This window comes from Schistocerca cancellata, chromosome 5, assembly GCF_023864275.1.
Source record: "Schistocerca cancellata isolate TAMUIC-IGC-003103 chromosome 5, iqSchCanc2.1, whole genome shotgun sequence".
Taxonomy (NCBI): Eukaryota; Metazoa; Arthropoda; class Insecta; order Orthoptera; family Acrididae; genus Schistocerca; species Schistocerca cancellata.
In genome coordinates, this window is record NC_064630.1 from 326,734,508 (window position 1) to 326,878,686 (window position 144,179).

Consider the following 144,179-nt stretch of genomic DNA (forward strand, 5'->3'; position numbering starts at 1 on the left):
AGATGCTACATGCTCACTGTGCACTCAGAACTGAAAAGAGCAATGTGATGCGATCAACAGGCATACTACACACACTGCGCAAAGCTTCATCAGACTTTCACTGTGGTTTCCATTTTGCACCTGTTTGGACCTTACTCTCCGAATAGCCCTCATATGTTTGTTTGAACTGACATAGATATTCAGCGATCACAGGCCCTGCAGACCACAAACTGCCTCCATTCCTTCCTGTTTTGGGCCCGGTTCCTCCAGGTGTCTTCAATTCCCAGGGTTGCTAGGTCCTTCGCCAGTTCGTCCATCCAATGGAGCGTTTGGTGTTTGGTTTCCCCACTGGTGCCATCTTCACCTGTCTTCCATCTGGCATACGGGCTACATGTTCCACCCATTGTATTCTTTTGCTCTTTATCTTCTGTAGGATAGATGGTTGTTGCATCAGAAGGTAGATTTCCTCCTCCTTCATTCTCAGTTGTCTAAAACTGGTCCCCATATCTTCATCATTACTCTTCTTTCAAATATTAATAGTTTTTCACTTTCTCGCTTAGTCATGCTCCATGTTTCTGAACTGTACATTACTGCGGGGCATATCACTGTGTTGTAGGTTTTCATCTTAGTGTTCACCGAGATCGAATTAGAGCCAAGCGTCTGAGGGAATGCATGCATTTCATTCCCACTGCTATTCTTTCCTTGATGGCCATTTTTATGTTGTTGTCCGTGGTAAACCAAGATCCCAAGTATTTGAACTGGTGTACTCTCTTGAACCTCTTGCCATCTATATCAAGAAATTCTTCCAGCTCGTCTTCTTCCTAATTGTATGAACTCTGTTTTGTCTCTATTCACTTTGAGCCCTACCTTCTTTGCATAATTGTCCATTTCTTTCAACTTGTGCTTTGATTCACTTAGTACTACTATGTCATCTGCATACGCGAGACAATTGAAGTTACCGTCCATCTTTACTCCAGCCCATTCCTGTTGCCTACACTCTTTTATTACTTTTTCTAAGATGACATTGAACAGAACACGTGAGAGAGCATCCCCTTGTCTGAGACCTGTCTGTCTCGAATGTTTCTGATGTGGCTCCTTGGAAACATACTGCTACCTTTGACCCTTCCATACAAGCTCTCACCATTCTCACTAGCGTCTCAGGGATTCTGAAGTCACGCTTCGGGTGCTGTCATATGCAGATTGAAAATCGACAAACAGGTTGTAGATATCTTTATCATATTCCCAGTGTTTTTCAAACATGAAAATGTGATCTATTGTTGATCGGTTTGGTCGAAAGCCAGCTTGGTACTCCTGTATGATGATCTCTGTGAATGGTTGCAATTTTCTGAGGATAATGATGGACAGCACTTTATACGTTACATTCAACGATTCCTCTGTAGTTACCACATTCCATTTTGCTTGCCTTCTTGTATATTGGGCATATTATAGCCATTTTCCGTTCTTCTGACAGTGTATCATTCTCCCATATCAACTGGATCAGTTTATATATCTCTTAAGTGTAAGCTCTCGACTCCCTCCTTGATTAATTCTGATGTTATTCTGTCCTCCCCTGGGGCTTTGTTGTTTCTGAGTCCTTTGATTGTGATCTTCACGTCTTCTTCACTAACTTCCCATTCTTAATTTTTCCTTTTGTGCATAGTGTTTGCAGGTAATATCTCATCTTGGTCTGTGTGATTCAACAGTTCTGAGAAGTATTCTTTCCATGTCATTTATTAAGTTGCCATTCTTATCTCTTATGAAAAAAGTTGGGCTCAGAAATCCACATTTCCAATTTTTTATGTAATGGAAGAATTGCCTCGAGTTCTTGTTTTGGCTCTCTGCCTCAACTTGTTCTAGCAAACTGGTTAGATTATTCTCTTCTGTGCTCTTAAGATTCGCTTTGTCTCCCTTCTGATGTTGATAAAATGTTCCCTTTTCTGCTCATTCTCCCTGTCAGCTAGCCACTTCTCCCTCATATGAACTTACCTACCATATTCCTCCATTGCATTCTCTCTCTTGTTTACTCTCCACTATCAAACTGATGAGTCCTTGTGTCTTAATGTGTGTGCTATCAACAAATCCCATATTTTATTCAAGTTGTGCCATAAATTTCATTTTCCCAGTTACTGGATCTATCCATCCAGTCTTCAGCAATTTTCTGCAACACATTTTTGTCCCTTCTTGCCTGAACAGCTTATTGTCCTTATTTCACTACTGTGCAAAGCTATGTTAAACAGAATAAATGGCAAAATTGTGGAAACAAGTAAATAAATAAAGCCAATAGAGTGGCAAAAGTAAGCTAAAATCCTATATATTCAGCTTGAAACATACAAGATGTGATGCCCTTACTTCAGGTAATGAGAATTGTGCGGATTTTCTCATTTAAGTTAAAGAAATAACATTGTAGCTAAGATTGTGTTATTAACTAATAAGCTACTGTGAAAGCAGAACCAATAACCAAGTCCCATTTCCCACTTATGCCTTTAAGTCTTTCATCAGTTGAAAAAATTTACAGCACTTGAAAGTAGCTATCACCATTCAATTTTAAGCTATTTAATTGTTTTGGTTAGCAAAGCTCCTGACGCACACTGTCCACCAATGGTGCTGCCGAATTTCCGTACTAAATTCTTTATGTTCACAACATCTTACAAATTTATGCCAGGAAGGCTATCATCATTTACACTGTTTTTGTTACTACTGTACATATTGGAATGTGTGTCTCATCACACTGGTCACTTTCTGACCTTACAAAACATTATCACATATGTATTACAATAAATATTAGTGGACATGTGACATGGTGCTGTCATGCACAGCTGTGAAAAATAAGATATATGAGTAAATATGTTATGTACGTAATAGCTGTGTATGAAATCAAAGCCTATTAATACATTTAGGAGAAGGGTATTGGACATTACATGCTGACTTTGTACTATGTGTAAATGTGGAGAACTCTTAGTCCAGCTTAATTTCGTCAGTTTTAATCAACACATCAACATTCTGGATCCGTCTAATTTAGTAAATCTGTCAGTATGTGTTCACTCTACGTTTCAGCTACTGTTCGATGTATTGTTTATGATTTTAGCAGTTTTGATTTACCAGTAGGATAATGTAAAGTGTTTTTTGTAATCGTTGCATATAGAAATCTTAACAATTAGAAACTACAGTTTGCTTATTGTTGGAAAAGTGCTGCATAGGACTTGGGATTGAGATTCACAATTTAGTATTATCATTTATTGTAAAAGTACATCAGAATTAAGTTCAGCATTTTTCTATGCAATATTTGGTCACTTGCCCTTGCAGGCATCGTTATCATCCTTTCTCGATATTCCACATCATTACCTACTGAATGCATGCTCGTGTGTGTCTGTCTTGTTCTCGGTGTCCTGTACCAGCCACACTCGGAAAATTTCATTCTGACACCACAACAATGTCAGTAATCCAAGCCAGGGTCCATCCAGGCTTGTAAATTCAGTGTCTTCCTTATTGATATCCCTTTCATTCCACCTTGTACCAGATAACACTGTCCCTAGGAGTGAAACTCACAATTTTACCAAAATTCATCGACATCACAAAATATTTCATGTGTCTGAGGCTTGTGGAAGAAACCAACTACGAAATACATAAAATGTTGGTAATCTTTATCTCACTATTATAGGACTGCTTATATTTTAAGGACATTTGTACCCAACTATCATTAATATATTCATATGCTGCCATATGTCCATATACGTAGCAAAAAAAAAAAAGCTTGAGCAATAAACTCATAAGGGTAACTGGTAAACATACTTTTATTTGAGGCATTTTAGCAACATTTTTGGAACAAATTGCTTCTGAGAATTAACTGAACATTTATAAATGACCTTTAAAAACATGTATGTGTTTACAGTTTTCATGCTGCACAGTAACAAGGAAATATTTCAGGTTCACAAAAAAACAAACTAATATGGGTCAATGGAGAGAATTATATCACATAAATAAAATAACTTCACTGAGTGCATGCCCAGTGATAATGTTCCCAGAATTACAATGGTATTCACAATTGAAACTCCCCTTTACTTGCCTTCTATTATTCAGGTACTAATTGCATGGTTCAAAATGTTTAAACTTTTAGTGCCTAGGTTTTTATCTAATGTATTTTTTTTTTTTAATTTGCTTTTGCCTACCAACCTTTTTTCCTGTGTTTAAGAAATAAAATGGGTGAGCCCCCCCCCCCCCCCCCCCTGCATGCGTGTCATTCAGACACCACGAAGTTGTGCTAGCAGGACCTCATTGCGCCGGCACTCTATGGTAAGTTGCCGCACTGCTGCTACATAACGTCTTTGCTGATCTACAAGCCCTAGTAGTGTCTGGCTGAGTCGATCCCTTCGCTGCCGTTCTTCTGCACGCCGTCGCTCGACCTGTGAAGCAAATACTGAACAAACACCATTTCCATTTCTCTTGTCTTAACATTGTTACATGTCACAAAAGGCAATTATGTGGGACACTTATTTTAGATGAGAGTGTGATATATGTTCATACGAGAAACAATGACTTGTCTAAAGTTAATACCAATTTGGAATCCAGTTGTAGACTTTGAAACAATAGGCACTATTTTAATGGCAGCTTAAAATACAGTTCAGGATAACTAGAAAAAAATCTGCAGTTGCAATTCACAATTCCTTTTTGCTGAATTTGCTACTTAAATTTGTGAATAGTCTGATCAACATACCTAATTACATCATCTTACTTTGCATGACACAAATAATTTTATGTGTATGCTGAAATGTATCTAGAGTTTGAGAGCTATTGTAACTTCTTTCTTACTTGGCCAGATACGCACAATGATTGTGTGTGACTGCAAGACACAGTCTATTTTTACATCTTCAGACTTGCCCATATATGCTTGCGGTTTTGCTGTGCTGTGCTCAGTAGCTGAGTCAGTGGGGTAAGGAATATGGAGCAGTTCTTGGACACAGTTTTACTTGGGGAGCTGACAGCTGACCAGAACCTCGGCATTTCAGTTGCTTTCGAATGACCTACATTCATTACGCAAACAAACAGACAATGTGTTAACACATTCTGAAAGAGCTAAAGAATTAAGAAGCATTTTTCTTATAAGTACTGTACTCCCTATGTGCACAAAATGGAAACGAGGCATTTAGGAAGATGAGAATGTATCTGTTTCAGCCCAGATGATGAAATCTATAGACAAGGTAATTACGGTGATTTTTACAGCTGCCAGGTAAAGATGGTACAGGATTTCGAAACATCAACAGGGAAGAGACGTGTGGAATATTGCCCACAGCAGAGTATCTTAGAATTTCATTCTGTACGTCGTCGTTGGTTTACAAAAATAATTGCAGGAGTGAAGAGGTTTTGAGGACGTGGGTCAAGGTGACGAAAGAGAGCTACTGGTCACACAAGGGAAAATGCTTCAGTGCTAACATACATGTTTGGATGACAATGGTCACATGCCAGCATGCACGAACACAAATATTGGCATGGAGCTCCTGACAGGAAGCACCGGGACAGCTGACAGGAGAGCACAGTACAAGTGACAGCCTTTGTGCATTTGCTGAAGCTCTTGGGTCATCATCTGACAGGTGATGTAGCTGTCTTTCCTGCTACACATCAGGAAATCGTCATTATTGACCACCAAATTTGGTGCTTTTATGCCTATGCATTTTCTACTTAGACTAGCATAACTTATAGGCCTCAGTCACAGCACAATCGTCACATCCAAAGATGTCTGTCAGTTGCACTGGTGAAATATTGCAGGAATTTCACAATGACATTCAATGTCTCACCTGAGAACTATTTCTAAAACTAGTCCACTGGGAAAGCCTCAGACAACACATCAGTTAATCTGTTGAAGAATGCCTTACTAAGTACTACAAGAGAATCCAGATGCAGTGTATGGTGGACTCGTATGAGATCTTGCTGTAGTACAACATACTTGTTCACAGAACCTTCACAGTACAGACATTTCTTGAGGAGTTCCAGATTGAATTATTTTGTTTCCCACTTACGCTTAAAAGTGAATCATATTTTGCACCTCCAAGCCTATATAATCTTCCTGAAAACACTTCCATGGAGGCAATTCATGGAACCTAAACTAAGCACTTCGGAAAGATGCATTAACTGGAAGCCCATACTTCCAGAAGATTTGAAGGCAAGTTCTGAGAAAAGAATGAGTCTGCATTGCTTTCTTAAAAAAACTGAGCAATCTCATAAATTTTATAGCATTTTTCTTTGTGGCAGGCAGCTTTGGTTGATTTTGTGACTACTATAACTCACTAACATTTTTATATAGAGGCCCAGATTGTTCATCAATTTAGAACTGAACATGTTATATTGTCAGCAGTCAGTACAGCAGAATCTTCTGAAGCTTCTTTAATCAAAAATGGAAATCATTACCATTGACATCACTCTTGCTCTGCTTCCCATTGTGAATTTAAGGCTACAGAGGAGGAAAGTTACAATGAAATGTGTTGTCTACATTAAGGTAATTATAAATGGAAAATGCACTTGGGCAATGAAAAGAGAGAGAGTTTAGACATGACTTTGTTGAAAAAAAAAAACATCTCATGTTACACCTGTTATGACAGGAGATGGTAATTTATCTAACAAATACTTGTTACAAATGTAAACCCTACTTTGTCTAAATTTCAATGTTCTGTCGTATGTGATTCATCTTCTGGATTATTACAGTTGCAGTCCTAATCCAGCTTTTGGAAACTAAATACTGCATCTCTCCAAAACCAAGACACGGGTTTTTCTCAAAATTTCACGCGCCCAGTAGGGGCTCGTCTTGTATTTGCAGAATACAATGTGGAGACTTTCATTTCTTTACTGAACATAACCTCGAGGTTTCAGTAATCTGTAACTCTACTCTCTGTCATGCCTACCACTTTAACCCTCAGCGTAAGCAAGCACTTTAAGCATTGTTGTATGATAGCAGAAAGTGTTCTTTGTGGCAATTTTTTTATCAGTTGTTGTTTGACTTTGGAGATCCCACTTCTAAATTGTGTGACGTGGAACAGTGTGGTTCAACATCAAATTTTTGAACAGGATGCAGACATACTATGACACAAATTTCAAAATCATGTTTATTTGGCATGCAGAAGCAACAAATAATTGAGCAACTTCGCTGAAGTATGGAGTCACAGGAGTCAATGTCTGGTGGTGAAAGGACAAAGAATGCCTGAAAAATGTGAAGTCAATTAGAAAAGCTTTAAGTCACCCACAGAGTGGATTTTTCAAAAATGTTGCAATGGAAATGGTGGCATTTATGTGCAAGAAACATAAAGAAGGAATGGCAGTTTCCTATGATATCAAACAAAATAAAAGTACATGAACTGTCACAGCAACACAGTGTCCAATTTAATGCCAGCTCTGGGAGGTGTACAAGGATGGCGTGACGCAATGGACTTGTGCTGCAATGTCAAACATCCCTTACTCAGCGTCTTCCAGAATCGTATGCAAAGAAGCTGGTATCAGCAACACATTATAAGACAGACAGGAATGTGCTTATCTCTTAGGGCAAATTGGAAATACTGATGAGACTCCCGTTTACTTGAACTGTACAACAATTGAAGAGAAAGGTGCCAAAGTGTATTGCTTTGCACTATTGGCAATGAGAAATTGCGAATCACTGTGATGTTCTTTGTGGTTGCTGATGGAACCCTACATCATCCTCAACTGTAAAACTATGCTGAAGGAAAAGCTGCCAACTCTGTTGCAACAGGAAGGGATGGGTGCCAAATGAGTTATAGATTGGCTCTCCACAGCCTGGAGTAGGAGGTCAGGTGCTCTTTTAAAGAATCATGGAATGCTAACCGTGATGTTCTCAAGGGGCATCTGACACCAGCAGTGAAGGCATGAATCGTGGTCTTAAATACAGATCGTTTTGTCATTCCAGGAGACAGGACTTTGCAACTACAAGTGTGTCATGTGGTGATGAATAAGCCATTTATTTAAAGACCACCTGACAAAGCTGGATAGCAATTGAATTGTTGAGAGGATTCAGACTGCTTGGACATACATATCCGGTGCATCATTGTGGATGGCTTTAAAAAGTGCTGTGTATCAAACGAATTAGATGGGAGTGAAGACAATCTACTATGGGATGCACGATAACCATGACAATGGCAGTGACACTGCAGATTCTGTTGACCATTCCAGTGAAGAGGAGAAGTGGCATCTGTATCTGACTAAAGCATGTCTGTACCTGACTATTGCCTGTGCACCGGTACTTTTACTGTCTCCTCCAGTTATCTGCAATAAGGTAACCATTTATAAGTTTTCAAAATAAACCTAATATGTTTATAGATGTTTTTCTATAATCCCTTGTTGAACAGTGGGGAGTTATCTCGCATTTGGAGCTGTCTTGGATGCAGAGGTATACGATATATTGTAAATAAAGGACAATCCTACATGTTCAGAAGAAACTAAAACTGGGATGTGAACCCTGTGGATAAATATTAATCATTCAGTAGTGAACATTTAATGTTCTACAACCACTTGATGATATACACACAGTGCATGAGGAAATTCTGTAACTGTTACATTACACACAGTAAAAGGTACACAATGCTGTGATCTAAAATAATTTTATGGAAACAGTTTCATGAAAAAGAAGAAATTAGCCAAATTCCAAGTAGTTGCACACAACTGATTCCATGGCTAAAAGAAGCCCATTTCCTTAAGCTAGTCAGCTATCATATTTTAACTTATGTCATCTAATAAAAATGACAGTTTAATAACAGAATCATGTGACCCACCTTTGCTTTATTCTGCTTAATTCCTTCAACAATAGCATCAAATTGCTTCATGAACTGTTCTTTACCAGCAGGGGATGACATGGCCCTACAAATAAGTTTGTTCAATCAATACACTTTGTTTCCTATGCCTTTGCTATAATGTTGATTGCAACATATTTTAAAAATCCCAAGAAATACACAAGGAACAAGTTATTTTTCCTTACAGATAAATTAGCAAAGTCTGTAATAAGCTTTAGATATTTACTTTTGTGTGTACAATCTGTTACTTACTCTGTGTAATTGTCAAGGATTGAATTTAGCAGTGTTAGTTCCTTGCTTGTATATAGTTTAGTGTCATCAAACGTGTTGTAAAGAGTGTAGAACTGCTTTGTCTCTTTATGTTTTGCTGCAACTGGAACATAAAATAAACAAATGGCACTTAAATAACACATTTTGTAATGGAGAAATTAAAATTACACAGCAAAACATTTCAGGTCTTATAAGGAAGTATTTCCATTTTCTGCAGTGTATTACAGATCAAATACTTCATGATAAAGCACAGAAAATGAGTGCTTGCACATATACCAAAAATGCTAACACCTTCACAATCTCATATGCATTATAATGTCAACTGAACTCTCATCAAAGTAATCAATATAATAAATGAAGCATGTGGTCATGGAAAAACTTATGTGAACCAGGCATCCACTACACAAAAAATACCACAAGTGAAGTTAATGTTGGAAGTAAACATTGCATTCGAATCTAAGTCACCACATAAAATGACTCAAAATTTAACTTAAATTTTTCTCTTCAATCTAATACATAGAAAATGTCTCAATTAAACCACCTCTGCAAACAACTCAGTTTTCGTTTTGTGTGGCAATGGAAAGTTCTTGGTGGAATATATATATAATGGAAGGTGTAAAGGTGCTCAGTGAAGAGTGAAGTCTTGTTTATGTGGCACAAGCATGCACAGCATTCACTAATCAAAAGATACGATTGTTGTTACCATTCCACATTAATTTGACTTAATGTGCAACTTGTGATTTAACAAAGAATTTAGAAACCTACTTTCAGGTTATGAACAATTTTTGGTTCTAGATAAATGTTAATTACACTATTTTTTCCTTTCGTTCAGAGAACACTGCAGCTATTATTGTAAATTACGATGTAGGAAATACTTCAACCAGCCACTAGTTTTTCTGAAATGATTTTATTGCACTGTTACTAGTTTAAGACTATTTAAGAAACCAGGTTTTAAATTACAAGATATTTCCAAGGGCAGATGTGGACTCTGACCACAATCTATTGGTTATGAGCTGTAGATTAAAACTGAAGAAACTGCAAAAAGGTGGGAATTTAAGGAGATGGGACCTGGATAAACTGAAAGAACCAGAGGTTGTACAGAGTTTCAGGGAGACCATAAGGGAACAATTGACAGGAATGGGGGAAAGAAATACAGTAGAAGAAGAATGGGTAGCTCTGAGGGATGAAGTTGTGAAGGCAGCAGAGGATCAAGTAGGTAAAAAGATGAGAGCTAGTAGAAATCCTAGGGTAACAGAAGAAATACTGAATTTAATTGATGAAAGGAGAAAATATAAAAATGCAGTAAATGAAGCAGGCAAAAAGGAATACAAACACCTCAAAAATGAGATTGACAGGAAGTGCAAAATGGCTAAGCAGGGATGTCTAGAGGACAAATGTAAGGATGTAGGGGCTTATCTCACTAGGGGTAAGATAGATACTGCCTACAGGAAAATTAAAGAGACCTTTGGAGAAAAGAGAGCCACTTGTATGAATATCAAGAACTCATATGGAAACCCAGTTCTAAGCAAAGAAAGGAAAGCAGAAAGGTGAAAGGAGTATATAGAGGGTCTATACAAGGGCGATGTACTTGAGGACAATATTATGGAAATGGAAGAGGATGTAGATGAAGATCAAATGGGAGATACGATACTGCATGAAGAGTTTGACAGAGCACAGAAAGATCTAAGTTGAAACAAGGCCCCGGGAGTAGACAACATTCCATTAGAACTACTGACGGCCTTGGGAGAGCCAGTCCTGACAGAACTCTACCATCTGGTGAGGAAGGTGTATGAGACAGGTGAAATACCCTCAGACTTCAAGAAGAATATAATAATTCCAATCCCAAAGAAATCAGGTGTTGACAGATGTGAAAATTACTGAACTATCAGTTTAATAAGTCACAGCTGCAAAATACTAACGTGAATTCTTTACAGGCGAATGGAAAAACTGGTAGAAGCCAACCTCGGCGAAGATCAATTTGGATTCCACAGAAATGTTGGAACATGCGAGGCAATACTGACCCTACAACTTATCTTAGAAGAAAGATTAAGGAAAGGCAAACCTACATTTCTAGCATTTGTAGACTTAGAGAAAGCTTTTGACAATGTTGACTGGAATACTCTCTTTCAAATTCTAAAGGTGGCAGGGGTAAAATACAGAGATCGAAAGGCTATTTATAATTTGTACAGAAACCAGATGGCAGTTATAAGAGTTGAGGGGCATGAAAGGGGAGCAGCGGTTGGGAAGGGAGTGAGACAGGGTTGTAGCCTGTCCCCAATGTTATTCAATCTGTATATTGAGCAAGCAGTGAAGGAAACAAAAGAAAAATTCGGAGTAGGTATTAAAGTCCATGGAGAAGAAATAAAAACGTCGAGGTTCGCCGATGACATTGTAATTCTGTCAGAGACAGAAAAGGACTTGGAAGAGTTGTTGAACGGAATGGACAGTGTCTTGAAAGGAGGGTATAAGATGAACATCAACCAAAGCAAAACGAGGATAATGGAATGTAGTCGAATTAAGTCGGGTGATGCTGAGGGAATTAGATTAGGAAATGGGTGATGCTGAGGGGATTAGATTAGGAAATGAGACACTTAAAGTAGTAAAGGAGTTTTGCTATTTGGGGAGCAAAATAACTGATGATGGTCGAAGTAGAGAGGATATAAAATGTAGACTGGCAATGGCAAGGAAAGCGTTTCTGAAGAACAGAAATTTGTTAACATCGAGTATAGATTTAAGTGTCAGGAAGTCGTTTCTGAAAGTATTTGTATGGAGTGTAGCCATGTATGGAACTGAAACATGGACGATAAATAGTTTGGACAAGAAGAGAATACAAGCTTTTGAAATGTGGTGCTACAGAAGAATGCTGAAGATTATATGGGTAGATCACATAACTAATGAGGTGGTATTGAATAGAATTGGGGAGAAGAGGAGTTTGTGGCACAACTTGACTAGAAGAAGGGATCGGTTGGTAGGACATGTTCTGAGGCATCAAGGGATCACAAATTTAGCATTGGAGGGCAGCGTGGAGGGTTAAAATCGTAGAGAGAGACCAAGAGATGAATACACTAAGAAGATTCAGAAGGATGTAGGTTGCAGTAAGTACTGGGAGATGAAGAAGCTTGCACAGGATAGAGTAGCATGGAGAGCTGCATCAAACTAGTCTCAGGACTGAAGACAACAACAACAACAACAAACTAGTTTAGGGTATGAGCCAATCTTCAGATGGTAGTGTTGCCTTCAAATGTAAAACTTGCAAAGAAGTAAATGCTACTGTGTGACGATGGGCTCTAGCTCGAAACTAGTATGGCACAATAAAATAATTTGAAAAAAGAAACTTGTGGCTGGTTACAATATTTCCTACAGCGTGATTCATGCCAATTACATAAAAGTATGCACATAAAAAACAAATTACATTTAAACTTTGAGGATAAGTATAAAAACTGTTCATTTGTCAATGAACTTGCAGTCCTATATATGAAGGTAGTATCTGTTCCCAAAAGAACAGATACCATTGATGACCGTGCAGCTTCTCTAGAATGAAATGATAATTAAATTGACACCCTAGCAGCAAACAAGCCCTCAATGGCTCAGATGGATAGAGCGTCTGCCATGTAAGCAGGAAGTCCCAGGTTCGAGTCCCAGTTGGGGCACATATTTTCAACTGCCCCCAATGATGTATAGCAACACCTATTTGCACCCAGGGTGTTGATTTAATTATCATTTCAACTTGCAGTCCATTTTGACTGAGTAAAGCAGCCCGCACAACATGTGCAAATAAGGGCAGAACACTTGCAGTTACCAATACTGATGATAAAAATTTACACGTGTTCCAGCACATTTAGTACATCACTAACAAAACAGAAGAAACTGGTAAATTTCTAGGCAAGAGTACCACATGCTCAAATGCAAGACTGAAGAGACTCTTAGTTTTAAGTTACAGAATTGTATCATTGTGAGTATATAGAGCACACAGATGTACTAATGTTGTGCTATAGGGAAAATTCAAAATAATGTTCACAATGAAAAAAATAGAATAAGTAGATGAACTCGCAGTGGAATGGACAGCATTAAGAATAATGCCACGCAAGACTGGCCTACAGCACTGCACCATCTACAGCATGAAGTATTCGTCGTGGCATCAGCTGTTGTAAGACAATGGTTGTTTATACAAGAGGAAATTCACATGTCCCCATGTGTGCTCATTCAACAAAGTTTTACACATAGTCCACAAAAGTCTACTTAGTGTGTCAACTGAGAGTTAGCCATTCCTCTTATGCCTATCTAGGTTTTTTTTTTTTTTTTTTTTTTTTTGGCAATGTTTACTTTACCCCAAATACACAGGTTTCAATCGCTACAAGCCCTTCACGATGGTAATTAGTCACAATGTGTACAACCTTGTGAATTTATTCTGGGTGTGGAGATGGAAGATAATTTCCTTTCATGTTTAATGTTCAGAGATGAAGCTATTTAAGCGCAAATGTAAACCTTCACAGTGAAGAATATTGGGGGCGAAGTAGCCACATAATGTAAGTGAACATGAGAGAGACCCCCCCCCAACAGCTTCATGTGTTTTGCACCATTTCCTGGGAAGAGATTTATGGCCCACTCCTTTCTTTGGAAAAACAACAACACATACTTGCAGATGTTGGATACCTTGCTTAACCCACATGCTGAAAATTTCATGTTTCAATAGGACCAAGTACTGCCACACAGCCACCTGCAGGTAAGAGCATTTCTTAACAATGAACTGCCACAATGATGAGTTGCTCATAAGGAGCATACAGATGTCACACTACACCATTGGTCTTCAAGGTCGCCTGATCTCACCGTATGTGATGTTTCTGTGGAGGTTTGCGAAGCACTCCTACATGCTTCCTTCCTGTTTCTAGATAAACTGTAACACTGCATAGCAACAGCAGTAACTGCAATACTTTATCAGACATACTCCCAAATGTATGGGATGAGTCGGAATATAATCTGGATGTTTGCTGTGCATCTAGATGAGGGCATATTGAACGTTTGTGAAAGGTACATGAAAAGTATGATTGAAAATGTAATTGTGAGAAGCATCCCATGAGTGTATACACACACAACCCTACTAAAATCAGATGCCTCTTCTGAAAGAAAATGTTTTGTAGCCTGATTCAAAAGTCAAAATTTACCCAAAGTTTCCGTCATTCATGCAGAAGATACAAGTCTTATGAAATCGAATGAATCTTTTTGAAATGCCCTGTATTTGCTGTATGACAATTTAAAAACATCTAAGAGTTTATCTTTAATAATTATGGGCACAAAGAGACACTATTATTATTATTATTATTATTATTCCAGTGGGATGACCTAATGATTACTAATAGTACAATAACAACAATATTTTCAAACCTATGAAATGTCTTCAGAATTTGGACTTAAAAATGAAAACAATACGAAGTGTCAAATCGCTAAATCAAAACAACTCCAAGAAGAATGTAATGTTTAAAAAGAAACTGTTGGTGGAAGAACAGATTCAGCACAGTAAGAGATGTCAATATGACTTAGAATTTAAAAGCAAAGATATGAACACTAAGATTGCAAATGAAAGTAAACAGTCAAACATAATAGGAGAGAGCAAACATTTGGAAAGAGTATTTGAGGTCCGCTACAAATAGGATAAACCACCTGTTAACATGACAGATTAAGAAATGAGTGTTGCTTTGTTGGGGATAGGGAATCCAGAATTAGCATTTGGCAGAGCTGTGAAAGGCTTATGATAATACAAGGCAGTAAGAACAGATAAAATTTCTTTCAAATGTCCATAATCTTTAGGTGGTGTGTGGCATCAATAGATTATTCAGATTAAAGTGTACAATCAACAAGACTTAAGATATACTACTGGACTTTCCAAGGAACATAGCTACAGCAGATAAATGTGACAACTATCGTTCTATCAGCTTCCCATGGCACTTACACACTTACAATCGAGGGAGCATCAGACAAGTTTGGCAAAAGAACAAATCGACTAACAGCTTTTCCAAGTACAAGTAACAGTACACCAAATTAATGAAAACCAACTGTTACATGTATTCAGCAGATGTAGTTATACTCATTACTGAAAGTGCTTTGTGATTTAAGAAGAACAATTTGTGTACATGTGAATATGTTTTTTCTTGTTTATTTAAGTTCAACTGAGGCAAGATTAAGGGCGCCACTGCACTGGGATGCCATGGCAGGTCTTCTGGCAGAGATGCCAGACAGAAGCAAGGGACGTAAGGGGGCCTCCCGCACTTGGGATTTACCTGAACTTGGCAGCTCTGCTGGCAGGGCAGCTGCTGCGAGGTTCTACCGGCAGGTGCTGCCAGTGAAGTATATGGTGACTCATGGCTGCTCCTACACCAGGTCACCAGCAGAGCTGCCAAGCACTCACTGCCTGCCACTCACACATACCTAGTTTTACCTGCTCACGTGAGCGCTGTGGATAGTTTTGACACCAAATCTTTTATCTGTGAGATTCAGATGAGATCAGCAACTTGAGACACCCAATCTCAGAACTTTTCAAAATTTGAGCTGGAAAATTAAAGTGTTGGAACTACGAGGGTCATAAATGAAGTTCAGTTCGAAGAATAAGCCTCTCCACATTACAATAAGGCACTTTCTGTACTCCGGATGGATGGAGATAATGGAAATGATCAATCCTCCTTTTCCTCACAGCCTATTCCCGATGCTGCACTATAACCACAGAGCTTTACACCACAGACAAAAAACGTTTACTATCCGGGCTATGCGAGTTTTCCTCAAAACCTACTCCCAGACTGAAATAGTATAGCTACATCTGCAGAAGCACGTTATGCTAACAGACCAAATACATACATGCAAGAATTATTTTACGAAAAAAGATATTTAAACAAAGAAGACAAGTTCCTGACATCTTGTCTAAAACATTTGTAAATTTAATTTCAGTTTACAATAACATACTTTTCAAATAAAAATTGAAAAGCTCTTCTGTGTATATTTTATAGTTGCAACTAACACTGCGACTATCGCTGCAGACAACAAACTATTAGCTACCGAGTACACAGGTCACAAAAATCTTTTCCTCTAGTGAGATTACTTTCCTTAAAACAGTGATCTTTTTGTCAATCTCGGGAGATCTCCACTGCCTCATCAAATGAACAGAATGACATTCTCAGAATAGTGGAAAATTTAGTGCTGTAGTTTCTTAAATCATTATAAGGTGTATCAAATAACTTGTTAATATCAGATCAGCAATGAAGGGATTTGCTCAGAACTACTTTTTCTACATTCCCTATTTCAAACTTGCACATAAAGCTTGCAGCTCTTCTCCTGAGCGAAGACTGAAGGCATTCCTCTGGCACCTCTGCTAGTGTCTTGTGCTGCCAGACCTGAGCGCTGCCAGCAGAGTGGCCAGCAGACCTGTCGTGGTGTCCCAGTACAGCAGGGCCCTAACTCATAAATTTAGTAGTACAAATGTTTGTTGACAGTGAGGGTACATATGTGAGGCAAACACTAGAAACCGTGATAGTAAAAATAAGAAATAACAGAATTTTAAACATGATTCCTGCAAAGTATTTGAAATTGCATTACAGATATTGGAATAGTTTAAATGTTACCATAGGCAAGGAGATAACGAAATCTGATTGCCGACCTTGGTTATATAGTTCCAGGAAACGTCGTTGGTATTGTGCCAACTCAGCACGGCCTGGCACTTCATCCAACTGTCTCTGCAATGCTGCTATGGATCGGTTTCTCTTTGCCAATAAAAGTCGCAGTTTCTGCACACGCTCACGTTCCTCTTCAAGTTTCTGTGCCATTTTTTCACTATCCTCATCAGGAGAGGTGCTTTCCTGAGCTTCTCTTAAAAAACAAGAAATTGAAACTGTCACTAAGAAAATATTCTAGTCTACAGACTAAGAACTGCAATTAATTTTACTTTCTGTATAATCTAACTGCCAATGAATACCATAACGGATAATAGAGGCAAATCAACAACTGTCACTAAGAAAATATTCTAGTCTACAGACTAAGAACTGCATTTAATTTTAATTTCTGTATAATCTAACTGCCAATGAATACCATAACGGATAATAGAGGCAAATCAACATATTCTCTGGATATTTGTGCTATCGTTACAAACTTTCTATATTTGTGATAAAAATAAATATTTGGCTTTTTCCACTGGAATTAAACTAAATCTGTTACTGAATGAAGTTCTGTGCTCAATAGATTACAGTATCTTAATGATTCTGTATAATTTTGGCAAGCAATATGATGAATCTTCATGAATTCACAATAAAATGAGTCACTATAAGAAACTATGAATAAGTTACGCAATTGTCATAGGACAGATTAAACAATAGAAACTTAGCTGCTGAATTTGTACATTTAAATCAGAACAGTGACTATGCACAATCAAAATGTACATTATGACACACAAATTCATACTCAAGATGCTACAAGCCAGATAATTCAGTTTAGGAAGGCAAGCGCACGTGCACACACACACACACACACACACACACACACACACACACACACATCAGTGGGATCACAAATAGAAATATGAAACTGCTCCCATGTACAAACAAAAAGCAAACGAATATGAATATCAATTAGTTTGGCCAAGTTTCAAATTTGTATATTCCTTTTTTGAACAGTCTCCTCTGAATTTCAAGCATTTTGTCCAATGTATGTACCATTCCTGGAAGGGATACTGGAACCTATCTTCTCATACTGCCTTCAACATCACCAAGGCCTTTTTTTCAAAATAGCTTCTGATGATTCAGAATGCTTGCTTTCAGCAAAAGGAAAAGAAAATGGCGACATATTAAGTGCATTTTCTGTCTAATCACTTTGTTGCATCAAAATCAATGCACAGCTGTCTTTAAACTGTTTATGAATCTTTACATCCAGTAACTGTAATATCTTTACGATTCACAGTCCGTTTGTGAGAATTACTGATATCATATACCTAGACCTTAATGATATTGTTGTCAAGTTCTGTAGACTACACTACTACAAATGTAAAACTAGAGCAATTGTTCTGTAGAATCTCACAATCTCTTCACCAGTTTCAAGTCCTAGTTCTGCCTTAAAAAACTTTTGCATGAAAAATGACAACTGCTTTTCACAAATTTCCTTCTCATTTCTTACAGCTCTGGTTTACAAGAGATGCTCGGTTACTTACACCAACTCTGTTTGAAGAATCTGGCTTCTTGATCTTTTTGGTAATGGAGGTGTTTACAGACTCATTTTTTTTCTGTAGAAGCCAAAATAAAATATTTTTGTATTACACTTATAAAATAATCACGGTCACAAAATGTTGTAAGCTGGAGCTGTCCACATGCTCATTGTACAAATTAATAAGTAAATTATTATTTTTTCTTTTCTCTCATGTAACTTTCATAAATGAAATTTTGAACACTTTCAAAACGAATTTTTACAAACTGGTCTGAAGCAGTTTTGAATCCTACTTCTTCCTAACAGCAAAGGTACAGTTGGTTTTCCTGAATGCGAACACATATGAAAATTATTTATCTTATATTTGTACTATATTTTAAATTAATTTTAATGACATAACAACCAAAAGTGTTGTACTTTGGCTTCTATAAAATAAAATATAACACGTCACCTGGCCATGCTGAATGATAACTAACATCAAATTAGCGAGTATTTAAGCCTCGAGACTCAAAATTGCAGACTGCTGACACACAATTTTTTAAAAATGAAAAAAACTTCACCTCTGTTTGCCCTTGTCTTCAAAACAGTTGGGTCCCTCTCATCCTGGATTCTAAGGGAACTGCCCTTCCCTTCTAACCTTGTCCAATCCACCCCTCTTTTCTCCCTAATGAAGCAACTAATATCTTCAAATGCCAGAAACAGTTTTTTCACTTCTAAATATGTATTTTGGCAGTACTGAAATTTCGCCTCCTAAACACTACAAATTCATATTTTCAGCATAATCTCCATTCAATGTGATGGCCTTACGCCACCTTACTGGAGGATCTGTATGACTGTGCGGTATCACTCTAATGGTTGATGTCAGAGCCAACATCTTGATGCATCAATAAACACCCATTATCCACATATTGCTTTCCACAGAGTGCATCCTTCATTGGGCTTAACAGATGGAAGGTGCGATATCTGAGCTGTAGGGTGTATGAGTAAGAACAGTCTAATGACGCTTTGTGATCTGCTCTTGGGTGTGCAGACTTGTATGAGGTCCTGTGTTGTCACGGAGAAGAAGTTTGTTTGCATCACCTGACATAAAAGTGTCTGTATATTTGTGGGCAGCTGGCACACGGGAGATCGGACACTTCTGCGCGACTTTATTGCAATGAGGACAGACACCTTGCTCAACAACTCACCATGCTTTTGTTCATTGTCAGGTCTTGTAGTTATATAGCACTGCCACCTATCAGATCATCATGAAACTATAGGGGTTGAAGGGGGAATAATCCATGATGTCCCACAATTATTCCACATTTTTTCCAACCGTAACTGTCTGGGAAAATATGCGTTGCATTACTTATTGGACGGTCCTCATAATAAATGCCTACTTCAGTTTGCCAGTAATTGATTGAGAGCTGAGCAATGTATTTATTATTATCAGGGAAGAAAGAGATTCATATGAAATGTTACTAAACATGGTTCAAAAGTTTTTGAGTTTGCAGCAGAGTTGTCATTTTATATACACAAAATATTTTAACAGCTTATCTAGTTGTTTTCATCAGGTGTCAAGCACAGATCATCATTTTGACACCAACCAAACTATGAATGGCGCATGCTGTGCACCACCCAAGTGAATGTTTTCCACAGTCGTTAAACAAATCAATAGCCAACAGAAATTGAAAAGCAACAAAAATGCAATGCCAAAACATAAAAAAAAATAGGTAAGCTGAAGGCTACAAGACAATATTCTTTGTCCAGAGCAATAGGAATTATCTATGAGCAAAGAGCGAGCGCAGAAGTTTTCTGACACAGTTTAAGCAAACTAAGTGCCAGATCCCACATTTAACTTAAGCTGAAGCCACTGTTGCCTTTGATTACATTGTCTGCAACTAATTTTGGTTGTCTCCTTTACTGCTCTGACCCAGACATTCATCATCTGTACCACAATGATGGTATCTTCATGTTTAATTTTATATTTACAGGAGAAACAATCTTAGTTGACAGCTGATTCAGTAGGCTGCTTGAATTGAGTGTAAAACTTGTGTTCTTTATATCTTTGTTCAACAGTTTTTATAGTTTATCCAGAATCTGACATTCCACATATGCACACAATATTGAACACACCTGGTTTTCAGAGTCAAACAAAGTGAAACCCCTATTTTACATTTCCGTGTGATCCACCCCTAAAAAAGGCAAAACTGAGGGGTTGAGGTTGGGTTGTTTGGGGAAGGAGACCAGACAGCGGGGTCATCGGTCTCATCAGATTAGGGAAGGACAGGGAAGGAAGTCGGCCGTGCCCTTTGAAAGGAACCATCCTGGCATTTGCCTGGAGCGATTTAGGGAAATCACGGAAAACCTAAACAGGATGGCTGGATGCGGGATTGAACCGTCCTCCCGAATGTGAGTCCAGTGTCTAACCACTGTGCCACCTTGCTCGGTACAAAATTGAGGAAATACAGAATCAAGGAACACATTAAAACCCCCCAAACACAAGTAAAAACATACATAATTGGCGGATATGTTTAAAAATTGTAATCCTCACCAATACATTATACAAAATCTGTAGAAGTGAAGGAAATGAAATGTACAATGCAATGTTTATACAATAATGAGGGGAAAAAATTGCAGATATTTCACAGCAAGTGAAAACTCGCCATAAAATTGAAATTGATATCTGTGTACAAGGTAATCAAGCTACTTTACAACATGCTATGACTGCAAATTATACATCAAAACATATGTTTTTGGGACATCTTTCCTTCGTGTTAACCCAGAAAAAGCCAAAACTGTTGAACATGGTGAATGTGGACACCATTTGGAAACATCTTTTGAAGCACGAAAACATGTATCCCTATCAGTGTCAGTACAGATCAAAAGAAGCAATGTTTCAGGCGCCTCACTGCTGCATGGCATTAGTGTATGTTTATATGTCACATTGTGTCATCTGTTGTATGCAGTTGTTAGATGTTTATGTTTCCTCTTGCTATAGTAAGTTTTTCCAGAAAAAAAAAGAAACTCAGTGAATAAAGCAGCAGACTGTTGAGTTGTTTTTGTTGTACCGGGCTGAAGGCTGATTGTGGAATATATGAAGCAAGCAGTAGAAGAACAGCAATAAAGCAAGACATTCTGCAGAAAACTGCTGCTACATTTGGTAGAATACTAACAAAGACTGTGTAGAAAAGAAAATAAGGTCGTATGTCACAGTTAATTTCAAAATGTGAAATAAATATTGAAGGCTCTCGAATGAATCTCCTTTTGACAAAAAAAACTAAGACTAACTGCATGTCTGGTTGTAAATGCTTTCCTGAATTTTTTTTTAAGAAACGGTGATATCATGTTTGCCAGAAATTCAAAATTGTTAGATGATATCCAAGTGAAATTATGCAAACTATAACTGTCTTCCATATTCAGTTCCCATATGTAGGAAGTTTTTCCCACCTGTTGTTCTATAGTATGTTTTCACTCGCCAAAGACAATGACTGTAAGCACCAACAAATTGATTTCATACGGCAACTAATCCAATTTTATTGACCATTACCAACTACTACATGAACTCTACATCAAACTAATATCATAGTTTTAAAATCAATTACGAAATTCTTTAATAAATGCATCATTATTCTCTACAACTACAAAACATTGAGAGATACTATGGCCTTCAGGTCACACGTCACAATAAATTAATAAAAAAAAGAATGAACATCAACAATGTCTTTCATTTTGTTTGTGTGACCCTTCGAGTACTAATAATGCAGCAGCACATATTACAGTTTCCTTGTCTCTAGATATGACACAACACAGCAGGCAGTACGAAAACAATATAACAAATAGTGTTGCTGACAATGCGAATACACTGAGAAATGTTTGCTGACGTTGTGGACAGAAACAGACACAAGAAACAAAGTTCAAAACAGATTTAGGAAACATTTCCAACAGAACCAGGTTTCCAATGGCAGTGTGCAGCTTCACACTACTTTCCACAGTGATGACATTACTAGTGGGCTTTCAACTGTCAACTTTTGTGAGCACTTGTGAACAACCACTGTGTGAACTGTGTGAATTTCAATTGTTTATTTCCTTCATAGAGTGTGACATATGCATGTAGTATGCTGTTTATAAGCAACAGTGCATTGGAAGTATATCACAAATACATCACACTTATCATTAAATGTCAATTAATAAAGCATCAATGATGTAAGGCTTGAAGAGATTTTATGATAACTAATGCACAAAACAAAATTCAGAAAAATAAGCTCTAGCAAAATGGATAACATTATGGTTAGCTGAGTTCAAGGTTATAGATTCGCAACTCGTAGTTTGCGAAAATTTTTCTTCAACTTAGCATTATCATCATGTTCTTGAACTTTGTTATGATTGTAATACAATATGTTATGCACTATTTGATGTTATTAAACATTTCTGTCTTGTTAGAGGATGAAATAAATATATATTTGCCTGTTTATTTCCTAATGTATGGTGATATCAGAGTGCGTGGTTAGGCAGAAACCTAAGAGGACAGCTTACATTCCTCTGAGTAATATGAGCAGCAATAAAATTAATAGTGTCTCTTGTCACAAATACTTCACTGTTTACTTCCAAATATGTGGTGATTTCTGAGTGTGTGGTTAGGCAGGAACCTACGAGGACAGATTCAGTTGCTGCAAGTGAAATGATGAGCAATAACATTCACATTCTTCCTTGTCACAAATATTTCCCATGTTGTAAAACCACATATATATTTCTCTAAATAGTTCTTGCTGCAATCGAGATTCTCCTGTCACTAAGACAGCCATAAATATCAACTTGGTGCTGTAGCACAAAATCGATAGCCGCTTCCTGCAAAAAGTAGTGTGAAACGTATTCGACCCATCACTGTGCGGTGTAGCTAAACATTGCAAGCTGTCTTGGCAACACCGATTACGCATTACGTCAGCATTTACTATCTCACATCTCCATTCTCTGCAAAGGCCTAAAACATTCCCTTAACTCTTATGCCACCACGCATGGTGCGAACCGTCTGCCCTTTGCACCACTTATAACTTGTTCAGTCACATCAAATGTCAACAGGAAGAAAATGAAACGAAGTCACGCAAGATGTCAAATAGGAGTGTAGAATCGAGTAAACCCTTCTAGAAAGAAACATAAAATGGGGGAATTTTTAGCACTGATCTTATGGGTTTTTCACAGGGGCTACAAATTTATGGTGTAGAATCATGAAAAACATAAAATCAGAGAACTTAAAATCAAAGTTCTACTGTATTACCTTTTACACAATACAGTAGACCTATTAGTTTCAGCAGGCGGATCAATATACATAAACTTGCATCAAGAAAGTCTGAACAATCATGGTATTAAACATATTTCTGTACTAGCCTATGCATCAAATCAGCAACAGAAGTTACCTCTCCCCTAGCAGCTGTTTATTTTACATTGCAGGAGCAGGGTAGCATTGCATACAACTATAAAAATTGGGCGTTTAAGAAATTTCGAGCACATTGCTGGCTTTTGCACCTGAACAGCGTAAGTATAGCACTGGTCACATTGATAACATTACCTGATGGCCAGGTACCCTTAGAAGATACTGCCATTTTGTTCAGAGCTCTGTTGTAATTATTTTTTGTAATTTTAAAAAGAGAAATCGAATCTCCGGGCGGGGACTACTCAAGAGGACGTTGTTATCAGCAGAAAGAAAACTGGCGTTCTACGGATCGGAGCATAGAATGTCAGATCCCTTAATCGGGCAGGTAGGTTAGAAAATTTAAAAAGGGAAATGTATACGTTAAAGTTAGATATAGTGGGAATTAGTGAAGTTCGGTGGCAGGAGGAACAAGACTTCTGGTCAGGTGAATACACGGTTATAAATACAAAATCAAATAGGGTAATGCAGGATTAGGTTTAATAATGAATAAAAAAAATAGGTGTACGGGTAAGCTACTACAAACAGCATAGTGAATGCATTACTGTGGCCAAGATAGACACGAAGCCCACGTCTACTACAGTAGTACAAGTTTATATTCCAACTAACTCTGCAGATGACAAAGAAATTGATGAAATGTATGATGAGATAAAAGAAATTATTCAGGTAGTGAAGGGAGACGAAAATTTAATAGCCATGGGTGACTGGAAGTTGTCAGTAGGAAAAGGGAGAGAAGGAAACATAGTAGGTGAATATGGATTGGGGTTAAGAAATGAAAGAGGAAGCCGCCTGGTAGAATTTTGCACAGAGCATAACTTAATCATAGCTAACACTTGGTTTAAGAATCATGAAAGAAGGTTGTATACATGGAAGAACCCTGGAGATACTAAAAGGTATCAGATAGATTATATACAGGGTTATTACAAATGATTGAAGCGATTTCACAGCTCTACAATAACTTTATTATTTGAGATATTTTCACAATGCTTTGCACACACATACAAAAACTCAAAAAGTTTTTTTAGGCATTCACAAATGTTCAATATGTGCCCCTTTAGTGATTCGGCAGACATCAAGCCGATAATCAAGTTCCTCCCACACTCGGCGCAGCATGTCCCCATCAGTGAGTTCGAAAGCATTGTTGATGCGAGCTCGCAGTCCTGGCACGTTTCTTGGTAGAGGAGGTTTAAACACCGAATCTTTCACATAACCCCACAGAAAGAAATCGCATGGGGTTAAGTCGGGAGAGCGTGGAGGCCATGACATGAATTGCTGATCATGATCTCCACCATGACCGATCCATCGGTTTTCCAATCTCCTGTTTAGGAAATGCCGAACATCATGATGGAAGTGCGATGGAGCACCATCCTGTTGAAAGATGAAGTTGGCACTGTCGGTCTCCAGTTGTGGCATGAGCCAATTTTCCAGCATGTCCAGATACACGTGTCCTGTAACGTTTTTTTCGCAGAAGAAAAAGGGGCCGTAAACTTTAAATCGTGAGACTGCACAAAACACGTTAACTTTTGGTGAATTGCGAATTTGCTGCACGAATGCGTGAGGATTCTCTACAGCCCAGATTCGCACATTGTGTCTGTTCACTTCACCATTAAGAAAAAATGTTGCTTCATCACTGAAAACAAGTTTCGCACTAAATGCATCCTCTTCCAAGAGCTGTTGCAACTGCGCCGAAAATTCAAAGCGTTTGACTTTGTCATCTGGTGTCAGGGCTTGTAGCAATTGTAAACGGTAAGGCTTCTGCTTTAGCCTTTTCCGTAAGATTTTCCAAACCGTCGGCTGTGGTACGTTTAGCTCCCTGCTTGCTTTATTCGTCGACTTCCGCGGGCTACGCGTGAAACTTGCCCGCATGCGTTCAACCTGTTTCTTCGCTCACTGCAGACCGACCCCTTACAGAGGCATCCAGAAACTTTAAACTGCGCATACCATCACCGAATGGAGTTAGCAGTTGGTGGATCTTTGTTGAACTTCGTCCTGAAGTGTCGTTGCACTGTTATGACTGACTGATGTGAGTTTATTTCAAGCACGACATACGCTTTCTCGGCTCCTGTCGCCATTTTGTCTCACTGCGCTCTCGAGCGCTCTGGCGGCAGAAACCTGAAGTGCGCCTTCAGCCGAACAAAACTTTATGAGTTTTTCTACATATCTGTAGTGTGTCGTGCCCATATGTCAATGAATGGAGCTAAAGTGAATTTATGAAATCGCTTCAATCATTTGTAATAGCCCTGTAATGGTAAGACAGAGATTTAGGAACCAAGTTTTAAATTGTAAGACATTACCAGGGGTAGATGTGGACTCTGACCACAATCTATTGGTTATGAACTGTAGATTAAAACTGAAGAAACTGCAAAAAGGTGGGAATTTAAGGAGATGGGACCTGGATAAACTGAAAGAACCAGAGATTGTACAGAGTTTCAGGGAGAGCATAAGGGAACAGTTGACAGGAATGCGGGAAAGAAATACAGTAGAAGAAGAAAGGGTAGCTTTGAGGGATGAAATAGTGAAGGCAGCAGAGGATCAAATAGGTAAAAAGACGAGGGCTAGTAGAAACCCTTGGGTAACAGAAGAAATACTGAATTTAATTGATGAAAGGAGAAAATATAAAAATGCAGTAAATGAAGCAGGCAAAAAGGAATACAAACGTCTCAAAAGTGATATCGACAGGAAGTGCAAAATGGCTAAGCAGGGATGGCTAGAGGACAAATGTAAGGATGTAGAGGCTTATCTCACTAGGGGTAAGATAGATACTGCCTACAGGAAAATTAAAGAGACCTTTGGAGAAAGGAGAACCACTTACATGAATATCAAGAGCTTTGATGGAAACCAAGTTCTAAGCAAAGAAGGGAAAGCAGAAAGGTGGAAGGAGTATATAGAGGGCCTATACAAGGGCGATGTACTTGAGGACAATATTATGGAAATGGAAGAGGACGTAGATGAAGATGAAGATGAAATGGGAGATATGATATTGCATGAAGAGTTTGACAGAGCACTGAAAGACCTGAGTCGAAACAAGGCCCCCGGAGTAGACAACATTCCATTAGAACTACTGACGGCCTTGGGAGAGCCAGTCCTGACGAAAGTCTACCATCTGGTGAGCAAGATATATGAGACAGGGGAAATACCATCAGACTTCAAGAAGAATATAATAATCCCAATCCCAAAGAAATCAGGTGTTGACAGATGTGAAAATTACCGAACTATCAGTTTAATAAGTCACAGCTGAAAAATACTAACACGAATTCTTTACAGGCGAATGGAAAAACTGATAGAAGCCGATCTCGGGGAAAATCAGTTTGGATTCCGTAGAAATGTTGGAACACTTGAGGCAATACTGACCCGACGACTTATCTTAGAAGAAAGATTAAGGAAAGGCAAACCTACGTTTCTGGCATTTGTAGACTTGGAGAAAGCTTTTGACAATGTTGATTGGAATACTCTCTTTCAAATTCTGAAGGTGGCAGGGGTAAAATACAGAGAGCGAAAGGCTATTTATAATTTGTACAGAAAGCAGATGGCAGTTGTAAGAGTCGAGGGGTATGAAAGGGAAGCTGTGGTTGGGAAGGGAGTGAGACAGGGTTGTAGCCTATCCCCGATGTTATTCAATCTGTATATTGAGCAAGCAGTGAAGGAAACAAAAGAAAAATTCGGAGTAGGTATTAAAATCCACGCAGAAGAAATAAAAACGTGGAGGTTTGCCGATGACATTGTAATTCTGTCAGAGACAGCAAAGGACTTGGAAGAGCAGTTGAACGGAATGGACAGTGTCTTGAAAGGAGGGTATAAGATGAACATCAACAAAAGCAAAACAAGGATAATGGAATGTAGTCGAATTAAGTCGGGCAATGCTGAGGGAATTAGATTAGGAAATGAGACGCTTAAAGTAGTAAAGGAGTTTTGCTATTTGGGGAGCAAAATAACTGATGATGGTCGAAGTAGAGAGGATATAAAATGTAGACTGGCAATGGCAAGGAAAGCATTTCTGAAGAAGAAAAATTTGTTAACATCGAGTATAGATTTAAATGTCAGGAAGTCGTTTCTGAAAGTATTTGTATGGAGTGTAGCCATGTATGGAAGTGAAACGTGGATGATAAATAGCTTAGACAATAAGAGAATAGGAGCTTTCAAAATGTGGTGCTACAGAAGAATGCTGAAGATTATATGGGTTGATCACATAACTAATGAGGAGGTATTGAATAGAATTGGGGAGAAGAGGAATTTGTGGCACAACTTGACGAGAAGAAGGGACCGGTTGGTAGGACATGTTCTTAGGCATCAAGGGATCACAAATTTAGCATTGGAGGGCAGCGTGGAGGGTAAAAATCGTAGAGGGAGACCAAGAGATGAATACACTAAGCAGATTCAGAAGGATGTAGTCTGCAGTAGGTACTGGGAGACGAAGAAGCTTGCACAGGATGGAGTAGCATGGAGAGCTGCATCAAACCAGTCTAAGGACTGAAGACCACAACAACAACAACAACAACAACAAATAGAGAAATAATATAAACACTTTAAAAATGTCCAGTCTGTATGTTGCACCTCATAGTGAATGGTTGTCTGTGAAAAAGACTAAATACTGTGACTGTGTTATGACAAACTTCAGTCAGTTGTGATGTTTGGTTATTTTAATTACTTTGAAGAGTGGAAATAAATATTTTGTTGGCGAAGTATTACAATTTAATTATGCTGACAAATTTTATTTTATAAACCGTGGCCCTGTCTTACTGGAAACTTTAAAAAATGTTTAATGAAGAGAAATATTTTATATAATTATCAAAAGTGAAGGAAGCAGAGATAATACTGTTTATTAATTTGCCATTATATGAACATGCTGGATTTATGCAAGAATTAATGTTTTCAAAATATTAAAACTTTTGTTAACTGAAATACATGAAAGTCCTGAAAATCACACAAACAGTTTAAGAGCTATGTAGTACAAGAGTATTTCACTTCAAGTTGACATTATCGCATATGAATAACATAACCTCTGGCCAATACTATTCTGAAGAGGTTATTTTACGTTATCAAAAACGCAAAAAAATGATCTGGATACAAACTATAAATACATTCCCAAAAAAAGCTTGCATCCCAAGTGAAAATGACATCCAACATCTCAAGAAACATACATACAGACGAATTACTTCATTTGTGGGGTGCCAGCCAACTGTCACTTAAATTAAGGATACCAGTTCAAAGGTTGTGTGACAGATTTACAAGACTAATGACTACAACTAAAAAAGATTTGTTGCAGACTTGTGCAAAACGTCTGATACTCATTTATGACAATACTTTTGGAGACCAACGAACTCATATATAGGAATCATCATGCACTTCAGAAGCTGATGCTGTTTGAAGCTAGTTTCACCCTTAGCAAAGACCAGAAGGCTGTAGATAGTGCCATCAGATTTATGTGGTTTGTCTTGACTTCTGGGTAATAGCCGATGCACACAAATTTTGTTTACTGAATAGCTATGTGATTTCTTACAGAATACTAGACCAGTACTCCAAACTGAATAACTATTGCTTACAGACAATGCCTAATAGGTCATTCTAAATGGGGACAAGATGTTAAAAGTGAAAGTGAGTTCTAGTATCTTGAATGTGTTTAGTTAAGACTGTTAATACTCATGATCTATGTTAATAGCTTGCTAGATTATGTATCTGGGACTGCTGGTAGATGGGTCAGCTATTCACATATATGTGCCTTTTTCTTCTCCTCCCTCTGAAAGACACCATAGTCTTTTCAAAACTACTCAGTTACAATATTAGGTTGATTACGTGATGAATTACCATGGTGCGACAAAAATGATTTAGCTCATACATCACATCAAAGTTCCTCAGATATCACCTGTGAATTATTTTGAAAGTAAGTAATTATGCTTTCTGTATTACAGTCTACTGTAAGATGTGTAAACTTTGCTTGAAAAGTCAAATGAGCAGATTTGAACATAATTTAAGTAGTCCTCTTTCCTTCTCTTGACGTGAGGAAGGAACAGATGAAGAAAATTATATTTCACAAATTTTCTCTAATGTTTACTACTTTAAATGTGAGAGTATTGTCACACCAAAATGAATTAATTTAATTACCATATAGTATGTTTCACTATTGTTGTACTCATTAACAACAGTTTTTGGTTTTACCATTGTTACTTTACATAAATTGTTTATATGATATGTGAAACTGCTAAAGGTAAGCTAAAATTGCAATTTATTTTGTCTTGTATCACATTTACAGAACATATGTCTATCTCGAAAACATGAATGGGTTCCTTCCATTGATTAACAAAATAAATTAATATTTACAGTGACCATAATATTGTGCTTTTCATTTATAATCTACCTGACTTTCCACTGCAATATTGTGAAAAGGAGAGATAGCTACTCACTGTAAAGATGACACGCTGAGATGCAGACAGCCACATCGAAAACACTGTTATATGTAAATTTCTTCAGAAAAGAAAAATGTTTACGGCGAATAGCAATCTATCCTTTTCATAATATTGTTGTTACTCCAACCTGGAATTCCCTATGTTTGACTTTCCACTGCTTCAAGAATGATATTCACTGCAGCTTAATTAGCTCTGATGTGCATTATTTTTGCGCAATACTTTCAGGTCACAGCAGTTATGTCCTGTAACTTTTATACCTCGTTTCGCAAGGAAAAAAAGGTCAACAGCTTTCTTAAAATAAGCATCTTCTCTACATGACCAATAACAACAGTAACAAACAAGAAATAATTAATGTTTAAATTATGATCCCGAAACTGTGTTCTATACATTACATTGTATCAGCATTTCCATTTCCAAAATTAGGAATGAACCAAGTATACACAAAAAAAGCCCAGGTAACTATAAATAATGTATTACATTTGTCTACTTAGCAGAAAATAGCAGCACTTGTGCAATAGCTTACCTAACCATTTGTTGTAAGCGAGTGAGCTCAGATTTACACTGTTCACGGAACTGCTGTTCTTGCTGTTTTAAAGTTTCATTTATAACCACAAGGGCTTGCAGCTTTTTCAATATACTGTAAAAGCAAAATCAACTTCTTATCCATGATATAGTTTGAAATAAGAGACTAATCTAATTGCAGAAAATTTACTTTCAGTGCCATGAGTCTGTCAGAAAAATGATAATCATAGATGTCTGCATTTGATGAGTACTGTGTTTTGTACATTTTGTAGTGTCTGACAAAGGAACTACTAAATGACAAACCACATTGCTACAATAAGGGCTGTCCACGTAACAAATATAACTGTGAGAAACAGAATTACAGGGTGATTTTTTCCATCATGTACAAACTCTAAGGATTAATCGATGAGAGGATATGGAACAAAAAAGGTCTAATGAACTCATGTCTGGAAATGCATTGTTTCCATGCTAGAGACCATTTATTCAATCACACTTTGTTACAGAGAGTGCGGTCTAATACGTGCTGTACCATGCAGCCACAATTACAGTACGCATGGTTTCCTTCTAGAGGGTGGTACTGTTTCTCATATGTCATGACCTAGCATCCTCTCCTACCATAGTAATTGGTAATGTTGTGCCTGATTCACTTCTCTTGCTGACTCACCTTGTAGTGGATGTGATACAGCATTGTACACAATGGTTCCATATTCGAATTGAGAGCTTGCCGATATGGTGTTTACTTGTAGAAAGGCAAATAGCAATGGGCATTAAATATTTGCAACAGTGTTTCGCCATTTGTCTGAGACAGGGTCATTTCAGGAAGCAGAAAATCATGAAGGACATACCCCAAATGTTTGGATACCAGACTCGGAGGAAAAAGTGATTAACACTGTAGAGGAAAAAGTGATTAACACTGTAGAATGCGACTGCCATGTCAGTACCAAGCAATTGCCCCCCAATACAGGGTAAGCCAGACGACCACGTTGCACATTCTCGATGAGAATTGTTACTAAAATTATCACTTACAGTATGAGCAGAGCTTATTAGTGACAGACTTTCCACCTCAAGGGCAGTTTTGTCACTGGTTTCTTCATTAGGTAACCATGATTCTAGGATTTGTGTAATCCATCCTACTCACAGATGAGACCAATTTTACATGGAGCCGTATCTTCAACTTCCATAACAGTCATCTGTAGGATAGTATGCAGAACCTCCATGGTATGGTGACAGCGAATCATCGGCATCGGTGCCATCCAAATGTGAGAGTCGGGATAATTGGTGACCATATTTTGGGACCAGTCCTCCTTCCATGCCACCTGACAGGCCAAAACTATCAGTGTTTCTTGCAGGTGACTTTGCCTCCCCTACTGGAAGAAGTGCCATTGTTGAATCCAAGGGTTATGTGGCTGCTAGATGATGGTGCTACAGCCCTCTTTGCTGTTAATGTCCAGACACATCTCAATTGTGTTTTCCACTTGCATGGCCTGCTTGTTTACTGGATCTCAGCCCATGCGATTTCTGGTTATGGGGCCATCTCAAAAGTATTGTGTATGCAAAGCTCATTCCAGATGTGGAGACACTGAAGCAGTGTATTCATGCTGCCTTTGACACTGTTCCGATGCAGCCTGGCCTATGTGAACATGAGAGACAGGACATGCTATGGCATGCACACGCGTACATTGAGCCACACAGAAATAGTTTTCAACACATACAGTAACTGTGGCTGCATCGTACAGCGGGAATTAGGCTGCAGTCTCTGTAACAATGTATGATTGAATAAATGGTCTCTAACATGGAAACAATGCATTTTTGGACATAAGTTCATTAGATATTTTTTGTTCCGTATCCTCTCATCGACCAATCCCTGAGTTTGTACACAGTTGGAAAAAATCACCCTATATAACACAAACAATAAATTACAAAATGTTAGTACTCAACCAAAAAACATGACTGACAGATAAGCTCGTGCTTTCTGAAATGTCTGTTCTCCTTCTATATGAAATGATGGGGAGTAAATGCTGGGATGAGGAAAGAGGATTTGTGGGTAGTGTAGAAATCATCTCAACAGAAATCTAGCATAAGTAGAAAGAGAATGAAGTGAATAATGGTAGTGGTGCTGGTGAGGTGTGGGGAAAAAAAAATTATAGATACTAATTGTCTGTATATATATAAAAGGTGTACAACTTTGCTTCTGCCATTTTTTCCCCAACATTTGAGGCTTTAATGAAACAAATTGGTTACACAAGTATCATTCAAAGTATCATTGGCCACTACTTTCTCCCATCTTTCGGGCAGTGTATGAATACCGGGTCGAAAAAATTGTTCATCTTTTGAAGCTATCCACGAATTGATCCAATTTGTGACTTCTTCATGAGATCGGAAGTGTTGGTCAGCCAGGCCATGCGCCATTGATCTAAACAGGTGATAGTCAGAGGGAGCAATGTCTGGAGAATAAGGTGGGTGGGGTGCATTTTGACCTCTTTTGCAACGTGGGGTCGAGCCTTGTCATGCTGCAAAATCACTTAATCGTGCCTCTCACTATATTGTGGCTGTTTGTCTTTTAATGCTCTGCTCAAATGCATTAATTGCATTTGACAATGAGCACCCGTGATAGTTTCACTTGGTTTTAACACCTCATAGTACACGACGCTAAGCTGGTCCCACCAAATGCAGAGCATGATCTTGGAGCTGTGAATATTTGGTTGGGCTGTCGATGTGGAAGCATGGCTGGGATATCCCCATGATTTTTTGCATTTAGGATTATCGTAATGAACCCATTTTTCATCCCCAGTCACAATGTGATGCAGAAATCCCTTCCATTTTTGCCTCTGAAGCAACTGTTCACAAACACACAAACACCGTTCAATGTCTCTTGGTTCCAGCTCACACAGGACCCAAGTTCCTTCTTTCTGAATCATGCCCATAGGCTTGAGACATTTTGAAATGGCTTGCTGTGTCACTCCCACTAATTGTGCCAATGCTTCTTGAGTTTGACACAAGTCTTCACTCAGCAATGTCTCCAATTCTGCAACTTTGAAAACATTCTCTCTTCCACCACTATGCCAGTCTATGATGTTAAAATCACCATTCTTGAAGCGTTGAAACCACTCACGACATGTTATTTCACTAATAGCATCTTTACCATACATACTTGAGAGCATTCAATGAGACGCAGTGACTGTTTTCTTCATATTGAAACAAAACAGTAACACCTCCTGCAAATGACAAGAATTAGGCTCGTAAACTGACATTTTCAATCAAGAACATCTTTATGATGCAGACACAAATCAACTAATGTTTGAATGAAGTTATGTTGACTGAGGTCCTAGCTAACTGCCAGACAACTGCGATCCGTTTCTTTTGACCACTACTTACCGCTGTCGCCACCTATCGACAAATGGCGGAAGCAAAGTTGTACACGTTGTATATGATTATAACTAGTAAGGTTAGAATCTTTATATATTTAACATTAATTATGATGGAAATTGTAAGAGCAGTGGTAGCAGGAAGAAGAAAGGAAAAAACAATAATATTGGTAAAATAATTATTATCTTGTCACAAGCTGGATCTGTTCTATGCTTGTTATACACTTTAATTTATAAGTAACTTGTTAATATAATTTTTCTTTTCTCTTTTGTAACAGTCATACGTGAAATTTTGAACGCTTTTGAAACAAAGTTTTATGAACTTGCTTGCTTCTTTCTAATAGCAGAGTTGTAATTGGTTTTCCTGAATTTGGCCACATACAAAAATTATTTATTTTAATTCTGTGGGCCTACTATAATTTACATTCAGTACTACAAAAGATGGTAAATAAATAAAAATAATCTGGTAACCAAACTGGTCAATACAGTGTCCCGAGAAATATATTGTGGATCATGCCATGTAATAATTCTTTGATAATAATATGTTACTTATGCAGTAGTCTAAAAAACTGCAAATTTTGCCACTAAAATTTCAGTTCATTCAATTGCCATAGGATATTAGAAATTCATACTGGAGCAGTTGACATAAAGGATTATAATTGGATTCTCCTATCAACCACTGTACTCACCTCTGAACACAAGAAAAATGTTAGAGAAAACCTCACTTCACTAGTACATAAGTCCCAATCAAACTGTAATCATGTAACGAGACTTTCAACATCCAACAAACAAAAGAGATAATGACAGTTTTGTCAATGATGGATGTAACAAGACATCCTGTGAAACATTCCTACACACCTTCTCTGTAAACTACATAGGATACGTGGTTCAGAACCACACTAATGATAGAAAACCATTAGATTTAATGGCAACAAACACAACTGATCTCTTTGAGGGTGTCCACATTGTCCACTGGTATCAGTGACTAAGAAGCAATAATAGCAACAACAATTACCAAAGTACAATGGGCAACTGAAACACATAGAAATATTTATATGTTCAGTAAGCTAGATAAAGAAGCATCAGTGTCATGTCTCAGTGAGGAATTTTAAATCTTTAGCTCAGGACAGTAGCATGTGGAGGAACTATGGCTCAAGTTTAGAAGAATACTTCACCTTGCAATGGATAGACATATATGCAGAACAGTTTGTGACATGATGGGCCTTCCATGGTATATAGTTACTGCAAAGAAACTTCTAAGGAAACAGAGATTACTGCATAACAGATGTAAGACAAAATAGAGGACTACAAAGAGGGAGCTGTTGAATGAAATGTGTTCGGCTGTCAACAGAGCAATGTGTGAAGCCTTCAATGACTACTGCAGCAGAATATTGCAGAAAGATCTTTCACAAAACACAAAGAAATTCTGGTCATACATAAAGACTGTTAGTAGCACCAAAGTTAGTGTCCAGTGACTCAAGATGACACAGGAACTGAAATTGAGGGTATCAAAGAAAATGCATAAATATGGTTAACTCTGTTTTCAAATCTTCAAAATCAGGAGTACTGCCCCAATTTAATTCCTGTATTATTGAAAAGAATGAGTGATACAGCATTAATAGGGTGTAGCTTGACACAGTACCTTTGATTAAAAGTGATATCAAATGGAATGAGCATGTCCAACTGGTAGTAGGGAAGACCGACGCTCAACTTTGTTCTGTTGGGAGAATTCTGGGTAAGTGCAGCTCACCCATAAAGGAGATGGCTTACAGAATACTAGTGTGACACATTCTTTAGTACTATTTAAGTATTTGGGATCCCCATCAGGTCAGACTGAAGGAAGACCTCCAAGTATAAAACTTCCTGGCAGATTAAAACTGTGTGCTGGACTGAGACTCGAACTTAGGACCTTTGCCTTTCGCAGGCAAGTGCTCTACCAACTGAGCTACCCAAGCACGACTCGCCCCGTCCTCACAGCTTTGCTTCTGCCAGTACCTCGTCTCCTACCTTCCAAACTTCACAGAAGAGCTTCTGCCAGGAAGTTTCATATCAGTGCCACACTCCGCTGCAGGGTGAAAATCTCATTCTGGAAACCTCCAAGTAATTCAGAGGTATGTTGGTAGATTTGTTACCCACAGATTTGATCAGTGTATAAGTATTATGGTGGTCCTTTCTGAACTCAAATGGGGATCCCTGGAGGGAAGGCAATGCTCTTTCTGCAAGGCACTATTGTGCAGACTTAGAGAATCAGCACTTGAGGCCAAATGCAGAACCATTCTACTGCCACCAACATGCATTTCATGTAACAGATATGAAGATAAGATGCGAGAAATTAGGGCTCATACGAAGGTTTTTAAACAGTTGTTTCTCCTCGCTCTATCTGTGAGTGGAACAACAAAGGACATGACCAGTGATGGTACAAAGTACACTCTGTAATGAACCGTACAGTGGTTTGTGGAATATGTAGGTAGATGTAGATATTAGTGTCAGTGGTGTTGAAGAGCAGCTGAAATTATTAAAATTTAACAAAGATCCAGGGCACTACAGAATTCCTATCAGATTCTACACTGAATTTGCAACTGAGTTAGCTCCTCTTAACCATAATCTACCATACATTTCTTGTAAAAAATTGTACCCAATATTAGGAAGAAAGCACAGGGTACATCCGTCTATGAGGAGGGTAGCAGAATCGATCCACAAACCTACTGCCCAGTATCGCTGACATCCATTTGTTGTAGAATCTTTGAATATATTCTGAGCTCAAACAGAATGAAGTATCTCCAACAGAATGACCTCCTTGCCAACCAGCACGGATTTTGAAAACATGGATCACATGAAACCCAACTTAAAGTTTTCTCATGAGACATACTGAAAGCCACTGAGCAAGGCAATCACATAGATGCAGTACTCCTTGATTCCTGAAAAGCATTGTTGCTTGTTATCGAAAGTACAATTTTATGGGGTATCAAGTGAAATTTGTGACTGGATTGAGAATTTTTGGGTAGGGGCAGCACTGCAAGTTATGCTGGACAGAAAGTAACCAACAGCTATAGAATTAGCTTCACATGTGCTCCGGGGAAGAGTATTGGGACCCTTGCTGTCCATGTTTATGTTAATGAACTAGCGGACAATATTAAAAGTAACCTAAGATTTTCTGCAGATGATACAGTTATATGTAACTAAGTACTCTCTAAAACAACCTGCAAAAATATTCACTTAGATTTTGATAAGATTTCAAATATTGGTAACTTGCTTCAAATATTCAAAAATTTAAAGTTATTCTGTTAATAAAACAATAACATGTAGTATCTTTTGACTATAATATCAGTGAGTTACAGTTGGAATCAGTCAACTCGTACAAATACCTGGGCGGAAAAATTTGAAGGGATAAGAAATGGAATGATTACATAGTCTCAGTCATAAGAAAAACAGGTAGTACACTACAGTTCATTGGTAGAATACTAGAGAAATGCAATCAGTCTACAAAATTACACATTCAAGAATAATGCTCAATGTGTGGAACCCATACCAAACAGGACTAACAGGGGATACTGAACGGATACCAAGGTCAGCACGAGTGGTCACCGGTTTGTTCAACCTATGGCAGAGCGTCACGTAGATGCTTAAAGAGGTGAACTGACAGACGCTTAAAGATAGACATGAACTATCCTGTGAAAATTTACTTAAAAAATTTCTAGAACCATGTTTAAGTGATGAATTTAGGAATATATTTCAACCTCCTATATATCACTCTCCCAGGGATTGAGGACAAGGTTAGTCTAACTACAGCAGCAATCATTCTCACTATGATTCATATGTGAATGGAATGGGAGAAAGCTCTAATAACTGGTACAGTGGGACATATCCTCTGCCATGCACTTTACAGTGGTACAGATGTAAATGTAGATGGTGAAGAAACTTCGAGAATGTCCCCTCATCATGAATTTTCCAATATGATAATAGCTGTCACCATGGAGCTTGTGTAGTCAACAATTATCCAAACAAAAGAGTGGCCAGTCAGATTTCAGAACCTTAACATTCTGACGCATGTATGAAATGATCTTGACTGACAGCTGGCTGGCTTCATAAAATATTATGAGGCTGTGAGAGTTGCAAAGTGTTTCCTGATACAAAAGACAAACTTACTGACTGAAATAGTTTATGTACATATTAGCAGCATGTGGCATTACTATTACATTTTCACTGCTGTTCAGATTGAACAAACATTGTGTAATGGCATTAATGCAGCTCATTCCCTACTCTCTGGATTGACATATCTTTTTACAAAATATACCTTTATTTTATTGTTTTTATTGATGAACTGTATGTGTGCATTGGCTCCATTTAGCTTTAACCATCTGCGCCATTTTTTTGCGTTGTTTACTCTGATTTTGATTGGTCTTCAATTTACAGTAAGCAGTGTACTTTGGATCTTTCCACACATACAGTTAAGAAAACTAATGACAACATAACAGCATCTGGTACAGTTACAGAGGAGGAAAGGGAGAACCAAATACACTGAAACATTCAGCAAATGGGTTCAACATAGTCAGTGACACTTACACTTGGTTCTCCTCTGTTTCTAATTTCTCCTTGTCTGCAAGTGCTGTCTCAACTTCTTCTTTGGACTCTTTCAGCTGATGCAGACGTTGTACAGCTTTGTTCATAGCCTCTTGTGCTTTCTCTTGCTCAGCAGTCAATTGCATCACTTTTTCCTGCAGTGCTGCTTTCTGGCGATTTACAGCCACCAAGGTTCTTCCACTTGGTACTGGTGGTATTGCTCCAGAAACCTAAGGTAAAAACAGGGATAGCAATTTTAACAACTAAAAACTGTAATAACAGAGGCAGTATCAATTATGAAACAAAAATCAACATGTCACATACAAGGCAGGAACAATGTGTAGCAGTTCCAATTCTGTTTTAAAGTAATGCAATGTTAAATCTTCTCTCTAACAAAATACTTGCATTAATAATTTTATCAGTGACTGAATATCTCTTCTTAGATAGCACAGGATGAGCTGTATGTTCCAACATTTGTACACTGTCAACAGACTGTTGACAAATTGTGAACTTAAGGGGGAAAAAATATGATTAGATTTTAACATCCTACTGACAAGATCATTAGTGACTGAACACGTGCACAGAATTCTGAACAATTCAGGCAAGACTTTTTCGCAGTGTGCACTAGTATAAACCATTTCTGTGTGTTTCCCATGACTGATGTACTATTTTGGTACCTAGAAAACGAATTCAAACAGGGAAATAAAGTGTTTCTATTCATTTCATTTAATATATTGTCTTCTTCTACATGTGAGAAATGTGTTTTAAAAGTTTGTTTGAGCCTTTTTGTTGTACTCTGTGTGGTAGTTGCATTACAATCAACTATGGACAGCAAGACCTGATCTGTTCACCAACAAGTACAAGGTTTTAACAAATCTTTATTTGATTATACTGTTACTTAGGAGGTACTTTTCCTTCCACAATACATATTTACCAGTATTATGCATTGCATACCTCTCGTTCTGCTTGCAGTTCAGCATATCGTTCAGCTGCCTGGGCAATTTCTTGGGCTTGCAGGCTGACTATACTACCAACAACTCCAGCAGTTACACGGCTCTGTCAATTATAAAAATAAAAGAACATATTAAATACCTTTGAAAACTACTTAAATACCCTGAGATATCAAATAATGACACAAGGAATTCATACCATTCAAACAACAGTGTAGAAAGCAGTTTTGCAGACACACATTTCTGGGCATGAAATGGAAGTTACTAATGAGAGAAATGCTTAAAGAGTGCAATCTTGTTCTTTTATGCACCATGGTTAAAAGTCATATTTCAATGTTTTATACAGAAGGCCAAAACTAAACTGAGCTACTAACTGCACATCGTTTTTAGTCGCGGCGAGATCTATTTACGAAATTTCAGTCACCAACTTTCTCTTCCGAATGCGAAAATATTTTGTTGAGCCCAACCAACATAGGTAGGAATGATCGTCAAAATAAAATAAGAGAAATCAGAGCTCGAACAGAAAGGTTTAGGTGTTCGTTTTTCCCGCGCACTGTTCGGGAGTGGAATGGTAGAGAGATAGTATGATTGTGGTTCGATGAACCCTCTGCCAAGCACTTAAATGTGAATTGCAGAGTAGTCATGTAGATGTAGATTCATAGCAGCTGATAAAGCATCCTGTAGGATACCTTATGTATAGTTTTCCTTTCCCTTATTCTGGTAATACTTCTGAGTTTTACTTTCAACACGTTCCTTTTCTTTCATACAAAATCCTTCGAACTATGTTTTTCAGTCTTTCATGTTCACCACACCTACCTTCCATATCTGGTCATCCATAATCTCAATGTAGTTGTTATAGTTGTTAGCATGTCAGTCAATAATATATCGTAGTGAGAGGTCACACCTACAAACCCCCCCCCCCTCCCCCCCCCCCCCCCGCACTCTTTCCCTCCCCTCTGCCCTTCCACGCTCCCAAAATTCCATCATCCACCTACCAAGACCCTTTGATTCTAGTGACAGACTGGTTTAATATTACCTTAGCCTATGTAGACTTTGTGTGTAGGTGTGTAGCATACACCTTGCAGATTCATACAACATACACTGACCTAGTAATCCAGACAGACAAACAACTGTGCAAGGAGTACTAGTGCCATAGTTTTGTTTATAGTAAATGTAAGAGAATAGATACAAAGGATTACAGCCCAACATTTATACAGCCTCTCTGTTGCAAGATCTTTGAGTACATTCAAAGCTCGGACATAATGACACTAAATGAAGAAAGATACCATCTTCAAACAGTGTGCACAACAAGTCACTGCCCACATGAAAATGTTACAGAGATGTTTAGATTAGATTAGATTAGATTTACTTTCATTCCAATTGATCTGTAGTGAGGAGGTCCTCCAGGATGTGGAACATGTCAGAAAAACAACAATACATGACAAATATTTACAACTAAAACAAATAAGCTAATGTACCATTCCACAGGTCCCAAGTGGAATGATCGTCATTTTTTAATGAACACTAAGAGTCATTTTACAGATACTAATGCACTGAATTTAAAATAAAAAAGTTTTTTATTTATTTATAAGGTAATACAACTACTGTAATACTTATTTACAATGAACACATTTCTGCACTGAAATGGTGCAGAAGTTAGATTATACTAACACACACACACACACACACACACATTTTCAATGAACACATTACTGCACTGAAATTGTGCAGAAGTTATGTTGTACTTACATACAAATCAGTTGGTTTTACTAAGAAATTCATCAATGGAGTAGAAGGAGTTGGCCACCAATAAATCCTTTAGGCTTCTCTTAAACTGAATTTCATTGGTTGTTAAGCTTTTTATGGCTGCTGGCAAGTTATTGAAAATGTGTGTTCCTGAATAATGCACACCTTTTTGTACAAGACTAAGTGACTTTAAATCCTTGTGAAGATTATTCTTATTTCTAGTATTGATTCCATGAATTGAGCTGTTGGTTTGAAAAAGTGATATATTTTTAATGGCAAATTTCATTAAGGAATAAATATATTGGGAAGCAGTAGTTAGTATCCCTAGCTCCCTAAACAGGCTTCTGCAGGATGTTCTTGAGTTCACACCACATATAACTCTTACTGCACGTTTTTGTGCCCGGAAAACTTTAGCTTGGCTTGATGAATTACCCCAAAAAATAATCCCATGTGACATTATGGAATGAAAGTAAGCATAGTATGCCAGCTTTTTCATTTTTATATCCCCTATGTCTGACAAAATTCGCATTGCAAACAGAGATTTGTTAAGACGCTTCAGCAGTTCTGTGGTGTGCTCCTCCCAGTTGAATTTATTATCAAGCTGTAATCCCAAGAATTTAACACTGTCCACTTCTTCTATCTTCTTGTCATCGTATGTTAGACATATACTCTTGGGACACCCCTTACAAGTTCTGAACTGCATGTAGTGTGTTTTTTCAAAGTTTAGTGACAAAGAATTGGCTAGGAACCAGTGATTAATGTCCACAAATATTTTATTGGCTGATCTTTCTAAGACTACACTTGATTTGCTATTTATTGCAATGTTTGTATCATCGGCAAACAAAACAAACTTGGCATCTGGTAATGTTACTGATGAAAGGTCATTGATATACACAAGAGAACTCCAATGGTAATTGTAATATAAATGTGGCAATGTTTACATGAAACCCTGCTCGGTCCTTTAATGTATAGGTACACTGTGATAACAGAACTAATGCTCCTGTCATATGCCTCTTGTAGGGACCAGCAAAATAAGCCAAGAGATTACGATGAGTATATAAAGACACACTGACAGTCAATTTCTCTCACTCATATGAATCCAGTTGGCCAGTGAATGGCTAATATTGGCATGAAGCACCTTCCACCAAGCATTGTATAATGGTTTGTGGACTAAAATTTTAGATGTCACCACACATACAAACTGTATAACATAGCATCACTGAAGTAAAAGCTGTTAATTATGAGACATACAATTTCTTACCCAAGCAACAGGTTACTGGGGCTGTGTTCTAAACTCACAGTGTTGACACTTCAATAAATTAAAATAATGGACTCCCATTGAGCAATGCCTCAGAATCTGCCTTACAGCTTCTCAAAGCCAACATTTGGGTGAAGCGGGACTTGCTGCTGATAGTGGAATAAATGTGAGCAGAGTTTAACTAGACCTGGCAAGCAGTTTTTAACTCCGACAAAACTGTAATTTGGCAGGCCTCCAGTACACCTTGTTACCTAATAATGACAGCACAGTACATTAAAGAAATACAATAAGATTTCTACGATTGTAACTGGCTGTGCAACTGAGAATCATCTGTGCCTAAAATCATCTCTTTCTCATTTACGCCAAATCTATGTATGATTCCAAGCCACTGTACACCAATACAACTGGCCCCTTCTTCTGCTGACCATTTGCTTTTCCAGTTTCCCTTTCATTACAGGGCCAAGACACATTCCTTGTCCTCTGATCAGTTACATTTCAACTGTGCTGTTTGAGACTTTCCCGATGAAATAATTGCTTCATTGATTCACTGACATTGTATTGCATAATGTTGTGGAAGCTGCACAATATTTCAACAAGACAGCTGCTCATCAACTTCAGATGCTTACTGATGTGTTGCTGCAGTGGCTCACCGATATATATGCTGGCTCACTAGAAAATTGCAGGCGCCAAAGAGTGGGGCTATAAGGCCGTCATAGATGACATCTTCCATAGTAGCTAACCTTTTTATGGAAGACTTTGAGGTAAAAGCACTTCAGTCAGAAGTGTTGAAACCTAAATGTTTCTGGAGGTATGTGGACAACACCTTTGTAGTATGGCCACATGGGGCAGAAACACTTCCTGCATTTCTGGAACACCTTAACTCCCTCCATCTGTGCATTTGCTTCACCACAGAAGTGGAGAAAAATGGAGATCACCCATTCTTAGATGTCTTGATCTGCAAAAAAGAAGATGGTTCCTTGGGTCACAGGGTCTGCCATCACCCATTTCAGTGCAGTGACTTATTATGAACAGGCGTTCATAGGACTAGAGTTATCTCAGATGCAGGGAGCTTATCAGTCGAATGTGGTCATCTTCACTCTGTGTTTGTGCGAAACAGGTATTCTGATAAACGGATTCGAAATGCATTTCAATCTGCAAGCACTAAACTTCACAAACATCCTGAAGACATGGAGAAATCCACAAGAATGGTTTTTGTACCCTATGTCGGTGGCGTGTCCTTTAAGATCAGCAGGTCGTTCAAGAAACATCACACAAAATGTGTCTTCCATGCTCCAGCATGAGTTCAAATGATGCTGGGTTCTATTAAAAGACAACCTATGTCTAAGAAGGCCAGGGATATATAAAATCCTGTGCCAGTGCAGAAAATCATAGACTGGCCAGACGTGTTGCAATGTTAAGGACAGATGTGCTGAACACAGACGTCACACCATACTGAGTAAGCCAGAAAAGTCTGCTGTTGCTGAACACTGTCTTGACATGGGACATAGCACGAACTACGGAGACACAAAGATCCTTTTGTCTGCTTCCACATACTGGGACTCCATCATTAAAGAAGGAGTTGAGATACCTGATTAACAGAGACAGAGGATTTCAGCTCAGCAAGGCATGGGAACCAGTATTGGCATGACTAAGGCATCATCAACCCTAGGCAAATGAATCCCCAGTCCCCACAATGAAACTGGTCACCAACACACTGTCCGCACGAGCACTGGGATGTGATTTGCGGTCGCACTTTTCCCATGTCATGCATGTGGAGACCGTAATCTGTTTCTCCAACTCTATGATTCATCGACAATGACATTATGGCCCCATGCTTTAGTGCCTGCACTTTTCTAGCAAGGCAGTGTATATATTGGTGAGTCACGTGAAGATGAAGAGCAGCTATTTCATTGAAATATTGTGCAGCTTCCACAACATTATCTGACCAACACCTGAACCAACCATACATTTCAAATAATAATCATTTATATGAATTACATGAAAGCTTGGTGTCTGTTCTTTTGGACATGTCCAAAGGAACAGGTACCAAGCAGAATCCACAGCTGTGATACATTATATGTAAATAGAAGGTGGAGGGGGGGGGGGGGGGGAGGAGGGGGATGAGAGAAGAGAGAAAGGAAAGGGATTACTTATATCAACTGTATCAGGACATTAAACGGAATCAGTGGCAACGAGTAAAAATGTGTGCCAGACTGGCATTCGATCACAGGATCTCCTGCTTACTAAACAGGTGCATTATCGATTGTGCCACCTGGGAAACAGTGTTTATCACAACTGTGCAGACTACCTTGACACACCTCTCAGCCGACCCACATTCCCACCTAGTGCCACTTATCTGCAGTCCCTGCCCATTCCCTCCATACCCGCTACTCTGAGGTTCCCGCAGGATGTCAAGACGTGCTTGTGCATCTGCACTGAAGAAGGTCGATCCACTGCCCGTCTAGGCGAAACAATTATACGAATGCATGATGTTTGTTCTTTTGGACATATCCGATAGAAAAGATACCACGCATTCATATAATTGTTTCTCCTCGATGGGCACTGCATCAACCTTCTTCAGTGTGGATGCACAAGCACGTCCGACCTCCTGCGGGAATCTCAGAGTAGTGGATCTCCCAGTGTGGCGGTTGGCGCGATCCTTCGCCCGTTGTGAAGTGGGCGGAGCACTGTGCGCGACGGGAGGCCGGGACGAGCGGCGTACCCGGCGCGGTTCTACCTGAAGGGCGGCGGTACAGCAGTCGGAGGGTCCCGAAGGCTGCTCCGCGAGCCTCTCCATGGTGGGCTCGGGTCCGCCTGGCATGTGTGTGTGTGTGTGTGTGTGTGTGTGTGTGTGTGTGTGTGTGGATCTGATGGGCGCCCAACAGCGAGGTCATCAGTGCCCTTACACTTATGAAAACAAACGAATGTGGAGATAAATGAAAAGTGTTTGTACACCCATGCGCTTGAAATGACCACACAGTCACTCTGCATCACATGCACTAAAACCAATTATGAGAGAAGAGAGCTAATCAAGGAATTAAAGCACAGAGAAAACAAAACACAGTAGAACTAAAAGAAAATCACAGGGAACATGATTGGCTGACCACTTACAAAAAACTAGGGTGAGTCAGCCACCCTTTGACATATTAAGAACAGCTCCCTAAAATCTTTCAAAAATGTTGGACAATTCACAAAACTTTAAAACCCTAACCAAACTGTTTGATCATTACATAAAATAGACGGCAGATCCGCTAGCAAATCCTCTGCAGTCTGCTGGTCAGCAAATAAAATGCAGTCCAATAAAATGTAGCCTACTGTGATCTGCGCCCCACAAGCACCACACATTGGAGGGTCCTCTTGCCGGAGTTAGAATCCATGTGTCATTGGGCTGTGGCCTTTGTGAAGATGAGTAAGAAGGACCTCATCTCGCCAACATGACTGGAAGGAAGTACTCCACGGCTGAGTTGTGGGCTTTATGACATGGAGCTTTTTATAGGTGAATGTCAGCCACTCGTGTTTCCATCTACACATGACTTTGTACCTAAACAGCGAGGTGTTAGCATGTGACGAGATAGCACACCAAAATACCAGAGGACCATGACACACCTCCTTGGTCGCTCGATCCACCCTTTCATTCCCCGCAATTCCAATGTGCCCACGTACCCAGCAGAAAGACACCTCCTTCCTCAGTCCTTGTAGTTGTAGGAGGGCATCCTGGATATGCTGGATTACTGTACCTGCTGGGTACAAATGTTGGAGAGAGTAAAGGGCACTCAGACAATCTGAGCAAATGAGAAATCTAACAGCCAGGAGAATGTCTCATCTGCTCCAGTGCTTGCAAGATCGCATATAATTCTGTGATGAAGACAGTAAATTCTGGAGGCAATCTGACCTTGACAACACAATCTGGGAAAACGACAGAGCAATCAACAGAGTCTCCCTGATTAGACCCATCCACAAAAACAGAGATCAGAAAATATCAAATAAAATAAAATAAAATAAAAACATTAAAAACGGAAGCAGGAGTGCTATCTCTCCTGTACCACACCAAATCTAAAATCACTTTGGGCCTCTCCAGTAACCAGGGCAGCGGGCAGTTAAAACCCTGGATTTGGGGTCGTACTGGCTTCACACCGGGTGACTCCATCACATGTGACACGCGGATCCCAAATGCCATTGTGGCTCATGGACGGTTGGAAAACAGAGGTTCTAGAGGTGGACGAGCAACAGTATGGTGTGCGAGTGAAGTTTTAACTGCAATGAACTTACACACCTGATGCACCATGAGAAGCTGGTGCCAGACAGTAAGTGGCAGTTCCCCCGCCTCGACATAGATGTTAGGTATAGAGCTGATCCGATAAGCACCCATAGCCAGCCGAATCCCCTTATGATGGACAGTGTCAATGATCCGCAAGTAAGAGGGCCTCACTGACCCATACACCGTGCAACCACAGTCCAGCTGCAAATGCACAAAAGCCTGATAAAACTGAAGGAGATGCGCCCCGTCTGCTCCCCAAGACCTGTGGCTAAAGCACTTGACAATGTTCAGTGCCTTCAGGGTTCTGGCTTTCAGGTCTCTCATGAGTGGTAACCATGACAATCGAGAGTCAAAAATGAGGCCCAGAAATTGCACTGCACCTCTAAAATGTAGGATGGTGTTTCCCATATTCAAGGCAAGCAAATTAAAAAGATGACGAGAATGATCAAAATGAACACACACAAACACACTTATCTGAAGAAAACTGGAATCCCATCTTTGCAGCCCACTCCTCTAACCTCCATGCTTGAAGTTGCAAATGATGGCTCACTGTTGCAACACTTGAGGAGGAACATAAAACAGATAAACCATCTACAAATAAGGAGCACCGTACATGACTCCTTACCATAGATGTGATACTGTTGATGGCTATGGCAAAGAGGGTAACACTTAAAACTCTGTGCTGTGGAACACCATTCTCCTGCTCAAATTGATCAGACAGCGTGTCACCAACTCGGGTCCTAAAAAACCACTGAGACAGGAAAGACCTTATGAAGATAGGGAGGTGGCCACAAAAGCCCCACTGATGCAGCTGTGCGAGAATACAGTCTCTCCAAGTAGTATCGTATGCTTTACTTATATTGAAGAATATGCTGATACAGTGATGCTTATGGAGGAAAGCCTGCTGAATATCTGCCTCTAGGAGGGTCAGTTGTCGACAGTGGACCGAAACCTTTGGAATCCATACTGAGAGCAGCTATGGAGTTGCCTGGTCTTTAACAATCACAGCAGATGACAGTTAACCATTTGCTCCAGGTTTTTTCCTACACAGCTCGTTAAGGCAACACTCCGATAACCACTGGGACATGTGCAATCCTTTCCTGGTTTGAGGAGAGGGATCAGAATTGCCTCCCTCCACGAGTTGGGGAAGTTCCCTGTCTGCCAAATTAGATTAAAACATTTCAGGAGGATTTTGTTTGATGCCACCGGAAAATATCGAAGCAGGCAGTACCGGACTTGGTCGTGACCACGTGCGGTGCCACGAATCTCAGTCAGTGCCGAGTTGAGCTCCCACATGGAGAAAGGGGAGTTGTAGGCCTCAGAACTGGTGGAACTGGAGTTGAACTTTTCTCTCTCTACAGTCGCACGATAGGGATAACACGATGGATTCTGGCTTGCATTGGCAGTAGTTTGTGCACAATGTTCGGCCAGCATCTGAGCAATGTCTCTGGGTGTTGTTTGGAGGCACCCCTGTTTCAGCACTGTTGCTATCAGTAAACAGCTGCGTTTACCAGAAATTCTCCACATGGTTTCTCATACTTTTATAGAAGTAGTGGAACGATTGATGGAGTCCAGGAACACTTGAAACGACATTTTCTTACTCTTCCCAATGATGTGTCAGGCACTGGCACTCGCAACTCGAAAGGCCCTAAGGTTGTCTGCTGACAGTCGGCATTTCAAATGTCGAAGAGCTGCACGCCTTTCCTGGGTCAGAGAACGGCACTCATCTGTCCACCAAAGTACTGGCTGCCTCCTAAGATGACCTGAGGACTGTGGGTTGGAGAAGTCAGCGGCATAATGGATCACTCGTGTAATGTGGTCCACCCATCCTTGGACTATGTCCCACTGTTCGAGCACAACCAGCTGGCTGAAATGCGTCCACTTATCCTTGCTGACCATCCATCTTGGGGGCTTAACTTCAGGTGGTGAGCCACTTAGTAGGCAGATTGGGAAGTGGTCACTGGAATGAAGGTTGTCAATGATCTCCCACTGAACAGAGTCTGTGAGGGTGGGAGAACAGAAAGAGAGGTCGATGGCTGAGAATGACCCAGTAGCAGTACAGATATGTGTGTGAGTACCCGTGATAAGGATGCACAGCTCGTGAGTTGTCCTGAGGCCCCTCCAAAACCCGACCCCGAGGGCAAGTATTGGTTAAGCCCCACAGGACATAATAGGGCACTGAAGTCTCCCAGGAGGAGGAATGGTTGTGGGATTTGTGTGATAAGATCCCCAAGAGTCTCAGAGTCTAGTGCATCTTGCGGAGGTAAATACAGTGAGCAAACAGTGATCCTTCGACAAACATGAATTTGAACTGCAACTGCTTGCAAGTCAGTAGCCAAGGGGAAGGCAGAGGAGTGGTGCACATTAGTGACAAACACTGTGACACCTCCCTTGGCCCCTTCCCTTGACAGGTCATCCTTGCAGTATAGTGTATATCCCTGTAGCACAGGGACATCTGTATCTTTAAAATGAGTTTCTTGTAAACAAAAGCACAAGAGACATGCCTGTGCTAGGAGTTTCAGTTCCTCCACATGGGTCCTGAACCCATTCACGTTCCACTGTAGTATGGAAGCCACGTTATCAGTGCAGTTTTAATTTACCCCTATCTTTGCACTGGGGAGGTGAAACACTTGAAGAGCAAGGGGGAGTGGAGGAGCTGCCTGGATTCAAGGCATGTAACTCCATGATATCCTCCTCATCAGTCAGACAGGGAAGAATGATGTCTGATGGCACTTGGAACAGCTTTTGACCTGAACTTCATAAGCCTTTCCCTGCACCCTGTCCCTTCGAGGATGAGGGAGAAATAGCACACTGAAAGACACTCTGCTTTTCTTGTACCTTCTGGATGCTCCCTGTGGAACTGTTGTTGATCCTTCCTGGTGCAGCTGCCTGGATTTTTTATAGAGGTTTACCCTGTCCTCACGATCCGGGCGGTCAAGCCACGATCCCCATTCCCTGAGACACATGTTCCACCGACGTGCCACACAGCCCAGAGCTTACAATGACAGAGGATTGGCGGTGCTTACCAGTCCCCAGCTCAGGAACCCCGGGGTCGCCAAGCCCGTACCCCACAAATCAATGCTGAGCCCCATTGAGGAAATAAACAGGGACAGTGGATAGGTGGCACTCAGTGGGAATGTGGATCGGTTGAGAGGCATGCCGAGATAGTCTGTGCATTTGCAATAAACACTGTGTCCCAGGTGGCGCAGTGGTTAACGCACCTGCTTATTAAGCAGGATATCCTGGTGTTTGAATCCCGTTAGGCACAAATTTTCACTCATCACCGTTGATTCCAAATAATATAGTGATGCAGCTGAAATTGGTAAGCCCTTTTTTCTTTCTTTCCTTTCTCCCCCTTCACCTTCAATTTACATATAATAAGCATCAATTTACATATAATAAGCATTTAATCATAGATGGGCTACTTACAGATACATCACAAGTGTATAAGCAAGATGGTTGGTTAGTTGGTTGGGTGGGTTTGTTGGCTGGTTGGTTAAGGGGGTTAAGGAAATTAACAGCAAGGTCATCAGTCACTCAAACCAGGGGCAGTTCATCTGAAATTAATGACGTCTGCAAAGTACTTGTTCAGATGATGAAAGTACACAGGAACAGCAAGACTGAGGCAATGAAGCCAATATTGAAGCTAAAGCTGAAACAGAATTTATGGAGAATTGTAGTATGGATTGGGATGGCATGTACATCAGAGCTGATGAGGAGTCTCCCAGGACTCATCCAATGGCGAGAAATGCCCCACCCCATATCCAACCACAGTTGAAGACCCTGAGTAGATGTAACCTATGAGTAACATTGTTGGATCATCTGATTACGAATTGAATCAGGGCCTGGACCATATCATGAGATGAGGCGAGAGCCTGAAGCAGTTTCCAGTCAATGAAAGGTTCGTTATATGATATGGCTGGGCAAGGCTGAAGCACAGGGGGGTGGCTCCAACTTGTCATTCCTGCAGTACAGAGGTAGCCAGATAAGAAGAGGATGCCAACACTGTCGCAACATGGGTCGCAAGGTGTTCAGCAAAAACCAATTCATCAGTACAAAGATCACCCTGAAGGCCAAGATCCGGAACGTTGTTGATCAGTGGTGGCCCAGAAGGCTACAGAGTTCGGTCCACACCTGCGACAAAGAGGCGTACACTCCTAGAGAGGAGATTTAGTGCTCTCAGCATTCCTTCTTGCTGTTTTAATTAGAAAGAGAGCCTTGGTGCCAAGTAACTAAAAAGTGGAAAGGTTGGTCTGTGAAAGATGTCACTTAAAGTGTTGCAGAGCTCTTTGATGATCAAGAACAGCTATCGCAATATCTTGGGTCCACCATGGCACCAATCGGCAGTGGAAGAGACCTGTAGACAGATGAATAGCAGTTCCAGCAGTGTGGATGATTGTGTCAGAGACTTCTTGCACAACCTTGTCCATGCAATCTGACAGAAAGGGGACAAAGGTAACAGCAGAGGCATACAACTGCCAGGTGGCTCTTTGAAGCACCTCACACGGTACTTGGTTCACCTAGCGGTGGCAAGAAAGCAACTGGATCACCAGAAAGTGGTCAGTATCACAAAGATTGTTACGCAGTGACCAATGCAATGAAGCCACAGACTGGGGTAAGAGATTGTTAACTGCAAAGATTCCATGTTCAGCACTGAACTGGGTAGGAGTATCATTATTGAGGAGACACAGATCATGGTCAGTAATAAGCTTGTCAAGCAGACGTCCCTATCAGACGAAGTGGCACTCCCCCCACAGGGGGTGGTGCACATTGAAATCCCCAAATAGGAGGAAAAGGGGTGGGGGGACTTGTTGGATTGAGGTGATCAACTCAAGGTAAGTCAGTGGCCTGCCTGTATGAATGTAAACATTGCAAATGGTGATTGCTGAAGTTTTTGCCCTCACACCGCTATTGCTTCCAATGTGGCACCAAGGGGAATCCACTCACTGACATCAGTGCAGACGACTGTACAGACCCCTTCAGATGTCCTCTAAGGGTTCTGACAGAATGCATGATAACCATAGTGTGTTGGGGAAATCGCATTGGTGTCGTGCATTTCTTGTAAAGTATCGCAAATTGCAGAAGAGGAGGAAATAAGGTGGTGTACTTCTGGCAGGTGACGATAATATCCATTACAATTCCACAGAATGATCATGTCACGGATGTCCAGGCTAGGTGTGAAGGGGCTACGAGAGCTGGTGATGTCCCAAGATTACTGCCTGTCACTCATAGGGGTGGAACCACATCAAAGGGCACCGGTTCACAATCAGACAGCGTGGCGATATCTGGTGTGTCAGGGGTAACTAGAGTAGGCTCATTCCGATTCTCCTCCTCCTCCTCCTCCTATTCCTCCATAGCCTTTGGTGTCCATGATTCTTGCAAGGGCCTACACGCAGTTAGCTCAGTGACAGATGAAGAGCACACCTATCTCTCCAGGGTCAGTTCAAGAACATTTTTCCACACAAGTGACATATTGGTGCCCCCCCCCCCCCCTTTTTCCACCCTCCCTCATACATTAGTTGCCATTCCATGGGTTCTTTGCCAGGCCTTTAAAAATAAGTACATATCTAGTAAATTTGTAAACTAATTATGACACACACCGCATACAAATTTTGCTCTAGGAGAACCCCTTGTGGCCCTCTCAGCTTGGTGCTCCAAGTGCCTGCTTGCATTCCTTGGGTCTTAAATTGGCCCTGTAGCTCCCATAAATTCAAAGCTGATGTAAAACTTGGTAGGGGTCATAACTTCCAAAGCTGCTGTTGGTGAGTGCAAGTGAAAAGAAGCATGTAAGTGACAATAAGACAGGTGAATGCCTACGTGAAGAAAAGTGGCAGGCCATTTTCAGAGAAGCTTTGAAAATTTCAGGAAAGAGGAAAAGTTGATGCGTGGCAGAAAATTTGGTACTTCAGGCCTATCAGAAGTCCAGACAACAATGATGTCTTCTACTAAATTTTAATTATACTAATGCCCCTTGGAATGCAAGAAAGACACCATTCATCACCCTCTGAAAAGTTTCAAAAGGAGAACAACAATTCTGATTCTCTTGCCCTCTCAGGGGGCTCATGCTCCTTCTTGAGAATTTGTGTAGTGAACATAGGTCCCCAAGCTACCAAGCTACTGCAGAGCTTACTTTCTTTTCTGTGCTGCAATCTCTCATCTCTGACTGCCTTTCCTTCTCTTGCTGTCTTTCTAATGGTAGCATCCTCTGATGTCAACTCTACTATTTTTTTAGGTTCTGCTTGCCTTTCTTGGAATATTCTTTCAATCATTACCTTTTGGCTGAAGTAATTTGTGGCTCCCTTATGGACCTGGCCTTCAGTTTTCAAATTTTTCTGTAGTGTGAACCAACTGGGGGAAACACCTTAAATAATACCTAATCCATGCAGTTTTCAAGATCCTCTCACACAGTACCTGCACAATACTTGCACTTCAATGCCAGCATGGTAGCTTCATTATGTACACTTTCAGCTGAGCCCCTTGACAACACAGGATTGCACTGCTGATGCCTGAGTCACTAGTCCCCACATGTGCCAAGGAGTAGATGCCCATCTTTCTTGGGCATCAGTATTCTCAGCAATGTCCATCATGCCAGATGGCCTTTGCTGTGGCTGGGTGGTGTCCATGAGGAGAGCCCTTAATCAGAATAGGTGGCATGTTTTGCACATGAAACATGTTAAATTACATCAAAACAATGGCCATTTGTACCCGGCCATCTCATCAGATGGTAGCTTTCCCTACTGTGGCAACCTCATGGGAAATGGCACAAGCCAGACGTCTAGGAGCGAAACAAATTGCTCAGTATTTAGTACATACTCAAGCTGATGGGAATACTTTCACTGCAACGAATACTTTTTTTTGTTGAACATTTCGAAGATAAATTTGGAGAAGTTGGGTGACTGGGAAAAATGTGCACTGGATTACTATTGATCAAAGTCTCCTCTGCTGCACAATCTACATCTGGGTGACAAGCCAGCGACCATTGCCTTACACAAGACTGTCGTCGTCTGTGTGTGTGTGTGTGTGTGTGTGTGTGTGTGTGTGTGTGAGAGAGAGAGAGAGAGAGAGAGAGAGAGAGAGAGAGAGTTGGCCGAAAGCTTTGTTTGACAGTCTTCTTGTTGTGCCTATCTACAACTCATGATCTCCGCTATATGGCGAGTAGCACCTTTTCATAATATTGTCATTTCAAACTCAGACAGAAATAAAAACGTCCTGAATGCCATTAATAATTGCAACAAACCAGTTGTGTCTTCCCAGCATAAAATATTTTACCATTAATTCCTGAGCAACAATGCTGCTTTCTTCCTCACAAGATAAGTTGTATTTCTGACAGCTTTATCTTAAATGTCAAGTTAATTTGCAGTAGAGTTTTAATTCTGTTCAACAGACATGCTACTTGATCATTTACTTCAGTCACTTTTCACTTAACATTTTAAAATAATTTATTTGTTTCCTGAGATGAAGCAGTGATTCGCACAACCTAACATAACACGACAGAAACTTCCAATTCACAAAATGTAAGACATTGTGTATTAATTCAAACTAGTTTCTCATTCTCAGAGTAGAAACATTTGATTAAAAAAAAAAACAGTTGCAAGACCTACTGCAGCTTACTACATTCCAAATTCATGCATGAAGAGATAAGAAACTTCAATATTAGAAACTGATTCTTTAAAAATGATTAACTGCTTCAAATAGTAAAGTTACAAAGCAACATCACTCTAAACTGTGTATTATACAGTTGTTATATATTACAGTAAGAAATGTGCTGCACTGAGAATTCTCTACAAGAGGGATAAAAATCAGTGACAAAAGAAAAGCTACTACCACGAGTAAGCAGACCATCTACAACATAGAAAATCCACATGCATCATCTTTTGCCTTTTAAGAAATAAAACTGAAGAAGGAAAGTATACTTTCTTTCATCTTAGTGATACAATAAAATTACTGCACTATGACAATTTTTTGACAAAAGTGCAGAAACCCCAAGACGAGGGTTAAGTAACAGTTATGCTACACACAGAAACAAATAATTTCTTAAGTAATTAAGAAATATGTGGATATTATCTGTGCTTACCTCTTGTTCTCCCATAGATGACAGGTTGTTCATTAATTTCTGGATTTTTTGCTGTCACACCATGCAAAAAGATCAAAAATATCTACAGTGATTGTTAGCAATTAATCACACAGAAGATAAATCACAACTATACAATGTACACTGACAATCATGCCTAACACATATGTTACCTCCTCAAGTTTTCGAGTTTCCTGAACATCAACAGTACGTTCCTGACTGCTGTCATCAGCACTGATACCCTGAAAGAGAAAGATTTTGAAATAGGCATGGAAATACAACATTCCATTTTCTGACAGAAAAATTACAAGATTGGATTAAAGACACCATAAATATGTCCAATATATACAACACTACTAATAACACTGCTATATATTATTAATCTAATGATACACTTTGCAAAAAATAACTGAATAATTACAACAGCAGCAAATGCCATCATTTCATCTACAAATGCTGTCAAAGTAATAAATACAAATAATGAATTAATGATTTTCGAAAAGTATCAGAACACTTTAATGGTTTTTTTAGGGGATGGGGTGGGGGGAGTGATATCTTTCTTCATGAATGATTTTGCAAACAGTTTAACTTAAATTACAAGAAAGTATATTCGTATGAGGGTTGCCCAGAAAGTAATGCACCACATTTTTTTCTTCAACAATTCTTTACTGAGCATAATGAGAATTTCACACACACGGAAGAATGGTGTTTTATCTACATGCCCCATTTTTCCACGTAATGTCCATCCCTTTCTATGGCCTTCCTCCAGTGTGGAACAAGAGCATGTATGCCCTGTCGGTACCAATCACTGTCCTGGTGGCAGAGGCAGTGCTTCACTGTGTGAATCAGCTCCTCATCATCATCAAAATGTCTTCCACTAATGCCCTCCTTTAATGGCCCAAACAAGTGGAAGTACGATGGGGCTAGGACACGGCTGTCAGGTGTAACAGCCGTGGATGGTCTTCCCGACTGCTGCAAATCATGAAGCTCTGCCTAACCGCCTTCTGATGACCTCACCTTCCATTCCCAGCGATTAACTGTACTTCTGTCAAGAGCAGATACTCAATAGACTTTGCACAAACATTTGTGAATATCCTCCACAGTTTCTTTCTATACAATGAGAAATTCAATGATGGCACGTTGTTTGTAACATACATCACTTACAGACACCATTTTAAAACTGTCCTGCAGCTATGCCATCTGTTGAAAGTGGTGGGAACTCGGCGCGCTCACTAAGGAGACTTCAAATAATACATACGTAATGTTTTGCATTCATAGCATTGTTTTCAGCTGAGAAAAAAATGTGGTGTGTTGCTTTTTGGGCAACCCTCGTATTTAATACTGATCTTTGACTTGAAACATTTTGCAAACAAATAAAAATATATCCTTACATGCCATATCCACTTGAAATTATCTTGAAGGAGAATTTTCCTTCGCTTATCTGGTTTCTCATGTCTACGCAATACTCAGAGTGCAACATAATGTTTCAAAATGTTGCTCCCTAAGTACTGATCAGAAACAACAAGTTTATGAGAGGAAAGGAGATGTTTATGATAGACTGTTGATATAAGCTTGACATTGGAGAAACAAATATGTCCACTTAGTTGAATCACAAGCAAATGAAATTGTGTGGCTTCATTGCAAAACACTGACCATGGATTTCACATTTAACATGAGTGCTGTCAGTTTATTTTTTTAGCACTGTAACAAAAGAAGTTCCAGTTATGAGGCTGTGAGCATTATGTATGTGAAATAAATAACTTCTGTCTGAATCACTGAAGAACCTTTTATTCCATCTGGCATGTTTTGGCTATTTGGTACATAGAATTCTCTAAACAAAGTTGAAAGTTAGTGAATAGGCAACATTGGTATCTGGTTTGGGGGAATAGTACATCCCATCAGATACACCATGGTGGAGTAGATCACTCAATACAGCAGCACAACCCAACACCACATAATTTATGACCAAATACCATACAAAAAATACAAATGAACTACTCCAGACGAGTCTTACTGCTTCTCATATCCCAAAAGCAAGCTTAGCAGCAAAACTAAATCATTCAGTGTCACAAAAATATGAACTTGGCAGCTGGTTACAGAGGAAATATATGCTGACTTAATAACTCTCAGGTTTTACGGTTATTTTTTGGACTGATTCTCAGTTTGTTTGGGGTAATTTGCATGAGGCAGTAGTTTCATCATGCTCGGTATCCAAAATCCCAGCTGATAGTAGCAATTGTATGATTTGAGACACAATTATATGGGAAATTTGTTTGTTACAGTCAATTTTTTACACTAGTGGCATCCTTCTATCAGGATAGTATTTAACGATATGGTGCTCTTGGGTCCCACAGTTTTTGTAGCCCTTCTTTAGCATCACTTGTGAAATGCATTAAGGGTGCCCCAGAAAAGCACAGTAAGAAGCATGTGACAAAGTAGGTTTGCACAATATATTCAGCTTTATGTACCCTATTTTGTTTCCATAGCTGTTATAAAAGAACAGACTAGTAGTTACCTCAAAATAGAAATGAAAATGAGTAATTGAGAAATATATGCTACTGTCCCCTTACTTCAACCAATGTGCTTGGAAGCAACTCTCAGTTTCCGAGTTTCAGATCATGTGTATTCTACAGCATCAATTTTACTAACCAAAATGTTTCAAGACTTCACATGTATTTAAATATATCTTTGTTTTCTTTTGCAGTGCATTAATTTCCTGAAGCCAGCAACACTGTATCCCTCTCTAACATCCTTGTTAACAGAGGCCATAAAATGCCAGTATATTTAAAGTACACAAAAGTGGCTAAAGATGATGAAAAATTAAGTATCAGTAGCTGTTCTGTATTCATACCACAAGGAATATGAACAAGGAAACTTAAAATTGTTGAAAGCAGCACAGATTCAATGACAATCATTGAGGCCTCGCAACACGAAAATAACAAAATGCCAACTAATCTTCTGATCCTCTGCCAAAGCAACTTACAATTTGGACTGAGAATGACAGTATCACATCAAGGTCAGGTTCAATATAAAAATCAGTTGACAGACCCTACATGTAACATCAGTACAGGAATGAAAAGTGTTGATAAATCACTATGTTTGTGTTTGATTTTTTCACGTAGGTGATCCAGGTGATCCTTGCACAAACAGTCCACACATACACGTGTGTGGATTCTCGTCTTCTTGAGTTACCCCAAATTCATCAGTTAGGAATGCCTGCAGGAGTGTGCATTTGTGTGTGTGTGTGTGTGTGTGTGTGTGTGTTTTAGTGGTTTTGAATGTATGAACATTTACTCGAGAAAGAGCTAGAGTTCAAAATCTAATGTGAATATGCTCCAAACATCAGTCCAACTTAGGCAAGTGGTTGCCTTTCACTTATTTTACATATTATTTCATATTGTTAAATATTCTTCAATGGACTAAAAGCTGTGATGCTGTAAATATGACTTTAAATATTTTGCTTTCATGTTTTCCAAAAGTTCATTATAAAGTTTGACTTCCATGAGCAAAGAACCATTTTTATACAGGGATGTGTTGATTTGGGTCAAATGCAAATTTTTGTTTTATCTCATACAGTGATCACAAATTTCACAGGAGTGGTAGTTCAATGCAGTAACAGGAAAGTGGTTAAAGTTAGTGATCACACAATATGTATCTGATGCTTGTAATTCCTTGTTTACAAAGACAGGGCTTAACACTCACTGATTCTGTTCCAACAGGTACATCAAACATCTTTATGCTATGACCATATTCCAATAAAGTACTGTAAACAGATGTTTCCTCATCTTCAGGTGGTGGCCCCTTTCTCCGGAACCTTCGTTGTGGGTGGTAGAGTTCCTGGAAGAAACAATATAAACAAATTTTTAAAAAATCTGAACTGGAAATGGTATAAACATGATCTAATTTAAAGGAGCAACTTATAAAACTAAAAACAAAAGTTTTGATACAGCAAACCTTCACACTCAGAATATTTTTGGTAATACTGGCTCGCTGCTTTAAAGAGGTTTCCTCTTCTGCTCCACCATACTGTTTATCAAATTGACTGACCGCATATGAACGCAAGAAATCTCCAATCTCAGCTCTTGTTTCCATTGATTTTTTCACTAGCCACTAAGGAAAGAAAATCAGATGTTCAGTCTGAGTCTAGAGTGTTTTCTAGCAATTTATTTTTGTAGCTGACAGTAGTGAAGTTACCTGAATAACAGGAAATATGTGGATAAAATCCAATCCTTGAATTTGGTGAGGCTCAATCTGGTGAGGACATTTCATCTCTGGTAGCACCGCAACAATTTTTTCTGTCAGTGCACTGTAATGTGATAATTTGACAAATCTGATGATTGAGTGTACTGATACTTTTGTTAGAACTCTTACACTACTTCAGACCCCAAATCTTCAGAAACATTCCAATCAGCACCTTCAACACTAGCCTGTCTATCCTCTCTGCCCATCCTCCCTTTTCTTGGCAAAGTTTGAGTATTCCTTTCTTTCATTAATCATTACCTAGCATCCTTGAGCTTAAGTGTACTAATACTTTCTATGTAATTTTAACTTTGATTTTGGTTCTCTTACAAGAGTTTCTAGAAATTTTATTCCCTTTCAAAGGCACCATCCCTAAGACTATGGATCCAAAGTAAATACAAAATCAACAGAGCTTAGGAAAAAAAATCATGACTAAAACTTATAATATTAACAATACCAGAGAAGGAAAGTTGCTACTCACCATATAGCGGAGATGCTGAGTTGCGATAGGCACAACAAAAAGATTCACACAATCAAAGCTTTCGGCCATTAAGGCCTTTGTCAACAGTAGACACACATACAAATCCCATCCCATTCCAGTAATCCAGCAGGATCTCCAGTCACCACTCGAATCCTTAGGCCCATCCCAGAACCTCTCCCCAGAGTCCATCTCTATACTTACCCCTACCACTCCCCGCACTCCCACCTTCTACATGCTTCCTAAAGTCCATAAATGCAACCACCCAGGATGCCCCATTGTGGCCAGTTACTGGACCCCCACTGAGAGAATCTCTGCTCTCATAGACCAACACCTTCAACCTATTACCCGGAACCTATCCTCCTATGTAAAATATACCAACCATTTCCTCGACCGACTCTCCACAGTTCCTGTCCCTTTACCACACGGTGCCCCACTTGTCACTATTGATGCCACTTCCCTGTACACTAACATTCCTAATGCCCATGGCCTTGCTGCTATCGAACACTACCTTTCCAGGCACCCTATGGATTCCAAACCAACAACCTCCTTCCTAGTCTCCATGACCAACTATATCCTCCCCAAAATTACTTCTCCTTACAAAGGAAGGCATTACCTAAAAACAAATCTGCATTATGGCTATGGGCACCTGCATGGCACCATCTTGTGCTAACCTATTCAGGGGCCATCTAGAGGAATCCTTCCTAAAAATCCAGAATCCTAAACCCCTCATATGGTTCAGATTCACTGATGACATCTTTGCTTTCTGGATTGAAGGCAAGGACACCTTATTCACATTCCTCCAGAACCTCAACAACTTCTCCTCCATTTGCTTCAGCTGGTCCTATTCAACCCAACAAGCCACCTTCCTAGATGTTGACCTTCGCCTCAGAGATGGCTACATCAGTACCTCCGTCCATATCAAACCTACTAACCACCAGCAATACCTTCACTTCGACAGCTGCCACCCATTCCATACCAAGGAGTCCCTTCCGTACAGCCTAGCCACCCGAGGTCGTCACATCTGCAGTGACGAGCAGTCCCTCCAAAATATGCCAAGGGTCTCACTGAAGCCTCAACTGACTGTAATTATCCTCCCATCCTTGTACAAAAACAAATCTCCCATGCCTTATCTTCCCATTCTCCCACCACCTCCCAAAGTCCCACAGTCCACAGTCCAGCCACAAAGGAGCATTCCCCTCATAACTCAGTACCATCCGGGACTGGAGCAACTGAATTACATTCTCTGCCAGGGTTTCGATTACCTCTCATCATACCCTGAAATGAGAAATGTCCTGCCCACTATCCTTCCCACCCCTCCTACCGTGGTATTCCACCGTCCACTGAACCTACACAATATACTCGTCCATCCTTACACGACCACTGCTCATACCCCTATAATAGACCTAGATGCAAGACCTGTCCCATACATCCTCCTACCACCACCTACTCCAGTCCGGTCACTAACATCTCCAAACCCATCAAAGGCAGGGCTACCTGTGAAACCAGTCATGTGATTTACAAGCTAAGCTGCAACCACTGAGCTGCATTCTATGTAGGCATGACAACCAACAAGCTGTCTGTCTGCATGAACGGCCACCGACAAACTATGGCTAAAAAACAAGTGGACCACCCTGTTGCTGAACACACTGCCAAACATGATATCCCTCATCTCAATGACTGCTTCACAGCTTGTGCCATATGGATCCTTCCCACCAACACCAGCTTTTCAGAATTGCGCAGGTGGGAACTTTCCCTGCAATACATCCTACGTTCCCGTAGCCATCCTGGCCTCAACCTTCGTTAGTCACTGTCCTCACCCATCCAGCCTCCTCCCTGTTCCCATTCCAGCACTACACAGCCATCATTTCACCACCACACCCAGTCTTTTAATTTATTTTTATTTTTATTTCTCTCCTTTCCGCTACTTACCCCCCCCCCCCCTCCACACCTTCTCTCCTGCCCTCCGTCTAAACTGCAACACTTCACTGTCCGCCACTCCCACCATACTATCCCTCTCCCTCCCTGCCACAGCCTCCTCCTTACCCCCACCCAGTCACCACTCCCATCATGCACTGGTGCTGCTGTTCGCAGTGTGGTTTCAGCTCTCTGAGACTGCAGATGTGTGTGCAAGTTGCATTTACATGTGTGTGTGTGTGTGTGTGTGTGTGTGTGTGTGTGTGTGTACTGCTGAGAAAGGCCTTAATGGCCGACAGCTATAATTGTGTGAATCTTTTCGTTGTGCCTATCATGACTCAGCAACTCTGCTACATGGTGAGTAGTAATTTTCCTTCTCTGGTATTGTTACATTCCATCCTGGTTTTTCCATTGTTTGACTTATAATATTAAAATAGAGAAAGATGAACATTTCACAGCAGAATCTGACAATATCAATTAATCTAAAAACAATGTCAGTACAGGACAGAAAGGTAAAGAAAATGAAAGGAGAGATAAGTGAAGCTAAAAGGAGCAGGACGAGGATAACAGAATCAGATGGAGGAAATTGAGGTTTGAGACTAGCAATTGTTTACTCCAAGGAGCTGCGGAACCTCCTGCATATACACTACTGGCCATTAAAATTGCTACACCAAGAAGCAGATACAGACCCAGATCACAAATTAGTATCGATGAAGAGTAGACTGAAGTTTGAGAGAATCGTACAGAAGGATCAGTGTGAGCAGAAGTGGGGTAGTAAAGCACTGAGGAATGATGAGATGTGCTTGAAGTTCATGGTGTGGATGCTACAATAAGGAATACTACAGAAGGAAGTTCAGCTGTAGAGGGGTGGACATCTCGGAAAAGAGCCTTCACAGATGTTGCAAAGACAAACATATGTACTAGGAAGATAATTGTGAGGAAATCTTGGGTTCCATATTTCAACCGTTCGAGGAAAGAAGGAAGTATAAAAATGTTCAGGAAAAGACAGGAATGCAGCAATATAAATCACTCAGGAATTAAATAAATAGTAGGTGCAGGGAAGCCAAAGCGAAATGGCTACAGGAAAAATGTGAACCAATCTACACTACTGGCCATTAAAATTGTTACACCAAGAAGAAATCCAGATGATAAATGGGTATTCATTGGACAAATATATTATACTAGAACAGACATGTGATTACATTTTCATGCTATTTGGGTGCATAGATACTGAGAAATCAGTACCCAGAACAACCACCTCTGGCCATAATAACGACCTTGATATGCCTGGGCATTGAGTCAAACAGAGCTTGGATGGCGTGTACAGGTACAACTGGCCATGCAGCTTCAGCATGATACCACAGTTCATCAAGAGTAGTGACTTGTGTATTGTGACAAGCCAGTTGCTCGGCTACCATTGACCATATGTTTTCAATTGGTGAGAGATCTGGAGAATGTGCTGGCAAGGGCAGCAATCGAACATTTTCTGTATCCAGAAAGGCCCATAGCCCAGACAGGACCTGCAACATGCGGTCGTGCATTACCCTGCCTAAATGTAGGGTTTTGCAGGGATCGAATGAAGGGTAGATTCACAGGTCGTAACACATCTGAAATGTAACGTCCACTGTTCAAAGCACCGTCAATGCGAAAAAGAGGTGACCGAGACGTGTAACCAATGGCACCGCATACCATCACGTTGGGTGGTATGCCAGTATGGCGATGACGAATACACGCTTCCAATGTGCGTTCACTGCGATGTCTCCAAACATGGATGTGACTATCATGATGCTGCAAACAGAACCTGGATTCATCCGAAAAATGACGTTTTGCGATTTGTGCACCCAGGTTCACCGTCGAGTACACCATCGCAGGCCCTCCTGTCTGTGATGCAGCGTCAAGGGTAACTGCAGCCGTGGTCTCCGAGCTGATAGTCCATGCTGCTGCAAACGTCGTCGAACTGTTCGTGCAGATGGTTGTTGTCTTGCAAACGTCCCCATCTGTTGACTGAGGGATCAAGACGTGGCTGCACAATCCGTTACAGCCACACAGATAAGATGCCTGTCATCTCGACTGCTAGTGATACGAGGCCGTTGGGATCCAGCACAGGGTTCCGTATTACCTTCCTAAACCCACTGATTCCATATTCTGTTAACAGTCATTGGATCTCGACCAACACAAGCAGCAATGTTGCGATACGATAAACCACAATCGTGATAGGCTACAATTTGACCTTTGTCAGAGTTGGAAACCCCCTTACATGAGGCATCACAACAACGTTTCACCAGGCAATGCCGGTCAACTGCTGTTTGTGTATGAGAAATCGGTTGGAACCTTTCCTCATGTCAGCACGTTGTAGGTGTCGCCACCGGCGCCAATCTTGTGTGAATGCTCTGAAAAGCTATATCATTTGCATATCATAGCATCTTCTTCCTGTTGGTTAAATTTTGCGTCTGTAGCACGTCATCTTCGTGGTGTAGCAATTTTAATGGCCAGTAGTGTACTTCATACCTGTAATCTCTGGGCCTCAACTTTCACTAGTTCCATCTGGGTAGCAACCCAATCTCTTCCTCTCACCCTCAGCTGAGTAGTCATTTTCCATCCTATTCCCCCGACTGCAGGACTCATCTATCTCCCCCTCTATTCCTCCGCCCTTCCCTCCCTCTCCCTCTCTCTACCTCTCTGAAATTATTACCAGAATTAATACAATTTTGCCTTTGCTGCTGAAATCCAACTGTCTCTCCTTTTTCTGCCTTCCAATACTTCTCTACTGTCTCTGTAACCCCACCCCCACCCCGCCCCATGTACTCACCCACCCTCCCAACCATCTCTCTCTCTCTCTCTCTCTCTCTCTCTCTCTCTCTCTCTCTCACACACACACACACACACACACACACTTCAGTTTAATTTCGTAGGCATCATCACATAATTATAATTGGATGGTTGTATAATTATCAACTTACATTTTCTGCCCTATTGTAAAACTGTCTTGAAAAAGCAAGTCAACGTCAACATCAAAATTACATGTCTCAATACACCATGTCATCCCTCCTACAACCTGCAATAATGAAGATTACATATCATTAATAAGTAATATCATCTTGTCAGTCACAAACAGAATCCTGATATACAGAATTTGCAAAAACAGACCTTATCAAATGGTGAAAGTCCTTTAATTCGAGCTCGGAAATACCCAGCTGCCACAAGAAGATCAATTATTTCCTGAAATTTCAATTTTTGCTCTTCATCATCCCGTACTTCAACCTGCAAAAAATTAAAACATAAGTTTTGAAAGTTCAACTTCGTTCTCAATACTGCAAGGTAATTATGACAGCTTGATCATAAATCAGAGAGATTCTTATAACATATTAGGTTTGCCACTTTTATGAAGCAGTAACAAAGGAAATGGTTTTCATTTGGAATAATAAGTACACAACATTACATGTTTGCAGAATATTTCTGCAGTTATTCTCACAATCGGATGTTTTTCTCTTTTTTTTCCTGTTATATACATATTGTACAAATAAGGATCGCACAATATCATGCCAGGGATTAGCAAAAGTGGCTGTTGGAACACTCCCCTTGCAACAACTGCATGACTCCCCTCAATTTTGTAGATTTCAGTCATCAGAGAATGGAAAATTCATGTGGTGCCCACGTGTTTCAAAACAAAACTCATCAAACTTTGCCATCGAATGATGCTGTCTGACATATGTATGAGAAGGTCGTGTACAGTGCTTTAATAGGTGCTAACTTGAGAAACATTTTAGTCAAAATACACCAATGGCACAATGCAGTACAGCGAAAAGCACACAAAGGCTTCTTTCAATCGATATAATATTTATGTGGAACCACATCTCAAAAAAATAAAAAAAAATGTATAAAAATACTGCAGTGAAATAGTAGCCATGGTTCCATTCTTGAGCATTGTGATGTATGGAAACCCACTGGGCTATGACCTAGACATCTCTGACATCAGTATTCATTGCACGATGAGCAAATATGACGCTACAGTACACTATTGGCAAGTGTGGCTGCCAGGGGGAGATACCGAGGCTGTGCACACTTTGCATGACGGCTGCCCAGGCACTTCCCAGCACCACCTGAAACAGGCCGTCTACATATACAATCACCACCCAATGATCACCCTCAATCTTATCTCGCTCATTGTGCTACTTACTAAGTTAGCTAGAACTGTACAGTACCTATCTTGTAACATGACTATACCATACATTGTTTCCACTGTGAACTATCGTCCTGCGAGATCGTTAAATACACTGGTTCTGGAGGTGCCGTCTCATCTTTTACGCAGTGAGTTACAACATAAATGATGATGTTCTTGGGAATTTTTCATGTTCATTACATAATCGTGGACCCTGCACAACAAGCTACCTTACCAGTTGTGTCGATGGAATTCATGTTACAGCAGTTTCTTCAACACCAGTTAGAGGGTCAGAAATGTCAGGAAGCCTTGTTCTCCATGTTGCTGTCCTGGCTATGTGCTATGACATGGTGGGAGAGTGGGATGTGCACGACTAGTGCCTCCGGAGCATTTTGCCGCATTCCAGGTAAAGGATCCAGCAGCTGAAAAATCGTTTTTCCTGTCACTGATCTCACCCAGTACGTACCAGCTTTTGTGCAAAAGTCCCCTCTCCTGGAAACAACACAATCTGTTCTCTACTAACTGCGTATTTTTATTGACACTGACATGTGATTGCATCCTGTGTGGAATATTTTATCAGTGCCATAAACAGCCTAATCAGTCATACAATTCTGGGCAGCTGAAATGCAGGGACTCAATAGGGAAGGCCATTCTGTGACTCCAGTACATAATGAATTGTATGCAGAGAAGATAATTAGGGATGTAATCAATCGGGCAGCTCCAGATAAGGAGGTGCATCAGAAACTCTACAATCTTAGGGCCCTACTTTGAAAGATAATTTAAAATTGATCCAATCTTTCAAAGTTTTTCTGGGCACAGGCCATTGATTAGAATTCTGAGATGTGAGGACGACTGTCACATCAGACCCAGGACAGGAATCCAACTTTGCCAACACAGCAAATGCAGCAACAGTAGAGCACAAACAGCACAGCACTCCATCTCAAAACCAAGGAAAAAAGTCTTGGTCCCCTGACCGCTGTCATATCCATTGTACCTGAACACGTGTCAAAGAAGACTTTCCCAACAGGTGGGCACAGTATCAGACATGCTGGAAGGAAGGACATCTCATGTCTGCCTGCCACACTCTGGAGTGCCTCTGCATCCCTGTTAAACACTTAAATGTATCTCCAGCTGGGAGCATCTCCCTCTCAATCCACAACTCTACATCTACATCATACTCTGCAAGGTACCTAATAGTGTGTGTGGCAGAGATTTCATAAGATGTAGGTGGGACCAAGTAATATTGCCTGACTCTTCCCAGAACGTGCTCTCATGAAATATCGGACAGCAAACCTCTCAATGACTCACAATGCCTCTCTTATAATTCCTGCCATTGGGGTTTCTTGAACATCTCTCTATGTACTCAAGCTAACTAAATGATCTGCAACAAAGCACGCTGTTCTTCATTGTATTTTCTCTACTCTTCTATCAGTCCTGACTGGTAAGGATTCCAGTACATGAACAGTACTCAAGCATCGGTTGATCAAGTGCCTTTTATGCCACTTTGTACATGGTTGAGTTACACTTCCTTAAGATTCTTCCTCTGAATCTCAGTCTGGCATCTGCTTTTCTTGCTGTTTTCTTTATGTAGTCATTCCATTTAAGGTACTCCTAGATATTTTACCATATATACTGTTTCCAGCAATTTGACATCGACAGTGTAGTTGTGCAGCAGTGGATTTCTCTGTCTATGTACGCGCAATATGTTACATTATTTATGGTAAGGGTCAACTGCAAGAAACTGTACCATTCATCAGTCCTCCGCAGGTCATTCTGCAAAGCAATATTGTCATCTGGCATTGCTACTTTCTTACAAATAACCACGCCATCTGCAAACATATCTCAAATAGTTTCTGGTGCCTTCTACTAGATCATTTACAGGCAATGTAAACAATAATGGTATTGTCACACTTCCTTGGAGTACTCCAGAAATTACACTTACATCTGTCAATTTTGTTCTGTTAAGAGCACTGTGTTGGGTTTTACCTGCAAGGAAGTCTTGAATCCGGTCTAATAATTGGTAAGCCAGCAGTACAGGATGGTGTCAAATGCTTTTGGGGCATCATCAACATGAGTACCTTTGTCTACAGTACTATGGATCTCATGGAGGAACAGAGCGAGCTGAATTCGCAAGATCTCTGTTTGCAGAATCCAAGCTGATTTTTGTGGAAGAGTTATTCATCTCCAAAAACGTCATAAGTCTTGAGCATAAAACATGTTCCATAATTCTACAACAGATTGACATCAACAACATAGGGCTATAATTATGTGCATCTATCCATGACCCTTCTTGAAAACAGAAGTGACCCGCACTTTTTTCCAGTGCTAGTTAGCTTTTGTAGCTCCAGCAGTTTATGATAAACTGCTGATGGAAGAGGAGCAAGTTCTTTTGTATAGTCTGTGTAGAATCATACAGATATCTCATCTGGTCCTGACACCTTTCCACTACTAAGTGATTCTGTTGCTTTTCTATTCCGCGATTGATTATCTCAATATCTACCATTTTTGCATTTGTATGATGATTCACATGAGAGGCCATGTTACAATCACCTGTGGGGAAATAATTTTAGAAGAGTGAATTCAGTATTTTAGCCTTCTCTCTGTTTCTTCCATTTTGGTGCCAGCAAGGTCACTGAAGGAATGAATAGAGAATTTCGGCTGATAATTGATTTTGTGTAAAACCAAAATCTCTTGGGGTTTTACTCAGCAAGGTTGTGAAAATTTTACTTTCAGAGTCACCGAAAGGCTCTTTTATTGCATCCCTTGAGCCCATTTTCACTTTGTGCAGCCTTTTATTTTTGGCAGGTAGGTTTTGACTTATCTTGAATCCTGATGAAGCAGTTTCCTAACACAATTATTAAATGACAAAGGGTCTTTCCCATCCCTTAAGATGTTCAGAACATATTTGTCTAAAGCATATTGAATGATGCTTTTGAATTTTTTCCATTTGTGCTCCATATCTTCATCCTCAACACTGAATATTTGATACTGATTACTTCGATACACTACAATTTGTTCGCTCTCACCTTTATTAAGCAAAAATATTTTCCTACCTTTCTTAACAATCCTCGTAAAACCCATGTTCATAGTTGCTTTGCTATCACTGCCTTTTGATCTTCCTCTACATTAATTGATTAAAGAAGTTCAGATGTGTTTGTTGGCAGGAGATCGAAGATGTGACCTAAGCCTGACTTTAGTGGCATATAACAAACAACACAACCTCAGAGCCGAATAACTTGCGTGCGACTGGGTAAGGCACTTTTTCCGTTACCCGAATCTCTTGGGCAGCCCACTCATCAAGATACATGGGGCAATCCTGAGAAGTGGCAGCATGGCTGCCATTTCAGTTGATACAGCGGGGAGAAGGGGGCAGTTAATCACCCTTTTGTGTATCCCAATAACACATTACACATTTGGCTGTGTGTCGACAAGAAGTTCTAGTGTGGTTGAAATGATGACACTGGTAGCAGCGCATCAGGTTTGGAATGTACAGCCAGACTGTGATAATTTCATAGCCTGCCTTGATTTTGGATGGAAGCACGACTCTATCAAAGATGAGAAAAAAAGTGCGGGTGGGCACTAAGGAGGAATCTACCTTTTTCATCACCCGATGGACGGCAATGACAACCTGATCAGAGACATCAGATTGGATTTTGGCCTCGGTTAGACTGTCAAGCAACCTAGTGTAAATAACACCATAGGAAGAATTCTAAGTTCTACGGGCCTCAACACGAACATCGTAGCTGTGGAGAAGCAAGGAGGCAAGCAATTATTGTGCTTGAGTATCAGAAGTAGTCTCCAAAAGCAAAGTGCCATTCCATAAACGAAAGTAGGATTTCACAGGGCCAGCAATTGCATCAACAGCTTTCTGAATAATAAATAGATTTACTGTGGTGAAGGACTGACGGTCTTCAGTACGTAAGACCACAAAGAACCGCGGTGCAGCAGGAAGGGTCTTTGAATCATTAGCCTCACTGCAAGGAAATCCCCCATGATTGCCAGCGTCTTCGATGGTGCGCTCCTTTCACAAAGGGTGCACCCACCTTAGGTGATTGTTCACACCTCAAGTCACACCTCCCGAACACCCGAAAGAGGGACCAATCAGTAATTTGGGAAGGTTGAAGTTCAGGCAATCACCTTTCCCTGGGCCTGGCCTGTACCACGTGGTACGTGCGAACCCTACCTGTCGACCTGCGGCTGGGAATTACGCATTATCAAGTCACCTGTTACATGTCAGACACATGGGCCAGCCTTCAGGAGCACACAGGGAGGAGGAAGAAAGAGAGGAACCTCAAACGCCAAAGTGGAGGAACAAGAGGAGAAGGGAAAGAAAGAAAGAAAGGAAAAGGGAGCGAAAAACAGTGGTGAGACTTTCCTAATGTCAGTAACTGACAATGCACAACTTTCCCAATAACACCCAGCATGTTCCCCAAGGGAGGGGAAAAGAACAGCAACTGGACAGACATGCAGTATGGAAAGGAAAAGATGCTGCAAAGGCTGGGGCCCTGTGGTAGCCAAGTACGAAACTGACAAAGAGTGCCGAGCCCCTTGGGAGGATGTGGAGACTTTGAGGTTACTGTCAATACCCAGTTGGAGATTGATGCATATCCCATTCTGACGGCAGACAAGATTTTCCCTGTACTCATGAAAGGCCAGTATTTTTCAAAGGGCGCTCTTTCTTAAGCTTACTTAAAACTACTCCTGAATGAGGAATCACAGAAAGTCCTTGTGGTCAACACACCACAAAAATTATATCATTTCAAATCCTTAGTTTTCAGGGTGGCCAGACCCCAGCAATCTTTTGAAGGTACCTCAGGCAACTGCTGCTGCATGTTCTGGGCTGCATAAATTACCTACATGACACTGTGCTGATGGGGGCCACAGCATAAGTATGCTTAGGAAACCTGAAGCAGCTGTTGTACACCTCCACTCTGAAAGCCTCGAATTCAACCTTAGAAATTTCTCTCTCTCTCTCTCTCAACCATCAAGGGAATACCTAGGACATATCATCTCTAGCGATAGTATTAGGCCCACACATAAGCTGGTGAAGCAATCACTGCACTTCTTTAAGCCACAAATTTAAAAAAGTTCCATTCCTTCTTCGGAAAAGTAATGTGTTACGGACAATTTATCCCAGATGTAGCATAGATTCTGCACATGCTCAACAATCTGTGAAAGAAGGGCGTGCGTTTTGTTTGGTCACAGGCATGTGAACTGGCATTCAAGACCCTGAAGCACACACTTCTACTGGCACCATGTCTCTCCAAATGTCAACCAGGCGAACAACTAGAAGTGCCGATGAATGCCTCTGAATGGAACGTGGGGGCCATCCTGGAACATAGATACTCATGCTCATAAATTAAGGATAATGCTGATACACGGTAAAACAACACTCTGGTGGGCGGTTTGCAGGTTTAAATCATCTCGGGGTATGACCATGCGGTGCATTTGACCTGCTGTCGTCACATGGTGGCGCTGGCAGCAGTCCACATGTGCAGAGGTGTTTTGGTGCATGTCAGAGTACGGTGTAGTGAGTAAGTGTGCAGACATTTCCAGACATGCTAATGGTGACTGCGTGTTGAAAATGGCTCAAAGAACATATATTGATGACGTTATGAGGGGTAGAATATTAGGGCCACTGGAGGCTGGTCAAACACAGTAGGTCGTAGCATGGGCCCTCCGTGTGCCACAAAGTGTGATCTCAAGATTATGGCAACAATTCCAGCAGGCAGGAAGCGTGTCCAGGCGCTACAGTACGGGATGTCCACAGTGTACAACACCACAAGAAGACCAATATCTCACCATCAGTGCCCACAGACGGCCACGGAGTACTGCAGGTAGCCTTGCTCGGGACCTTACCGCAGCCACTGGAACAGTTGTCTCCAGACTCACAGTCTACAGATGACTGAACAGACATGGTTTATTTACCCAGAGACCTGCAAGGTGCATTCCACTGACCCCTGGTTGCAGGAGAGCCCATAAAGCCTGGTGTCAAGAACACAGTACATGGTCATTGGAACAGTGGTCCCAGGTTATGTTCACGGATGTGTCTAGGTACAGTCTGAACAGTGATTCTTGCCGGGTTTTCATCTGGCATGAACCAGGAACCAGATACCAACCCCTTAATGTCCTTGAAAGGGACCTGTATGGAGGTCGTGGTTTCGTGGTGTGGGGTGGGATTGGAGGAGTACCTTGAAAAAGCTGCAATCGTGGAGGAGTACCTTGAAACAGAAGATATAAGGTGAGGGGAGTGGCCTGCCTGTTCTCCAGACCTAAACCCCATCGAGCACATCTGGGATGCTCTCGGTCAATGTATCGCTGCACACCTGCAAACCCCTACGACACTTCAGGAGCTCCGACAGGCACTGGTGCAAGAATTGGAGACTATACCCCAGTAGCTGCTCGACCAGCTGATCCTGAGTATGCCAACCCATTGTGTGGCCTGTGTACATGTGCATGGTGATCATATCCCAAATTGATGTCAGGGTAAATGTGCAGGAAACAGTGGCGTTTTGTAGCACATGTGTTTCGGGATGGTTTTCTCAACTTATCACCAATATCGTGGACTTACAGATTTGTGTCGTGTGTGTTCCCTATGTGCCTATGCTACTAGTGCCAGTTTTGAGTAATGCCATATTGTGTGGCACCACATTCTGCAATTATCCTTAATTTATGAGCATGAATGTAGATGTGGACGGTTCTGAACATCAGATCCCATTTGCATCAAAGACACTAAGTGCTGTGCAGAAGAAAGATTCACAAATAAAAATAGAGGCTCTCACAATCTTCTTTGCGCTGAAGAAATTTCATGTATTCCTATAGTGAACAAAGTTTCATCTCTTTACAGATCATAAGCCAATGATCTCCCTCTTCCATACTGCAGCAAAGCTACCTGAGAGGACTACCATCTACTCCGGCACTAGGCACTCTTTCTCAGCAGATACAATTACAACATTCCCTTCTGCAGTATCACTCAACGTGCCAACATGGACTCCCTGCCCTGTCTCCTGATGGGCTCTTATCCAGAGTTCAACCAAGACAAGATCTTGTGCTTACAGTTGGACAAAGAGGCTCAACTGGTGGTGGATATTATTCCCTTCAGGGTGGACCATGTGGTCATGGTCATGGTCAAGAATATCATCTTACAGGAGGTTTGGTGGTAAATACAACATGTCTGGCTAAACTTCATACCCGGTTGGGACTCACCTACTAACTACAGATCACCAGCTTCCTCAAGATAGTCAAGCCGGAACCTTTCCACCTGACAACCTTATGGCTCTTGCACCAATGTCACTGGCGTATCTCGTAAACTAAACTGATCACCTGGCACCATTTGCACTTGTCGGGCATGGACAGGCAGGTCAAATATCTTATACACAACTGTCACCAGTGTGAACAACACCAAGATGCTCCCCACCAAACATTCTCACCGTGGTCAATGCCCTCACACCTGAGGGAGTGGGTTCACATTGACTTCATGGGTCCCTTCCTGGGACCACCTGGCTGATTGTCCTTGATGTGTACTCCAACTTTCCGAAGGTGGTCAACTGGTGGACCATAAGTGCAGAGGCTATGGTCATGGCATTCAACAGAATTTTCACCTCTAACACTTGTGTTGAACAATGGACCATAGTTTCGGTTCCAGATTTTTGATGAGTCCACAAACAAATGGTGAGGTTGAAAGACTGATACAAACTTTTAATACACAGATGAAGAAAGATGTGGCTGATGTTCCTCCAGCCGAAACTATTTTGAGTTCCTAACAGTTCACACCAACAGTGGGGGAAGAGTCCGGGGCAACTTCACTATGGCCATTGTCAGAGGCCCACATGCTCCTATATCTCAAACTGCCAGCGCCTCCTGGACCATCGGCAACACTGTCTTCATGCTTCTGGTTGGGCAGCCATGTATGAGCACAGGGCTCCTGACATCAAGGCAAGTGGAATCCAGCAGCACTAGGGATGCTGCATGTTCACTCCGGCCACAGGGGACCGGATGGTGACACATCCTCAAAATCAGCTCCACCTGTGTCAGGGGACCCAACCACAGCCACTGCTGCTGCCTCCAGGCCCTCTAGCAGACAAACATTACAGCAATGCTAACTTTCATTTGTCTTCTGCCGGACCCTCTGCTATCTCCACTCATACTCCCACGCTGTTCCTGCTCTCTGGTTCTCTGTTCAATTCACCAATCCCAGCCATAACCTCATCTCCCTCTGTTTATAGTCCACTCAAGGTGGACCAGATGTCAGAAGAAGATAAGACTGCCCCACAATTGCAGCTCTCCTCTGTGCCAGGTCCTAATGTGGACATGGAGTCCAGCTTTGGAGTCACCAAGACTCTGGCAGTGCTACCAGCCAGGGAACTTCTGGCTGTATGCTTGTATCCACTCCAACTGAGAGCTGGTAAAACTGGAGGGGTCGTCCAATACTTTCAAAGACACTGACCTGGTTCAGAGCACTGCCCGGGTGATCAGCTGGGCACGGGTCAATTTGCTGAGATGTAGCTTGTTGCTTTCCCAAGGAAGAAGGGATGTGGTAACCCCCTGGGATACCATCGAGATGTCAGCACAAGCTGACATCAGACACCGTTGCAAAACTGGCACCGTACGGCATTACAGTTATTCTGTGTTCACTATTGCGAACCGTGGCTTCCATGGGGAGACACTTTGGCCAAGTGAACATGCAAGATGGTTGTGCAGACACCTCCCACTGCCACCTAAGACCCACCGTCTGCATACGAAATCACAGCACAGCAACCATCCTCAGTCTGCTCTCACTCATCATGCTAGTTACTATGCTAGCAAGAACTGTACTGTACCTGTCTTGCCATGTGCATAATCCATACACTGTATCCATTGTGAACTATTGTCCTGTTACATCATTAAATGTACTTATTCTGGAAGTGTCGTCTCATACTTTTTTATGTTGTGAGTTATATCACCATGTTTAATGTATTTTAGTGCAAATTACTAGATCTACTGGAGCAAAATACACTATTACTGCTTCTCCGTCAAATTACAGTACTATTTTGATTACATGAACATTTAAGCATTCATTAGTTATGCATATTAGTTTAAGCTCTATACAATACAGGAAATACAGGTCACCTGCTCCCTGAAATTTAAATGGATAAACATACTAGCACAGTGAAATACACCCAGAAGTTGTTCTGTCACATATTGATAGATCACTGGAAATAAAGAGACAGAAAGAGAGCGTAGAAACATGTTACTGTGTGCACTAGTCTTAGCCAAATGAAGGAACATGGCAGATGACAGTTCATGTAATTTGTTATTTCTTAACTGTCCTTCCAAAGAACTAGAGCAGCTGAAAATTCAGTATTCATCAGTAATTTCCAGGAATGCCAGCTTCCTTGGATGTTTTCTTTCAGGAATTTATTATCTTTCAAATTTGCAACATTGCATACACATTTTCCCAGTCTCCTTTAGCACAAAGGGCGTTCAAAATGTTTTGCACAATCACCTCTAATTTTTTTATTTTTTTGCAGGAGGAGAATGAAATTTTTTGTGAACATACTTGGAACATTTAGCTACAAGTTGGTCTATAAGAGTATTTTCTTTTATTTACAGGTGAGCCATAATGGACAGTGAAGTAGATGTCAGGTTGCAACAACAGTCGGTGATGGAGTTCCTCTTCAAGACCAGCAATGACTCTGCCACATCGATTCACAGGAAGTTGCTCCCTGTTTATGGGGAGGGCACAGTGGATCGCAGCAGTATCCAGCGGTGGTTGCAGAGGTTTAAAGAAGGTGATATCCCTCTATTGGACAAACCATGATGCGCTAGACCATCTACGGCAGTGAGTGATGTGAATAAGGAGACCACTGATTACATCATCCAAAATGGCAGATGTGTGACAACATGACAGCTTGCTGAAATGACTCATTTGTCACTGGCTAGTGTGGTATCACTGCTACGGTCACTAGGGGACAGAAAAATCTGTGCATGTTGGGTGCCTAGATTATTGACAAGAGAAATGAAAACGATGAGGAAGAATGTGTGCAAGAGTCTCATGAAGACCTTTACTGAAGAGTGGAAACAGTGTTTCGACAGCGTCATTACCCAGGATGAAACATGGTTGTTTTTGTCTGAACCTGAAAGCAAAACCCAATCCATGGAGTGGTGTCATATGTAATCCCCTGGGAAGAAGAAACCAAGACTTTCACGAACAGCAGGCCAAAAGGTGATGGCCTCCTTCTTTGGGGATCAGTGTGGTGTTATTTTCAATGACTTTTTGGAACCTTACTCCAAAATTAACCAGGACCATTACTGTTTGTATTTAGACAAGCTGTGACGTGCGTCAAGAGCCACAGACCACAGCTTCAGGGTCAGCTCATCAGACTACACCATGACAATGCCAAACCCCTTACAGCCCTTATGACGCAGCAGAAAATCAGGAAAATGGGTTGGAAAATTGTTCCTCATCCTCTATACAGTCCGGACTTGGTTCCGTCTTATTTTTACCTATTTGGTCATCTGAAGGCCCACCTGTGCGGTAAAACATTTGATAGCGAGAAAGACCTTATTTCCTGTGTCAAGCGATGGTGTAAAAGTCAATCCCCAGAATTTTACCAAAGTGCATTTACATCATGTGTCACAGCTGATGGATGCTACATTGAGCAGGCTCAATGTATAGCTAAATGTTCCACATATGTTCAAAAAAAAATTTCATTCTCCTCCTGCAAAAAATAAAAACATTAGAGACGACTGTGCAAAACTTTTTGAATGCCCTTTGTAACATTTTCCATGGCTTCCTCATATAAATTCTGCACATATTCAATTCAGAATATTATTTGGACATTTCCTTTCATTAGCACCCATATATTTTCTATTTGGTTGTTTTGACAATGGTAAAGAGATCATCACCTCACACCATTGTGGCCTGGTTCTGCTGCTATGCTGTCAAATTCAAGCTACTGTAAGGTCCAATACACACAGAAGTGGCACAGTGTGGGCATATGGCAGTGATGTGGTGGAGACAAGATACTGCTCTAAGCGACCTCCATCTTAACAAATGAAGTAAGGTGGTAAACATTTCACAGCCACGCCACCACTGTGTCCGTGGCATCATTTCCTTAACATGGAGGTGGCTGGAAACAATGACACTTCCCTGCCAGATGTCTGTGGCACACCACTGTGTGTATAGTACATAAAGATGCTTTTGGCACCTAAGTACTTCTTCCATTTTCTCCACTTTAAAGTAGAAGCCCAATTTGTGCCTGCTCAGCAGCCACATTCGCACCAGTGAAAGTAAGAGAGACTACTGAAATAATTAAGCAGGCCAACAGCTATCAAATGTCATCAAGACATAAAAGAACGCATTTCAAATATACTGGTATCCAAAATTAAAACATCAAACCACTATTTACCTGTCCTATGTCTACTTCATGATGTAATCATACTAACTGTTTACAAACATGTCCGCACAATTGTGTTCTGCACAGAAGATGGCATTCTGGTCAGTGACTAACCGCACCAACAATGATGTCAGGGCACCTATCAAGTGTGTAGTGCCTGCCGGGTAGTCCAAACCCACAATCTTTGTGTACACAGTCATAGATGGTGCTGTATGTGTACACAGGCATAGATGGTGTTGTATCAGACAGTGAAGATGCCTACCAGACACTCTGCAGTGGAGGGACACAGGAAGAATAGAAGCAGGGCAGTCACAAACTGATGTGGCCCAAAGGCTTAACATGAATTGTTCTGTTGTTTTTGGGATGTGGTAACAGTTCATACAGACCAGAACTGTATTCTGAAGAAAAGAGCAGGGCCGACCACGTGTGACAAGAGAAAGAGAGCACCATTATTTCACAGTAAGGGGACGTTGGCACTGCTTTAGTACTGCAAGGCAGCTGGCATCTGACCTCCCAGCATCCACTGGACTTGTATTGAGTAAAACAGCATATAGAAGGCTTCTGTGGAATGGCCTTTATTGTTGGAGACCTGCTGTATGTGTACCTCTGATCCATTTTCACAGAAGGGAATGTCTAGAGTGGAACTGTCAACATGCCACCTGGCCAGTCAAACAGTGGGCTAATGTTCTGTCCACAGATGAGTCCTGATTTGATCTGTAGTGAGAGTCTCGACTGATTCACATATGGAGGGAATGTGGAACACGTTTTCAAACCCAAACATTGTGGAAAGAGACTGATACTGAGAAGGGCCCCTAATAGTGTGAGCAGGACTTATGTTGACCACTTGAACACTTCTTCATGATAACATATGTTTTTGAGTGGGGTCCGCCATTAGCAAAACACTATTTTGTTTTTGTCCCACACATGTATCACTGCAATTGCAGTATCATCAGTGGGTTTTCTTATTGTTATGGCTACTTACCTCATGGTGTCATTTTCCTGCTGTATTACATTTTTATAGTGTCTGTTTTTTTTTTTTTCCACCTGCAAGGTTTCTTTTTTCGTCATCTTCTTCATTGCCAAGTTCAATGTTCTGAGTTGTCACTGTCACTGTCTATCAGTATCTATAGTGTTTTGCTAAAGGTGTACCCCACTCAAACACATATGTTATTGTTAAAGCAAACACAGACAAAAGATCTCCAACATCAAGATGACTTCTTCATGAAATTCTACAGTTGGATCAGCAAGGTTTAACTGCTGTCAGGTATCGTGATGAGATCTTGGGACCTCATGTGGGGTTGTTGTGAGGTGCCATGGGCCCAGACTTTGTACTGACAGATGATAATGTTAGACTTCAAAGAGCACGGGTGGTTGATATTTTCTTACAAACGGAAGAATTTGCACACATGGTGTGGCATGCTTGCTCATGATTTGAATCCTATAGAGCAAATCTGGGATGCAGTAGGGACACACCAACAACTCTCCAAGACTTGCGAGCATCTCTGCAGGAAGAATGGGTGTTACTGCCTCAACATGAGATTGATGACATCATTTACAGCATGCAGCATCACTGTCATGCCTGTATTGGTGCCAGAGGTGGTCACACCCGGTACTGAACACATTAACCAGTTGTCAGAATGTGTGTCTAAATCCATTAATTTAGAAAAAATTGAGAACATTTTTGTCTATCATTATGCATGTTGCAGTTGAATATGTTCTGTACTCCTTAAATTGTTTCTACTTTACTATCACCTGTTTATATAGTTTTGTGGCAAAATAAATGCAACTTTGCAAAATTTCTGTTTGTTGCTTTAATTTTGGACACCAGTGTAGGTAGCAAGCTCCAGCTGGACATATTTCATTAACTGAGCATTACATCATAACAAGTTAACATTTTTGAGCTCTTCTAATGGCATATTATATGAGCCAGTGGCATATCTACACTCCTGGAAATTGAAATAAGAACACCGTGAATTCATTGTCCTAGGAAGGGGAAACTTTATTGACACATTCCTGGGGTCAGATACATCACATGATCACACTGACAGAACCACAGGCACATAGATACAGGCAACAGAGCATGCACAATGTCGGCACTAGTAAAGTGTATATCCACCTTTCGCAGCAATGCAGGCTGCTATTCTCCCATGGATACGATTGTAGAAATGCTGGATGTAGTCCTGTGGAACGGCTTGCCATGCCATTTCCACCTGGCACCTCAGTTGGACCAGCGTTCGTGCTGGACGTGCAGACCGCATGAGACGACGCTTCATCCAGTCCCAAACATGCTCAATGGGGGACAGATCCGGAGATCTTGCTGGCCAGGGTAGTTGACTTACACCTTCTAGAGCACGTTGGGTGGCATGGGATACATGCGGACGTGCATTGTCCTGTTGGAACAGCAAGTTCCCTTGCCAGTCTAGGAATGGTAGAACGATGGGTTCGATGACGGTTTGGATGTACCGTGCACTATTCAGTGTCCCCTCGACGATCACCAGTGGTGTACGGCCAGTGTAGGAGATCGCTCCCCACACCATGATGCCGGGTGTTGGCCCTGTGTGCCTCGGTCGTATGCAGTCCTGATTGTGGCGCTCACCTGCACGGCGCCAAACACGCATACGACCATCATTGGCACCAAGGCAGAAGCGACTCTCATCTCTGAAGACGACACGTCTCCATTCGGCCCTCCATTCACGCCTGTCGCGACACCACTGGAGGCGGGCTGCACGATGTTGGGGCGTGAGCGGAAGATGGCCTAACGGTGTGTGGGACCGTAGCCCAGCTTCATGGAGACGGTTGCGAATGATCCTCGCCGATACCCCAGGAGCAACAGTGTCCCTAATTTGCTGGGAAGTGGCGGTGCGGTCCCCTACGGCACTGCGTAGGATCCTACGGTCTTGGCGTGCATCCGTGCATCGCTGCGGTCCGGTCCCAGGTCGACGGGCACGTACACCTTCCGCCGACCACTGGCGACAACATCGATGTACTGTGGAGACCTCACGCCCCACGTGTTGAGCAATTCGGCGGTACGTCCACCCGGCCTCCCGCATGCCCACTATACACCCTCGCTCAAAGTCCGTCAACTGCACATACAGTTCACGTCCACGCTGTCGCGGCATGCTACCAGTGTTAAAGACTGCGATGGAGCTCCGTATGCCACGGCAAACTGGCTGACACTGACGGCGGCGGTGCACAAATGCTGCGCAGCTAGCGCCATTCGATGGCCAACACCGCGGTTCCTGGTGTGTCCGCTGTGCCGTGCATGTCATCATTGCTTGTACAGCCCTCTCGCAGTGTCCGGAGCAAGTATGGTGGGTCTGACACACCGGTGTCAATGTGTTCTTTTTTCCATTTCCAGGAGTGTATTTGCAGGTTTTTTGAGTGTCCTCTCTAACTCTTTAATATCAACTGTGTTCACACAGCAATATTTTTCATCACTTTCTTCCTCATCTGCTACACCTGAGCCCTGTTACCTTTTTCAATAAAAAAAAGAGGGTATTTCGGAATCAAATATGTTATTTAAAGTGACAAAATCATAATTTAATCAGTTCAAATGTTCTGTCACTTTATATATTAAACTTTGTGATACTGTCACCAAGAAGCAAACATGTAATTGAAGTGCACTTCATACCACAATACACAAAAGATTATGAGTACATACCTGTACCTGATATCTGACTTACTGTTTATAGTAATTTTAAGGTGTGCAGATCATACAACTCGTACCAGGAGTGCTGACACATAGTCTACCACGGAACTATCATTTTACTGATTTTCTTTAATGTTTCATCCCTACACAATAGGAATGAACCAGGAGATAGATGATGTGATGATGATGATGATGATTTAAGGGTGCTCTATGGAGTAGTTACCAGTTTACATGCTGAATTTGAATGTATGGATGAAATTTCACTTTCCTGCAGCCAGTTTGAATCTTCCTGACAGATTAAAACTATAAGCTGGACTGTGACTCAATGCTGGAACCATTAATTTTCTCAGTCAATTGCCTGAGAGATAAAACAGCACTATTGTTGTTGTGGTCTCAGAGTGGCTTCTATCTTTCCCAGAGTCATACATGCTGTTACAGATTTGCATTTCTCTTATAGTCATTTCTGCTTTGCCACTTTGTACTTCCTGACAATCTAATTTTTTTATGTCTGTATTCCCATTTGCATGCATCATTTCCTACATTTTTGTATCTTTTCCTTCTGTCAATTAGATTCAATATATTGTGTGTTATCCAAGGATTCCTAGTGGACTTTGCCTATTTGACCATCTGCTGCCTGCACTATTTCATCTCACAAAGCTACCCATTTGTCATCTGTTCTCCTCCTTAGCACTATTTCAGTCAACTGTTGCCTAATGCTTTCTTTGATTGTCTCAACAACCTCTGACTCTTTCAGTTTATCAAGGTCCCATCTCCTTAATTTCCTACATTTCCGCTATTTCTTCAGTTTTAAACCACTGTCCCCATCTGCCACTGGAAATGTTTTGCAGTTCAAAATCTCTGTCTTACTATCAGAACCACAACACTGATTCTCTGCTGCAGAATATGTATACCCTGTGTGGCAAAGATCTATCCATGCCAAGACCGTGGGCACTGCCTTGAACAAAGCTTGCAGGTTGGTCACTGGATGCTTAAAACCCACACCTGTTAAAAAGTTATTGCAATTCCAAGTATTTTTCAAAACGTCACTGCTGATCAAGAACAACTGACGGCTGAGGTCGTTGAAGCTCAACCACTATTTGGCCAACAACACACTCAGTATGGGCTGAAATCAAGCATAAGTTTCCTCTAGACATCAAGGTCTTTGGAAGTACCTCCAGATAAGGCAAGGCTTGATTGTGGAGCTCCAAACATCATGAGTGGATGGAACCGTGTGAACATCTTCCATCTGGTTACAATGAGGACTGGGGTGTTTGGAGGTCCCTTAAGCAAATAAGAACTAGTGTTGGCAGGGCTAAGTCATCTTTTAAGTCATGGAGCTTCATATCTGGGGATGGGAACTGCAAATGTGGCCAAGAACAAACAGCCATCCATTGTGCCTCTGTTCATTTTCAATCTCAGAACAAGATTTACAACTTGCAAATGACAATGCCCTAGGTGTGGTTCAGGTTTGGAGAAATGTTATCTGAATGCAGATTTGGTCAACTGCTTTGTCTTGTTAATTTATTTTTTATAATCCATGTACATATAACTATGATTTTATGGGAACAATTATACATTTAATTGTATATATTTAGCACAATTCTAACATGAGCAAAAAAAAAAATAATAATAATTATGTAATCTGTCTGAAACTTTCCATTGTCTCCAGGTCTCTTTCGCACACACAGCATTCTTTCATGATCCTTAAATAAATTGTTAGCAAGTATTAAATTATGTTCTGTGCATAATTCTACCAGGCAGCTTCCTCTTTTACTCCTTTCCCCTAGCCCACGTTCTACTATTTTTCTCAGATTGCAGTACCCATCACAATTTCCTTCCCCTTCAGCTATCTGAATAATTTCTTTTACCTCATGAATATTTTCTTTCAACCTCTTTATCATCTACTGAGCTAGCTGATATATAAACTGGTACTACTGCCGTGGATGTTGACTTTGTATATACGGTGGCTATGATAATGTGGTCAATACGCTGTTCATAACCAAGTTGTTGCACCTATAATTTCTATGCATATCAAAATTTTGTTTCAGTATTGTATTAACACGAAAATCCACCCTCCATGAACCATGGATCATACCATTAGTGTGGTGGCTTGTGTGCCTGTGCAATACAGATAGCTGTACTGAAGGTGCAGCCACAACAAATGTGTTTCTGTTGAAACTGTGAACAGCTGAAAGCAAGGGGCAAGTCCAGTCATAATTTTTCCCAAGTATATGCAGCTCTGCTATATGGTTAAATGATGATGGCAACCTCTTGGATAAAATATTCCAGGGGTAAAACAGTCCCTCATTTTAATCTTCAGGTGGGGACTACTCAGGAGAATGTCGTCATAAGAAGAAAAAAAAAATTGGTGTTCTAGGATTGGAGTGTGAAGATCACTTAACCAGACACATATATTAGAATATTTAAAAAGGGAAACTGATACTTTGAAGTTAAGATATAGTGGGGATTAGTGAACTTCAGTGGCAGGAGGAACAGGACTTCTGGTCAGACGAATACAGGGTTATAAACACAAAATCAAATAGGGACACTGCAGGATTAGGTTCAATAATGAATAAGAAAATAGGAATGTAGTTGAGATACTATGAACAGCAGAAGAGACTGAAGAAATGTATGATGAGATAAAAGAAAGTATTCAGACAATTGAGGGAGACAAAAATTTATTTGTGATGGGGGATCAGAATTCGATAAGGAAAAGTAAGAGAAGGAAAAACTGTAAGATAACGTGGGCTGGGGGAGAAAGAATTGAAAGAGGAAGCTGCCTGGTAGAATTTTGCATGGAGCATAATTCAATCATCACTAACACTTGGTTTAAAAATCATGAAAGAAGGTTCTACATGTGAAAGAGACCTGGAGACACCAGAAGAATTCAGACCGATTATGTAATGGTAAGACAGAGATTTCAGAAGCAGATTATAAAGCAGATTTGAATTAAGAGCAAACTATGCTACAGAAAACTTAGACAGCATTCGGGAAGACAATGTTCAGTTTCTTCAACATCATGTTCCCCATGTAATGTCATAACCTGCCAAATCAATCTCAATCAATCATCTTCACTATTTGAAATAAAATAGGCCTTTAAGGCAGGCCAGCAGTATTTAGGACTGTGAACTGTAGTAAGTAGCAAGAACCGCCCTTAATAAATATGTCATAATATTTCCTTAAAATCTATCTCCACAAACTGTGAAAAAATCTCTCTCTGACTGAACATTTGATGCGGAGGAACCAAATTCAACATAGATTTTGAGAAATAATGTCTCTACATCACAATGAAATGTTTAAGACCATATTTTACAGTATTATTTATGACATGTCAGTTGCAATTAGCTATCAAAATGGACGGATATTTGTTTTTTTAATAACACAAAAACCAAAATATTTTTGCCATAGTTTACTGGAGGTTTGCCAGCACCATATGCAGATAATTTAGACTTTTAATTATCTGCGATAAAGACCTGTCAATTCATAATCTTACATCTGCTACTTACAATGAACAAGGCATTTTCATGTCCAGATTTTGTTGTTTGTGGTTTTGTTGTTTGCTGCTAGAGTTCAAACACCACCCAAAAGATGGATTACTGTGGTATTGAATCTAATGAAAGTAATGATTGTGAAAAATAAGACCTGCAAAGCATGTCTCACCATGAGAAGATGCTGCCTCATTGAGAGTGGTGGTTTGCCAGGCTCGGTGCACAGGCTGGATATTGAGTTGGTTCAGTAGGCACTGCATGCCAGCCTAATTTCCTCACTAGATTAGATTAGATTCAGTTTTCGTTCCATAGACCCAAAAAATGAGACGATTCTCGTGGGTGTGGAACATGTGGGAAGCATATAATATCTTTTGATACACCATATTCTAATAGATGCAGGAAGAAACTGCAGGAGTCAAGCCATGTCACCTCTCCAGACACATTTGTAATCCTTAATGATGTTCACACACATATATATATATTTCCATGAAATTTTCAACTCTGAGATGTGGCAATGCAGCCAACTTTTCATCAAAATATAAACCCAATATTCTACCAGACTTGTTAAAAAATTTTATGTGATATTATTCATGCAGAATTCTGGAAGTAGTTCTGTCAACGATTAAAACCTGTACAATGCTTTTTTTTCTTATCCACTGTTCCAATCTCAATACCAACAACTAAAATTGCATAAGGAGTATTTTACTGGTCTCTTCACTTTTGAAGTTAGGCCCTAATGGAATTAGGAATGTTGGGTACCGATCTGAAAGTGAAGTTAAATTTAGATAAAGATTAATGTTGTGTCGTTTCAACAGCTTCACCATTGACAAGGTCTTAAACAGAAGCACGTAATTCGAATCAAATGTGTTTCATAAATCACAAAGTCCAAATTGATATGAATGTTGAATGTAATCTAATTAGAAACAATAATAGGCTATGGGAATGTAGTGCTGTGACATGGTACCAGATTTCCACATTATGTCCCCCCCCCCGTCATTAAATAAGTGCACCACCGGTAAATTAATTTAATACATAACAAACTGTGCAAAGTTCTCTTTTACCTCAACTTCATTTCCATCTGCATCAATTCTCGTTGACAGTTTATTTCCTGTTTTTGGCTTAGAAGTAAATACATTTGCGGCGACAGACATCTTCATATGACATTAACAATTAAATAATTCCTAACAATCAACGTTGCGAAATTGACAACACAAATACAAGCTAAATTTCAAATCTTGTAATTTTCAATGTTTTGACAATTAGCTTCGTCGGCTACGCTGTGCACACCGCGTCTTATTGACATTAATAATCGATGTTCATATCGCTGCAATATATCGATGTACAGTCAATCGGTGTAACATTTTTCCTCTTCTAGAAAATACTAGAAACAAAATAAATTACACAGCACAATAGACACATTTGGTTCTTGACACTTTTAACCCTCGTAAAATTACGGGCCCAGTTAGACCGTCAAGCAGTCTGTAGTCTGTACTTTTCTCGGGAGTGCTGTCTCCGTCGTTTATCTTCGTTCATGTGTGTGTTCTTCGAAAGCTGACATCACATTAGGGTCGCCCCACATTTACGCTTTTTCAGCTGTCATAAAATCTCAGGAACTGTTCGTGGAGTGTAAATCTAAATCGTATTGGTTGATTACGAAATTTAAACTTGTTTTAACAATTTTTAACTTATTGCTATTATTATCGCAATTAAATTTATTTATTTATTTTATTAATTACTTCTATGCCAAAAACAGGAAATAAACTGTCAACGAGAATTGATGCAGATGGAAACGAAGTTGAGGTAAAAGAGAATTTTGCACAGTTTGTTTCGTATTAAATTAATTTACCGGTGTTAAACTTATTTAATAACTGGGGGGCATAATGTGGAAATCTGGTACTGTGTCACAGCACTGCATTCCCATATATTGTTTCTAATTAGATAATTAAAGAACATTTAACGACTATGGGTACTGAGTGCTTGGAAAAATGAAAATGTATACTAATTTTGCGCTATTCGAGTAAAATTTTGATTCTAATACTAGTGCAAAGTTATACCCAGTCTGGAAAACAATAATTTTCTTATGACTAGTGCTCTGGTAAGTTTAGATCTTGCCGGAAGGAAATAAGGTGTTAATAAGAAATAGAAACAAACAGTGCTATTCCAGTATTGCAGGTTTACTTTGAAATCGACCTGCCATTGTTCAACTCAAATCATTGTCGTCAGGTGCTTTTTACACGAGGCCCACGAGACAGACAGGCCGTGGCGCGTAACTCACGAACGTGGGCGTGAACTCGGTCGCACGCTCACTTCAGCAGACAAAGTGCGTTACTAAATCTTTTAAATTGCAGCTGCGCGTGTATGTACTATCGAGAATTGCATCTTCTACTGGAATTTTCTATTATGAAGTCTTACTGTTCAACAGTACTACAACAAAATTTAAGATCAATACTCGATGTAAACGGTAGAACGGCTTGTTAGTCTCTTCTGCTTAACAGTCCTCATTTCATATAAGAAGAGGTGCCTTATGCAACTGATAATCATTTTGGCATGCTTTTAATTTTATTATACCCCAGTGCAGCTGTATCAAATTATAAGTAGGCTTATGGACTTCCGATCATTGTAGGACTAAAACCAGTTAGACTCTATAAAGCGGATTCTAGTAGAAGATGCAGTTCTCGTTTGTACGTACACATCCAGTTACGAGTGGTCTGCTGCTGAGCGAGCGCAGGCCTACCTTCGTGACGTGCGCGCCGCAGCCTGTCTTTCTCGTAGGCCTCGCTTTTTCCACAGCCAGTGCAATAATGACCAATTACAAGACTAAGACCTTGTAAGGCAGAGGGAAAGGCAACTGAAATACTAACTACCGGGTAATAATCTGTTACTTTTGGTACAAAATAATGAAAATAGCCATTTGAAACAAAAGTAGAACCGTTAGTGCAACAAAGATACCCTACCTGGTATAAAGTTACCCTTATTGTCAGTGTCGTCGTAACTGCCGCCTGTTTCACATCTGCTGTGCAGCGAGCTACCTTAATTTAAGTATTAACTGTATTTTTCTTACTTGTCACTTCTTCTTCCGTGTGTTTTTGCTTTTAGGAAGCTTTAATTGTCGAGTGCTAGTAATAGTGTTCCATAGATTTCGTGTTTGTTTTGAATAAGTCAGAGAGTCCCTTTGGTCAGCCATAGCGGCAGTAGTGTCAGCGTCGTCGTAACTGCTGCCTGCTTCACGTCTGCTGTGCAGCGAGCTATCTTAATTTAAGTATTAGCTGTATTTTTCTTACTTGTCACTTCTTCTTCCGTGTGTTTTTGCTTTTAGGAAGCTTTAATTGTCGAGTGCTAGTAATAGTGTTCCATAGATTTCGTGTTTGTTTTGAATAAGTCAGAGAGTCCCTTTAGTCAGCCATAGTGGCAATAGTGTCAGTGTCGTCGTAACTGCTGCCTGCTTCACGTCTGCTGTGCAGCGAGCTACCTTAATTTAAGTATTAGCTGTATTTTTCTTACTTGTCACTTCTTCTTCCGTGTGTTTTTGCTTTTAGGAAGCTTTAATTGTCGAGTGATAGTAATATTGTTCCATAGATTTCGTGTTTGTTTTTAATACAGTCAGAGAGAGTCCCTTTAGTCAGCCACAGAGCCAGTAGTGCAAGTGTTTGTTTTGAATACAGTCCAGAGACAGGTAGTGCTATTTTCATTGTTTTCTACAAGAAGTGGCTAGCAATCACAGTTTAGCCAACAATCAGCCGCCTTTAGTGAATTAGCAGTCTAGTTAAAAGTTGATTAACTCCGTACAGTAAATTGATTTCTTAGGATGGATAGAATGTGTGACTGCTGTGTACGGACGCAGGAGGAGCTGGCCACTGTTCGCGAACAGTTGAGCGAGTTGATGGCCGCAGTCAGCCGTCTTCAGGCTGCTGCCTCGGAGTGTAGCGGCAGTGGGGAGTCTCGTGCGTCGCATGGTACACCCCAGTTGTTACATGCTTCACACACTGTCCCTGCTGTCGAGACATCTTCGCGGGTATCGGGCGCGGTTGGGCCACCCTCTCCCCAAGGGGAGTGGCGGGTTCAGCGGCGCACGAGGCGGAGGGTAAATGTGGAGGCTGGCCGTGTGGCATCGCCCGCTCTGCCTGTGAGTGGACATGTGGCTGCTCCTTCAGCAAGGTCCGAGCAGGCACACGGGGGGAGGGGTTTATTAGTTATTGGGAGCTCCAACGTAAGGCAGGTGATGGAGACCCTTAGGGAAATAGCGGGAAGGTCGGGGAAGAAGGCCAGTGTTCACTCTGTCTGCTTGCCGGGGGGGTCTCATCCGAGATGTGGAGGAGGCCCTACCGGCGGCGATAGAGAGCACTGGGTGCACCCGACTGCAAATTGTTGCTCATGTCGGCACCAATGACTCCTGCCGTCTGGGTTCAGAGGTCATCCTCAGTTCGTACAAGCGGTTGGCGGAATTGGTTAAGGCAGAAAGCCTCGCTCGCGGGGTGGAATCAGAACTAACTATTTGTAGTATCGTTCCCAGAACCGATCGCGGTCCTCTGGTTTGGAGCCGAGTGGAAGGCTTAAACCAGAGGCTCAGATGATTCTGCGGAGATCTGGGGTGCAAATTTCTCGACCTACGCTATCGGGTGGAGAAATGTAGGGTCCCCCTGAATAGGTCAGGCATGCACTACACGCCGGAAGCGGCTACAAGGGTAGCGGAGTACGTGTGGAGTGCACATGGGGGTTTTTTAGGTTAGAGAATCCCCTCCCTAGGCCCGACAAGACGCCTCCTGAGATGCGACAAGGTAGGAGTAGGCAAAATGCAACAGGGAATAACAATATTAATGTGCTAATAGTAAACTGCAGGAGCGTCTATAGAAAGGTCCCAGAACTGCTCTCATTAATAAACGGTCACAACGCCCATATAGTATTAGGGACAGAAAGTTGGCTGAAACCAGACGTAAACAGTAATGAAATCCTAAACTCAGATTGGAATGTATACCGCAGAGACAAGCTGGACAGTGAAGGGGGAGGCGTGTTTATAGCGATAAGAAGTGCAATAGTATCGAAGGAAATTGACGGAGATCCGAAATGTGAAATGATTTGGGTGAAGGTTACGGTTAAAGCAGGCTCAGACATGGTAATTGGATGTCTCTATAGGCCCTGGTTCAGCAGCTGTTGTGGCTGAGCACCTGAAGGATAATTTGGAAAATATTTCGAGTAGATTTCCCCACCATGTTATAGTTCTGGGTGGAGATTTTAATTTGCCGGATATAGACTGGGAGACTCAAACGTTCATAACGGGTGGCAGGGACAAAGAATCCAGTGAAATTTTTTAAAGTGCTTTATCTGAAAACTACCTTGAGCTGTTGAACAGAGAACCGACTCGTGGCGATAACATATTAGACCTTCTGGTGACAAACAGACCCGAACTATTTGAAACAGTCAACGCAGAACAGGGAATCAGCAATCATAAAGCGGTTACGGCATCGATGATTTCAGCCATAAATAGAAATATTAAAAAAGGTAGGAAGATTTTTCTGTTTAGCAAAAGTGACAAAAAGCAGATTACAGGGCACCTGATGGCTCAACACAAAAGTTTTGTCTCAAGTACAGATAGTGTTGAGAATCAGTGGACAAAGTTCAAAACCATCATACAATATGCGTTAGATGAGTATGTGCCAAGCAAGATCGTAAGAGATGGAAAAGAGCCACCGTGGTACAACAACCGAGTTAGAAAACTGCTGCGGAAGCAAAGGGAACTTCACAGCAAACATAAACATAGCCAAAGCCTTGCAGACAAACAAAAAATTACGCGATGCGAAATGTAGTGTGAGGAGGGCTATGCGAGAGGCGTTCAATGAATTCGAAAGTAAAGTTCTACGTGCTGACTTGGCAGAAAATCCTAAGAAATTTTGGTCTTATGTCAAAACGGTAGGTGGACCAAAACAAAATGTCCAGACACTCTGTGACCAAAATGGTACTGAAACAGAGGATGACAGACTAAAGGCCGAAATACTAAATGTCTTTTTCCAAAGCTGTTTCACAGACGAAGACGGCACTGTAGTTCCTTCTCTAGATTGTCGTACAGGTGACAAAATGGTAGATATCGAAATAGACGACAGAGGGATAGAGAAACAATTAAAATCGCTCAAAAGAGGAAAGGCCTCTGGACCTGATGGGATACCAGTTCGATTTTACACAGAGTACGCGAAGGAACTTGCCCCCCTTCCTGCAGCGGTGTACCGTAGATCTCTAGAAGAGCGTAGCGTTCCAAAGGATTGGAAAAGGGCACAGGTCATCCCCGTTTTCAAGAAGAGACGTCGAACAGATGTGCAGAACTATAGACCTATATCTCTAACGTCGATCAGTTGTAGAATTTTGGAACACGTATTATGTTCGAGTATAATGACTTTTCTGGAGACTGGAAATCTACTCTGTAGGAATCAGCATGGGTTTCGAAAAAGATGGTCGTGTGAAACCCAGCTCGCGCTATTCGTCCACGAGACTCAGAGGGCCATAGACACGGGTTCACAGGTAGATGCCGTGTTTCTTGACTACCGCAAGGCGTTTGGTACAGTTCCGCACAGTCGTTTAATGAACAAAGTAAGAGCATATGGACTATCAGACCAATTGTGTGATTGGATTGAAGAGTTCCTAGATAACAGAACGCAGCATGTCATTATCAATGGAGAGAAGTCTTCCAAAGTAAGAGTGATTTCAGGTGTGCCGCAGGGGAGTGTCATAGGACCGTTGCTATTCACAATATACATAAATGACCTTGTGGATGACATCGGAAGTTCACTGAGGGTTTTTGCAGATGATGCTGTGGTGTATCGAAAGGTTGTAACAATGGAAAATTGTACTGAAATGCAGGAAGATCTGCAGCGAATTGACGCATGGTGCAGGGAATGGCAATTGAATCTCAATGTAGACAAGTGTAATGTGCTGCGAATACATAAGAAGATAGATCCCTTATCATTTAGCTACAAAATAGCAGGTCAGCAACTGGAAGCAGTTAATTCCATAAATTATCTGATAGTACGCATTATGAGTGATTTAAAATGGAATGATCACATAAAGTTGATCGTCGGTAAAGCAGATGCCAGACTGAGATTCATTGGAAGAATCCTAAGGAAATGCAATCCGAAAACAAAGGAAGTAGCGTCGCTAGGCAATGAAAACCTCGTAACTCAAATTGGTCAAATTTTACAGGAGAAACAAAAAACTAACTATAGAAATCACATGAGGACCTGATTAGTCAAATGTAGTGTTTTCTGCTACACAATATGGATCCGGTCATTGGTACATAAGACTTTATTATGCACTTCAAATTGTCTGCCGGCTTTTGGAGTTACGAGGTTTTCACAGTTATTTTTTTTTTTTTGTAGTGATGGAGATAAGAGGCATGTAACGAGTGCACGGTTAAGAATTGAAATGAATTTTTTTTTTAAATCTTACTTAAATTTTGCATTATTTGTGTATTATGAAACGTCTGTAACGATACATTGTTGCAAATATAAAGTGAAATGAATAATTTCAGTTTGATCAAAATATTGGAATCTGGATGTTAGTAAATTACAGTGTTTAAAATACATAGAAACAATGTTGTTAGCTTTAATTAACCTTTTCTTACTGTAAACATTTGTGCAGTTTATTAACATTTATTATTGTTACTATTGCTGCTACACTGACAGTCATAGGTGGCTGTAAACAAGTTTATTTTTGGCTGCATTTTTTTAGACACAGACATGTTCTCTCATTACAAATGTGAGACAGTGTGTCATAAAATGAATGCACATCCTTAGGAAGCACTAGCTTTAGTTGTTGCAAATGCGTAAACTTTTCTGCGCTGATCTTTAGTGGTGAACTGTAGAGAGGGGGCACTGTAAATGAGCTGGGTATGTTTGACATCCTTCTTGGAAGTGGTTCCCATGTATCGCTGAATTTCAATTTGTTATATCCTAGCCAGTAATGCCAACCGAGCCCGCTGCCAAAAGGTTGGCAGCATCGAAGTCCGGACGCCGTCCACATAAGCAGCGCCAGCGATACAGGAAATCGCCGCAAGTCTGCGCGCGCCACCGCTGGCTTCTGGCTTCTTAAGCGCTGGAGTCGCGAGCGCTAGGACAGTTCAGTATTCGCCGCTCAGTTGTATACTCGCCACCGATTTGTGTACTTGCTAGTCAGTTGTGTGTTCATCGCAGCAGAGTTGTTGTTTGTCGTCAGCCGACGCTGACCTAGCCGCTCCGACTCGAACTAGACAGATTTCTGTAGACACGGAGTTCACTACTGTGTTTCTGTATCTTCGTTAATAAAGATAAGTACCGACTTTTATTTAATCAGAGTGTTTGGGTTTTCATCTTTCTGTTCACTGTTCCAGCGGACCGGTCGGCCCGCTATTAAAAGTGTGGCGGTGACTTCGTAAGCCGTTTCTACAGCGAAGTGTTTGTCGCTACGAACGCCGCCACAAAACAATTTATATTCCATTTTTCCGGAGGGATCATACTTGAGACACCGGATATCAGTCACTATTGGATCCCCAATTTTGGATCCTGGCCGAATAGACGAATACAACGAGAGTTTATCATAGGACTTGAAAAACGTGTGGTCCAAATAATTGACAACATAAGGTCTAGGACTTTGTCTTGCGGTAGCACAAACTTCTACATAGCCAGCAGGAGTATAAATGTCTGTTTTTTAACTTCCTTTCTATGGTGGAGTGCATAGAATCACACTCCATTTGAGTGTGACCTTTCTCCAGAAATTTTTGCACTATTGTAATGCCTTTCTGATTGGCGAGATAAGCCACTGCATTACTGATGACTGAGTTTCGATTCTGGTACGTGCATCCGTCGCTATAGAAAATAGCTTCTGAATCATTTTGGACGTACGTTTCTATAAAATGCACGAGTATACTGGCAAATTCCGAAGCTGTTAGTCCACCTTCACTTTCGTGCCAAACGTAACAATAACCATCGTTACTTTTTAAATCATAGATGGTAAAGTTGTGGACCTTCAGTTTGCTTTTATAGTACAGTGCAGATGCTTTTAGTCTGGGAGAAAGGAGAAGTGCTTGAAGGTCCATTGTAAACACTCTAGCTGATCCTAATTTATCACTATTTTTCGTTTCCCTTGCCTCAGTTTTTCGGGCCATATGCAAAGAGTATTCATTGTCTGAGAGATTTCCTGTCTGGTGAGAACAACAAAGATCGCACTGGTCCTTTTTAGGCGAAAATAAATTAAGATTATTTTCATCGAATACCTCGCAGAACTGTTTGTAAGCAGCTGGGATTTGTCCTCTTTTCTTGCAAAATTGTATATATTCCCTATGTAGTTCTGATTTACTCTGCCAGTTAGGTTCCATGTAGAGTTTTGTGGAAGAACGACGGCAGTAATGCGATTCCAGTTTCGGCAACTCTGCAAAAAAATCTGATGCTGATTGTCGTCCACCTGAAACTTTCGTTGGTCTCTCCTGCATTTGAGGCCCTTCTGCAAGCGTTCTTCCTGATGCACTAGATGCCCATGTTCTGACACTCCATTCGCCTAAGCACAAAGTATTCAGAAACATAGTCTTGCAGACAGTTTTTCTCTGTCCTTCTATTACAAAATTGTAATATAGTGTGTTAGAACGGTGAGATTTATTAGATTCTGAATTATTTCTGCGTCTTTTAACTGGAACGTAGTACACATGGCTTCTAACAAAAATTTTTCTTTCACCCTAAGACATATCCTGCCGGAAATGATTAAGCTGTCTCTGCTCTTCTGTAATATCCTTGCAATTCCTGTTCCGATTTAAGGAAGAATGTTTTCAAGTACATCCTGGTTTCATTTCCCTCCTACTTCTGCTCATTGTTGGTCTCTTCTTGCCAAATTCATCTTTTTGCATTCCTAAATAATCCTGTCCCCTCATACGTTTTTCTTTCTGCAAACTTTGAAGTGATTGATTGCTTTTCCTTTTACGGCGCTGCTTAGTACTTTATATGGTCAAGCTGAGATTTTCCGGGTCTCTATGGTTGGAAACAGTATAGAATGACTTGGATGAAAAGGAAACGAGACTCTGGTTGGCTTACTGGTCTGTGTTTTATTGTTTCTTCATGTGTTTACAATGAACATGCAGAAGAGAACAGACACTAGTTTATAGCTTCAGTAAGTGTAAAACACCAGATTCTATTACTCTGATCGAACCTTTAGGTTCAAGTACTCATTACAATCAAAGTGACATTCAAACTGTAGATAAAGGTACGATGGAAACCAAGAACCATCATCCAGAGGTACATACAGGCAATCTTTGCGAGTCCTTCTTGGTGTACAAGCTTAACTGAGTATAATGCAGACTCATGTAGTACCTGCTGGAGGCTGTTGATCATCTAATGCTTCTGTGTGAAACTCTTCTCAATCTGGAACTCTCCTCTGCCTGTAACCTTGCCTTGCTTGACGTTTGAAGCCTTGTGCATTCGGCATCTGGGGCTATTTGCTTACAGATGATAGGTACCTGCATTGTTTTTACCCGCGATTCCCATTCAGTGCGCCCGAAATCAGCAGTTTCGCCATTTGGACTGTCGAAAGCGGCTTGCACTATGCATCTCAACCTAAGGTACAAGGCTTACTACTATTAGTCATACTTAGACGATTTTTCCTTTTTCCCTAGCAGCGCCTTGTAGGTGGATCATTAGAACATCAACACTTCTCTCTCTCTCTCTCTCTCTCTCTCTCTCTCTCTGTCTCCAACTGAATAGGCTTCAAAAGGCCCAGCGGTATCGACGAACCACTGTGTTTTTCCCAGCCAAGCATCACAGGATGTGGATACAGAGGGGCATATGATCAACACTCTGCTCTCCTGGCTGTTGTCAGTTTTCGTGACTGGAGCTGCTACCTCTCAGGCAAGTAGCTCCTCAGTTGGGCTCACAAGGTCTGAGTGCACCCCACTTACCAACACTCTTGGCAGACCCAGACAGTCACCCATACAAGTGGTAGGCAAGCCCAACAGCGCTCAACTTCGTTGATCTGACAGGAATTGGTGTCACCATGGCAAAGTCGTTGGCAATGCTTCTCTACTAGACTTGATTGAACATGCTAAGTTTGCACTATACAAATCACATTACGTATTCACCATAATTAGACAGCCCATCTAGCTCTAATTTTAACCTGATCCTTACTCACTTACTCTAACGTCAGAAAACTCTGTCTACTTTATACTTCTACATAAGCCTCTTGCATGAATGCAAGATCTTCTATGATTTCAATCTTGGCACTCCTTAATGCATTCAAGCAGAGACACACCCATAACGTGTATACATGCACATATTCAGAAGATATATTCGATATAATACATATAATACTATTATGTGCATGTGCACTGTATATCAGCAGACCTGGAGTGGTTTAATTGATGAAGTCAGGGCCAATGACTTGTATCGCATCCCTGCAGTGCTTTGAGTGTATTACTGTTTTGAGTCAGCGCTACATGATGCAAAAACAAAAATCTGCTGCCACACTACTTTTCATTTAATCTTGTCAATGTTGTCCCGTGGTTTACAACTACCATACTATAAACCCTCCCCCCCCCCCCATCAACTACGGACCTTGGCGTTGGTGGGGAGGCTTGCGTGCCTCATCGATACAGATAGCCATACCGTAGGTGCAACCACAATGGTGGGGTATCTGTTGAGAGGCCAGACAAACGTGTGGGTCCTGAAGAGGGGCAGCAGCCTTTTCAGTAGTTGCAGGGGCAACAGTCTGGATGATTGACTGATCTGGCCTTGTAACACTAACCAAAATAGCCTTGCTGTTCTGGTACTGTGAACGGCTGAAAGCAAGGGGAAACTACAGCCGTAATTTTTCCCGAGGGCATGCAGCTTTACTGTATGATTAAATGATGATGGCGTCCTCTTGGGTAAAATATTCCAGAGGTAAAATAGTCCACCATTCGGATCTCCGGGTGGGGACTACTCAGGAGGACGTTGTTGTCAGGAGAAAGAAAACTGGCGTTCTACGGATAGGAGTGTGGAATGTCAGATCCCTTAATCAGGCAGGTAGGTTAGAAAATTTAAAAAGGGAAATGAATAGGTTAAAGTTAGATATAGTGGGAATTAGTGAAGTTCGGTGGCAGGAGGAACAAGACTTTTGGTCAGGTGAATACAGGGTTATAAATACAAAATCAAATAGGCGTAATGCAGGAGTAGGTTTAATAATGAATAAAAAAATAGGAGTGCAGTTAAGCTACTACAAACAGCATAGTGAACGGATTATTGTGGCCAAGATAGACACGAAGCCCACGCCTACTACAGTAGTACAAGTTTATGTGCCAACTAGCTCTGCAAATGACGAAGAAATTGATGAAATGTATGAGGATATAAAAGAAATTATTCAAATAGTGAAGGGAGACGAAAATTTAATAGTCATGGGTGACTGGAATTCAAGTGTAGGAAAAGGGAGAGAAGGAAACATAGTAGGTAAATATGGATTGGGGCTAATAAATGAAAGAGGAAGCCGTCTGCGAGCATTTTGCGAAGAGCATAACTTAATCATAGCTAACACTTGGTTTAAGAATCATGAAAGAAGGTTGTATACATGGAAGAACCCTGGAGATACTAAAAGGTATCAGATAGATTATATAATGGTAAGACAGAGATTTTGGAACCAGGTTTTAAATTGTAAGACATTTCCAGGGGCAGATGTGGACTCTGACCACAATCTATTGGTTATGAACTGCAGATTAAAATTGAAGAAACTGCAAAAAGGTGGGAATTTAAGGAGATGGGACCTGGATAAACTGAAAGAACCAGAGATTGTACAGAGTTTCAGGGAGAGCATAAGGGAACAGTTGACAGGAATGGGGGAAAGAAATACAGTAGAAGAAGAATGGGTAGCTTTGAGGGATGAAGTAGTGAAGGCAGCAGAGGATCAAGTAAGTATAAAGACAAGGGCTAATAGAAATCGTTGGGTAACAGAAGAAATATTGAATTTAATTAATGAAAGGAGAAAATATAAAAATGCAGTAAATGAAGCAGGCAAAAAGGAGTAAAATGAGATCGACTGGAAGTGCAAAACTGCTAAGTAGGGATGGCTAGAGGACAAATGTAAGGATGTAGAGGCTTATCTCACTAGGTGTCAGATAGATACTGCCTACAGGAAAATTAAAGAGACCTTTGGAGAAAAGACAACCACTTGCATGAATATCAAGAGCTCAGATGGAAACCCAGTTCTAAGCAAAGAAGGGAAAGCAGAAAGGTGGAAGGAGATTATAGAGGGTCTATACAAGGACGATGTACTTGAGGACAATATTATGGAAATGGAAGAGGATGTAGATGAAGATGAAATGGGAGATACGATACTGCGTGAAGAGTTTGACAGAGTACTGAACGATTTGAGTCGAAACAAGGCCCCTGGAGTAGACAACATTCCATTAGAACTACTGACAGCCTTGGGAGAGCCAGTCCTGACAAAACTCTACCATCTGGTGAGCAAGATGTATGAGACAGATGAAATACCCTCAGACTTCAAGGAGAATATAATAATTCCAATCCCAAAGAAAGCAGGTGTTGACAGATGTGAAAATTACCGAACTATCAGTTTAATAAGTCACAGCTGCAAAGTACTAACGCGAATTCTTTACAGACGAATGGAAAAACTGATAGAAGCCGACCTTGGGGAAGATCAGTTTGGATTCCGTAGAAATGTTGGGACACGTGAGGCAATACTGACCCTACGACTTATCTTAGAAGAAAGATTAAGGAAAGACAAACCTAGGTTTCTAGCATTTGTAGACTTAGAGAAAGCTTTTGACAATGTTGATTGGAATACTCTCTTTCAAATTCTCAAGGTGGCAGGGGTAAAATACAGGGAGTGAAAGGCTATTTACAATTTGTACAGAAAGCAGATGGCAGTTATAAGAGTCGAGGGTATGAAAGGGAAGCAGTGGTTGGGAAGGGAGTGAGATAGGGTTGTAGTCTATCCCCGATGTTATTTAATCTGTATATTGAGCAAGCAATAAAGGAAACAAAAGAAAAGTTTGGAGTAGGAATTAAAATCCATGGAGAAGAAATAAAAACTTTGAGGTTCACCGATGACATTGTAATTCTGTCAGAGACAGCAAAGGACTTGGAAGAGCAGTTGAACGGAATGGTCAGTGTCTTGAAAGGAGGGTATAAGATGAACATCAACAAAAGCAAAACTAGGATAATGGAATGTAGTCTAATTAAGTCGGGTGATGCTGAGGGAATTAGATTAGGAAATGAGACACTTAAAGTAGTAAAGGAGTTTTGCTATTTGGGGAGCAAAATAAGTGATGATGGTCGAAGTAGAGAGGATATAAAATGTAGACTGACAATGGCAAGGAAAGCGTTTCTGAAGAAGAGAAATTTGTTAACATCGATTATAGATTTAAGTGTCAGGAAGTCGTTTCTGAAAGTATTTGTATGGAGTGTAGCCATGTATGGGAGTGAAACGTGGACGATAAATAGTTTAGAAAAGAAGAGAATAGAAGCTTTCGAAATGTGGTGCTACAGAAGAATGCTGAAGATTAGATGGGTAGATCATATAACTAATGAGGAGGTATTGAATAGAATTGAGGAGAAGAGGAGCTTGTGGCACAACTTGACTAGAAGAAGGGATCGGTTGGTAGGACATGTTCTGAGACATCGAGGGATCACCAATTTAGTATTGGAGGGCAGCGTGGAGGGAAAAAATCGTAGAGGGAGACCAAGAGATGAATACACTAAGCACATTCAGACGGATGTAGGCTGCAGTAGGTACTGGGAGATGAAGAAGCTTGCACAGGATAGAGTAGCATGGAGAGCTGCATCAAACCAGTCTCAGGACTGAAGACCACAACAACAACAACAACATACTATAGACATAGACTAAGCAGTAGGACTGTGCACAGAAACGGAAAAATAAAAGAAAGCTCCACCCACAACTCAGTCACTCTGTAGACGTCAAACCAGATATCTGCTAATGCAGACACTTGGAGATCACTTAATCTTATAAGCTATATGTTGTACCAGAGCCAAGATTGCCCCTGAGGGCCGGCAACCATATAACACCACAAAGGACGAGGTTGTCTACGCTCAAGGCATACCCAAAAGCACCATGGTAAACACTGGCTATTTACATGCAAGATAATGGAAACTGACATGCCGAGCACTACTTCCTGCAGGGGGAGCTCGAGCCATGGCCTGCAGAAAGTATCACTACGCCAAAACCTGATTGGCTGGAAACTGCTATTTAGGGGCTGGAACCAGGCCCGAAGTTCAGTTCACGCCAGATGTCGACCTCGTGTACTGGGACCATTGAAGTTTACCCCTTCGTCTCGGAATTGGACTGTTACTAGTGTGTGAGAGTGTTATCACGAAACTTTGTGGAAAATTAGAAGTGAACTTTTGTTTGCCTCAATTAGGAGACTTTTTTTCGTTATTGTTACCTTTTGTTTATATGTTCAGTTATCAACCCTGTGAACTTACATCAATAAAAGTTGTATTTGTGAAAATTTGTGAATTGTCAGTCACAACACTACATTGCTGATGATCATAGCACCTTTGCCAATCCAACTGCTGTCACCCAAAAATGTAGTGCTACAGCAAGGTGAACAGTTTCTTGTGCCCCATATTGGGTGCCAAAATATAGTAGGTCACTGGATGAAATGATCACTATGGAGGGGTGGAGGAGCCATTCATCTACTGGTCAAGATGACGATGGCTTTCTTACCCTGGGGATTATGGATTTGATTGATTGGCAAGGGCTACACGAGTTTGTCAGAGGTGAGAATCGCTACAGCAAGATAGAAGACCTGCATGTCAACTCTTTATTACTCCTACAAGCTACAGCAGTTACTGGCGTGCACTCTTGTCCAATGGCATAGCCCAGCATTGACCATTGTGTCCATGTTCCACAGGTGTGGTCAGATACCGTTCTCATGACCCAAGGTGGCAAGAAATGGTGTCACAAGGATGGCGGTAGTTGCTGCCCTAGTAGTGCCAAAACCTTGCATGGATGGCATACTTTGGCAGTGCTGCATCAGATGTGGCAACCTTATGTTGTTGTTATGTTGCTGGTTGGGTAGCTGTGTCCCGCCCAGCTGTAGCGAGTGTTGTGTGCTGGCTGGTTTCCCACATTTCGGCGAGTCGGAGGGTACTGGCTCCGCCTTCTCGTCATCCTGTGGTGGCCTGCAGTGGCAAGAGCGTTGGTGGCTGCATGGCGGAAACCAACACACAGAGGACGCCAATATGAAGCCCATCGGTGTCGACATCCCAGCCTGGCCAGATGGCCAACTTTACAAGACAAAGTAGACCTCATTTCGGTTGAGTTCATCTACGCAGCCCACCTTGTGCTGCCAAAATGTCTCAAAACGCTGGTTCATGCACCAACAATGGACAGCGCTGCCAGCATGGCGTAAGTGTTAAACTTATGGATGTTGGCCAGCGTTTGGATTTCAGGATCGGGCCTGTTCTACTATATAAGCTTGAGAAATGTAGCTTTTTATTGTACAGCACTGTTCTGCCTCCTTATGGACAACAAGCCATTCATCTTGCAGTTTTAAGCACAGTCCAAGCTCCCAGATGGAATGGCACTGTGTTTATAGCACTGATCCTTGTTCCTGAGTAATTTTTCCTATGAAATCCACTACAGACCCATCTCACACTGTATGAATGGAGATGCCATGTTTTGGCTACTTGTGGATCCTAGCATCGACTTTGATAGGCAGGAGATAATCCGTTTTGTGCTGGACTAGAACCTCCAGGATAACATCAGCGAATGTCCTTTGACAGTATGTGTAGTCGCAGCAGCTATGAGTGAGGATCCTCTCTTGTGCAGAGTGGTTCAGGCAGTCTAGCGAAGACAGACAGAACATTATCCTGTTTGGTCAGAGTGGCACTCTGATTGTTTCTCAAGTTTCGTGATAGGTTCTACATTGTAGATGTCCTACTGTCAGTTGCAAAGATCAGAATTGCCAAATTGTTGTCCCACCATTACTGAACAACACAGTCTCCACTTGTTGCATGTATCCCATTGCAGGAGATCCCAAATGAAAGCACTGTCCCCAGGGGTGTATATTACCCTACAACTGATTCTGCTTTCAAGCAAATGGAACATGCCTGTTCAGCATGCACCTAGAACCAGGTGCCCTTATCACAAAAAAATGTCTCCATGAATTACCCAGAGCAATCATGGCACTGGGTGTATGTGGACTTTGCTGATTCCTTCTTGGAGGGACCATGTTGCTGTTGATGACAGACACATGTCAAATTTGTCGCTTGTTATAATTCGGGCTTCATCTGCCATTTTAGCTATCAAGGGTGTGCTGCTCACCTTGGTCTTACACAACAGTTGCTAGTTCGTGTTGGAGGATTCTGAAGCATTCTGCCACTGAAACAGAATTCAGTGCCTAACCATCACACCATTCCATCTGACATAAAATTCAGAGGTCAAGCTGATGGTCAGGATCTACACTATGTGATCAAAAGTATCCGGACACCTGGCTGAAAATGACTTACAAGTTCATGGCGTCCACCATCGGTAATGCTGGAATACAATATGGCGTTGCCCCATCCATAGCCTTGATAACAGCCTCCACTCTCGCAGGCATATGTTCAGTCAGTTGCTGCAAAGTTTCTTGAGGAATGGCAGTCCATTCTTCACGGAGTGCTGCACTGAGGAGAGGTATCGGTGACGGTCGGTGAGGCCTGGCACGAAGTCGGCGTTTCACTACATCGCAAAGGTGTTCTATAGGATTCAGGTCAGGACTCCGTGCAGGCCAGTCCATTGCAGGGATGTTACTGTCGTGTAACCACTCTGCCACATTATGAACAGGTGCTCGATCGTGTTGAAAGATGCAATCGCCATCCCCGAGTTGCTTTCCGACAGTGGGGAGCAAGAAAGTGCTTAAAACATCAATGTAGGCCTGTGCTGTGATACTGCTACGCAAAACAACAAGGGGTGGAATCCCCCTCCATGAAAAACACGATCACACCACAACACCACCGAATCCGAATTTTACTGTTGGACTACACACGTTGACAGATGACGTTCACCGGTCATTCACCATACCCACACCTTGCCATCGGATCGCCACATTATGTACCGTGATTCGTCACTACACACAACATTTTTCCACTGTTCAATCGTCCAATGTTTACGCTTCTTACACCAAGCGATGCGTAGTTTGGCATTTGCCTACGTAATGTGTGGCTTATGAGCAGCCGCTCGACAATGAAATCCAAGTTATCTCACTTCCCACCTAACTGTCATAGTACTTGTAGTGGATCCTGACGCAGTTTGGAATTTCTGTGTGATGGTCTGGATAGATGTCTGCCTATCACACATTACGACCCTCTTCAACTGTCTGCAGTCTCTCTCAGTCAACAGAAGAGGTCGCCCAGTACGCTTTTGTGCTGTACGTGTCCCTTCACGTTTCCACTTCACTATCACATCGGAAACAGTGGACCTAGGGATGTTTAGGAGTGTGGAAACCTCGCATACAGACGTATGACACAAGTGACACCCAATCACTTGATCAAGTTCGAAGTCCATGAGTTCTGCAGAGCGCCACATTCTAACGACTACTGAGGTCGCTGATATGGAGTACCTGGCAGTATGTGGCAGGACAATGCACCTAATATGAAAAACATATGTTTTAGGGGGTGCCTGGATACTTTCGATCACATAGTGTATGAAACACAGTTAAAGAATACAGTTTTGACAGTACCCAGTTGTCCAGTTTTTTCATACCTTAGCCAGAAATTACAATCAGTCGGTGCAGTCCAGTAGAGGTTCTGCATGGATATCGGTCACACGGTCTTTTCAACCCACTGTGACAAGTGCCATGGGTCCTGGTCTACTGGCCATGCATGACATCAGCAAGGATCCCCCATCTGGGTACATATGCTCAGATGGATACATGGATGGACGCAAGGTATACTGGTTGGAAACAAGGGGCGACAACTTTATCTAATTGTGGTGAGTCAGCAATGTCTGACATGCCATGTGAAGCAGCTATGCCCCCCAGCAAACTGAGCAGGGGATGCCATAAATGAGGCACACAGGATTCCTCAGAACAGGTGGGAGGGACCAACCAAATCTCGTTCCCAGCACAGAGTGGCACCTTGATTCATTCCCACCACCTGTGCCCTGCTCGTCGAATAATTTATGTCCTTGCCCAGAGAAACCTGCCACACAGGAGGCCTGTTCGCCAGGGAGCGTCTGATGGAGTCAGGGTACCTCCCTCTATCTTCGGCACAGCTGGTAGAGAGTGCCCCTCCCCCCTATCTTTGTTACCTTCTGGTGGGTTGTTGGCCTGTCACTACCCTAAAACTCGCTCCTGATGTCCCACTGGATTGCTCCCAGATGGAGCCTCTGCCAAATATCTCTGTTATCACCCATCCCTTGGCTCAGCGACTCTAGCAAAGGTAAGGGCTTTTACAGTGCTACAGACCTCTTAAATGGGGAGGAATCAAGTGTCCCTGCTAGACTATTTTATATCACGTGACAAGTTGTCTGCAGTCAAGAGTCTGAGGGATCCATGACTCCACCAAACCAGTGTCAGTGTGATATACGCTGGACATGCCTTTGGTGTCTCAGTTTTCTGGTGTGATATTGCGAACTTCAAAGTCAGTCACTTGCTAGCTCTCAGCGACATTTTTGTTTTCTTTGGCATACGCTCACTATTACCAATATTCATGTCAAGAGTCAGAACTGTGTTTCTGTTAGGAGGACAACACTTCTTCAAGACCGCTTGGAGATCCACTGCTTGCGTGCGCATTTTCTTTTACTGCTCAGACTTTGTGCATAAAACTGTCATAGACTACAACTCTGGTAAATGATTAGGACTGTCTTTAGGGACTGTGAGGACAATTTTTGCTTTTGACCAACAGTGCATTAATAATTGTGTGCATTTGATCTATTTGATATTGTTAATATAAAAAATTTTAACAAATTGATCCTGGCCACTGCCCAAAATAATTAGTAAAATTTTTGTGGGGAACAGGGGGGCTATGTAAGTGGGCTGTTTCTGTGTAGGCAGCGCTGTGTAGCGCTTTGCATTGGATCTCTGACTGCACTTTCTTTGTAAGAGACTCTGTGGCTGGTTGGACTCATTGTTGGAAGTTAATTACCAGTAATGTTGGGCAGTTGGAAGTTAGTCGCCAGCAGTGATGGAAGTACTATTGGGCCATTGGAGGTGAACAGCCAGCAGTGATGGATGTTAGATGTGAGATGTTGGCATTGATGGAGGGTAGAGTTCTGAAGTGTTAGTGTAGGCTAATGATCTGTACATGTTCAACTTGGAGACTGAATTTTATTTATGATTATATACCTTTCTACTAGATATCAATGACGATTTATAATCGTATTTGAACTGGATGTCACATTATTAAGGTAAAAAAATACATTATTTGCTTTGTAACAAAATCTTTCCTTTCTAACCACATGCCTATTAGTAGTTAGTGGCTTTAGTAGTTAGAATCATTTATTTAGCTGGCAGTATTGACCCTTACTGTGTTGCTGTAGTTCGTGTAATGAAGATTTTTGTGAGGTAAATGCATAATGAAATGTATAGGTTATTGTTAAGATTTATTTTTAGTCAGGGCCATTCTCTTGAATTAATTATTTGAAGTCAGGTTGTAACTTTTTGAGCAGCCAGATTGCGTTGTGCTAGGATATTGTGGGCCCCAGTCATTCAGCAATTTGCGCACAGACCCACTCATTTAAAGAAAGAAGTTTCACTTGTTGCTCTGGACATAATGGTAAGTCGCTTGTCATTTCATGCATACTAACGGGGTATATGAGGTCTGCCTTCACCACATACCCAACATCAGAATTAGCCTCCAGACCCAGTATTTTTCCACCTAATGCCTCTAATTCGTTTTCGAGTACCCACTGAAACTCGCCAACCAGCAGTGGTTTGTATCAAGGCGTGCCCACATAACTTATTCACATCCATATATAGAATATAACTTGAACTATGTGTTGAGCCCACACCCATACGTAGATTATTTGCCTTGTCGTGTCTATAGAGACACTGGCAAAGCCCCCATGGATCCTGCACTCAAAGTAAAGAATCTTATCAGCAGCAGTCAAAAGTTCGATGCTGCGCCCCGTTTTCTTGAGCACTGCATCCCAGGACAACACAGGTGCCATGTACTAAAAGGCAGAGCCCAGAGAGTATGTGGCCATGCATACACTCCGGAACCTTTCAAAAACATCTGAAAGCAAGTGCACGTCAGTATCCATGTGTAATCTTATGTATTCACCCAAATTGGGAATATTGAATTTCTGCAAGACATTCACACCATGTTCATAATATGCACTAGTTATCGCCGTGAGAATACTTTTAAATGCTGGTATACCTGATAGCCTGGTTTCGTTGAGTTTCTTCTTGCTATACAGATACTCATAAGAAAAAATTTCTTTCCTAGTCACAAGCTGAAGCTTTTCCTCATCAGGGTATGCAGATCGAGTCATATGCATATCCCCCCGAGGTAGAGTTTCAACAAGCCAGAGTGGCGCCTGCATAAAACGTAGTGTGTCAAAGAAGCAGGGTATACTTCTCAGACAGGTCTCCGACCTGATTTTTCTCCCATCTGAAGTTAAAAATTGCTCAACAAAAACTGAGTGTCATACCCACTTAAGTCGTGGAAGAAGACAGGTATGTGTCATGTGAGCTCCACCACAAAACTTCCCTGTAAGATGACAGTGAACCCTACAAGGAGTTGCAGCTATTCTATCTAATGACAGCCCACAAATATGATAGTTAAGCGCATCATTGTACAGAGTGGCACACATAAAACTGGCCCCTGTGCTGAAAGAAATATGAATGAAGAAAATCAACGTACATCATCGCTTTCCTACATTTTTATTGTGCAGTTTCATTATTAACTATTTAATTACCAGTTTAAGTAACAGATTTACTTTTATTAGTTTAATAAGCATATTTTAGAAAGGAATATAAAGTCTATGTTCAAAATGTTCTCCGCCAACATCCAAGCAAAGTTGTGCATATCGAAGCATGTTAAGGAAAACACTTTTTAGTACTCTTTGAGGAATGTTCGAAATTTCTTCACATATGTTGTTTTTTAATGTGTCAAGTGTTCTGGGATTGTTGTGGTAGACTCTAGCCTGTAGAAATCCCCAGAGGTAAATGTCACATGGTGACAACTCGGGAAGCTGGGCTGGCAACAAGCCCTTACTATTGGTCCTCTCTTCTGTAAAATCAGTATGTATACAAGCTAAGGACAAATCCGATGTATGAGAAGTTGCCCCATCTTGCTGGAAATATGCACATTTTTCGTTTGGAGTTAACAGAGCCCAAAATTCATTTTAGAGTTGTAAGTAAACATGTGTGTTGACAGTTTCATTGAAGAATAATGGCCCAATAATTCTGTTAGCCGATACGCCACACCATACACCAATTTTTAAATTATGTAACGGCTTTTTCAGTATTCCATGGGGATTCTCGGTAGCCCAGTGTCTTGTGTTTTGTGAATTAACGTAACCCAACAGATGAAACCAAGTTTCATCTGTCGAAAAAATGACTTTTTCCAGCAACCAATTACAGTAATGTGTACACTTACCCTTGTCCACTTCTTTTATTTGCTGAACAACACCCACACAGTAGGGGTTCATTTTTAAGCCATGAAGGATGCGTTGACATTACCTGCGAGATATTCCACATTGCTGGGATAATTGTCGTGTTGACTTGTAGGGACTTCTTTCAATGTGTGCCATCGCGTTTGCCACAACTTCAGGTGTACGTACAGTCGGTGCCTTATTTCTCTTTGAATTATCAACACTGCCTGTCGAACGCCACTTTCTCACTAGTTCCTGAATTGTTGATTTTGCAGGAATATTACTTTCAGGAAACTTTTCATGAAAAGTGTCACAAACAACTTTAATGGATTCAGACTCCACATATTCTTCAACAATGAACACACGTTCTGCAATGGAGTAAGGCATGACAATGAAGTACACAGTTTATAACAGCTACTTTCCGTATGAACTGCACGCGCTACTGCTGTTGGAAGGTGGCAAAGAAACTGACAAGCTAGTACTGCTACTCATGCGCATTTGCATTCTGGTTCAGGCCGGTTTTATGTGCGCCACTCTGTATAATTTCTTATCCTCCTCCGCTTCGATCATGGGGGTGTTGGTGCTATAAAGAATATCAACATTCCATGACAGTTTTTAAGTCTCATGGAGCAGCCAAACTGCAGGATTATTCCTGACATAAGATTCATAGCGGTTAAGACTTTAATCATATGAACATGCAATTTGGTATGCTGCTGTGTATGGTACATGTTCTAGTGTGAAGGTGGTATGTGAAGCTAAGGGGTTCCCTTCACAATGGGTGATAGGGGCAAGGAGACATTCGAAGTCTGCATGTACAACAAACAGACATTATTCCTGGTGGTGAGCAATCTTGAATTTAATGAAGTTGTTTTTTTTCTGTAGGCATAACAATACATACTGCTTCCTTGGATTCAAAGCCCTCCAGATGATTTTTTAAAATAATTTGATTCTGAAAATGCATTTAGACACCTGAAGCGAATATGTTTATTATCTTTATGTTTCGACAATTGGCTATAAAGGAGGTGAGGCATGGCTTTGATCCAAACTCAATGCTGATTATCACGTTCAGAGAAGAGCAGCATGTTTGCATGAAGGTCACGTTCACCCACAAATTTTGAGAAACGGAAAGTGCCGATGACAATATGCTTGTCCTGCTCATCTGACTTGCTTTTCTGCTCCTTTTTCAGATCATAAACGTTAACCAATATTCCGGAATTTTGTGCCTCCAGTTTTGGTATGTCCTGAATCTTTACAGGGAACTTGCTACAGCTAAAATTATAACATCCACGAATGTTAAGACCTATTCCATATCTAGATGTGCACTCTGGACTCTGTTTAATTTTTCTTTCACAAGCCAAGACTGAGCATGCAAAACAAGCATAATCCTTTTCATTTTGGACATTAATACACGCTTTCTTATCAGCTATATCCTTAGGGACTTTGATATAATTTGATTCTCCATTTAATGGATCATAGACATGAATATGGACTTCGAGGTATGGTATTTGGCTGAGGGCTTTAGCTGACATTTGAAAAACCGGACTAGTATAGCACACAAGACGGATTCACGATACAACTCAGTGATTGATGTATTCCAAGATATGACGCCATTATCACTCCAGATGTAGTGCAGGCTAGTAGTAGGGCAAGGCTGGCATCATGCCACATTGCGGGTTGCCTACATCAGGGCAGAAATGCTCTCAGGGACAAACCTATTGTTCTTCTTTGATTGACAGGTAATTAACATATTGTTCTGCTATGTGGATTAAGACCCCTGTGGATATCCTTCCATTTGATTGACAGGTCCTTACCCTATTGTCACCTACCCTACCCCCTCCTTCTCCCAACCCCTAAGGAAACCCTCAACCCATCCCACTCCGCCTCCCTGATACAGGCACATTTTCAGGTCTGAGTTACTCAAATAGCCCCCTGTCACTCTTATTAATTTGATTAACTACTTAATTAAATTGATCAATTAATCAACCCCTCTCCCTTGGGTAAGCCCCATCCCCTCACCCCCTTCCTCTCCCCAAGGAAATGGTAGGAAAATTTTGGAGGGAAAAAAGGTCACCTGGGCTACCACCACTAACCTAAGTTATCCAGCCACTATCTCTTCCTTGGAATTGGAGGAAAAAGGACTCAGTCTGTGCTGGGCTGCTGGATAGGAAGGATGTAAGTCTCTATTTTGCATGCATTGTTTATTTAAACAATTTGAGTTGTCATAGGCAGTAGCTCCACCCACTGTGTTCACCATGAGTTCCAGAGTCCAACTGACGTAGCACGCAGTACTGGCACCAGAGGGCGCTTTCATCCCCCCTTGTCTCTCCTCATCCAAGAAAGTGGTCCAGGAAAAAGAGGTGGGAAAAGGACTCAATCTGAGTACAGCAGCTGGAGAGGAAAAGGTGTACTTTATTTATTTTTAGTGGGAAGTTGGAAATACTTATTTAGAGATGGATTTCATGTGGTTTATTTATTATACTGATACAAAACACTCGCTCTGACGTGCTTGGGGTCACAATACATAGCCTACAGACTTGCAAAATGCTTGTAAATTACCGAAATAACGCAGTAAACTGATGTACACACGCAAAACTCGTAAATTGGCCAAATAATTCATGTGAAACGCTCTGCAAACGCGCTCACTAATAGTAAACTGTCAGAATAATCCACTGCACAGCCTACAGACATGTTCCCAAAATAATGCAGTACACTGATGTACAGACACATTCGCCACACATAAAATTAGCAAAATAATGCATGTATAACGCTCTGTAAACACTCTCACAACGCTTAAACAGCTAAAGTAAAGCAGTGCACAACACTCATTGCATGTAAAAACGCTTTCGAACTATCATTAAGAAATTCGACTGCAACACATCAGCGAACTGTTCCCTGCAGAGGTCCATGCTGGAATGATGAGCGAATGTGTCGGGCGCAACCGCCGGTCCAGCCTGTCTCCACATGCGCACGCACGTGTGTACCTGCCCAATCAGGCTGCTATGCTGACGCATAGCCTTCGCACCTGTGGGTCCAGCACACGCCTAATTGCTGAGCGAGATGTTTGCCTAGCGACTCACTCTCGCAGGCGCAGCTAAAATGTTGTTAGTGTTATACTGGCATCTCGTGTCTATGTAAATAACAGCCAAGTCTCCCTCTGGACACGCTATAGAAATCTCTACAATGCTTTCAGAAAATGTTTACGAAAATATTCCAGAATAACACAGGATGCGTGATCCTAGTGTGACAGCCCGTCCATTCCGTATCAACCCTTCCCGGAAATCGTAAAGTGCCACAGAAATAGTTACCGGTTGCTTTTGTTGCATGAGCCTTCAAAATGATGTCTCAGCTTCTCTGCACGGAAATACTTGACCTAACAGGACCTGTTTACGAATTCCGTTAATCATAAAAGCATTCTCGCTGTTTGGAAAGAGAGCCCTGTCTAAGTACAGACGGGAAAATCAGAACAATTACGCAAACAGAACTCGAAGCACTGTCTTACAGAAGAGAAAAATGGCTGGAATTTTCTGTGTCCTACAGCTGCTGGTCTGGAGATGTCCTAACGCCAAAATGGTGGATGAGGACAGCATCACGCCAGATATGGAGAGAGTTATCGACCACCAGACACTAGTACATACAGTACAGATACAGCATAAGCACCTGCACTGTATGTAGTCATTGCAGCACTAATATTTCCTGCGAGCTTGGTAGGTCATCCACTGCAGCTGACAGTCACAAGTCATCTGCCCCTGCACACACACTAGCCCGACACGTGACCATAGCGCCATCAGAGGTATGAGGTCGCTCTCCGAACTGTTGTACAAAGTCTGGGTCGGTTCCCCTCGGCACAAACACTTACTGTTTCTACCCTGACCTGCTTGCTTTCTTGCTTTCTACACCAATCTCCAGACTCTGTGATTACAAGAACATATGAATTTTTATATGGGTTACCAAAGTATCATACCATTTACGCGATACTTCTCGATATCAAGCACATAGAAATATCGCTTGCATAACAGTGTGGCTTGCACAGTATAATTTCGAAGATATAGACTGGAAATTAATTTTCTAGAAACCTGAAACCTTAGCGAGTTGCAGCGAGGCAGAACGTGCTGTAAGCCACTGAGAACAGATTCAGAAAATATCGTTCTTGTGAAACAAAATGGTTCAAATGGCTCTGAGCACTATGGGACTTAACTTCTGAGGTCATCAGTACCTAGAACTTAGGACTACTTAAACCTAACGAACCTAAGGACATCACACACATCCATGTCCGAGGCAGGATTCTAACCTGCGACCGTACCGGTCGCGCGGTTCCAGACTGTAGCGCCTAGAACCGCTTGGCCACCCCGGCCGGCCTCTTGTGAAACACAACTAGCTCTTTAGACTCATGAAGTAATGAGTGCTATCGACAGGGGATGTCAAATTGATTCCATATTTTTAGATTTCCAGAAGGCTTTCGACACAGTTCCTCACAAGCGTCTTCTAACCAAACTGCGTGCCTGTGGAATATCGCCTCAGTTGTACGACAAGATTCGTGATTTCCTGTTAGAAAGGTCACAGTTCGTAGAAACAGAGGGAAAGTCATTGAGTAAAACAGAAGTAATATCCGGTGTTCCCAAAGGAAGTGTTAAAGGCCCTCTATTGTTCCTGATCTATATTAACGACATAGGAGACAAATTATTTGCAGATGATGTTGTCATTTACCGTCTGCGAAGTTATCAGATGACAAAAACGAATTGCAAAATAATTTAGATAAGATATGTGTATGGTGCGAAAAGTGGCAATTGACCCTGCATAAAGAAAAGTGTGAAATTATTCACATGAGTACTAAAAGAAATCCACTAAATTTCGATTACGGGATCTGAAGGCTGTAAATTCAACTAAATACTTAGGGGTTACAATTACAAATAACCTTCTAACAGCCGTGTACCGCAAGTCTCTAGAGGAACAGAAGGTTCCAAATGATTGGAAAAGAGCACAGGTAGTCCCAGTCTTCAAGAAGGGTCGTCGAGCAGATGCGCAAAACTATAGACCTATCTCTCTGACGTCGATCTGTTGTAGAATTTTAGAACATGTCTTTTGCTCGAGTATCATGTCGTTTTTGGAAACTCAGAATCTACTATGTAGGAATCAACATGGATTCCGGAAACAGCGATCGTGTGAAACCCAACTCGCATTATTTGTTCATGAAACTCAGAAAATATTAGATACAGGCTCCCAGGTAGATGCCATTTTCCTTGACTTCCGGAAGGCGTTCGATACAGTTCCGCACTGTCGTCTGATAAAGTAAGAGCCTACGGAATATCAGACCAGCTGTGTGGCTGGATTGAAGAGTTTTTAGCAAACAGAACACAGCATGTTGTTCTCAATGGAGAGACATCTACAGACGTTAAAGTAACCTCTGGCGTGCCACAGGGGAGTGTTATGGGACCATTGCTTTTCACAATATATATAAATGACCTAGTAGATAGTGTCGGAAGTTCCATGCGGCTTTTCGCGGATGATGCTGTAGTATACAGAGAAGTTGCAGCATTAGAAAATTGTAGCGAAATGCAGGAAGATCTGCAGCGGATAGGCACTTGGTGCAGGGAGTGGCAACTGACCCTTAACATAGACAAATGTAATGTATTGCGAATACATAGAAAGAAGGATCCTTTATTGTATGATTATATGATAGCGGAACAAACACTGGTAGCAGTTACTTCTGTAAAATATCTGGGAGTATGCGTGCGGAACGATTTGAAGTGGAATGATCATATAAAATTAATTGTTGGTAAGGCGGGTACCAGGTTGAGATTCATTGGGAGAGTCCTTAGAAAATGTAGTCCATCAACAAAGGAGGTGGCTTACAAAACACTCGTTCGACCTATACTTGAGTATTGCTCATCAGTGTGGGATCCGTACCAGGTCGGGTTGACGGAGGAGATAGAGAAGATCCAAAGAAGAGCGGCGCGTTTCGTCACAGGGTTATTTGGTAACCGTGATAGCGTTACGGAGATGTTTAACAAACTCAAGTGGCAGACTCTGCAAGAGAGGCGCTCTGCATCGCGGTGTAGCTTGCTCGCCAGGTTTCGAGAGGGTGCGTTTCTGGATGAGGTATCGAATATATTGCTTCCCCCTACTTATACCTCCCGAGGAGATCACGAATGTAAAATTAGAGAGATTAGAGCGCGCACAGAGGCTTTCAGACAGTCGTTCTTCCCGCGAACCATACGCGACTGGAACAGGAAAGGGAGATAATGACAGTGGCACGTAAAGTGCCCTCCGCCACACACCGTTGGGTGGCTTGCGGAGTATAAATGTAGAATGTAGATGTAGAAATTGGAACGATCAGATAGATAATGTCGTGTGTAGAACCAAAGACTGCAATTCATTGGCAGAACACTTAGAAGGTGCAACAGGTCTACTAAAGAGACTGTTTGCACCACACTTGTCCGTTCTGTTCTGGAGTACTGCTGTGCAGTGTGGGATCCGCATCAGGTGGGTCTGACGTATGACATCGAAAAAGTACAAAAAAGAGCAGCTCGTTTTGTATTATCCCGGAATAGGGGAGATAGTGCCACAGACAGGATACGTGAATTGGAGTGGCAATCATTAAAACAAAGGCGTTTTTCGTTGCGTGGAACCTTCTCATGAAATTTCAATCACCAGTTTCTTCCTCCGATTGCGAAAACATTATGTTGGCACCCACCTACATAGGGAGATATGATCATCACGATAAAATAGTAGAAATCAGGGCTCGCACAGAAAAATTTAAGTGCTCGTTTTCCCCGTGCGCCGTTCGAGAGTGGTACTGTAGAGACAGCTTGAAGGTGGTTCATTGAACCCTCGGCCAGGCGCTTTATTGTGGATAGCAGAGTAATCATGTAGATGTAGATGTAAATGCAGACAGCTAGAAAGTTATCTTGTCTGCGAAGATCTTTACGTGAAAACTCTAAAAAAATAGAGGAAACTGATAATTCCACTCGCGAATACCGATGTCAGTTATATAACAGATTCCAAATCTTGCTTATAATTTACAAACTAAGGTGTTTCTCATTCCTGGAGAACCAACAAACGCGTCTTTCACCTGTCTCACCTGCTAGATGCACACTACACACACCACAATCGATGTTCTGTCAACCAAATAGAGATAGGAAACGTGCAGGAGCAGTCAACCGGACAAGTTACGTGGGAGGGAATAATACTGCAGCGCAAACACACGTCCATATTGAATCTTCTCAAATTTCCACTGAGAACACACGTGATCACGAAGGCTGTCCAGCACATACTGAGCATTAGTTCACTTAGTTCACTATTCAGCCATCTAGAGGGCGACACGGTTAGGTCAGTTACATTCCCGTCCCCCAGCAGGCCTTCACATTCGGACGGCTCGCACTGTTAGCCCAAAACGTCAAATGTTCCTGCCACAGGCCACAGCCGCCACGTACTCCCCGCAAGCCAGGGAGAATCGTCGTAGGAAACCGGCCACATATATTTTATCGCTATACTTACAGTTACATATTGCTATTGCGGTCTCAATTGAAAGACATTCGACAGTGAACGAAGTATCGGAAATACCCCGTGATGATGACTGTGGCTCTGGAAATAGAAATATTTGCACATTCTTACGATTGGACATAATTTTCCAAGCAAAAAAATCTTTCATTCCCTTTGCAGCTATCGCAAAAAAATGGTTCAAATGGCTCCGAGCACTATGGGACTCAACATCTGAGGTCATCAGTCCCCTAGAACTTAGAGCCACTTAAACCTAACCAACCTAAGGACATCACACACATCCATGGCCGATGCAGGATTCGAGCCGGTCGCGCGGTTCCAGACTGTAGCGCCTAGAACCCCTCGGCCACTCCTGCCGGCGCAGCTATCGCAATTACCCTTATGACAGGACATATCCATTGTCCTTGCACATGCCGGAACACACACATATACTTTATAAGCCTGCCGCTAAAGGCGAATCTGTCACGCATTCCCTGCTACTAACAAGGCAACCTCCCCATCGCAACCCCCTCAGATTTAGTTATAAGTTGGCATAGTTGATAGGCCTTGAAAAACTGAACACAGATCAATCGAGAAAACAGGAAGAAGTTGTGTGTAACTATGAAAAAAATAAGCAAAATATACAAACTGAGTAGTCCATAAGCAACATAGGTAACATCAAGGTTACTGGTACCGTAGGAGCGCCATGGTTCAGTTCCGCTTGGGACGCGACAGCGATCGGACGTGTCGGTACTTCCGCGTAGTCGTAGCGCCGCAAGCCGTGTTTATAATAATTCTTGGATTGTGACGTGTGATATTCTCAGTGCTTCTTCACTACCGTCGTACACAAGCTTCTTAATTTACTCACAGCGGTCCCGACCGCGCATATAGTGCAGTTATGGCTCCCAGTGTACCACGTAAGAATACCCTGTGTTTTGCATTTGAGAAATCTTCCAGGAATGTGCAACCGAGTTCTCTAGAAATCCATGACTGGATAGTAGATATTATTGGCATCACATCCGATCAGGTCCACACAGCATATTATGACATGGCGGAATACTGTTTCTTTGTGAAGTTTTTAGACCAGATACAACTGGAGAAAATTTTGGTGAATACTAGTGGGAAAGTAGAGTTCCGACATCGTGATCAGTCGGTGAGTACAGTTTCAATAACTAACGCTGACTTTGAGTATAAACAAGTGCGAGTGTTCAATTTGCCACCTGAGGTTGAGAATTGTTTTCTTAGAGATGTCCTCGCCAAATACGGTGACATCCGACAGATTAGAAACGAAAAATGCTCGAGCCGTCACAAACTCCAATGTTATAGTGGGGTTCGCTCAGTTGACATGGCCGTTAAAGTCAATATCCCATCCTATATAATGATTTGTGGTTATAAGGCTCATGTCATTTACGAGGGGCAAGTAGGTACTTGTTTCATCTGTAACACGAGTGGCAATTTACGAGAGGATTGCCCACGGCGAGTTGTCGTACTTCGAAACAATCTGCAACAACGACAGAGATTAACATTGGCTGATGTCCTAACTCAAAATCAGACGCCTTCTGTGACTGACTCCCAACCGAGTGCATCTGTGTCAGAGGACAACGATCTCGGTAACGGCACCTTCCCACCCTTGCCTCAAAAACCCGTGGCCAGTCACCCCTTAGCCACCGGTGTTGCATTATCTGTCGGTAACAAACGACGACGGTAGTGGTTCCGGCGAACAGGCAGTAAAAAATCAAACCGATGACGCGGAGCCACGGGCCTCCACACAGGACACGCATGTGACGACACAGGACACGCATGTGTCGGATGGCTCAGTTACGACCCGCCAAATTCCCATTCAACCGCCCGACGCAGAAACTGTCAATACGAGTGCAGCCGAGTGTTTACAGCAATCCGTTCCGATGCCGCTTGCCGACTCGCCGCAGGTGGCCAACACACAAGAGGTGGCAGTCAGTCAACTGCAACTCGTAAACACGGCGGATGAAGCACGCGGTGTAGAGCATAACATAAACAGCCGCCACCTCGAAACTGCTTCCAAACAACACGAGGACCCGGACAGCTGTATACAAACAGCCAGTGCGGCTCCAAAAAAACACAGTGAGCCTACTGCTTACAGCCATGACTCGCCGACTCCGCCGTCTTCAATGACACTTCGGACGCCTTTGCGACGGCAAAATAAAGTTAAACCAAAGGACTCCGTGCTCGAAGTAACTCAAAAAGTAAAGTCAGCGCAAAAACTGGTACAAAACCTGCGGATGTAGGTTCGAAGTCCGACGGTGAGATGGACTGGGCTTCCTACGCTTCCCATCACACACAAGTCTCGGACGATCATGAGTCAAGCTTATAAGTTTTTGTCCCTGAACATTAATAGAGTTAGGACAGATTTAAAATTAGCAATGCTACGGCAGTTTATCTACGAGTCCGAAGCTGATATAGTTCTGTTACAGGAAGTGTCTATCTTAAGTTTTCATGTATCAGGATTTGCAACAATCGTAAACACCGTGGCGGACGGGGGTACAGGTACGGCCATTCTATCACGAGACGGAATCCCAGTGAGCAATATCGAAATGTTGGACTCCGGTAGAGGCATAGCTTGCCAAATTTTTGATGTCACCCTCGTCAATATCTATGCTCCATCTGGAACGACCTTAAAATCAGAAAGAGCCAACTTCTTTAAACAAGACATCATATACTTGCTATGCCGCAACCCAACCCAGTTGATAATTAGTGGTGATTTCAACTGTGTGATCCACAGGAAAGACCAATCGCCAAACTTTAATTACTGTAGGGAACTACATGATCTGGTGCGTCACCTGCAGCTGAAGGATGCGTGGGAACTAAAATTTCCTACCCTGGTAAAGTACACGTACCTGACCACCACCGCATGTAGCCGTCTAGACCGTTTGTACATCTCTGAGAACATTTGCCAACATGTTCTGGACGCCGATGTCATTCCAGCTAGCTTCTCCGACCACTGCGCCCTCTGTGTCAAATAAATCTGGACAAACAGCATACTAAATGGCATAGGATTCCGTGGAGCCTAAATGTTTCTATTCTCGCCGGTGCCTTGCTACAAGATGTCATTTCCACGACATGGGCGGATTGTCTCAAGCAATGCTGCAGATATCCGAGCAAGATAGCCTGGTGGAATGCTGTGGCAAACGGAAAATGCGATTATCTTTAAGAAACTACAATTGGCAACGGGCGCAAGATGTCAAACGCACGATTGATTTTTACCAAACAGTTCTGCGAGAGTTGTATGCGACTACGACACCAACCAACACACAGCTGACGACCATCAAACAAATAAAGGCGAAGCTTATAGGCATAAAGCGAACGCAGCTTGAAGGACTGAAGATCAGATCTAAAGCAAAATCGCTTCAAGAGGACGAACTTGCATCGCTGTATCACCTCATAAAACATCGTGCCCATCGCAAGCGAGCTTTTATCGGGGAGCTGGACACAGATGATGGACTCCGTTTGACCCGACAGAGTGATATTCTTACTGCAGTTTACCGGTACTTCACGGATCTGTACTCGCAATGCGATACACATGGTGAAGACGGCGGCGATATCGTGAGTGCTCTGCCCACCGTAGTCACGCCTGCGGACAACTTGGCGGTCGTACACGATTTTGCTCCAGACGAAGTCCTTGAACTGATTTCTGGCTCGCCATCAAATAAATCACCTGGCCCTGGTGGTTTGCCACGGGAATTTTATGTGCGCTTCTGGCCCATAATCGGACACGCATTTACAGATGTTCTCAATGAAGTGATGCGAGGGAGTGACGTGCCGGCCGCAATGAAGGAAGGCCGAATTGTATTGATACCAAAAAGCAAACACCGAAAAAACTTAGATAACTTCCGACCTATTACTTTACTCAATTTTGATTACAAAACCTTCGCCAGAGCACTCAACAGCAGATTGTCTCCGTTAATGAAGCAAGTGATTCACAACCATCAATCATGCATCCCTGGTCGCACTATTATGACGCCCCTTTCGGAATATAGAGATGTAATAGCCATAGCGTCAGTCACTAACGTGAATCTCGCATTGCTGTTTATCGACTTTTGCAAGGCTTTTGATCGCGTCCGCCACGAGTACCTCCTACAGCTACTGCAGCGGTGTGGTTTGGAGCAACGGGTTATAAATGTCGTGCAACATTTCGTCACGGGCATTACAACCAGAATCAGTGTAAATGGACAGCTTACTCAACCCATCGAGGTCCAAAGAGGAGTGCCGCAGGGGAGCCCTATCTCCATGATGATGCCGGCCGCGGTGGTCTAGCGGTTCTGGCGCTGCAGTCCGGAACCGCGGGACTGCTACGGTCGCAGGTTCGAATCCTGCCTCGGGCATGGGTGTGTGTGATGTCCTTAGGTTAGTTAGGTTTAAGTAGTTCTAAGTTCTAGGGGACTGATGACCTAAGATGTTGAGTCCCATAGTGCTCAGAGCCATTTGAACCATTTGAACCATCTCCATGATGTTATTTGTTTTATCGCTCGAGCCGCTCTTACGTTCTATTCATGACAAACTTGCAGGCCTTTCGATCGCCGGGACGTCCTTCGTGGTTCGTGCTTACGCCGACGACGTCGGAGTGTTACTGCGCAACGACGAAGACGTATCAACCCTCAAGACCGCGGTAGACGAGTAATGTCGTGCTTCCGGTGCTAAAATCAACGCCGGTAAATGCACCTTTGTCAACATTCGAGGATTCGACGCAGTTATTATACCTTGGGCGAAGCGTGTCGAAAACCACACCACTCTGGGGATGATTATCGACAAATGCCCGCTAAAAATGAATGCAAAAAATTGGAAGCAGGTCACCAATAAAATGCAAGGTGCCATCTATAAAACAATTGGCGGTCCGTTAACATTCTCCAACGCATACGACTCCTCAGCAGTTATATATTCAGTAAAGCGTACTATATGGCCCAACTATTTCCAATCCCCAAGATGCAGGCCAAACACGTGATGAAACTCTCTAATAGATTTATCTGGCAAGGGCATCTGTTCAAAGTGAAATACACCACGCTGACATCTTCCAGACCGGCCGGCGGACTAAACATGCCTGGCATTAACCGAAAGCGTACTGCGTTATATATTAAACGAATCACCCATTTGTTGGACAAGGAACCTCTCAGCGTAACCAGTTGGCTCTTCCGAACCTTACAACCCACCAATACGCATCCACCCATTGATGTAGGTAAAATACATTACAAACTACGACATGTCAAGCAGTTTTTTCTTGAAGTAAGTTACACTCCTGGAAATTGAAATAAGAACACCGTGAATTCATTGTCCCAGGAAGGGGAAACTTTATTGACACATTCCTGGGGTCAGATACATCACATGATCACACTGACAGAACCACAGGCACATAGACACAGGCAACAGAGCATGCACAATGTCGGCACTAGTACAGTGTATATCCACCTTTCGCAGCAATGCAGGCTGCTATTCTCCCATGGAGACGATCGTAGAGATGCTGGATGTAGTCCTGTGGAACGGCTTGCCATGCCATTTTCACCTGGCGCCTCAGTTAGACCAGCGTTCGTGCTGGACGTGCAGACCGCGTGAGACGGCGCTTCATCCAGTCCCAAACATGCTCAATGGGGGACAGATCCGGAGATCTTGCTGGCCAGGGTAGTTGACTTACACCTTCTAGAGCACGTTGGGTGGCACGGGATACATGCGGACGTGCATTGTCCTGCTGGAACAGCAAGTTCCCTTGCCGGTCTAGGAATGGTAGAACGATGGGTTCGATGACGGTTTGGATGTACCGTGCACTATTCAGTGTCCCCTCGACGATCACCAGTGGTGTACGGCCAGTGTAGGAGATCGCTCCCCACACCATGATGCCGGGTGTTGGCCCTGTGTGCCTCGGTCGTATGCAGTCCTGATTGTGGCGCTCACCTGCACGGCGCCAAACACGCATACGACCATCATTGGCACCAAGGCAGAAGCGACTCTCATCGCTGAAGACGACACGTCTCCATTCGTCCCTCCATTCACGCCTGTCGCGACACCACTGGAGGCGGGCTGCACGATGTTGGGGCGTGAGCGGAAGACGGCCTAACGGTGTGCGGGACCGTAGCCCAGCTTCATGGAGACGGTTGCGAATGGTCCTCGCCGATACCCCAGGAGCAACAGTGTCCCTAATTTGCTGGGAAGTGGCGGTGCGGTCCCCTACGGGACTGCGTAGGATTCTACGGTCTTGGCGTGCATCCGTGCGTCGCTGCGGTCCGGTCCCAGGTCGACGGGCACGTGCACCTTCCGCCGACCACTGGCGACAACATCGATGTACTGTGGAGACCTCACGCCCCACGTGTTGAGCAATTCGGCGGTACGTCCACCCGGCCTCCCGCATGCCCACTATACGCCCTCGCTCAAAGTCCGTCAACTGCACATACGGTTCACGTCCACGCTGTCGCGGCATGCTACCAGTGTTAAAGACTGCGATGGAGCTCCGTATGCCACGGCAAACTGGCTGACACTGACGGCGGCGGTGCACAAATGCTGCGCAGCTAGCGCCATTCAACGGCCAACACCGCGGTTCCTGGTGTGTCCACTGTGCCGTGCGTGTGATCATTGCTTGTACAGCCCTCTCGCAGTGTCCGGAGCAAGTATGGTGGGTCTGACACACCGGTGTCAATGTGTTCTTTTTTCCATTTCCAGGAGTGTATATTGATGGACATTATTTCACGCAGGATTTACCGACGACGCACCTATTATTAAAAAGATGGACATCTCCAATAGTCCGGAATCCCATTGAACTTAAATACCCGAGTGTTCATTGGAAGGCAGTTTGGGACAACATAAGTTTAACCGTCCACACTGCTGAAGTGGCGTCCACATGGTATAAAGTGGTAAACGGTGTTATACCCACTAATGAAAGGTTGCATAGAATCGGTTTAAGTGACAGTGACAAATGCGTCCGCTGTGGCCTGGTCGACACCTTACGCCATCGCTTCACTTGTGGCGGTCATCTCATTAACTGGAAATGGGTGCAGCAGAGGCTGGGCCTGATTACCCGCAGCAGCCCAGCCAGCCACTGCACCGACATCCTGCTCTGGCCGAACGCGAAACATTTTCCCGCTACCAAGAACAACACCGTGATGTGGATGTTAGGACAGTTTGTGACATATATCATCATCCACAATAGTGAAGATAATCTCATTAGTTTCGAGGCTTACATGAGAACGGCACGCTGGAAGATGAAACGTTACCCAAATTTCAGGAAGATGTTTGCTAACATGTTAGACATAATTTTTGAAAAACAAGGCGTAGGGTAATTCTCGATGCCGGTAAGGACACAAATCACATGCAAGACTATGTAGCGAACAAAATACACAACGAGTAAGGGGTTATACCAGTTCCTAGGACTACTCCCGACTTCTCAATGGTGTTATTAACTTCATTATGACGTTTTCATTAATTTATGTACCTGTGCATCTCTTGTTATCCGTTTGTGTGCTCCAAATGACTTTGAGTTTGGACGGTTATGAATCAAATGACAGAACTGTCATTCCAGTTAAGACAATCAATTATATATATGTTTGCGTTTCGGATCTATGTCTCTGTCTGGACTGAAGAGGCTACTATTTATGTTCTATTTTGTAAGCTTACAAATGGCACTATATTAAAATGTGTTCTTCAGTCTATTGTAGGATACAATTCGTGTTGAATCAGTTCCAGCACTTCAATATTTTGTTTTTGTGCTTATGTACATATATGGTTGTTTTAATAAAGGAAAAAAAAGGTCCCGTGAATAGAGTGAGCAGCTGCGGAACGAGAGGTTCTCGGTTCAAGTCTTCCCTCGAGTGAAAAGTTTAATTTTTTTTATTTTCAAACAATTATTATCTGTCCGTCCGTCCGTCCGTCCGATGCGAGGTAACTGCGCCGTAGTATGGGGACGCTACACCTAAACAAACATCGAAACAAAACACAAGTTTTGACAGAGCACAGGGACAATTGTGCGACTGTGAAACTGTTGCATTCATTTGTTGCAGTTTATGTGACAAACTCTTATGTTTTCATCACTTTTTTGGGAGTGATTGTCACATCCACAAGAAAACCTAAATCGGGCAAGGTAGAAGAATGTTTTTACCCATTCGACAAGTGTACAAGTTAGGTGGGTCGACAACATATTCCTGTCATGTGACGCACATGCTGTCACCAGTGTCGTATGGAATATATCAGACGTGTTTTCCTGTGGAGGAATCGGTTGACCTATGACCTTACGATCAAATGTTTTCGGTTCCCATTGGAGAGGCACGTCCTTTCGTCTACTAATCGCACGGTTTTGCGGTGCGGTCGCAAAACGCAGACACTAAACTTATTACAGTGAACAGAGACGTCAATGAACGAACGGACAGATCATAACTTTGCGAAAATAAAGAAAGAAAACTCTTCACATGAGGGAAGACTTGAACCAAGGACCTCTCACTCCGCAGCTGCTCACGCTATCCACGGGACCACGGCGCTCCTGAACTCCTATTGTCCTTGATGTTGCTTATGTTGCACATGGACTACTCAGTTTGTATATTTTGCTTATTTTTTATATAGTTACACACAACTTCTTCCTGTTTTCTCGATTGATCTGTGTTCAGTTTTTCAAGGCCTATCCACTGTGCCAACTTATAACTAAATCTGAGGGGTGTGCGATGGGGAGGTTCCCTTGTAAGTATAATACTTCATCAGTATCTGAATGCTGGCGATACGAAACAATACTGGGCGAAAATCAGCGATGGGTGGACATGATTCATAAGTGGTAACACTGTGTCTTAGAAAGAGAGGCGTAATCGTCTTGCAAGCCACCAAATGTTAAAAACACGATCGCAATGGCTTTGTTACTGTTACAAGTGGTCTTGGTTCTACAGGTGCTCACAAGTAACGCTAACGGTATCCATGTTAAAAACTCTACATGCATTATAAATCGCGGATTGAAGTGGGTTTTCCACACAAATACCGCGACATTGAATATAGATGGTGTTCGCGAGAGTGTGTATTAACAGACCGACAGTGCGGTTACACGTCGCTGACGGTGTAATTTCGAAATAAAATTACTGAATTTAGAAAGTGATTCATCTAAGGAACGTGGTGTGAAGCCGGTATTTGCAACTCCCTCATGTCGCCGCTAGATGCTTCTCCAGTATTTGTAGCGCATTCTATATTGATGCCACGTCAGAGGTCGTGCAAGATATCCGATCGGTTATAGGTGATATTTGATTGAGAATGATCACATACAGTAGATGGTGTACTGATTGAGGTCATAAGAAATGTACAGGCTTTTCAGATCTCTAGTGTTACGATTTACAGTAGAAATGCTGTCTGCAGTTTAGAATGAAGTTTTTCCATTCAGCCACATACCTGTGTTGGGTCCTATGGAGAAGTCTTTTAATGATTACAGCCACTAGCGAATCATATTTGTGCCACTCTCATATCTCGAAATCAGTCACCTTTTTCGTGCCTATCTGTTACAGTAAAATTCCAAGGTGGTTTTAGATAGTCCCTATGAATCTTGTAACTGCTCCTCAGACTCTACCCTGCCATTCCTGCAGCTTTGCGCATGTGATCGTTCCAGTTTAAGTCGAACTGAGCAGAAGTTGGAGAGAGCTATACTACCACATTCTGCAACCCGTGTAGAAACAGAGTGAGCTGAGTTAATGTGACAGGATCATGTTTTCACCACTCGGAGGAAATGGAAACATTTTGTAGCGCCGATGTGCAAGGTCAGCGCTAAATGAAGCCCGCTCCTGCAAGATGAGGTAGTATAAAGACAGTACGAACAGTTACGGTGGTGTTTCTTATCAGGAAAATTAGGAAGACTCAGTATCATACAGGTACTGCAGTCCGAAGCATATCCACGCCCCTCAGGGTCCAGTCACGTCTATCACCCCAACATTCTATCATCGTTATTCTGTACCATCCAATAGAGAAAATTATGAACTATAAAAGCTCCGCTAACTTCATCCGATAGGAACTACAAAAGATTTTTCTGCCTCTCTCTCGTCGGATATATCGGAAACAAACCATATGCATACTGGCATCGAGCATATGTGGTGATCCTGTTAAATATACAGGTACTGATCCATTGCACAGACCAATGCACAGTGCCAACGTCCGTACTGTAGGAGGAGGAGGAGGATCATATCACACCGATTATCAGTCGCAAGAAAGGGTCCCTTTTTATTATTTTATACATTGTTTTTTTCTGCTGTAACACACTTTTCACACTGCCATAGTTTTGTTTTTTCTGCCACGACTTCGAGGTCTGTGTCAGGTTCTAAACTGACATTAACACATTCTGATCCATTGCTTCTCACAGAAAACTAGACGTCGCACGGTGTAAATCATGTTGTTGTTGCTACTACCATAACACACACACACACACACACACACACACACACACACAAACACACACACATGACGATTTTAAATAAAAGATAGTCACAACATAAGGAAACTGGAAGGTGACTGATGGTCTCTACATTTAAAGTCATCTGTCAGAGTGACAGAATAGCTGATGACTCAGTGTTCCATTTCGATTGTTTCCTCACGTTGCAGTCATGTACATGATCACTGTTTCGGTGCTAGCCATTCCCGGAAGGTGTTGCCCCACCACCAAGACTCTTTATCCATCTCAAACAAGCGATCTCAGGCAATCATTATGAGGTAATCAACAGTGTACCGGTGAATGGATGGGATGGGAAAGACACCGCCGATATAGTGTAATAATAAGCATCACAGTTGATAGTGCGAAGAATTTCAGAAATTTTATCGTAATTTCAACACCGACCAATGATATGGAAGCATGCTTCCCAGATTCTGCATCATCGCTAAACCATCCCTCTTCTACTTTGCGAGTACCAGAGCGAATGCAAATACATAAGTATGTCCATTCATCGTTAATTGTCGAACATATAAATCAAAGTATACCAGACAGCGATCTACATATTTCTAGCACTTCGAGCGTAGTGCGTAATTTACGATCTTTCTCTGTGCGGATGGGAGTCACAGGACATTCATACACTTTTTGGATAAAGTTAGAGACACTGTCTTTGACCAACCTGTCCTGCAGCACTGTCACCGATTTAATCTGCAGCTGACCAGAAGTAGACCGCCACGTTCCGCGTCTCGTGAAAGAATGGAGCATACCAAGTCCATAATTGTTGTTTCGCACCCATCCAAGTGACAAGATTTCTCCAGATGCGCGCATGTTGAGGAGGTTAGCACCCCTTATCAGTGTATATTAGTAGATATGAAAGAGTTGTGATGTAATAGCAGTAGAAGGCAAAAACTGTGGAGAGATTGGAATACATCCAGCAAATAATTGAGGACGTAAGTTGCAAGTACTACTCTGGGATGAAGAGGTTATCGAAGGACAGGAATTCATGGCAGGCCGCATCAAACCAGTCAGAAGAATGATGACAAAAGAAAAAGCAATCGATTAAGAAGAAAAAGAAACGGGTGGTTTTTATGATGGAGATTCAGACGGAAGGAGTTTGAGGCATTTTACGTAAATCATCTACACTATCAATTCTACAGTATTGTTCTAGTGTCTGGGATCAGTACCAAGAAGGTACTGGTGATAGAGAACATAAACACATGCACCCCTGAGGCTACACTATTCTGCACTTAAAATAGGCTATAATGTTAGGTCATTGCAGTTTCCAATCTATTTGTCGTGTGGAATGCAACGCTGTTAATATATCAGTGTAAGAAATATTCTTCCAGCGCATGATACATCTTTCTTGCAGGTTTCTCTACGATAGACTATGGTGACACACTGTAAAATGAAACAACTTCTTCCTTAAAACGTCGATTCTGTGTGACACGTGCACAGTATAGCTTTCCAGATGTGTATAGTATCCACTGTTCACATCCGATCATCGTCCAGAAATTATACTTTGCTTCTATCACTCCTATAAAATGATCGTTAGTAACAGAAAATACCTCTTACAAGGCAACAGATAAACGCATAGCAGCGGCATTTCACATGTGAAAATACACGTCATGCCACCACTAACTCTCTAAACAGGATATCTGTCAAGCAGATGTATACAAGGGGATTGCAGTGCCTCACAAACACATGTCGCTAGCTTAGAATCGCCTTAGTTATGAAACTGAAGTATCGATTTTATATCCAAGATGCGACAGGGGAATGGAGTACGTCGCATAAATCTTCGCTCGTTTAGAGGGATGTGTCGAAACAGGATGATCACGTTTCATCATACATAAGATGGAAGTCCTCCGATGACTGAGAGGTTTGCTGTTAACGATGGCAAGTAGACAGAACACGTGGTTGTATACGAGTCGAACGCAGGCTATGTCACACAGCTGATGCAGCCTGACGGAACAACGGAAAAAATGGTCAAATGACCTGCAGCAACATCTCCCTCTCTCTCTAAAACTCACCATCAGTCTATCATAAAACGTACCTCATTACAACTCCATCTCAACCGATCACTCCATCCACTCTCTATAATCCTTTAATGCAGATGCACGCAAGTTTAAGGGCAGATGGTTCTCTGTTTCTCCAGGAAAGCATCAAAGACAGCAGTCAACTCGTCTGTATCACTATTACCTCAATAGACATACAGTAGAATGCTGCCTCGACAAAAAAAAAAGACTGTATCCCTGGTTACCGATGCATCATTGTCAAGGTTTTTTCTTTTTCCTCTTGCTGCCGCATACCCGTTTTCACGTACAAGACCTGTTGTGCGCCAACCAGAAGACACGCAAGTACTTCCTCAGTTTCTTCGTATTTCGGTGTATTTTCCCTCAATATATACGTATTTTACGTTATTTTTCATAACTTTATCGGTTTTATGTCACTTCTACCCATGCGATCATGACATCACTTCTCGTTCCGTGTTCTAAAATTGCTTGTAAACGTAGTACAGCTGCCAACATCTAGCGCAAATACACCATTTTTCTGGTCGGGCGGCATAGTGTAACACTGTACTCGAAAGATACAGTCACCTCCATCCACATATTCTACATTTGTGGTGCGTTTGCTCTGTTTTCTGTGTGGCTCTGTCTGTGCATGTGTTGTGGATGCCTCCCAGGACCCACAGTAGACCCAAGTTAGAGTTCGAGTGTGGATCTGTTGCGCATTATACCCGGAGCGATGCTGAGATGGGATCCACAATATGCCATGCCTGGAATAAGGTTTGAAGTTTGATTCACCACGCATAATATCTGAAGCGATGTTGGGATGCAGATCCACAGTAAACCACGTCTGGGATAGGGCACCTCTGTACATATGAATAACAGAAAAAAATTGAGTACAGTGCTCAAGATTTTTTTAAATACAGTATATGCGGTAAACCAATAACAGAAATTAGGTACATCAGCATTTCAGAGTAATAATTATATGCTGTAACGATGATTGCTGCATTATAATCAACTTTTACACTTTGGGTCCCAGGACTGAACAGTTCAGTCGATCTTTCTTTTCCCATCCAGTCAAATATCTCCTCGTCCTCTTCCAAAAAGGAGAGAACGCACTGCCTTTCAGTAGCCACTATCTCATGCACTCACTCTGGTATTTCACCCTCGCCAGAATTGCTGTTATGGAGTCATCCATCTATCTCACGGAAGTCGCCTACAACAAGACATTGATTACAAAAATAACAACAAAAAATGTGCACTGAATTGGCCTACAGCAAGATATTGATTACATGTAACTACAAAAAAATAAAAATAAAAAGTTCACACCAGATAAAAGCAACGACTCCTAGTCATCATTCTCAATGCATACCGCCACTAGATTCTCATACTCCTCTTGATCCATAGCAACATCTATAACAATGAAGAATATATGCCTCACACAACTGTATGCGATGAAATAAAGTCTAAAGGCAATATATTACAAATGTACTTACGTTCTTGCTGCATTTCGACCTCCAGGATCAGCTCTGTGTCTGTCAGCTGCTGCTCTAATACTGCAACAGCGAGATCAAAACTTTTATAAGCATTTGTTGCGATCTGTATACATTAAGAGCTTTTTCTGAACATGTAAACCATTACACAGAATTTCTGGATGTACTTACATGATGGTAGCAGAACCTCTTCAGCTTGCTGCCGACTTTCAGTTTCTAGCTGCTGTTCTAATTCAGCCTACATTTTGGGAATGAATGATGCAATAGCAAGAAGAAAAGAACTTTTATAACCACTTGTTACGAAAATGTATCACAATCTGGAAAAATTCGAATACTTTGCAATGAAATTTTATAACTGTCGCAATTTGGACTCATAATTTTTTGTAAATGCTTACATGGCAATTGTCCAAAGTTTGGCCGTTCCCATCACCACTGCCATTGGCATCACTGCTGGCTGACAGTTTCATATTGTGCAAATCACACGGATACAATTGGGTACTGTCAAAGACGGATCAGGATTGTGTTGTGATTTGGGCTTTATATACCTTCAGACTCCACTCTCTATTTTGCAGTGGACCAATAGGAACTCAGAATGCCATACCAGCAAGTTATAACTTACCTTCTTTTTATACTTATATGGATATGGTGTCTGTTCTTTCGGAAATGTCCGAAAGAACAGACGCCATATCCATATAAGTATATAGTTCTGGCAATACCGGCCATGACCTTCTTCTTCTTCTGTGCGGATGCACACATATTCCCCGAACTCATACGGGACTTGGTAAGAATGTCTTCCACGAGTAATGAGTGTGTTGGGGTGGGACATGTGATATTATTGGATTTCAGACATTTTGCATATGAGAAAAGGATAGCCATCGAGCTGCAGTTTGTAATGATACTAAGCATGACAACGCGAGAGTAAAGAAACAAAATCTGTTTATAATGTGCGCCTATACCAAGACGCGCGGCCAGCGTTTAAAAGGTACTTTTAAACACTATGACTCGCTGGGCGCAGATATTTAAAATCATTGCCGCAGCGCTTGATAGCAAGAAGCTGCGAAACAGAAGAAAGAACAATTTATCATTTGTTAGGAAAATTCTAGAGTCTTTATAGTTAGTTGTACTTTTGGTCGCCGATATGTTAACATGTACTTCATTACCTTTGATGTTTGGTTGCCGACTTGTTAAGACGTGTTGTGTAGCACCGCTACAAGTTTAGTGTGAAAAACCACGTTATCATCAAGAAAGAAAACGCTTTTGTAAACTTAGTGACAAAAAAAAAAATACTTACGCGCACGCCAGGACATTTAATTTTTACAAAATATCACACATACAAAAGCAGCGATTGTTGGACTGCTCCATGTATGAGAAAAACATAAAAATGTAAGTTTTGTATTCATTGTAAATTTGGTAATGTTTATAGTTTAACGCCTTTCTTCTTTGAGAATATACTTTTCCTCCACTATACAGAAAATCTATGCTTATTCTTTTCTTTAAATTAACCACAAATAATGTTTATGTTTAAATGAACTTTGTTACAGGTTCGCTCTTTATCGCGGTGTGTCGATTGTATTTGGGAGACCATTAACGTGTTCAGTTTACGATCTGACAACTTTTTTTACAAAATTTCACTGTTTTGCATTCATTTCCAATTTTTTTTATTATTCAAATAGGTCCCTTAGGTAATTTCATTGAAGAGTCTGATTGCGTGAAAGCAATCCGGGTTAAGAGGTCATTTGAGAAACTATTTTCACGCAATCAATCCGTACGTCTCCTAAACACAATCGAGAACCGACGCATCATCGATCATTCATTAATTTTTCTCTTTTTCCAAGTCGTACCAAGAAACGGCCAAGGAGAACTGCCGTGAGTACGCAATCTAGTGTTAAAAGGTTGCATTCTTTATCTTGTCGGCAAACATTGCCATGAATTATCAACATCAATGTTATATTTGGTTAAATGTGAAAAGCCAAAAAAACCTTTTAACGCTAGATGTGGCGCCCGAACAGGGACCTAACTAAAAAACTAATTTGTTCTTTTTATTTTCATGCTACCATCTGGAGAAAATTGGAAGCCAAAACCAGTGATAAAAAAAGGACGCATATGCAGAAAATCGCAGCAAGAATCCACAACAGCAATAAATAGCAGCGCGCAAGACAATTAATGTGAGTACGATGTTTCATTACGTTTGAAGCTTTGCGTACCGAGCATTCAGTCGGCTCGTGACATTCACTCTCTACGCTTTTTTCCTTTTCCTCAAGCAATTTAATTTCCAAATTTCTGTTTCCTTTTGCTATTAGATCCGCCTCTATTTCATCATTTCGCTTGCAATAGTTAGAAATAGTTAGCAAGAATTTCCATTGTTGTGCATTTAAGTGAATCACAATGGCCGCTATCTGTGCCAGTTTCAGTGCTCCATAAGTGTTTTTCATTTATTTTGTCACTCCCGTTGCCATATTGGCATTTTCGTGTGTCAGAGTTTCAAATGTTTATAACGCGCAAGCAATATCTGTGAAATCAGGACGCGAAATCCTTGGCGCACCTGACAAGTGAAAATCATAATTTAAAAAAAAAAAAAATTATCTTTTCTAGCTCGTGCAGTGTAACTACTTTAAATTTACGATGGCTGATGAGCAACCAATGCAACTTAGACCGCGCGCGGGTGTAAACAAACCTGAATCTCGTAGTGAGGGAACAAAACAGGACGAAGCGACACGTGAGCTGTCGGTGCCACAGACCGCGTCGCAGTCACGTGAATGCTCGCTGTCAGATATACTAAAATTGTTTGCTGATATGAAAACCAGTTTTGAAGCAAACATGGGTAATCTTGACACTCGAATGGCACAGTTAACAAACCAAAGTGACAATCTTGGAACGCAAATCAGTCAGTTAACAAACCAAAGTGATAATCTTGGAACGCAAATCAGTCAGTTAACAAACCAAAGTGACAATCTTGGAACGCAAATCAGTCAGTTAACAAACCAAAGTGACAATCTTGGAACGCAAATCAGTCAGTTAGCAAATCAAAGTGACAGCAGGTTCAACAGTTTAGAATCAAGGGTAGAGGACACTCAAGTGCGAATGAACAATATAAATTCTGTTATTACCGACATCCAAGCACAAATCAAAAAATCGAATGACACCATGGAGGAAAAAATTAAAGCCATTACCACTGCTTACGCAAGCGAGCTAAACGCAAGCGTACACGCAAAAATTGATAGTGTTCTTTCGATGGTGGAATCCGCCGAGACCAATATTGATAGCAAGTTCATAGATATGCAGGCCCAAATAGATGTGTGTAAATCAACTGCGAGTGACTCTTTGAAACATTACAGTGATGTTTCAAAGAGAGTAAGCCAATTGACAGAAAGTGTCAACCACGTTGGCGAGCGAGTCGAAGACCTTGCTCAGCAAATATCCGATGTCAATATTGACAAAAAGATCGCAGATGTCAACACCGGTATAAGCAATACACTTAATAGGGAATTTGAAGAGTGGATGCAATCCAAAGAACAGTACATTGTCAGCAAGGTACACGCTGAACTAAAGGGTACGGTTAAATCTGCTACAGCAGAAATCTTAACCGCTCCCGGTACTTCTGGTGACACTTTAACCAGTGAATTAGGTGAAATCAGACGAGCATTTAGCCACGATCTTCCGGAATGGAAACGTCAGCTAAGCAATGATATAGATCAACTAAAACGACAAGTTACGGAATTGCAAGGTGACAATCAAAGTGAGTATTCGCTACCGCCAGAACACGATAGTCGTCAATATCCCGCGTGTCAGGTACAATTCTCACCAACAGTAAATAATACGCGTGACGAAACTTCTACGTCACGTAGTCATGCCGATCAACTAACACTCGTTGAACTAATGCGAGACGAGAGTGTGCTAAAACACAGAGTTTTTCAGCCTTTTATACCTGAAAAACGAAATATACATCCCATGGTATTTCTAAAATCATTCACAGGTGCTTTTCCGGAATCATGGAACGACAGGCAGCGGATACAGTTCATCTTAGGCTACGTACACGGTGAAGGATCAATTTGGGGTACAGAAATAATAGACAAATGTCACACCTATGCAGATTTTGAAAAGCATTTTTTGAATAAATTCTGGAGTTCAGGTATACAACAAAGACTCCGAAAAGAGGTTTACAACGCCGAACCTTTCAACACCAAAGGAGGAGGCTTGAGACGTTATTTTGAAAAATATCTACGTAAAATTCAGTATTGGGACACGCCCATTTCAACCAAAGATGTAATCATGATCTTAAAGTCAAAACTTCCTGTGTCAATAAGAGAAAAACTAGTTAATGTGAGTGAAGAAGACCTAGAAGCCTTTCTTTCTGTTCTTGACAATTTGGATATGATCTATGAGGATGTGCGTGCGAGCGCGCGGAATAATTATAATAATGGACCGCCCGCTCCGCAGCAGCACATAACAAACTGTGTCAATGGAATGTCGTACCAACATAACACGGGACAACCAAACGCTCAGCCTTACGGCAATCATAACAGTTTCAACCGCCGTAATGGAAAACAATATAACAAACATCCACACCACAATAGGTACAATCCGATTTATCAAAACACACAGCAACAATACGGCAATTCACCGATAAATCATAACGGTAATTACCAGTACCAGAACAACAAGACGAATAATGGAAGTCGTCACAAGGGAAAGAAATGGAACAATTATAACAGACCACAACAGTACAGTCAGCCGAGTCACTTCACTCCCTCTCAGCAAATAAATTTTTCACAGCCGAAAAATGCGACATTTTCTCACCAACGCAACCAACAGTTCAGGAAAAATAGTCAGGACAATTCGTCGGATGCTTTTCCTGACACCGCCGGTTATAATAGCCAAGGGAATCCGACTATTTTTTACACACAGGCGAACCAAGCACCAAACGCGATGTCAAATAACACGCAATCAACAGATGCACAAGTCGTATGGGATACGAACGCAAATTTTCGACCTGGTAGGTCGCAAAATACTAGTCAAGTAAAAAATAACTGACATTTCAGCTCCACCCCAGTCGTAAAATCATTAGCAGCTTCTTTAGGCCTCCACGGGGAAGCTGTGGAACCAATAAGCTCTCATATCTTTAACAACTGATGCCAACCTAAGAAAAAAGGCGCATGACAAACACATTAGCAAAGTCTTATCGTATCGTATAAATGAACGAGTGCTATTAAAGACCCACTTCAAACCATCTTTGATTCATCATAAGAATCGCAAGTGGCAGCACTTGTATGAAGGACCATATATTATCTTAAGAAAGCCGCACATTGGTTGCTATCTATTAGTTGACCCTGTATCTGGACGAATAAAAGGATTGTTTCATCACGCAGACTTGAAGAAATACCGAGTCAACCATTGAAAATATCTGTTAAGTTAAGCTGCTAAAAGAAAATATACACACACACTATAAATTGTCATACTATGTGTGAAGTACCAACGTATGTAAGAGTAGTGCACAGGACTAACACCCTGTCGACCTGCCACAACAAGATAAGTAATTTATATGAGCACCTTAAGTAAAACACATTTATTGTAGGAGAGCAAGATTTGCCTTAGATGTAAGTTAGTTTTAAGTTAATTGAGCCATGAACGGCCACAGCCGAAAGAGCTGACATATATTATAGTAGGGACGTGCTAAGTGCCACCTGCTACCACTAGTTTTAAGTATAGCAAAGCTCTCTCCTCTTGAATGAAATAAATTAAAATGATCATTCAGACCAGAATGATTGCTCGTAGGTAAAAATAAATAAATAAATAAATAAATAAATAAATAAATAAATAAAAATTATCAAGGACGCTTACTCTAATGAGGTAAATGTTATGTTATGCATAAGGAGTGTGTGACAACAAATTTTATGAGACCACCTACGAAACGCAGCAGGCAAAAAGCAGCAGCTTAGCATATAAGAATCAAGTAATCAATAACGATCCAGGTAGCAGGAAAGAAGTGCGCAACTCAATTATTTTATTATAATACGGAGAAAACCGTATACGCTCATAACAATTTTACGGCACAGTGCAGCTGAAATACAAAGATCATTTATAAATAAATTAGTTTAGTACTAGAAATATCTATTTCAGGTCCTCGAGATACGACGTTTTTTTTTAGAAAACAATTTTACGATACATGGAACAGGAGATAGTTAACAGACACAGTTCACTGCTAATGCATGGTTTAAGTAATTTTAGATATGCATAGAAAATTGTTTAGAGAGCTGGATCAGACGACACTGAAACTACTGTATCGATTTAATTATACTATTTGTCATGAAAAACTAAGGTGATAATAATTTATGTTAAGCTCATCATATCATACGTCATTAACACTGTGTCTTCAAATCTCTTCACTCCATAAAAGTCTTTTGTGTTTTCCTCTAACCAGTATCCTTACCATCCTACCTTATCCAGTAGAGAAGTGAATTTTACGAGCTGGTTGCATGATTGATACATACAGGCTATACGAATGGATAGTCGTGACACATTGGTTGTCGACGGGCTATGCTTATTCTTCGCAAATTGCGAGTTCAATTAAGATTTGGTATGTGCAATTGCACGACAGGGAACACCAAGCTTCCCAATTACCCTAATGGTAGTTTGAACACGAACTGTTCATCACGTAAACGAAGCCACATTGACTATGTCTTCAAACTAACGACGTAATAGAGAGAAAATAAAAGAGCTGAACTTGCGAAAAAAGTAACTATTGTAAAAAGAAAAGAATAACAAGATTTCGAACAAAGTGTAAACCTAAAGTGCCTTGGAAGCACAAACTACGAACAAGAGACACGCTTTTCGTCAGGCCTTGTAGTCACAGAGACTAAATATTTCTTTGTAAATAATTTTTAGACATGATATGTATACTAAATGTTAACTGTACTTTGTAGTAATAATGCAGTCAGTAATAAATGGACACGTATGTGCTGCTGCGTGTGAACCGACTATAGACAAGTAATTAATGGACACGTATAAAAGTGGTGCGTGTGAACCTTAACATGATGACCAAATAAATGTGAACACGAATTAACAATAACGTGTGAACTAAAAAGGTGATAACTCCAAGGACGCGCGTGAAATACCGCGTGTGAAGTAATGTTATAAGTACTTGTACCACGAAACCACGATGTAGAAAACCGAAGAGTGAAAGTGAATAAGTGTTGTACTTACCACAAACGGTACTGTACGCCTTTCCACGAACACATTCTTCGAAACAGCTGCGGGAGTCGCCGCAACTGGCGCTGCTTCCGTAATCCAGAGTCGATGAAAAACTGTGTAAAAATTCATACCACGGCTAGTAGACACCAAACGCTCTGCTCCTCGCAGAATACTGCTGCTAGCGTTGTGGAACTGTCAAGTTATTATCACGTGATTGTGACCAACGGACGTAACACTGTGTACCCTGAGCGCTCAACAATCAATTTTTCTTTGAACAACGAGCGCGGATGCCAAATGTGTTTGAAATGCATTCAAAATAAAATATGATAAAGCAATGAATTAAGCACTCATGTACCTTGTGAAATTATAAAGACACTAATCGGAAGAGTCTTAAGCTCGATTTTGACAATAGCTACCGAATTCACTGACCAGGCCGAGTAATGACGAAAACGTGTCAAACCAAGTAAAACCAGAAAAATAGATAAATATGAGAACTAAGCATTCCTAAGAGAATGAGACCGTATGTACATAAACCATTGTTATCCTTACCTAAGCCAATTTTCTTTTAGACTAAGTTATTAGTAAGTAAGCACATTCTAATACAATTTTTTTTTTGTATTTTTCATGTACGAAAACATAAATGGAAGCACGGCAAGTGTCAAGTGAAATAGAGACCGCCACCATACGGCTCAACGTGTTGCAGAACCAGTCTTCCAGTTCCTGACCCACGACGTATTTCCAACGCAACATCACACCCCGACAACTACTCCAACTTCCACAATGAAAGTGATGCCCTACTTTTCCTCCACTGTGAAAGTGTAATCAATTTCCCCACTCAAGTGCAGTGCTATCATTTATACCCGAAGTTCTACCACTCCCAGTGCAATTCATACCTACCCAAGTGTAGTGAAACATTTTTTTTTTTGCAGGTCATAAACGCCACAAATAAGTAAAGTGCTACGTATTTACTGCAAGAAATCTTCGACGAAACAACGACAAAAATATTCCTGTAGTATGTCACTGTAAAACAAGAATGTCAATCTTTTGTAACATATTTTTTCCACGAGTGCACACAGCACCCAGACTTCCTGCGAAGTCAAGTAATTTATTTCTTTGTTTTTTTTTATATTTATTATGCCATGTATAATGTATCTATGTATGTGTCTCTTTATCTTAATTTCATTATCTTTTACCGAGAAATGAACATTTGTTATCCTTGTACAATACATTAGAAAGGGCACAGTTCAATTGTCATGTAGTTACCTTATGGACAAATTACTATCAATTTCAGTCGTACGAATATACTTACCTAATACTCTGTATGTTAACCACTTTGCTTGATGTAATGTGTAAAATCTATTGTAAAGAATTTTTGCAAGTAATACTAACTTGTTTCACGCAAGCAATAATATCACGACTACGCGTGAGTCGCGATGATCCTGACGGAGTCGTCGCTCCTCACGCGGGAAGCAATGTGATATTATTGGATTTCAGACATTTTGCATATGAGAAAAGGATAGCCATCGAGCTGCAGTTTGTAATGATACTAAGCATGACAACGCGAGAGTAAAGAAACAAAATCTGTTTATAATGTGCGCCTATACCAAGACGCGCGGCCAGCGTTTAAAAGGTACTTTTAAACACTATGACTCGCTGGGCGCAGATATTTAAAATCATTGCCGCAGCGCTTGATAGCAAGAAGCTGCGAAACAGAAGAAAGAACAATTTATCATTTGTTAGGAAAATTCTAGAGTCTTTATAGTTAGTTGTACTTTTGGTCGCCGATATGTTAACATGTACTTCATTACCTTTGATGTTTGGTTGCCGACTTGTTAAGACGTGTTGTGTAGCACCGCTACAAGTTTAGTGTGAAAAACCACGTTATCATCAAGAAAGAAAACGCTTTTGTAAACTTAGTGACAAAAAAAAAAATACTTACGCGCACGCCAGGACATTTAATTTTTACAAAATATCACACATACAAAAGCAGCGATTGTTGGACTGCTCCATGTATGAGAAAAACATAAAAATGTAAGTTTTGTATTCATTGTAAATTTGGTAATGTTTATAGTTTAACGCCTTTCTTCTTTGAGAATATACTTTTCCTCCACTATACAGAAAATCTATGCTTATTCTTTTCTTTAAATTAACCACAAATAATGTTTATGTTTAAATGAACTTTGTTACAGGTTCGCTCTTTATCGCGGTGTGTCGATTGTATTTGGGAGACCATTAACGTGTTCAGTTTACGATCTGACAACTTTTTTTACAAAATTTCACTGTTTTGCATTCATTTCCAATTTTTTTTTATTATTCAAATAGGTCCCTTAGGTAATTTCATTGAAGAGTCTGATTGCGTGAAAGCAATCCGGGTTAAGAGGTCATTTGAGAAACTATTTTCACGCAATCAATCCGTACGTCTCCTAAACACAATCGAGAACCGACGCATCATCGATCATTCATTAATTTTTCTCTTTTTCCAAGTCGTACCAAGAAACGGCCAAGGAGAACTGCCGTGAGTACGCAATCTAGTGTTAAAAGGTTGCATTCTTTATCTTGTCGGCAAACATTGCCATGAATTATCAACATCAATGTTATATTTGGTTAAATGTGAAAAGCCAAAAAAACCTTTTAACGCTAGAGACACCACGAGTATAGTGTATGGACATAAAAGGTGAGAATGTGGGTCTCGCGGGAGGCGGGCGTGAGATAGTCCCTGCAGTCGCCCTATGCTCTGTGCCCTCGGTGGCTCAGGAGCCGGCACGGTAGCTCAGCGTGTTTGGTCAGAGGGTTAGCAACCCTCTGTAATAAAAAAACTGAGTTAATCGATCAACAACGGACTTAAACGGATGTCTTACGACGTCCGCCCCGAGCAGATGCAACGAACGAAAGCGAACAAAATGAGATTTAAAAAAAAAAAAATGTGGATAGAGCGTCTGCATGTATGCCGGAGATCCCAGATTCGAGTCCCCGGTTGGGGCACACATTTTCACCTGTCCCTGCTGATATGTGTCAACGCCCGTTAACAGCTGAAGGTATTAATATAATTCTAATTTACCTTCTTTTTCGTCGAATAGGCTTGGTGCAGATGTCTGAGGAACAGAACGCAGCTCTAAGGGAGGAAAAAAAAAATTCTGAAACGAGCAGCCTTTGTTTGCTGGCAAGTGGCTGGAAAATTGAATTAGCTTTTAGCCTTAGAAAAACACTCTTAGTTCAGTCTAAGGTAAACAGATATCTTGACACTTCTGACATCAGCTGCGTCCCTCGAAATACATGTTGTTGCCAGTTAGGGTACAGTTTTGGCAGGAAGATGATAACCTTCGAAAACAAATCTACTGTTCATGATACATCCTACCGCTGCGCGCCTTGGGAACGGCATTGTACATTACAATCATCTACCAATTTCTCTCTTTTGCTACTAGCTGCCACCCTCCCCTGTGGCGTGGAAGCTGAGGGCGGAGGAACTACTAGTGTGGGCGAGGGAGGCGGACCGCCAGACACGAACCCAAGCGACGCACAAGGCGTGGGGTGTTCACCTCCCTTTCACCTCAAGCCGCCAGAGCAGAGCAGAAGCTGGTAGTAAAGTCATGTGTGAGGCGAGGCAGTTGCAGCAGTCATCATGAATGCAGCAGTCTGGTGGGGACGTACTGAGCCTCGAGGCAGCTGCAGACTGGTGGGGTGAAGGGACGAAGCCAGGCACACCGCTAGCGCAGTCGTGCCCAGCAGTACACCACAGAGCATCTTAATGACTTTGCAGTCACAGTATACGAAGTGAACAGAAGTTAAAGAAGAGTATCCCTGGCTTACAAAATGCAAATCATGTCCTCTGCATAGCATAATTCACCTATTTCCCATCCTCTGATTTTTTCGATTTCTACCATCTATTTCCGTTTTATAAACAATTTCCATCAACAATGACTCTTTGATCTTTCCCGGGGTATATGTTGTAAATAGTCTTCATGGGTTTGCTGCCAGATGATATTGTGCAAATTCCACAATATTTCCCCAGAGCAAATGTCCAGCATGTTCAGGTGGTTGAACCTTGCTGGTGGCTAGGTCACTGTGCTTCTAATGATGAGGGCTGGGGAATGTATATACATTATTTACTATAAAAAACAGTCTTCATCACAATTTATTTATTACGGTGACCGCTTTCGACCACTACTGTGGTCATCTTCAGACCTACAAGTCGTATACAAAGCTTTAATTAGAGGGCTACATACGTTAAAGAAAATACATGAAGTTACAAAGCTATAAAGCGATGAATTACCAGTGAGTAAGAGCCCTCTAATTAAAGCTTTGTATACCACTTGTAGGTTTGAAGATGACCACAGTAGTGGTCGAAACCGGTCACCGTAATAAATAAATTGTGATCAAGACTGTTTTTGATGGTAAATACACTCCTGGAAATTGAAATAAGAACACCGTGAATTCATTGTCCCAGGAAGGGGAAACTTTATTGACACATTCCTGGGGTCAGATACATCACATGATCACACTGACAGAACCACAGGCACATAGACACAGGCAACAGAGCATGCACAATGTCGGCACTAGTACAGTGTATATCCACCTTTCGCAGCAATGCAGGCTGCTATTCTCCCATGGAGACGATCGTAGAGATGCTGGATGTAGTCCTGTGGAACGGCTTGCCATGCCATTTCCACCTGGCGCCTCAGTTGGACCAGCGTTCGTGCTGGACGTGCAGACCGCGTGAGACGACGCTTCATCCAGTCCCAAACATGCTCAATGGGGGACAGATCCGGAGATCTTGCTGGCCAGGGTAGTTGACTTACACCTTCTAGAGCACGTTGGGTGGCACGGGATACATGCGGACGTGCATTGTCCTGTTGGAACAGCAAGTTCCCTTGCCGGTCTAGGAATGGTAGAACGATGGGTACGATGACGGTTTGGATGTACCGTGCACTATTCAGTGTCCCCTCGACGATCACCAGTGGTGTACGGCCAGTGTAGGAGATCGCTCCCCACACCATGATGCCGGGTGTTGGCCCTGTGTGCCTCGGTCGTATGCAGTCCTGATTGTGGCGCTCACCTGCACGGCGCCAAACACGCATACGACCATCATTGGCACCAAGGCAGAAGCGACTCTCATCGCTGAAGACGACACGTCTCCATTCGTCCCTCCATTAATGCCTGTCGCGACACCACTGGAGGCGGGCTGCACGATGTTGGGGCGTGAGCGGAAGACGGCCTAACGGGGTGCGGGACCGTAGCCCAGCTTCATGGAGACGGTTGCGAATGGTCCTCGCCGATACCCCAGGAGCAACAGTGTCCCTAATTTGCTGGGAAGTGGCGGTGCGGTCCCCTACGGCACTGCGTAGGATCCTACGGTCTTGGCGTGCATCCGTGCGTCGCTGCGGTCCGGTCCCAGGTCGACGGGCACGTGCACCTTCCGCCGACCACTGGCGACAACATCGATGTACTGTGGAGACCTCACGCCCCACGTGTTGAGCAATTCGGCGGTACGTCCACCCGGCCTCCCGCATGCCCACTATACGCCCTCGCTCAAAGTCCGTCAACTGCACATACGGTTCACGTCCACGGTGTCGCGGCATGCTACCAGTGTTAAAGACTGCGATGGAGCTCCGTATGCCACGGCAAACTGGCTTACACTGACGGCGGCGGTGCACAAATGCTGCGCAGCTAGCGCCATTCGACGGCCAACACCGCGGTTCCTGGTGTGTCCGCTGTGCCGTGCGTGTGATCATTGCTTGTACAGCCCTCTCACAGTGTCCGGAGCAAGTATGGTGGGTCTGACACACCGGTGTCAATGTGTTCTTTTTTCCATTTCCAGGAGTGTATTTCTAACACATTGATCACTGTTCACTCCCTCAATGTATTCAAAAGTATATACATTAATTTTTCGTAACATGATGCATTCAGTTGTCTGAGACATATTCTTTGCTTTTCTAGGTGTTTCTGTGGATAAGGAAGGAGACGTAGGGGTATGTGTCGTGGGTGGGACCCAAGAGCAATCGAGTCAGTCTTGTAAGAGTACGATTTCCAAATTCTGTGTGTTTCATGTATAAGTAATTTCAGGGAACTAGAGGATAAGATTTTCGTTTATATTTCAGTGAGTTAACAAAAACGACTTTCAGTACGATTTTCTGTGTGTATGTCTCTAATATTTTCAAGAAATAATTACATTTGATATCTTATTGTTGTAGGTAGCATCAGTGAGCACGGTAAATGGCCCCAAGGTGAGGGTGAAATACCAGAGTGGGTATATGATATGGCGGCTGCTGCAGAAGAAGAAGAAAGGGAGCGCCATCTCGCCCTTTCGGGGTAGGAAGAGGAAATGCTGGGTCGGATGGGAGACCTACTGGAAAACCCGACTGAACTGCTCAATCTTTGGGTCCAGAGTGGGAAAGGTGATTGTAATGCAACAGCCGTCGTTGCAGCATATAATTATTATTATTCTGAAATGTTGTTATTTGTTTACAGCACATATCTTTTTAAAAAAATATTGAGAGCTGTTCTTAATTTTTTTCGTTATTAGTTTGTTACAGAGGCACCACATTCACCACCAGCACTACAACAGCTAGCTGTGGCATGAGTGCCTAGAATGGTGGTTGCAGGGGAAGGAATGAAACACATGCCCAAGCGGCATGCACCATGTGCAAAGCACCACTGGGAGCTGCACAAGGGGTGGCAGCATCATCTGCAGCCACCGCAGCAACTGACCGCGCACCATCCCATACCCCCTGGCGTCCATGGGTGGTTCAGTCGGAAGAAAAAGAAGAAGAAGAAGAAGAGGAAGAAGAAGAAGAAGAAGAGGAGGAACGATCTCCCATCCCCATGCTGGCGGTGGTGAGGTCTCCATTATGCAGCATCGTTGGACACCATTGCCGCAACCACGGTGTTCCCACTGGCCCTCATTGCCACCACCTCATCCTACTCTGGCTCTGAATATTCACCCTCGCCAGCAGTGGAAGATAAGTGTGCCTCGGTGCATACCCCTGTGTACCTCGCTGACTCCATCATCGGCTGGATTAACCTCATCGCCCTGAAATAGTGGTAGTAGCATTATTAGTAATAGAGGTGATCCTGTGGCTAGCGACAGTTCCCTTTCCCCTCCTTTTAGTGAAGGACATCAGGTCAGTGACACCATACCACAGTTAGACTACTCAGTGATTGCAGATGCCTTTGAGGAGCAAATCTCGTTCACAAGGATCGAGAATCTGACACGAACCTACCGCACCCCTGTTGGGTTTCTAAGGGTGTGCCTTGTTGTCATGGAAACGGAGCTCCTCAGAGTAGTCAGCGATCCGCGGTATCTCGCTATTAAATGCAGTGTTGTGTTCTACGCCGAACTATTGCGTTCCACCAAAATTGTCACTGCGATTGAAGAGACGAGCCTTCATTACGTTTGGGGGAAAATGACGTGATAATATAGAGCACATCAATCGCCGAGTGGTTTTGCGAATACACCTCGAGTGCTATACTGGCCCTGTTTTCTGAGATGGAAGTGAGACAGTCAATCAAATACTACACCTGGACATCCATACATATGTCAGTGATCCGCTAATTTGAGGATCTAGCTGTATCGAGTTCCCTAAGAATATAGCTAATACGTATGCATGCATTAATGTGAAAAATAGAAAGGATCAGGCTCGTTTTGCATGGTCACTCCTGGCTTGTGACAGAAATTACAATTGCAGAGATCATCCTGACCATCCCGGTACGTACCACGTAGGTGATAATACTCGTGTGTGTATCGAGTTCCCCGCCAAGATTCAGGACATACCTGAATTTGAGGCACAGAATACCGGAATAATGGTTCATGTTTATGACCTGGAGAAGGAAAGCAAGTCAGGTGAGCAGCACGAGCATATTATCATCAGCCCCCTTCATTTTTCAAAAGTTTCCCGGAAGCGTGAGATGCATGTAAACATGCTGCTCTTATCTGAAGGCGATGATTATCATTATCTTTGGATCACAGACATATCCCGATGCCTTTCCGCCCAACTGAGTAAACATCTTGGTAAACGGCATATTTGCTTAAGATGCCTCAGTGACTTTTTCTCTCACAAGTTATTAGCAGAGCATCTAGTAGATTGCACTTTCAAGAACACGGTAAGTGTTATGACGCCTCCTGGGGAAAACAAAATTCATAAAGTTTTAAAATGCTCACTACTAGGAATGATGTGCGTTTGTAGTGTACACTGAGTTTGAGTGCCTCTTTGCTACTGTGACCCACTGTGAAGGCGACCTCACGACCTCACATATCACCTTTACAGTAAGTCACCTACCATGTGTGTCAGCAAACCAAATTGTATCGTCCTATAATTCAAGTCTTAACCGCTACAAATCTTATGTCGGGGATAATCCTGAGGTTTGAGTGCTCACTGAGCCCGAAAAACTTTCACTGGAGGTTGTAAAGCTTTACAAGACAACGTTCCCGTAATCAAATCGAAGGAGAATGAAGATCTGTACAATAACGTGGTTGACTGTCATAGTTGTGGTCTGCCGTCAGAAAGAAAAGCAGAAACTTCTCGTAGGGACTGCTGTCATCTTACGGGGAAATTCCACGGTGTAGCTCAGAATACGTGCAATCTGAAGTATCGGCTATCAAGGCACTTATCCGTTCGCTTCCATAATTTAAGTGGGTATGACACTCACTTCCTAGCTGAGCACTTGGCTGATTTCAGCATGGGGAAAGATCAGGTCTGTGTCCTGCCTGAGAGCATCGAAAAACACATTTTATTCACCAAACGAATGACGCCATGAATTACGCACTGCGTCCTTGATACGCTACGTTTTATGCAGGCATCATTCCAGAAACTCGTTGAATCTCTACCTCAAGGGGATATGCACATCACTCGAGCTGTATTTCCCGATGAGGAATAGTTTCTTTTTGTGACTAGGAAGGAGGTTTTCCCATACGAGTATGTGGATAGTATGACAAAACTCAAAGAAACCAGGCTAACTGACATATCTGCATTCCCCAGCAACCTCACAGGTGATGCCATAATGGATGCAGAATAGGAGGATACTGTGAATCTCTGGCAGGAATTCAGCAT

General features: G+C 41.6%; 1 protein-coding gene across 2 annotated transcripts; it reads right to left on the minus strand.

The window, feature by feature from the left end:
* Positions 1–3,752: 3,752 nt before the first annotated feature.
* LOC126187858 (coiled-coil domain-containing protein 93) lies at positions 3,753–85,348 on the minus strand. 2 transcript variants are annotated; one of them, XM_049929172.1, is made up of 15 exons: positions 85,114–85,348; positions 64,526–64,639; positions 64,339–64,433; positions 58,939–59,050; positions 58,699–58,854; positions 58,447–58,581; positions 54,918–54,986; positions 54,748–54,798; positions 39,416–39,517; positions 38,465–38,691; positions 30,538–30,651; positions 16,675–16,883; positions 9,015–9,135; positions 8,745–8,829; positions 3,753–4,379 (listed from the first exon to the last, which is right to left on the minus strand). In XM_049929172.1, exons 1-15 carry the CDS (start codon positions 85,207–85,209, stop codon positions 4,218–4,220), a joined length of 1,848 nt encoding a protein of 615 aa, XP_049785129.1. In that variant the 5' UTR covers positions 85,210–85,348; the 3' UTR covers positions 3,753–4,217. The 2 variants fall into 2 exon arrangements, with proteins under 2 accessions (XP_049785129.1, XP_049785130.1); XM_049929173.1 differs by lacking the exon at positions 54,748–54,798.
* Positions 85,349–144,179: the final 58,831 nt, after the last annotated feature.

What these genes read in the sequence shown, in the direction of transcription:
- LOC126187858 (XM_049929172.1), bottom strand. Translation starts at nt 85,209, where the DNA reads ATGAAGATGTCTGTCGCCGCAAATGTATTTACTTCTAAGCCAAAAACA. An exon ending in CATCTATGGGAGAACAAGAG is followed by an intron (nt 39,518 to 54,747) that starts GTAAGCACAGAT and finishes TATAATTGACAG; the next exon opens with AGCCGTGTAACTGCTGGAGT. An exon ending in CGCTTACAACAAATGGTTAG is followed by an intron (nt 16,884 to 30,537) that starts GTAAGCTATTGC and finishes TTGTTTTTTAAG; the next exon opens with AGAAGCTCAGGAAAGCACCT.